At 40.0% G+C, this 144,179-nt stretch overlaps 1 protein-coding gene across 2 annotated transcripts; it reads right to left on the bottom strand.

Moving 5' to 3' along the window:
* Nucleotides 1-54,014: 54,014 nt before the first annotated feature.
* cntn3b (contactin 3b) lies at nucleotides 54,015-109,058 on the bottom strand. 2 transcript variants are annotated; one of them, XM_039798207.1, is made up of 23 exons: nucleotides 108,658-109,058; nucleotides 102,269-102,404; nucleotides 99,899-100,034; nucleotides 91,124-91,299; nucleotides 83,788-83,886; nucleotides 81,778-81,981; nucleotides 78,666-78,768; nucleotides 78,125-78,309; nucleotides 77,595-77,731; nucleotides 75,605-75,734; nucleotides 74,793-74,943; nucleotides 72,205-72,332; nucleotides 69,481-69,656; nucleotides 65,383-65,500; nucleotides 64,299-64,457; nucleotides 64,013-64,162; nucleotides 61,998-62,068; nucleotides 61,372-61,606; nucleotides 60,841-60,950; nucleotides 59,334-59,520; nucleotides 58,318-58,430; nucleotides 58,052-58,217; nucleotides 54,015-57,526 (listed from the first exon to the last, which is right to left on the bottom strand). In XM_039798207.1, exons 2-23 carry the CDS (start codon nucleotides 102,321-102,323, stop codon nucleotides 57,435-57,437), a joined length of 3,081 nt encoding a protein of 1,026 aa, XP_039654141.1. In that variant the 5' UTR covers nucleotides 102,324-102,404; nucleotides 108,658-109,058; the 3' UTR covers nucleotides 54,015-57,434. The 2 variants fall into 2 exon arrangements, with proteins under 2 accessions (XP_039654141.1, XP_039654140.1); XM_039798206.1 differs by lacking the exon at nucleotides 108,658-109,058 and having other exon boundaries at nucleotides 99,899-100,054; nucleotides 102,269-102,313.
* Between the last annotated feature and the right edge of the window lie 35,121 nt (nucleotides 109,059-144,179).

Below are 144,179 nucleotides of genomic sequence, written 5' to 3'. Positions count from 1 at the left end.
CAGCCTACTCAAGCATTTATAAACCTATTCATACTACAGCTTACAGCGCACTCTGCTAGCCTTGTATTTACTACACTGCTCTGACCCACAGCCCCCATAGGACATGTTCAACCCCATGCTGAAGCCATTGTTGTATCCATGGCTTACAGAAGATGCCTTTGGACAGTCAGCTGCCTCGACATCAATGGCTGAAAATGACAATGAGATGACAAGAGCTGCTGGTCTGGAAAGCATTCTTGGATTTCAATGTGATGGGATTTGACACTTCAGGTCAAACACTAAACAGAAATTAAGTGTCGATCTTTGGCTAATATTGTACAATCACAGTGCATTTTAACCTCAGTATAAGATGTAGAGTCTACAGCCATACTCTCTGAGGATGCACTTATTGGTGCTTTGAGCTTAATGCTAAAGCTGCTGCAAATATCATGTTTACCTTGTTCACCACTTTAGTTAAGTTTTTGTTAACATGATGACAAAAAAATTTAAACACTACTTAATTTGGTCCAAAGTATGGCACATATTTTGACCAGATTCTGAGATTCTTACACTACATGGAAAAAGTATTATTACAAATTATCCTGAACGTAGTCTCGCTTTGCCAGACCTTCCTCCGCTGCGCCGCTCTGGCAAGTCCACACAGCATTCTGGGATGGGAGAAAAACGTGCTTTGGTTTATTGGCATTTCTTTAAACCAATCACAATCATCATGGGCGGCGCTACATAGCAAAATAACCTCGGGAATGAACTTGTTTTGGTGGAACATGTATACGTTCAAAAGTTGTTTTAGTCTGTAACAGAAAATTCAGATTGGACAGATATATATATATATATATATATATATATATACACAGTATATATATAATAGTCAAGCTAGTTGTCTGGATTTACCTTGCAGAGATCTGAGAAAAGGTTAAAGGTCCAATATGTAATATATTTACTGTAATAAACCCCAAAATGACCCCAATGTGTCATCAGATATTAAGGAAACATGCTAAGTTGAAATACTATCTTTTCTGACAACAATGCTAATGCCAGTATTTTCTTCTTTTGAAATTTCAGTTCCATGACGGATTTCTGTTTGTGTTTTGGCCTGTGTGTTGTTGTCAACTGCCCAGTTTGACAGCCAGGCCGGGTTGCCAGATATAACGCAGCAAACAAACAAACCGGATCAACTGAGATAGATTCTACCCGACCTAAAAAAAACGGCATGTTTCTAACAGTTGCGTGACCAGTGTTGTAACAACCCCTGGTAAATATTGGAGATGTATCTGAAAGATGGAGACAGCTTAGAGCCCAAAAGGACACTGAGTTGGCTAATTTCCTCCTGAACAGGTAAGCATTAGCTTCAGGCTAATTTATCACGGCTACTAGGGACGGGCATTTTATGTGATTTTAACATTCGTGTACTCACATTGAATTATATAGCTAGAGTACCCAAGTTGGTTACTTGCAAAAACAATTGAGACACAGCCTGTAAAGTGACCCCGACTGGTCCTGGCTAACGCCGCCATGCTAACCCTGCTAACTGCTAACGTTACCGAAGGACCAGGCAAGCAAGCCACGGCTGTTTACAGCATGTAGCTTGTTTAGAGGAAGAGAAAAATAAATAAACTGTGTGCACGGTTTTACAATCCGTGGGTAGAGATTGTCAATCTTACATCCATGTGGATTGGTAAACTGTGCACAGTTTTGCAAAACTGTACACACGGTAGTTTATTTATTTTTCTCCCCCCTGAGCTTCAGGACAATGACCACAAGAGAGAGTTAAACTACCTTTTAACATTATTTAACATTAGAAAACTGATGGCATATCAAATATAGACTGATGTACCAAGTACATTATATACACAGTAACCTCTGATAATTAAAAGAATGGCAGGTTGAATCCATTCTTTTACTCCTTTCTCTTTCTCCCAGTCTTTGTTATATTTCTTCCCGTATTTCGCCCACTTTGCCCCGGGCATTTGTTCCTCCAAAAACTCTCCTACAGTCCAGTCACCATCAGTCACGACTTGCACGTATTTTCATTTAAACGTCACTCACTGACGTTTTCCTAAACAGAAAAAAACTGATTGACCTGCTCTGCCTCTGATTGGCTAGTACTCGTTGCCATCTGGGTCAGAGCCAGTTAGAAGCAGGATGTGGGTGGGAAAAAACTCTGCTGTCTCCTGTGTGTATGGGGAAAGGGGAGGGACAGAGGGAACAGGCAAGACTGCTTGACAACTTACTATGGAGCTGGGAACAAGCCCAAATAAGCAACTACACTTTAGAAACAAGCCCAAAAAAACGCGACCCGCAACTACCAATATTTGTAAGCGACTTTACAGAAAAACAAGCCCAAAGTCGCTTATAATAAGCGGACTTGGCAACACTGGCACGGGCTTTTATGACTGCCAATATAGCCAGCATCTAACGTTAGCTACTCCGCTGTGCTGTGAAGTAATGTATGGCTATGTGAGACAAGCGTCTAGCAACATTGTGGAAGGAAGGGGCGGGGGAGACAACTCTCTCCAGTATTTTGACTTTGTACTGCAGTAACTATTTTAAACACTATCTGTCAGTATTACATATTGTGCCTTTAACCATAGTCCTCATAAATCGACCGGAATTTAAAATGCCAACACAAAGGAAGCCCAAGGCAACGGATATCCAGCCTATGAGTGAAATCCGGCGGAATTTCCGTCGGCAACAGAGCAATCCCGGAAGTTAAACGTCTAGGACAGACTATCCTGAATGTCACTCCAACTCGTAGACTACTGTAGATATTGAGACATTTCACTGGATAAATGAAAACTTCCTCAGAGGATCATCAAAGTAAATTAGACACATGCTCTGGGCAACATACTGTATATATCTGTACCAAAATGAATAGCAAGCCATCCAGTGGTTGTCGAGATATCTCAGTCTCAAAGTGGGGGACCGACTGACAGACTGCTATCGACATATGCTGCTAGCATGGCTAAAACATGTAATATTCAAAGTAAATGTAAATCAAATTGAAGCACGAGTCAGAAAGTAGATCACTGTGATACACGTAACGCTGTCTGTGCAGGGATACACTACCACTGTAGCTTGGAAAGGAAATGCCAACAAGGACTGGTACATTTCCAAGAAAAAACACAATGAAGCAAAAAAAAAAGTCAAATGGACATCTGAATGGAAATGTCATCCAACGTGTGTCTAAAAAATAGGGGCATGCGCAACATAGAATATGTATATTTAACAAGTGAGAGAAAGTTCAAACAGTGCTAAAGGTCATTGCAACGAGACCAACTGGATGACATCTGACAGTATGCAAATTATAGTGCTGCTGCAGCTGAGGCTGCAACACCACCGCAGTACTCTTGTACTGCTTACAACAGAGCCACTAAAGTTTCACAGGGGGTTTCACAAATGTACTTTAAAGCTCCATGTGAAGACGTTTCTTACAGTAAAATATGATCATTATTGTAGTAGCCAGTTTTAAAGGCAGTTAAGGGGAACTCCATTAAGTTTACACATCGAGATCAATTTAAACATCAAGTGGACTACTGTGAATCTGAATTGTAAAATGTCTTCTGTGGCTCTGGCGGAGCTTTGTCAAGACTGAGAAAAGACCCTTCATGATCTCATTGGGGTTATCTTGGCTTAATTTTGAGACTACATTTTTTTAATGGAAAGTCTATGTTGCAAATGTTACAAATTGGTGTCATGGCTGTTTACCAGGCAGGAAGGGTCTAACAGAAGATGCTATTGAGTTATTTTTTGTTCATTTTTGGAGCTTGAGGGATGAAAAGTCAGGATATATCAACCTCCGCTGCATCAATTCTGACCATTCGTTTTTAGCCACACTGTGGCAAAGTAGCATGGTTATCCCTAGAGGATTGATCCTTAATCACTTTGTTGATCCCCTTACTTTTTTATGTAATACCATTATAAGCATAAACTTGTACATTATTCAGTGAAATACAGATTCTCAATATCTTACATAGATTGGCAAAACATTTGACATTTAGGGTTCCAGGACATTAATCCTTATGACTCTGGTTATCCCCTGACTTCTAGTGCCACCAGCAAGTTGACATTTTTTTTTGGCTCAGATATGTTGTCTCCACAGGATGAATTTCACTAATTCTGACTACCCTGACTAATCATCTATGGCCATCATGAAGTATGAATCTATTTAAAATATCCTGTGTGAATAGCTAAAAGTGGTGAACGACAATTTTGAATTCATTCGCAATTTCCTCTGCCGCAGGCATCAATAAATCACAGGCAGCATGCTATTTGTATAAATCAAATATTTTGACACCTTTCTGACAATACAACAATACAATTTGACTGTTTAGCAAACCTTGATAAATATCCCATTCCCATCCTTAGTCTTAGTTAAATCAGTCTATTGTGAGTCTAATAACTTAATGGAAGTGCAGAATTTCCTACTCTGATCCATGCTATAGACTTGATTGTATTGCCTAAAGTAGAAGTTTTTGAACCTCTTTGTTTATTATGAGAAAAAAACATGTTTCTTGATCCAAAATGATCTGCAATCACCAGGGAGCTCACACTTGTTTACTGTCCAACAAATGCAGAAGGCTGCACAAATTTGGACTTCTTGTCCAAGGTGCTATGATTGGGCCAAGTTGTCACGTACAGCTTTAATTGAGAAACAAGTTATTTATACTTCAACATAACTTTGGGTAGAGGGTAAACTGTTGTTTTGGATAATGGAGTGTTCAGCTGAAGAGATCAAGACAGGATCAGTGTGGCAGTCAGCCATCTCTCCCACAGGAACACACTGAAAAACACAAAGTGTCTGTTAATTTTCTCGCTGGCTGATGCCTCGGGGGTAGAACAACATTTGCAAAGCCTTCCCTGGAAGTGTGACCTTGGGCCCTGGCCTAGTACTTAGACAGGGAAAGCTAAACAGGTTTTGCATACCAAGAGAGGTGCCTTCATGTTTTCAGTCCAGCGGGGAGCCACATAATAGCAGACCGGAGCAGGTCGAACGATCCCTTCCTCTACCTTCCCCTCTGTTTACTCTGTCCTGAACACCTGCTGTCTCTCAGCCTGTAAATTAGAGGGTGCAACACAGGAGCAGTGTAATATATATGTGGGAGTGCAGCACACAAGGATTAATTGCCAGCACAGTGATAAGAGCCCTCCTCCTCTCTGTTTCTCTCTCCCGTCTCTCACCAGAGACTTCAGAACTCCCACTTCCAAAGCCCTACAAGCACAATACAACCTCTGCCAAAACAGATCCCTGTGAATTGAATGATGATACATCTGTGGTGACAGAACCAAAGCTAGGCTTTCACACCTCCAGTTATATATCTATTAGTCTTATCAGTTGGACATCTGCTGGTGAATTTCAGTTGAATACGACAAAGGTGGTCGTTTGGCTGTAGGGAGGAAACAAGAAAATGAGGAGAAAGGGTTGAAAATTGGACAAAGCGCTTTACAGTTTACCTCTCAGAGGTGACGTTGACATTTTTGGTTTGGTGTGAGATATCTTGACTAACATTGCATGAATTGGCACAACATTTTCCACAGATATTCATTGTTCCCATAGAATCACTTTTGGGGAACCCATGACTTTGCATCTAGTGACGCCATCAGGTCAAAATTTCAATTTGTCGAAAGATTTTGGTTGATGACAAATTACTTGGAAAACTAATGGCATTGTGATCAGCCTCAGCTGTACGTTGTGTTTAGTGCTAAATGGCAAATTAATTAAATATTGTCATTGTGAACATGTTAGCATATTGAAGCAGTTTGCTCAAAGCACAGCTGTGATTAAGTATAGGCTCACAGAGAAGTGAGCGTGGCAGTAGACTCTGGTTTGAATTCTTCATAATGCTAAATGAGTGTTAATTTGACTGTACTGTAGTGTTTTACACATGAATAAAACAGGAACAGGACAAGCATTGTCAAAGGGAAATAAACCTACGAGAACTTGGTTTTATGTATTATGTGACCATCCAATTGAATCAACAACCATTCAAAGTTGCTACCATTTGAACATGAAACATTTTCATAACTCTGATTCTCAAGTAGTGGTGTATTATTTCATTTTTCCAAAGCCAACTTGCCACTAGCTTTAGAACCACTTATAATTTGGATTTAGAAGCATTTACATATATAATTTGCTAGAACACCCACATGCTAAATATTGTATTTGGTTTTTGAATCTGAAATGAAGCATAAACAGACATCACTCGCATTTTGTAAGTAGGTTACACTATGTCGAGTTTTTTAAAATTTTATTTATTTATTTAAATTCTGGTCCACAGAAATCGGAACACAGGTTTTATATTCCACCATCTACTTGCCCTAACAGCATAGAGGAGCCAACACGTAAATATTGACAGTGCAACCGGTGCAGCTGCTACAGCAATGCAATTGTTACCTCTCATATGTTGGAAAAGGCACACCTATTGTAATCTATGTCTGTGACAGCATTTGGCAGAGCTGCCATAGATGACTAATGATGAATTAGTGAAGGTGCCATCATCCATTCATTCATACTGCTCAGGTCTATAATGAGTTGCTTTGCTTGTCTTGATGGCTATTTGTTCCATCCTTATCGACATACAGTGTAAGCTACCTTTGTATTGATTTGTAAAGGTGGGCTTGCTAAAACTATTTCGGATGTTTGATTGCCTGAGAAATCAGGCTGCTATGGTTTGAGTCGAGGGCAGGCTGTTAGATTAGTGTTTAAAATAGCGTCTTTTAAATATGGCACTTGGCTGCTGTCCGTGGTGCTGATCAAAGGCTGGTTTGCAGGATGGGAGTTGCATGGTGAGCCTCTCCATGGTGACATAGCAATTGTCCGCTTTGCAATTGTCGGGATTGGTTGTGTGTCTCCATGTGTGCGCATGAGTCTGCACTTGTGGTTGGGGTGAGGGCCCAGGAAAAAATATTTGCACTGGAGCCAATCACAATTATGTTAGGCTTCTGTGATCCACTCATAGGCCCTGACCACTTTTCTACACAAATGAAGTTCATTTGTGTCATGTTTAAACTATATTTAGGAATATTTCAACATCAGCGTTTGCCCTCCAGCAGTACTAATGAAATGATTCATGAATTTATGTTATTGTGGCTGAACCTTGAAACTCCTTGCTTATCTGCTTTAACACTGTAGCTGTAGCTCAGCTTCCAATTTGGGCAGAATTCTGCACTCAGGATACTGATTATATATTTTCCTACACCATCTCAACTTCTTTGCCAAACTTGCCAGTTCCTTTCTGAATCCAATTTAAAATTACGGACCAGACTTTGCATGTTCATTCAATGGATTATTTTGGTTAGGGATGCATCAAGACCGATGCCAGTATTGGTCCAATGCCGTGCGCATGTACTCGTACTTGTAGTGACACAAAATTACTCTGATACTACCACACCAAACACCGCCTCATAGCAATGTGACAATAACTTCTCCGTCAAGCAGGTATAGGCGATGGAAGAGGAGCAGTGCCAGCCGTTTGGAGATTTTTGGCTGTAAAAAAAAAAATCACTAGGCTCTTGCCCAATGCATGATTGCACTACACGGCCATTGTCAGTGATTAGTAATACTGTGTTTCGACGTCTTCTCAGTGTACTGGAGCCGAGAGATTCCCAGCCGTCACCACATCACAGAAACCGTGTTTCCAAAGCTGCTTTGTGGAAAAGCACATCAGCATCCTGTCGCCCGTAAACTGTACCACTGATATTTGGAGTAGTGGTGTTAGCCCAATGTCTCTCATCAGCTTAACCGGCATAAACATGAAAAAAGCTATATTTCAGTCTGCTCTGTCCGCATGCGGTTTCTACACAGCGCTGTTTTAACAACCACAGTGCTACTCTGTAAATAGCGATTTTCTTTCCACAACCAGGCTGAAACGAAAGCTCTCGGTGTGTAGTCTAACTGTTTTGACTGTCAGTTTGCCACAAGTCTTTAAATTTGGACAAAATCTTGTGAACTTAGCTGCTGGCGTAAACAAACCATCCTCTCTGGATCAGTAAATCCACATGGGTACTTAATATGCACGTGAACGACGTCATCAGACTTTTCTTTCTTCATTCTTTCTAAACTTTCTAAACAGAATTATATGATTTGTTTCATTGACCCTAGCCCGGGGAAATGTCCAGGCCCAGGCACTGAGCTTTGAATAGAAAAAAAAGGCATGGTACTTTGAAAATAGGCTACTGCTTTGTTTTAATTGACAACAATATCAGAGAAGGCCAAAATCATCTGTGTGTCTGAAAACACCCTCGGACCCCAGAGGGAGTATTAAGTACTCGTATCGGTACTCGGTATCAGCTAATTACCCAAATGTAAGTACTTGTACTTGTACTTGATCTTAAAAAAAGTGGTATTGGTGCATCCCTAATTTTGGTGAAGTTTTACTCCTTTACTAATCCCAAAGGCCTTTTAGATCCAATGGTTTACGTCTTTTTGGTGTTGCAGATTCCAGGTTAAAGTCACGGGGTGATGGAGGTTTTGCAGTAGTTGCGTTTGAGCAGTTCATTTAGTATTCAGTCTACTGGCGTGGCACTGTCTCTCTTTTGCTGTTTAACATTTTTATAGATTCACCTTTCTGACTAAGGGCTGTTCTGTTGCACAATAGTGTTTTGTCATGTTAGCACATCCATCTGTTGGTTTTGCTTTTATATTTTTGGGGGCTACAGATGTTCGTAATTTCACTTGATTTCCCTTTCTCAACAAAAAAAAACATACTGCAATTTGCCTTGTCAAAGTTATAAAATTCTAGGATGCAACAATCTGAAGCAATGTCTATCCCTGTACACTTGCTACAGCAATTTTGAATTGTTGGTTGAGTGAAATTCCATTTAAATGATCCAACCCAGCTTGCTTATTGGTGATAATAAGGAACTAAAAAGTTCCTTATTATCACCAATAAATTAATAGTGTGGATTATTTCCCTCAGATACTCAAAGCAGAAAAGATGGAACTGCATTGCTCTTTGTATATAATTAAGGGATCCCTTAGCATAGGCAGCATTACAACTTCTCCCAGAATTGATTTGACAGCCCTAAGCCTGCCTCTTTTTGTAGCGCGCACATTCCATCTGTTTGTCACCTCTTAGTAAGAACGGAGTCGCTCAAGCTGAAAATGTGTTGCAAGACTAATATTTACGGAATACCAGTTATCCTAATGCACTATAGAGCAAGCAGCATAATGCCTGAACATCGGGCTTATGGTGCACACTGCATGACAAATATATGCTGTTGTCAGTGATACATGTGATTAGAAAAGGCAATCCCTGGAGCATTACACAGTCCTAATGGAGACACAGTGTGAAAAAAGAGGGCTTGACCGTGTTTGACAGTAATCAGTTCAAGCGGCAATGATGATGTAATGAAAAGGATTGCTTTAACATGGACAGTCATTTCCGTTGACTTACATCATTAATAGGCCATGGCCACCTAATAGCTCTGAATCGTTCATCCTTTTAACTCCTTCATCCCTGAACGTTGTTAGGAGCCAACAGCTTCTTCCCTCCATTCCTTTATTACTTAGGGAACATAATTTGCTGCAGTATTTCAAATTAAAAATTAGGCATAGAGAGGCTAAGTCCCTCCCCTTCCGGTGGACCTCATGGGACCTTAATTGGGGAAAAAAATTATGCATGGTAGTGAACGGGTAGAGGCAAATAATCTTTTGATCCCGGTTAAATTGAGTCATGGATTACCAATATGATGTTCGTCAATTTAAAAGATACACTGTAAACCCAGATTTAGTAACTTTTTAGTGGTCACTAGTTATTCTTAGATGTTTTGTTAAAAAACATATTAATTTCTAAATCACATTAGTTGCTTGTAATAATCATCTTAAGGATGCAGTGCACAGATCATATAAAGCAGAGATAACTAAGGATGTTAAGTTTCTGTATGGGAGGGCCAGGGTCATTGAAGCGGTGCAAAGGCTCATGGGAAAGAAATATATGTTCTGAACGGTTTCTGTCCTAGTTAAAGTGTGTTTTAATAATGTTACTGTTTTGGGTGTGCATTTATGTTGTCTTGGTTTTAGTTTTGTATGGTTGATTTAGCGTTCATGTTTGTCTAAATTTATTGCTGCACCATGACCAAGACCCGGGTGGGGACTGATCGGGTCTGGGCAGTGAGGTGGGGTTTGGCCACAGAGTTTGGAAGTTTGTAATATCTCCTGAGTGAGATTATCCATGCAGAATATTTAGGAAATTACATTCTGTATTTTGTTATCCTGTTCTGTATTATTGGACGTATTGAATACATTTTAGTTAGTATCTTTAGTTTTGATTTGTACATTCTAGTACTGACTACTAATGTAAACTTGATTTGTCTACTGCATCAACTTACCGCTCTGTGGTAATACAACTTGCCCTGTTCACCTTCATGGTTTAAGGCAATGGGTTTCCACGCAAATTTCTAGTAAAGTCAACTGATTTGGAATAGCAGTGTAATTTTTCAACTGAAGAAAATCTCAGTTTGTCATAGGTTCATCGTATGACCACTTAGTTTTGTGTGAAACCACTCAGTGAACATCTCTCTCGTCTCTTACAATTTAAGGAGCTGACACACCAACCTGATTATTGGCCGTCGGACAGTCTGGCGAGGTCCGTGACTCAAGTCTGTTTGGTGTGTTCCGTGCTGTCGTCAGTCGGAGGAGCCATCGGCTTTAATTTGGGTCGATTTGACTCGTTGAATCGGCCAGTGGGCAGTCGGTCTCACTGACCAATCTGATTGGTGAAGTGCTAGCCCTTGACTAGCGAATCGGTGCACTTATGTTAAAACACTTACCGGAAATGACGAGCGGGATGAGCGTGACAAACGCCTCTCAAAATCTGACGAAAATCTTTCAAACTGACCTTTGCCGATCAAAAAAACAGACAGATTCAGCAACTGCATGGCCTATTTCTCACTTAAAATGTTTTCAAAAACACATTTCGGTGAACTATTTTCCTAAAATATGAGATCGTATTCTGAACGAACCGCCATTATGGTCGCCTTTGAAATTCAGGAGAATCCAGATCATGTGACACGTTCATCATTTACGGTTTTCATTTTTTTGGGCGACAATACAGATTAGCGCCGCCTGCTGTTAAGGAGACGTATTACACCTTGCGCACGCGCAGAATGTACGCTCAAGTCGGCGTCGCTTCGGTGTGTTCCGAGGCACTTTTTGGACCGACGGGGGCCGAACGATCAATCCGACTGGCTTTTCTGCCGACGGTTGGCCGTCGGGTTGGTGTGTCAGAGCCTTTACGTCACCTTGCTTGATGCTCAGCTTGCTCGCTAGCTAGCTTAGCGCTGTTCCACAACACATGTAACGTTCTCTTCCCTGATACCGATAGAACGAGCAAGATCCTCCGCTTGTGTGAGTACCGTTACATCTCAGTACCAAACACACAGATTAGCTTTAGCGAGACGTCATCCACACAACTTTGAAGTGTGTAGTCTTTCTAATTACGTATTTTCACAGTCTTATACTTCAACAGTTTAACAATAAACTGAGACGTTCTTGACTTACAAAATTATCTTTCAAACTGACGAACATCATATGTGTAATTCATAACTCAATTCAAACGGGATCAAAACATTATTTGACTTTCCCCATTCACTACCGTCCATATTTTTTCCAGATTAAAGTCCCATGGCGGTCCATCGGAAGGGGAGGGACTCTGCCTATATATCTGTCTATACAGCTGCCTATATTCACTTAGCTATCTTGATCATTTTATATAATAGTTTCCTTTAGATGGCGAATGAGGATTCTACGTTACTTTCCCTGGTGCACATTACTCAGTTCACTGCAGCTGAAAATGAAAGTTAATCATCTAAAGATTGATTTTGGATTTTTTTTTCCTCCAGACTTGCCGACTTTAAAACCTCACAGAGCATTTTAATGTGGCCATCACTGGTGCCTGAAAAAGTGTTGTTACTGCACTGGGGCAAACTGAGCCTTTCAACAGGCAAAGGGGATATTGAGACCTGACAGAGGCAAACTTCAAACCCAGAAGCTTATCTCATATTAAATTATTTACAGGCAAAAATAAATCAATTTTTGAAGGTAATGGCAAATCTCTTCTCCTGGCCTCTGAAGTACAGTTTCATCTTGTGTTTTCAGTACACTGTCAGAAGCTTTTCATAATCACATAAATATAAATCAGCACAAAGTTTAACTGAGCACACACCGAGATCAGGGACAAGGATGATTTTGTTCTGATTCCCTCCTTCGAAGGACAATCCTATGTCGGAACATTTTTAAAAACACATAAATATAAATCAGCAGAGATTGCTCTAACAGATGCTGATGGCCGGATCATTTTTTCTCAGTTAAGCCTGCATGTTTTTCTCATGATTGTGTTCACTGAGGCAGATTGCAAATAGACCCAATTTTTTACCTGGTATTAACAAGCAATCTGTATGGACACACTATCTGGATAATAACATCTAATTATGTGGCCTTTGCATGTACACCGATCATCAGTAATTATTCTCATTATCATGATTGTGCCTGCATTGTGATCAGATGTCAATATGCAAATTAGGTAGGCTGAGCTGGCAGACCTGTAAACAGACAATGAACGTGTTAAGAATGGGATACTGTGTTCCAGGATGGTGTCACATTTATGTAGATGCTCATTGGGTTGCTTCCTCATGCTTCCACATTTTTGGGCTCATACAGCCAGTATCCACCGTGTTTTTTCAAGTCCTGGTTCCCTTTTTTGGGTATTGGCAACCCTTTCAGGGCACGCTAAGAGGATGTATGGGTATAGAATGGAAGTAAAGCAATTAATGTTTCATTATCCTTCCCAAATAAGCTGTAGGCTACACATAACTGACAACATATCAAATCAAGAAAGGTTTACATTACTAACTGTGATAATTGTGTTGATGCTACGTATGTATATTTTTGTTACAGTAAATAATCCAAAATCTGCCAAGTCACATGTCATATCATGAGAGTACCAGACATGTCTTAATATTATCAGCAGAAAATATAAAATATGAAAAGAATATTTGATTGTTCATTTTATCTTGTACTACAAACAATATATTGTTTATCTTTATTTAAACACTAATAATCTAATTTGAGGATTACACAATAATTCGCCATCCCCTCATTGACATTTATTATGCGTGACAAAGTAACTGCAGCACTCAGATAGTTAGTGACCCTTCTCTGCCCGCAAAAAAACATATTTATACGGCATTTCAATTCTTTTAAAATTCTATGTTACTGAATATTGGTACTGATAATATTCTGATGATACAAAGAGTAATTTAGAGGTGTTTGTTTCACTCATAAAAATGTATTTGTCATTTAAGTGCCGTTCGTTTTGCAATGATTGTGTATTGAAGAAAGTTGTTTTAGGCCAGTGTGACATGCTGTTATACCGACAGTGGCCATGACACCTAAATCCCATTATAGTCAAGCGGCCAGTGCTATTTCTGGGAGTTTACCTACAACATGCAAGATGAGGGAGTGTGGCTTTGCTAACTGTGTTAACATTACTTATACTGTAGTCTCGCATTGCCAGTCCTTCCTCCACAGCGCTGTGTAGGAGGGTCTGGCTAGTCCACACAGCATTCCGGGATGGGAGAAAAACGTGCTCTGGTTTATTGGTATTTCTTTAAACCAATCACAATTGTCTTTGCAAGTGCCTCTGCAAAATAGCCTCAGGAAGAAACTTACTTTGGTGGAACCTGTGTACGTTCAAAAGTTGTTTTAGTCGTGCAACAGATTGGAAAGATAGTGTAGTTAGTTGTCTGGATTTACCCTGCAGAGATCTGAGGAGCAGTTAACCATAGTCCTCATAAATCAGCCGAGTTTAGAATGCCAACACAAAGAAAGCGAAAGGTGACAGACATCGGGCCCAAAATCAGGAACAGTCCTGGAAATTAAACATTGTTGATATATACTGTAAAAAGGTAATCTGTGGCAGTGGAGAAGCGTGAATTTGAGCCGTCTGGCTGTGATTCTGATTTAATCACGTGTTAGTAACTGATGTAAATAGCTCGTTCAAACAATGAAGGTACATGTCTAGTTAGTTATATTATGCAAACGTGTTTAACTTTAATTCAAATGTGTAGACTGCTTCTTCATGTGACTGATATCCAATCATCTCACTTCTCATGTTCTCACATGCTCTTCAGCCCGGTGCTGCAGTCTAAGACACTGTGTCTTGCCTGGGTAAATGTTATCACTTCAGGGACAAGCAGCAGATTCTTCACTTTTGTCTCTGAATTATAAATGAAGGAATGTGCTACAGATTGTATCTATTATATGAGGGATCAGAGTGTTAATTAACTAAACAGCCCCGTCTCTTTACTCTGCTCTTTAATTATAGGCTAAGTGAATTAAACAATGCCCAAAGTGAATTATGTCTAATCAAATAAATATATTTCACCAATTAATGTGCCCTCCAGTCTGGAGGTGAGGGTAAAAATATGTTGCCGACTTGCTCATAAATCCAAGTATTGATTTGAACATGGAGGCGGTGTGATTCAATAAATATGCTATGGCTCTCTCGGCACATTGCAATGTCAATTCCTATAAACAGAAAGAGATCATCATTGGAGACCATTTAGCTGACTGCTGACGGCATGAGGAGCTCAGAGTATTGTTCGTCACGTCAAAGGAGCTGTTGTGACTTTCAGTGTAAAAATGTTGATGAGAGACCTTGGACAGCGTCTTTACATTTTGTAAGTCGGTTATGGAGCTGAGTTAAATAACAAGCAAGCAGCAAACAAATACACAAAATGATAAAAAAATAAAATAAAATGCACTCATGAAGGTAATCAAAATAAAATATGGACCAAAAATAAAGTAAAGCCTAAAAACGCAGTTTCATAAAGGTGTTTAAGTCGATGGACATACCACACAACGCATGCGCACAAAAACCATGCATGCACAATTTTCTACACACACACACACACACACCGGTATTTATAAAAGAAGAATGTCGTGAGAATGCGTGCACCCCATGCATATTTCAGACCATGTGTACAGAGTGAGCTCAGTTTGATATAGTTAAGTGGAAATTAAATACAGATATGTGATTGAATCTACTTTGTAATTACAAAACAGTTTGATGACTTTTTTAGGTTGTTATTGCAGTCCACACAGGGATCTATAATATGGCAATTTAAGAGTTTATATATATAATTTCTTTGTGTGCTTAATTTTCTGATCGTTTCTATTGACATTGCGGGTGTTTTTTTTCATTGTTGTAGTCAAGGTGTGACAATACACATAGATGGATTACATTATTACCCACGCAAAGTTTGTAGAAAGCATCTGTCTCATATGTTCAAGCTTTAACACCAAGATTCAAATGACTTGAAAGAGTTTTACAGGAGAGCAAGGCATGTGAAAACACACTGCTCTTTGATCTAATGTAAGGATAGTATATATTTGGAAAAGAACTGAAACCATGTGGAGCCATGGAGGATACCATAGCGATGACCTGAAGTCTCCAATGGCATCAGATAAAGTTCTGTGCAGCAGATAGAGAGAGAAAGCAGCCTAAAGCAGTGGCAGAGACGCCAACCCAGAGAGTAGGAGGAATCAAAACCTGCTCTAAGATCTAGGAGAACTAAAACAAGATTTTCCACCTTAGTTACTAAGAGCAAGTCATTTATCACCTCGAGAAGAGCTGTCTTGCTGCTATGAGGTGCGCGGAAGGCAGATTGAAATTTCTTCAGAGACTTAGAGCTCAAAAGAGTGACTAATTAGTTTGGGACTTTTTTAAGAACCTTGGGCAGGAATGGCAATAGTCAAGCAGGAAATGAGGTTCAGGATTTCTAAAGCAGAGCTACAGAATAGGGATAGCACTGTTTAGGTATATGTATGCATACAGAGGCTGTGCCACTGGTTAGGGATGGATAGGAAGGATCAATAGTAGTTTTGGCACTATACATTTCATTTTCCAATATTTTAAAACAAGACTGCCTTTGTAACACAGACAGATGACAAACACATTCACATCAGTGATAAAACATAGACAACAAAACCTAAAAGTTACACAAGACAAGACAAGAAGAAGATAAGAGAGGTGATTATATAATCAGTGCTTTCATACGGTACATGTGTATTTTTAGCTCCGCTAGCAGCAGTGCTCTGGGGATGGCAGCGTTGGTCGCTAGGTCGGTCGATCTGTTGGTCGACACTTGAGTCCAGACTGAAATAATCTTGACAACAGCACATGGTCCTCAGAGGATGAATCTGAACTACTGCTCTTCAGCTAGCACCAGCAAGATGTTCCAATTCCCTCTTATCCAAGACTCACTTACAAGACAGAATAACTCACCAATTGATGAAGCCTCCGCTGTACTGTGTGTGTAATGCTAATATTACATGCTAACTAGCCCTATTTGTGACGCATTTGTTACTTTGTGGTTCTGGCTTTATGCCAATGTTGCCTGCAGGGGCATCTGCTTTGCATCTTTATTTTTGTGATCTTTTGTGATTGTTTTCTTTCTACCTGGAATGTATACATATATACATATGTATACATATGCATACATATACAATTTTAGCTTGAGGCCAGACCAACATCGAAATCCAGAATTTTTGCATATTATGTTGCTCTGTTGTGCGCTATTTATCTGCTGTGCTAACTATTGGCGGGTGTAATGGCGCATTCCAGGCAACCCGTAACCTGTGTTTTCACAACCTTCTACCCGTGAAAGTGCCCTGGAACAAAGCCGTAACTTACTCCCCGTGAACTGGTACCAGATGGTTGTACTCCCAGTTACAGTTTTTGACGTCACACACACATAAACAACAGTGTCGACCCCTGTTGATGCTGTACAGACGCGATGATTAACGGTGAGAAATAGAAATAAATAGGCAACGAAAAGTTATTTTGCACATTGTAATCAAAACAATACACATATGATTGTGTACTACTACAGGCAGGGCTCTCAAGTTTTGAAGACAGGCAAGAGTGACCCCCCCCCCAAAAAAAAAGATCAAAGGGGGGGGATTGGATGAGTCGCAGGGATAGGGGTGTTTCATCAATATTATTATTATTATTATTAGTGTTTTTGTTGTTATTATTAATAATTGCTGAGATTTGCACAAGAAAAGATTTGACACATGGCACTTACGATGCGGGGGGGTCTGAAAAATTTGAGCATTAAACACTTCATTTTCTGCATTCTGGAGACTTTGTATGCACCTATTTATACCTTTTTCTGAATCAATTTATGCTGGAAATCTTTATGTAAAGGTAAACATAGATTATAATCCAAATATAAAAACATAATGGAATATATGGCAGTAAGGCTCTCAGGCATTCTGTATTGCTTTCAACTATTTATTCTCTTGTAGATCGACTTTTCTAATTATATCTGAGTCAGCACACATGTAGTTTAGGCATCATTTACTCCTCCCTCCTCTTTTGCATCTTTTGTTGAGGAAGTAACCTCCTTAATGTGCATATGACAATTATTCACCTCAATGATACATGAATTCATTTTAATGAATTAATAAACCCCTGGACTGTAATATTTCAGATGTGTTTGAGCAAGATTTCTGCTCATGTTCAAAATTTTGAGAAAAATAAAGTTATAATAGTCAATATATTTCAGAAAATAATCTACCTGCACCATAGTCTGCTGTGCATTACATGATTGCTCTGCTGAGACGGTAGATCTCAGACCTCCTGACAGACGCAGAGCTCCGTTTGGGTCTCTGCTCTCTGAATGAGCGAATGTTTTGGGAAGTGTTTGTACACTGCTCTATGCTTTTTTTCATTGGTTGTTGCGTTAAATCTTACCCAGATACAATAGTGCTATTTTCTGATTGGCTATTGTGTAGCCCCTTTCTTTTTTTTGATTGGCTGATAAGTGGCAGGCTCGACTAAGAACTCTAGGGGAGACGCGTTTGATTCCTGCCGGTTCCATAGTGAGAGCGGCACGGCCAGAGAAATTTTGGGTGCTGCGGCATATTCAGTTTATTATAAATAGTTTTTCCGCGCGAGAAATACAATGTGTGGCGGGAGTGCGTGACAAAAGACCGAAATGAGTGACTGTCACGCTCAATGCGTGACACTTGAGAGCCCTGCTACAGGTTATGCTTATTAAATGAAGCCCAAAGAGAAATCTCTAGTATCAGCTAGCGCTAGCTAATGTCAAAGATTTTTGATTGCCGTCTTGAAGTTGCATGGGATTATGAGAGTTGTAGTTTTTGTTGTTGTTGCTAAACACCATTCCAGATTAAAATGTATCTGTTCACGGACAAGTTTATCCATTCAACTTTTATTTACATTACGTTCTGTTAATTTTGCAAACCATTCAACAATTCAGTTTCTTCTGTAGGGTGTGCGCTTTAAAGGCTAATAGCCGGGACACACTTAGCCGATTATTGGCCGTTAGACAGTCTGGCGAGGTCAGTGACATATAATTATACATGACACAGTGTTTGTAAAAATAACAGGGATGCAGTTTCACCTTTGACCTTTCCCAAACTCTTATAATTCAACCTTTTGAGACATTCATTAGGATATTTCATCTCAGTTTCACAGTTTTCACAATGGTGTCAAGACAATTACCTTCAACTAAACATAGACAAAACAAAAGAGCTGGTCATTTACACACCAAATCACCACCTGGACTGAACCATACCCACATCCAACCAGTTGAACAGGTCAGCAGTTTTAAATATCTGGGACACATTATAGACAATAAACTCAACTTCAAGGAACATGTCACTAACATCCAGAAACGCGCACAACAAAGACGACATGTCATACGCAAACTGAAAGCCCTTTCTGTTGACCCCCACCTCCTGCTCCTACTTTACAAAAGCATCATCCAACCCACCCTGCTGTACTGCTGCTCACCATGTTTTTACACAATGGTAACTGCCACCTGCAAAAACAAACTCATTAAAATATATTATTACCTCTAAAATAACCCCCCCCCCCCCCTCCAAAAAAAAAAAAAAAAAAAAAAAAATCAGTCTCCCAAAAAACCCCCCCACCAACACAAAAACACCACCCCACCACCCCCCCCCCTACAACAACAACAACCCCACACCCCCCTCTTTTTTTTTTTTTTTTTTTTTTTTTTTTTTATTTAATTTTTTTTTTTTTTTTTTTTTTCCTTTTTATAATTTTTATTTTTATATTTTTTTTTCTCTTCATCACTTACATTTCGCCAACGTGGGTGGAAGATGGAGCTTGAGTAAAGTGGTTGTTGTGCCTAGATAGAATTGCTGTCATTTCAGAAGTAAATAAATCCATACACAGGACTGTGAGGAGCTCAGCTCTAAAATTTGAAGGATCAAGAAACTTAATTGATTTAGTAGCGTGTGGTATTTAGAGGTAAAAATGATTGCTTTTCCTTTCTCTCTGCTCTTTGACAGGGTTGTCAGGCTCCATTACAGCAGGAGACAACCTTCCAACCTCAGCTCCCGTAGCACTGGTGCTGCTACAGCACACCAGTCAACAGCCATGCCTTTACTACCTAATGCATAATTTGGTGCCTAATTTGACAGTCTTCACTTCAGCCTGTTTTGCCTGTAGGTTCTCAGTCAGCAGAACAAGCTCTGCGTACTGCATGCTATTTTTATCTGAGTGCACATCTCTTGTTGATAGGTAATTGTTAAAACCCATGAGAATGATCTCATCACCTTCAGAATCTGGGAGCCTCATATTGGCATTCTAACCTATTTCTTTCCACTGAGGAGGGCATTCTTTGGTCCAATAATGATGTGGTGAAATAAAATAGGTGGCAAAAATGTTTTTATTTACTGTTTAATTTTTTGTGTCAAGAGATAGAGAAAATTGAAACACATAGAAACAGGGCATAGCATTAAGCGTTCACCCCTCATACTGTATTTCTGCATCTCATCTGGGAAAGCCAGTCCAATTACTAAATGTGAGCCCTTCACAGAAAGATGTTGCAGAAGTCATGCGATTATCTCTTTATAGTCATGAACCAAAAATCCTCCCCAATCCTATTTGTTGTTAACCCCTGCCTTTTCCCGGCTTAAGAAAGATGTAATGAAAGCTGGGAAATAGGAGCCACTGAAACTGCCCTTCTCTCCAATAAACGCAATGCCATTATATCGGCCTGTAATGAAATCAACCAGCATATGCTACACCGTCTCATCTGCAGTCATTGCTGACACTCTGGAGATGGACTCCCTGTTCACATTCACTGTGTTGAGTGTTTTCTCAGCAAACAATGATTCAATGCTTTGTGGTCTACCACAAGCTGTGCTTCTCACACATCAAGTGGAGCGCTATTAGAGAATACTTGGGGTGAGTAAGGGTGGGGGGGTTGGCGCCTCGGGACGAAGTCTCTTTGCACTGCAGGAATTGTGCTGACTGAGCCATTCTAATAGACAGGCCACGTCTATATTTGGAGCCCAGTGAGGTTCAGGAGCCCTGTGTGACAGCAGCAGTGTTTGTCAAGAGGGGGAAGGGGGGCACAGCAAAACAAACACACTGCTTCAGTCCGGTAGATGAGTCTCAGAGAAGGTTCTTTATGCCAAAGTCCTCCGCTCTTTCTAAAAGAGGTGAAAGGTGAAATGATGGGCAAAGAAAACGCTTTAGAATTTTTTTGGAAAAAGCTTTATTATATACCTGTATAGTATACCTATTTCATCTCACTTAGTTTATAATCTCAAATGTCTGCCGAGCTCCAAGTTAGACTTTTGCCACACGCATTTGAGCATGATCTATTGAATAAATCTGAGTGCAGCCAAGTCTTTTGAAATCACACTCAGACAGTAATACAATACTGTACAGAGCAGTATTTTGTACCTGCAGCTGCCATTTTTATTTGACCTAAGAAACTATTTTGCGAAAGAGACAATTTACCAGTGGACATAAAAACCCAATCTGAGCCACAGTTCAGTTCCCCATACAGCATTAACCCACTGAACTGCTTTCAACCCAAACAATCCTACATAATATTTCAATTTTGAATAGTTAAAAAAAGAGAAAACATGCAAGGAGCAAGTTTCCTGCTGTATTATGTATGCTGTGAGTGGGGTTTATTCATCAGCAGGTAGTTTCTCATCCAGCAGGAATATTATATACTACAATATATTCAGATTACCTGTTGAGTTAAGAATAAAAAGGCAGTTTTAGCACCGCTGACTTTGCCAGCACTTAACATTGTTCATCATGATGTCTAGAGGCGAACCACCCGTGTAGACAATGAGAAAGTAGCCAGAATTTTGCAGTTTCAAGTTTTTGCAAAACCAACGTTTACATCTCAACCCCAGCGTGCAGCTAGAATCTGTTTGATTGCCACACTCGCAGGTAAAAATATTGCACAAGACACTGAGGTTTTTGAAATTTCTTGGATAGTTTTTAGGCGCATAGGTATTCACTGCAAGCTTTGCATCATCCCTGTTTATATAATTAATGCTGTTTGATCATATTTGCCTTCTAGGTGAAAGTGCACACAACTATAAATTACTCAGAAGGGCAGAAACTGATGTGAGTAAAAGGTCTGTTCTCATGGGGTCAACAACCATCATCTTCTTTCTGTCAAAAACCTGCCACATTCATATTCCCAAATAGTTTTTAAACCATAACTTGCTCCTGGCGATTTCTTTTTTTTTTACTTTTTATCATGCAGTTTTTCAACCTGTCTCCTAAAAAGTGAGCTGATGTTAGGAGACCAAACCCTTTTTCTTTCTTCTTTTGTATATACAATACTTAAATAAAAATTTCATATATTAAAAATATATTTAGCAAGTTAGCTGAGAGCTCATTTTTTGAACTGCCCTTCAATCATAATTAAACATTATAATAAAACACAACTTTAAAACAAGATTATGTCAGCCTGTGTGTTTATATATGCCAATAGAATCAGATGTTCTCGGATATTGGTATCAATCTTTATCTTTATCTTTATTTGGCACGGACATATTTCTGTAAATATGCCAGATTTAGCCAAAAGGCTAGTTTTTATCTGCAGTCCTGGGCCAGATGTTGCAATAGGCTTCCTAAAAAGCAAATAAACAAAACAAGAGGGGTTGAGGAAAACACACATTAAGATCAAAGTAAGACTTTGTGATAAAAAATGTATAAAATCTACTTCAAAAAAACAGTCACTAGTCCAAGGCATAAAGATACCAAATACCTGTCTACACCACAATGTACACCTGCAAACATTTTATTTAGTACAGCGGAGAAGGTAAAATTTTACCCACTATTTGTTTGGAGCAAGTGGGCCAGGCATTACACATTGTACCTTTAAAACGTCCTTACTTGTGCTTACAACTGCATTACAGTGTGTTATGAATCATTTATTACGTGTTTATATACTACATGTAATTGCTAAATAGGGGAGGTTTTAGTGAAGTGTTACCCTATTCCACTGTCAAACCAGAGTATCTCACTAGGCAGATGTGTTGTGACTGCATGTCCTTTGTCTCTCCCCTCCCACCTTTTCTGCAGTGTTAATAATTCATCAGAGCTACATGCTTAAGGCCGGTGGCATCTATGTGACCACTACTGCACGTATCAGGTACAACCCTGGGCAAGAGAAAGTCTGTGTCAATGCATCAGGAGCTGCAGCTGAAGAGGGCTTCACATACAATTTAGCACAACTCTCATCTCCTTCACAGAAATCAACCTGAGATTCTGTGATGGCGAGTAAATTTGATGAGGCAGCCGACAGATTGACAGCAATCGAATAATCCTCAGAATTCATGAGCGCAGCGGAGGACCTCCAAAGTAGTAGCGCATAATGAAAGATGATGCCAATGTCGTGTGAAAACAATGAGTGGAAGAAATGTGTCTGCTATCAAAGTAATCTAATTTTGTGGAATCAAATGCATATAGTGCTGTATAAAGAGGGGAGGTTTGGCTCGCACTAGCATGGAGCTGTCAATTCAATAATGTGTCCTTTCTGGTGCAGAATCCTATCCAATTCAGCCGAGGTTAAAACCTGATTATATGACTGGAAAATTCTCTCGCAAAAATCATATTGCTTCTGACAGTCAGGAAAGACGGCCTCTAACTGACACACAATAAAACAATGAAATTACTAAATGCCTACTGCTTTGTCAAGATATGTACAGTTCATTCAAATGTGTGTGTATAGCAGATTTGAATTGTAGGAAGAAAAACAAAGCTATTAGCTTCTTCTTGAACCCATGTGAAGCCAGAACAAAAAGATAACATGTTAATGGTATTTGCTTTATGATGTGATACACTTCATCTGAATTCCAGTCAGCATAGAATTGTTAACACAAATGCATGCATTAGTGCAACAAAATACATGTTGCTGCTGGAACATCCCGAGCCGACGTCTAGGAAAATACAGCATGCCCGGAATGTAAAATCAATCGCAACCTTCATTAGAGGCAAGCAAAGATCTCTATCGACACATCCAAATGTACTGAAAAGTGAAATGGATATATTCAACAACAACACATTCTGTGTGTGTGTGTGTGTGTGTGTGTGCGTGTGTGTGTGCGTGTGCGTGTGCAGAAGTGGGTGTGTTGACCTTAGACAACATGCCAACTGTGGAGACTGCTCTACCTAAGTAATGAGATTACCTGACAGCCTATGTTCAACGGGGTAGTCTCTATCGTCTTCATCAACTCCCCGCCCTGGTTAGAATTACTGTTGCAAGATGCCATGGGCTTCCCAGTATTATAATGTAGTATCCATAAGCTTTATATTTGAATTTCAATAGATACAATGGATTCATTTTACATGAGATCTTATTGGATCTTACAGTATTTTACAATCACTTTGCTACTAAATTCAGAACCGTGATGTCATTTTTCAAATATCTAGACACAAAACTCAAAACGGTCATCACTTGTAACACAGACTGTCCAATGTTCAAAACATTGCATTTTGCATTCATATCTTTAAAGAAATCTTGCACTTGCACAATCATTGGTTCAAAAAACGAATTGATTGTGAAATACCATTGAAACGTTACTTTAGATCAGCCACACACAAGCTACCCATAGTTTCACTGTGGCATTGTTCGTACAATCATTAAATATTGTAGTACAAAATAGGTGATACATGTTTCATTATGGTACTAGATGTAAATACATATCTGTAAAAGTACTGCAGTAGTAGAGAGAATACTACAGACACAGTGGAATCATTGAACAAAATCTGAAATGTATTGATGAAAAACAATACAGTACAATCACAACATAGGTTTATTTGAATCAAAGCAAAATAATATAGCTACAAAATAGAAAAGAAAAGACAGTAGTACTGTAAAACATCAAATGCAGTGTTCCTCAACTTGCTTGTACTGTAAAAAGCTAAACAAAGAAGTGATTACTGTACTTCTACATCTTCATCAACTCTGTCTTGTGGATTTGGCCACAGGTTCTCATCTACATTGCAATTAGCCAAAGATCTTGGAAAAAAACAAACAATGTGGTACGAGTATATACAGTTTTTTACAATCACTTTGCTACTAATTTCAAAACCTTGATGTAATTTTTCAAAACTTTAGACACAAAACTCAAAACGGTCATCACTTGTAACACAGGCTATCCAATTTTCAAAACATTGCATTGTGCATTAATATCTTTAAAGAAATCTTGCATTTACACAATCAATGGTTCAAAAAACAAAGTTATTGTGAAATACCATTGAAACGTTACTTTAGATCACCCACACACAAGCTACCCATTCACTGTGTCATCGTTCTTACAATCATTAAATATTGTAGTACAAAATAGGTGATACATGTTTCATTATGGTATTACATATAAATATATCCCTGTAAAAGTACTGCAGTAGTAGAGAAAATACTCCAGACCAATGTGGTACGAGTATGTGCATATATACACTCACCTTAAAGATTATTAGGAACACCTGTTCAATTTTTCGCTAATGCTATTATCTAATCAACCAATCACATGGCAGCTGCTTCAATGCATTTAGGGGTATGGTCCAGGTCTAGACAATCTCCTGAACTCCAAACTGAATGTCAGAATGGGAAAGAAAGGTGATCTAAGCAACTTTGAGCGCGGCATGGTTTTTGGTGCCAGACGGGCTGGTCTGAGTATTTCACAATCGGCTCAGTTACTGGGATTCTCACGCACAACCATTTCTAGGGTTTACAAAGAATGGTCTGAAAAAGGAAAAACATCCAGTATGCTGCAATCCTGTGGGCGAAAATGCCTTGTTGATGCTAGAGGTCAGAGGAGAATGGGCCGACTAATTCCACCTGATAGAAGCTCAACTTTGACTCAAATAACCAGTCGTTACAACCAAAGTATGCAGCCAAGCATTTGTGAAGCCACAACACACACAACCTTGAGGCGGATGGGCTACACCAGCAGAAGACCCCACCGGGTACCACTCATCTCCACTAAAAATTGGAAAATGAGGCTACAATTTTCACAAGCTCACCAAAATTGGACCTTTCAAGACTGGAAAAATGTTGCCTGGTCTGATGAGTCTCGATTTCTGTTGAGACTCATCATGTTGAGATTACAGTTTTTCTCAATTGTTTACACACAATTACTGGTACTTGAGACACAATGAGCACAACATGTAACTCATGCACCAACCCCCTTAACCAATTCTGCTAAACTACAAGCACAATTCCTGCTTTACACTCAAATTGCAGTTCTAAAACACACTTTTTTCAAAACACTACACACAATTTCTCTGCATTTGGCACAATTTTCATGCATAAAATCTCTTGTTTTCACAAGAAACACACTGACATTCAAATATGAACACTGACTCATCACATGGGCAAACACCCATCACACAGTTTTACAATTAGCAATCAGAGCTTTAGCATAAAAGGGCAACAGGTGAGCTCTTCTGTTTTGGAGCAATGGATGCCAACATTGGAAACAGAGGCAGAGCCAGAGGAGTGAGAGTAAGAGGAGGAGGACAGGGAGGACGGGGAGGACGAGGAAGGGGAAGGCCAAGGACCGTAATCTCTGATGAGATCCGAGCCACTTTGGTTGATCATGTGGTCAACCATGGTCTAACAATGAGGGAAGCTGGGCAAAGAGTACAGCCAAATTTGAGCAGGTACACTGTAGCATCCATCATCCGGACTTTCCGAAATGAGAATAGGTAAGAAATACTCTCACTAGAAAATTGCAGTACTACATATCAATACAGTACTCAGTGAGTACAGTAGTACAGTATTGCCTGTGGACTGTTCTGTAGGAATGTACAAATAAAGTATGTTTCAAGTTTTTGGGAAATGTATTACTACTTTGTATTTACAGTATTTTACAATTTGTTTGGCAGAACTGAAAGATTACCAACACAAGGTGGTCGGGAACGTCTTCTGTCTCCTGAACAGGAAACTGAAATAATAAACATGGTCCTAGAAAATAACGCCATATCATTACGGCAAATACAAAGACAAATACTAGAAAACAATGAGATGTTTCAAAATATTGATAGGGTAAGCTCATCAACACTGGACCGTGTCTTGCGCAGAAATAATCTGAGGATGAAGCAGGTCTACAGGGTGCCATTTGAACGCAATTCAGAAAGAGTCAAAGAATTGCAACATAACTATGTGCAAGTGAGTCCTATACAATCCCACAATTGATGCATACTCTCAACACTGTATAAATTATACATATTTCAGTATTGTAATCATAATGATTGTGCTCCACAATAGTGACCACTCATGTCTATTTCTGATCTTGTCGTGTGTTTCAGAGAGTCCTCGAGCTAGAGGTGGCTGCAGTGGAGCACCAGTTCATCTTCATTGATGAGGTTGGATTCAACCTCACAAAAAGATGAAAGAAGAATATCATCGGCCAGTGTGCCATTGTTGAAGTCCCTGGCCAGCGCGGAGGGAACATCACAATGTGTGCAGCGATTATCCACCAAGGCGTCATCCATCACCATGCTACCCTTGGCCCCTACAATACTGCCCATCTGATCACATTCCTGGACACCCTACACAACACACTCATTCCACCAGATCAGGTAGATGGCCCAGAGCAGCTCAGGTATGTTGTCATTTGGGACAACGTAAGTTTCCACAGGGCTGCTCTGGGCTAACTGGTTCACTGTCCACCCACGCGCGTTTTGTTGTTTATCTCCCTCCATATTCTCCATTCCTCAATCCTATTGAGCAATGTTTTTTTGCCCGGAGATGGAAAGTGTATGACAGAAATCCACAACGCGTATACCTCTTCTCCAAGCTATGGAACGACATGTGGAGATATAGCAGTTAATGCTTTTCATGGCTGGATTTGCCATGCTGTAGGCGATATTTACTGGTTTGGCCGGGAAAACATTGCTTGTGACGTGGATGAGGTGCCTGGCCAAAGACACAGAAGAGAGGGATGCAGCATAGGTTTTAAAAAAAAAAAAAACTTTATACAGTTAAATTCTTTGTTTGTTTTGTTTAAACCACTGAATTGTGCAACTGTTTTGTGTTTGGAATGGGATGTTTTATTTTTTGTGGGAAAAATAAAAATATTTATTACCGTGTATTTGTGTTTTCTGAGTATAAGAACAATATTCTCATTATTTACAAAACACTTATACACATATATGTATTACGTCTGTAACATAAAAAAAAAGGCCTAAGTAATTATGATGAATGGAGAAGTGTTTTCAGTGTTTTACATTGAGCACATAAGTGTTCAACTGGTTCTTATAAATGTCTATTCATATGATGGTTTGCGTGTGTCATTTGAAAACAAAATACCCTTTTGAGAAGAAATAACATTATTTTGAATGTAAAGTTTAATTTTGCAGGAGCATTGAGGAGTTTTGCCCATTGTGTGTGTGTTCTTTGGAATTGTGTGTAGCGTTCTGAGAATATGAGGCATGCTTTCAGAAAATGTGTGTAAACAATCGAGAAAAACTGTAAGATGGTAGAGTCAGAATTTGGTGTAAACAGAATGAGAACATGGATCCATCATGCCTTGTTACCACTGGGCAGGCTGGTGGTGGTGGTGGTGAAATGGTGTGGGGGATGTTTTCTTGGCACACTTTAGGCCCCTTGGTACCAATTGGGCATTGTTTAAATGCCACAGCCTACCTGAGCATTGTTTCTGACCATGTCCATCCCTTTATGACCACCATGTACCCATCCTCTGATGGCTACTTCCAGCAGGATAATGCACCATGTCACAAAGCTCGAATCATTTCAAATTGGTTTCTTGAATGTAAATGTAAATGTAAATGGACTGTTTTTATATAGCGCTTTTCTAGTCTTAACGACTACTCAAAGCGCTTTAACATAGTACAGGAACCATTCACCATTCACACACATTCATACACTGTGGCCGAGGCTGCCGTACAAGGTGCCACCTGCTTATCAGATACAAACTCACACACATTTACACTTCGATGGCGCAGCATCGGAACATGACAATGAGTTCACTGTACTAAAGTGGCCTCCACAGTCACCAGATCTCAACCCAAGAGAACATCTTTGGGATGTGGTGGAACGGGAGCTTTGTGCCCAGTATGTGCATCCCCCAAATCTCCATCAACTGTAGGATGCTCTCCTCTCAATATGGGCCAACATTTCTAGAGAATACTTCCAGCACCTTGTTGAATCAATGCCACGAAGAATTAAGGCAGTTCTGAAGGCGAAAGGGGGTCAAACACAGTATTAGTAGAGTGTTCCTAATAATCTTTAAGGTGAGTGTATATATATATATATATATTTACTGTATTTACCTTTATTTACAGTATCCAGGTAAGTTGAGTCTCATTTTTTGATTCTCAAATTCTCATTTGCAACAACAACCTGTCACATTCACACAGTTCCACATTCATACCTGGAAGCTGCCCAGTACAACCCCAGTCTGATCTGCTGGCCACTGAACAGTGTATATATATATATATATATATATATATATATATATATATATATATATATATATATATATATATATATATATATATGTGTATATGTATATATAAATTATATATCTCAATCATCAGTAACAAGTTGGCAGAATTGGACCTGCAGTTCCAAGGGCCTGCATCCATACAGTGCAGTACTGTCAATACAGTAAATATTCTTAAAGGTGGTACATGGGAGCATAGAAACAGTGTCTGATAAACAGTAGTACATTACAGTAAAGAATGATGATGAAATATTACAACCATAGATAATGTAGTCTAATTGGTTCATGCTCCATTCTAGTTGGTGACAATGAATCTTGTTAAATTGAAACTTTCATGATCTAAACATGGAATATTGTTTATCTGTTTCTATACAACTATGCATTAAGAGTAATGCAACAATTACTTATCATTTTGAGTAGTTGTATCAATTGATAGTTAGATGATTGTAATGAAATTAATAGACAATCATCTGAAATGTAATGTGTGAATTGCTTTTTGAAATGGTAGTACTTTGATGTTAAGTTGTGTCATATTGAACAGGTGATCTTTGTTAAACGAACAAATGATCTTAGGTGTATGTGTATTGTATCCAAGCTATTGAAACAAGTGTTAGAGTTTTGAAAAAAATTATATTTTCATCACTGGTTGTGAGTTTTGTGTCTAGAGTTTTGAAAAGTTACGTCAAGGTTCTGAAATATAGTGCCAAAGTGATTGTAAAAAAATGTAGAATTGACGACTAATTATCACCACATTTTGTGGTAAAAAATGGTCTCTAAGTGCAAGATACTTCATATAAAGTTAGCTTGGATTCTATATATTCTTACCAATGCCTTCCGGCATAAATCTGTCATATTATGGTGGTTTGCAGTGGAGGAGGAGTTGTGAGGCAGGAGGGAGAGGGGGGGGGGGAGCATGTGTGTGTGTGTGTGTGTGTGTGTGTGTGTGGACTTGGCAGAGACATGAGATGAGAAAATACACTCACCAATTCTATTGTCTCCTGGAGATTGTACACCACGGTTCAGCCTGGGTGGTGTGTTTCTAAGCTATGCAATGCATTTACCATCCAAAGGGAGGATTAGCGAGGAACATGCAACAGGATTTGTCTTTTCTCAAGAATGGCTCAGTTTTCACATCTCCGTCAACAGAGGCTCAAGTTAGGCTTCAACAAATGTTCGGAATCACAGATTGGTATATATTCAGATTCTTTTAGAAATGTCATGAAAATTAAATGACGGATATGATTGAATAACTCAACTGCGATGTATATCATTGATTTCTGATGTTTGCTGACAAAACATACACTCAATAGTTGACCTTGTGAATTATTAATTTGGAATTATGAGCTTGCATGTATGGAGATACTGAGTATCAGTGATTAGGTGGTAAAATGGTGCTTTCAACTGATTCAATTTAAAAGGCGTGGAACCCCTAAGTGTTCATTATAAAAGAAATAAAATAATCACAGTAATAAATATGTATAATAAATAAAAGTGTGTATAATATGATAAAGATGTTTATTTCAAAATGGCATACTTCCTAATGCCACCTTTTATTTCATATCATATATTTTATAATAGAATAAGTCTTTGGCAGTCACGACCCCACAGATATTTCACGCCCCCCAGCCTCTCTTAAGCTAGCAAGCTCAACCAATTCTAACAAATTAAGCAAGTTAGCTCCTGTTAGTTCGAACAACAACAATGTCAAAGTACTTCTGAATCATACTGTGAGGCTGCTGCTGTAAATTAGCATGTGTACACAGACACAGAAATATCTCCTTGTAATGTGCTTAACAAAGCTGCATGTGCTATTGTATTCCAGTCTTATAATTTATTATTTTCGCTCCTATAACCACATATATTTCAATCCCAAACAAAAAACAATCTGTTGATGAATTATGTTTAAATGCAAGATAAATGTAAGCTGCTGTAACAGAGGTCAATGGAGCACATAGGTCCATTGACTCCATCATGTTTCAGCTAGTTTGAAGTGCGTGCAAGCTGCACCGAGGTACGTCTGGGGTCTCTGCAAGAAACTTTTAAGGGAAGGATTAATAGGAGTGGGGGTCTGCTGATGCGTGCCCTTGCTCCTTCAGGTCTCCATAATTCACATTGTCAGCTGAAGAGCCGGTGCCGAGCGCCAACCCGGAGCTGTCTCTCATCATCACACACAGTCAAGAGCCTGTCAGGACAGATGAAGCCACCGGCTCAGCACTGTCGAGGAACATTGAGCCGTAATTCACATTCTTCTGCCCCGACAGGCCTCACTAAATCCAGGTCCTGCCATGAAACCCTGGAGTCTGATCAAGGAAGCCCTGTGTCGAAAACACATGAGAGCCACTGGGCTATGAACTAGATTAGTAATGATCGACTCGCCCTGCCTCCACATGACATGATATTGGCACCAAAAATGTGTGTGTCACTTTCACAGCAGTTCAGAATGTGCCTGTCCATGGACTCTCACAATGTAAAAAAGAAAATTAAGACTGTAGCAGATGTGTGTGACACATATAACTTCTTCTCTGCATTTCGCTTGTGCAAATTGTATTTCAGCTATATCGAAATGAAACTCTGGGGTGTTGTTGGGGATTAAATTAGTGTAATGATACACAAAATCACACTGCAGTATCCTTTTGCCACAGCCTAGAGTGGCGTGCGAGTCCATCCGAACCAGTGTAGCTGGATATCACAACAATAATCAGCAGCAGCAGCATGCAGCGGGATGTTTGTGCTAAAATACGCATCTTAGCAGATGCATACAAAAGCTGCTGCAAAGCCCCCATGTCCCTCTTCCAGCAAAACAATCCTATGAGTATATTTAACTGAGAATTTCAACACCATCAGCATACAGAATCCACATCTGTGTTTGAGTGGCTTAATTAGGCTGTAATTAAGACATGGGTGTGCTACAGCCAGCCCAGGGATTTCTGGTGCCCAGTGTCAGACCTCATTTATACCACTAGGCTTCATGATTGGCACCTCAGTATTCAGGAAACCTCGGGGCAATATGAACACCAGGAACAGACTGAAGAAATTATGTTTAAGCAAGACTGAAGACCACAAATGTACAAACTGGGAAATTACGGAAAGTTGTATTAAATTACAGTAGCTAAAAACAAGAATTATTTGCTGAGACATGTTCATTTCCCTGGAAGATATTCATCATTTGATACATATGATTGTTAAAGAATATATAAATAAAATTGAACTTGCGTGGACGGGTTGATTTAACATAACACCAGTTTAGGAATGTTAATTACCAAACCATCCATTGCTTTAGCTTGCTTCTGATACAAATGTATAATTCAAATACATATTTAATTTGCTCCAGGCTTGTGTGCAAGAGAACAAATTACAGTGTAGAAAAAGAACTGACGTATTAACATATGTCATCTGCCAGGCTCTGGTTTTATGCTAGCTGCTCAGTTAAATGCCTGTTTAAATTCTCTGTGCACGTCTCTTAAAACTGTCACACTTCTACCAGACTGTGTAAATGGCTTGCTATGATGCATGCAACTCACAGGGCTGTACTGTATGTGCTGTATATAACTACATGAATATATATATATATATATATATATATATATATATATATATATATATATATATATATATATATATATATATATATATATATATAATTACTCCAGAGTTGGTGGAGACCAAAGCAAAGCTGAACAGAAAGTGAATATTGGAAAGATATATATACAGAAAAAATAGGAGCTGGAAATGAATGTTATCATACCGGATGGAAAGTGGATGAAGTCATTTAGGGATGGTCATAAACTGATAAATAGTCCATCTTGGAGAGAATTTGAGTGGAAGGTTGAAGATGAGATACTTCAAAACTCCTTTTTTAATATCCAAATTCAGCACAACATCTGCTCACTGTTGGAGGGTGACCATACCCACATTTTGCCCCAAAATTCACAAGTTATTGCAAGGAATTAGAGAAGAGATTAAACACATAATAGGAATATGCTTACCTTTGGAATCGCATTATTTCATACTGGGTATTATACCTGACGAAAAGCCAAAAAGCCAAAAAGATGGTCACAGTTCCCTCCAACGGTAGAGCAATGGAAAGAAAGGATTAAAAATGTCTATTTAATGGAGACAATCACAGCAAGACTTACTTAGAAGTTACAAGTTGACTCTTTCTAGTCAAATGGTCTCCAATCATACAGAATTTACCAAGTCTGCGCCAAAAATGAGCTGTGTACCTGCCTCTTAAGAATCGCTGTACAAGGGGAACAAGTATCATGGAACTGGGCTTGGAGTTAAATGATAACCTAATTCTGAGAAAAAATATTTTGTTATAACCTGTATATTCTTTATGTCATTTTGTTGTAATCTGTATATGCTTTCTGGAATAAATAAAAAAAAAAAGTAAAAAAAAAAAAAAAAGAACAGACAAAAGCTCAGATTACAACACACACAGAGGGAGCGGGACTTCATTCTGCTCAGGATGCCATTACTGCACACTCCATATCTTTAGAAATATTTGTTAACTGCTATATTAATGTTTTGAATATTGAGTACAGCCCCTTTAAAATCAGTCAACTATTCGTACATATAGCCACGACATGTAATGCACTGTAATTCAAATGTATTCCACGTATTTATTTCCGCAAGCCCCACATTGAGTATATAGTATAAGATATAAGACTAGTATAATACAGCAAACATTTGCATAGGGATGAGGTCTGTGTGGCGGATGGGTCCCAAAACTCAAGGCTTATAAGCAGTGGAGCGGAGTTTGTTTCCCAGAAGAAGTCAAGGGAGAAAACCTAAGACTTTCACCCAGGAAACAGGTGTCTGTGTTCTGGAAGCACTACTTCTTGGGACAGGTGTTTTAACTCAAACCACACACTTGTTTTTTCTAATCATAAAAGAAAACAGAATGAACTAACATGGTTACTTGTTTTAAGGCTTTCAGGTTGCAAACTTAAAACTCCACTCGTATCACTAAGTGTGCTGAAAAAAGTATGAAGTGTAGTGTGGATCAAGTCTATCTATAATTTAGTTTCAGCACCTTATTGCTTGGATCCCGGGGAAGATTTATCATTAAGGTTTATTATTTGAGTTTTAGAATAATCATTTGAAGTTGCTTTAGCAGAAAATTCATAATGGTATAGGGAAAATGATGAAGCATGAAGAAAATCATCTATCACTGTCTTGATCACCAAGGCACATGTACTGATCTGCAATAAAACTGGCAATGTTTAATAAAAAATAGATTCGCCAAAATGCAATTAAACAAGTTCAGAAATAAAAAAAGACCATGGGTACATATGTTATAAATATCATCTGCTTTTTCTACCTTTCCACCTACCTTTGCTCAAAACGGCATATCTAATGTAACACTTTGACATGACTTTTAGATGGTGAAAAGGTCTCCAATGGAAAAACAACATCCAGTCTTAAATTTACTGGGTGGTGATAGCGCAGTGGATATGACACATCCCTTTGATGTGGGAGACCTGGGTTCGATTCCCATTGGTGGTACCTTAACCAATGTGTCCCTGAGCAAGACACTTAACTCCTAGTTGCTCCAGAGGTGTGCGTCCTCTGACATATATAGCAATTGTAAGTCGCCAGACATACAGCTCTAAAATGCTCTACCCAATTGATTAAACTCAACCATATTTGTCACAGAAAACACATGCCTACATATTGATGTGAAATTGACATACAGTAGACTTAAAGGTTACACCTGGTTTATAACAACCTGATCTTAGTTTTGTAGTTAATTTATATTGGTAATAATAACATTGAGACTGTTCTAACCAAAACGTACCGGCAAGTGTAACTAATTAATTTAATTTATACATCCCAAAATTAGAAATTTGTCTTGAAAGGCTTTAGAGTCTGTACAACTTATGATACCCTCTATAGACTCTTGATTCAGATAAGGAAAAACTCCACAAAAATGCCCTCTAACAGTATAAACTGGAGAGACCTTAAGAAGACAGACATAGAATAGATGTGTGTAAATACGGACATTAGTAGTACAAGTAGACAGAAGTAACAATACAGAAAACAAAATGACAATATCAGGTAAATTCTAAACATGAAGAATATGGATTGCAGAAGTCGTCTCTACCACGAAGACCTGGAAAGACGACAGATGACACTTAAACACAGGAGGCAACACTCAAGAGCAACATCAGTCTCACAAAGGCAGAGAAGACAAGGATGCCATTCAAACAGAGGGGAAAGTGACAATAGATGTAAAGACAGAGGGAAGCACGTCATTTTGGAAAACACATGATGTGAGAGCAGTTTTGAACAAAGAGAGCGAGGTATGTTTAAGTGTTCCTGACAAGGATCTCTCGTGGCCATGCGGGTAGTGTGACCTTTTATAGTGGAGGGAGTTTGGGGATTGACATTCAGGCCCACTGTTTGCATCCCGTCTCCCATTAAACAATAAGTCCACCCTCAAATTCAGCTAGAATACTCCCTTCTACTTCATTATAAATAAAAAAACAACAACAGAGGAGTGAGGGGGGACGGAGCAACGGTGCCTCTGCAAAAAAGCCTCGGGAAGGAACTTGTTTTGGTGGAACGTGTACGTTCAAAGTTTGTTTTAGTCCTACAACAGAAAACTCCGAATGGACAGATAGTCTTAGCCTCCTGAGACCGTCCTGATCTCGCGAGCTCCTGTTTTCCACTCGCAGATCAGTCTGGCATCTTGAGATAGAGAAAATTTGGAGCCGTTAGCCAAACGACCGGGCCAATCAGCGTTGGTTTTGAGGCGGGTTAGGTGGTGATAGACAGATGGTTTATCCAATCAGCTAACCAGTATTTTCAGACAGCGGTAGCCCTAATTCTGTTAGCCGCTCGCTAATGCTTTTTTTCTCTTGGATCCTTCTTTTGGAATATGGACCAGGAACCTGAAATGGTGCCTTTTATTCCTAAATTCTCGTTACACAATCGGCAAATATCCTTTACCGACATGTTGCTTGCATGCTGAGCTAACGAGCTATGCTTTGCCTGCAGCAGCAGGGGCGGGCTTGTGGTTGTATTTTCATACGCTTCGTGGATCTGATTGGTTGATTTGGCCCGTCTATCACCAACATAGGTGATAGACAGATGGTTCATCCAATCAGCTAACCAGTATTTCCGCCCCTTCCCAAAAGTTCTCCAACGGAAAGTTCCCACATGGATATGCCGAGCAAATGCGAAGCAATCCATCTGGCGGAGTCAGGTTTAGCTAGGTGTCTGGATTTACCCTGCAGAGATCTGAGGAGCAGTTCCAACACGGTCTCACGGCAGTTCGTGTAATGGTCACATTATTTTTAATCTATTGATACGTGTTCACGGGCACGTTTTTGTCGTTTCTTTCGTGGTGGCCAGCACGAAATGGTCTACACGGAGATTAACGGGGAACGCAATCATCACACCCCGGGGGAGGATGCCCGCGGGGGACGCGCGACAATAACATGATGGCGGAGGTTGGGTTTAGGAAAAAAACAACGGGGAAAGGACGCCTCACATGCCGGGAGACGGCCGCAGGGAACACGCGACAATAACGGGACGGTTAACGGAGAAACAAAACGCCACACGCGGGACGCGATCCCTGGCCTCCGGGGTGAAAGTCCCGAATTGTTTGACCCATCCACCAACCCAACCAACTTCTTTATGTGGATTTTCGGCATTTAATACTACTCGCTACCGTAGACGTGCTGTGACCACGACATATGCTTCCCATTTAAATACATTAGCTTACATTTTCGTCCTGGCCACCACGAAACAAACGACAAAAATGTCCCCGTGAACACGTATCAATAGATTAAAATAACGTGACCATTTCACGTACTGCCATGAGACTGGGTTGGCAGTTCACCACCGTAGTTTAAAATGCCAACACAGGTGACGGACATCTGGCCGAAATGAGGGACATCCGGTGGGTATTCTGGCGGCACCTGAACAATCACGGAAATGAAACGTGAGGGGTAACCATCACACTTTGTGGCTATGAAGTGGGTGGGGATGCGGGGACACTGACTGACTATCGCTCAGTGTATGAATAGCTGCCAGCATGGCTGTGGTGGTGGTAGTCATGAGCTAATCAGCCATGATGAGCAGCTACTGTAGAGCTCTTCATGTCTTCGCTGGAAATGCACAGAATCCAGCGGGGCACGTTTATATCCCTTTGAGAGTGTCGCTGTCTGGGCAAGAGGTTTTCCTGTTTGTGTGTGGGGGAGTGCCAGTATATAGTCATAGCCCTGCTGTGTAACACAGCACTATTTGTCAGCTCTGAATATCCATTGAAACTTAGTGGCACAGTTTTCTGCAGGCTCCCTGTGTTGTGTTTACTGCCACAGAAGAGAAATACAATTCTAGTTAAGTGCGATCACTCCGCTGGCATCCGTGAAAGCCTGTTAATATTAGCAGCTACTGCTGAGCCGGGCTAAATTAGCCGGGCTAAATTAGCTTCGAACCGGAGCTTCCACAGTTTAGAGCCACAATTCTGAAATAGTAACAGTACAAAAAACACAAATTTACAAGGTAAATGATGAAGGGCAAACATCACTAGCTATAACTCATAGATTTACTCTCCTGTTTACAATCTGATCCCTCTCATCGTGACATTTGAAATTGAGAGCTATTCGTGATCTTGCAAAGGGATTGTCCACGACTTCCCCAATCTAGTTTTATACTGAGCATATATGTGGGTTAGGACAATCGTTCTGGTACACAAAGGATTTCAAAATGAATGGCTTCTGCTCATTTTATCCTTTAGGTGGTACATAGAAGGTGGTACATGATACATTTTTACATTAATACTTCACATATGTGCTTAAATGTTGAAAAAAAATGAAATGTGAGTATGTAATAAATAGAAGTTTATTATTCAAAAAACTTATTTTTTTTTATGTTTCTTGTGTGTAGTTATTCTAACATCCAACGTTGCTTTTTCTCAACCTTAATGCAAATGTCACAGCTGGTTTTGGCTAGACTTTGTCACAAACTTGTGGTGAGGTTGTTTTGTGAAATGCTGTTTCCTGGTGAAGAATACACTTTGAATTCGTAGATCCAACTTGTAATGAAGTGGAAATATCCTCAAAAGGTCAAATTATGGTCAAATGTTAGCATCTGCTTCTGATAATGAGTTTTCTTGAAATGTCTGTACCTTTAGAAATGCATTGAAAAAGGTTACAGAGAGTTCTTTTTTAATCCATTTAGAATCCAAGTCCTTGTGTGGGTCACATTCTGAGATTGAAAAACTCAAATTATCTGATCTAGGTCACCCTGCGTAAATAAAAATGCTGTTATAGCATTCAGAAGCACACGCTGACCTTGTTTTTCTAATTTGTTATCTCTTATCTGTGTAACTATGGTAAATGCCATGCTTCCTGCTCATTCAGTTACATTTATAGCAAGGAGCTGCCCAGCACAGTCCTCTGCTGTTGGCCACTGAGCAGCGCCACAAGGGCAAATGGGGGTTAAGTGCCTATAACAAGGGCAGTTTCGATGGTAGTCGTTGAGGGAGGAAAAAAACAAACATTCCTCATTTACTTCTGCTTAGATTTTCCCGACTGGTGCTGGGATTTGAAGTAGAAACCTGCCTGTTAGAAACCTGCCTGTCTAGCCCTCACTGATAGAAAAAGCAGTGAAAGAATATTAGGTATCAGTCTTTTGTTTGGTTCACTTTAATCTATCTTGATCTCTAAAGCAAAGGAAATGTTAAAAGGTGTGTTACACTTTTTCTAGTCTCGCATTGCCAGACATTCGCTAGTCTACACAACATTCCTGGATAGGATAAAATGTGCTCTGGTTTATTGGCATTTCTTTAAACCAATCACAATCATCTTGGGTAATGCTAAACGCCAGATGCAGCAACAGTGCCTCTGCTTGTTTTGGTGGAACATGTGCACGTAGGGAGGTGAGCTCTGGAAATAAAATGGCTGACGAGTGTGTGTGGTGAGAATTTTTTACACACAAAAAAAGATATAAATATAATTTGATTGTCGTTAGTAGCTCGGAAGATGGTTCCCGAATCGATCAGGTTTAAAATGCCAACACAAAGAAAGCGTAAGGGGAGGGACATTCGGCCGAGAACGAGGGACATCTGGTGGAACCTCTGGCTGCACCAGAACTATCCCGTAAATGAAACATCGTCGATATAGACAACCTGATCTCACAGAATTCCATGAAATGAACACGGCCCTTTAACTCTAAATCTGCTGTAGTTTCACATAATGGCAAAAAATTCCGTGATGGGCCCACGGAAGAATTCCATGAAATGAACACGACCCCTTAAGTTAAGGAAAAGGTTGTGGGTGGGCTTACGTTTCCATGATACGTGGGACAACAACGGGACGGTTGGGTTTAGGAAAAGAAGAACGGGATGACTGGGTTTAGGAAAACAATAATGGGATGCGGGACAACAATGGGATGGTTACGTTTAGGAAAGGAAGAACGGGACGGTTGGGTTTAGACACGATCCCCGGTCTCCTGGGTGAAAGTCCTGTGTTGTTTGACCCATCCACCCAACCAACCTCCCTACGTGGATTTTCGGGCGTTCATACTACTCGCTACCGTAGTCGCTTTTAATGCTACGTCATCTTCCCATTGACTTTACATTGTTTTCCGTGGTGGCCACACGGAGTTTTCATACATTCCGTGCCACCACCACGTAATGCGGTGTTAACAGTTCAAGATAATTTCACGGGATTCTGTGAGACCAGGCTGATATAGACTACACTTTTACCGTCAACAAAGCAATGTTTTTTAAGACAATAAGCAATGTCCTGAGGTGACCCTGTGTGCCTCTGCAGGACTTTCCAGTGGTTACGAAATCACCCCCAGAAACCGCCAGTGCACAGCCACTGTCTCCTGGCCCTCCACGCCTGACCAGCTGCCTCCTGGAAGGAGCCTTGAATTTATCCTCCAAAGCTCAGTGAAATCTGGGAACTGGTGGGTGAGGTGGTTTGGCTGAAGCCCTCGTGAGTCAAAGCACCCATGTGAGCTTCCCTTGACCTCACTGGAGTCGGAATGGAAGACGTTGTCCCCGTCTGTCCCTCTCATGTCATCATCTGGACTTTTTCCACTCATGGTTACGTTCAAATTTAAGATATGAGCCACTTCTCAAATGTAAATAAAATCCAAAATGTGACAGCTCTTATCATGTTTATTGAAGCTATCCCTAGACTATTCTCCTGTGTGGTGCAGTAAAGTAATATTTCTTTTACAATTTTCACACGGCAAAACTCTATTCCCTCAAGCAAACAGGTGATAACCACACTTGACATATCTCCTTGCTTGCCTTGCGCAATTTTTTCACCACAACTAAATTTATCAAGATTGATCTCATTTTCTATTTTCTTCATATAGCATAAAGCAGCATAGCATAGCAGCATACATACAAATAGCTCTGCAATGAAGCATGGCTGTACGCTATTGACGTAGTTGCAATAGTTGAGACACTTGTTTTTATTCAAACTTGAGCTGTACAATATCACAGAAATAGTTATATTTCTGTTACATTTCTACCATCGTCAGATGTGCTAAGTATTAGCTCACACACTGAGCGTGGATCCCTCATAGTTGCTCATGAAAGTTCAGACCCTGCTGAAGAAGTCTGCACACTACATGATATGTAATTGAACTTAATGATTGATGAAACAGACAGGAGAAGCTGGAGTCAACCAGAATTAATCTAAAATGTAATTATCTGGGAAATAATCTGGCCGACTCAAGACTGAATGCTCAGCGGGGGCGGAAATACTTCCAGGAGGCTCACGGGATGACAGTGAGGAGCTCTTTAAAGATGAATGAATCCAGGTCCATTCAAACTGAACGTATGCAGAAGATTTGCCTTTAGACAATAGCAAATATTAGTATTTGACTGATATTGATATTTGAGGTCCATACAACAGTTTAAATAATCATATGCTATTTGAGATTATGATTTTATTTTCCTTACATGTGTGCCTACATTAAACATTTCCTTTAAACGCTTTGCTCAGCTTGTGTCTCCCCGCAGTTTCCAGAGTGATGAATGGAGCTTGCGTTGAACCGCTTCTTCTCACATTGTTCTCCGGCCACACAGAGCAGATACCCCCTCATTAATTAACCTCAGTGATTAATTTCCAAACCTCCCTCTTGTGTCCCCTCCCTTGTCGTCTGTAAAAAAAGAAAAAAGAAATGAAAGATGCCCTCCTAATTAGGGAACACTGATGGAGCATCTAGAATGCCCAGGGACAGAGCTAAGGAGCTGTGCTGCTGTTGAAAAGAAATCTATGAATAGCCAGCTCACTGTGGCAGAACCCTTGATCTGTACCTCAAGCCTAGTGGATGTCGCCTGAAGGTAAACATATAATTTATTCTTCATCATTTACATTTTAATAGCCTTTTTACTTTTGTACACCTTAAGTATCTTACAGCATCTGATGACATGATGCATAAAACTAGTCTTTCTCTCTCTTTCTCTCTCTCACTCAACATATATATATAAATATATATATATATATATATATATATATATATATATATATATATATATATATTAAACACTGTGTGATACTTGTGTCAAGTTTCTTTGTTTAGTTGGTTTCATGTTTTCTGTTGGTTTTCCCATTTCCTGTTTTATGTTGGAGTCTCTCTGTTCCCTTATGTGTTGTCTTGTTTCACTTCCTGTCTTTTAGTTTTCCCGCCCTTGTGATTGTCTTATGTGTTTCACCTGTTCCTTTCCCTTGTGTCACCTATCCCTGGTTAACTCGTTACCTCTTGTATTTAGTCTCTGTGTTTCCCTGGTCTGTTGTCAGGCCATTGTATTCTGTTTCGTGGTCGTTTGTGGAGTCTCCCTGGAGGGATTTTTTTCCTGCTTCCTTGTGGACTCCTTTTGTTTGTATGGACTTTTGTATATCTTTGATTTTCTTGATTAAATCCTCAAGCAACACTACTCTTGCCTGCTCTCTGCATCTGGGTCCTACACATTCTCTCAAGTCATGACAAGATCCCAAAACTGAGGTTCAAAAACATGTAGGGAAATATCACCAACACACAGCTAGATTTGAATCATTGTTCACATGTAATGGTATTCTCATTCACTTAGTATACAATAGCTATAAAAGCTGCAAATGTAATTTGAATTGCGGAGTTCGTACTGACTGTCAGCCTAACACTACAGTGACCATTATGCTGAGCTCCCTGAACATATATTTTCCCCTTACTTTCCCTTTATTTAAAATAGTATTATTATGAAGATTTAAGCTAATTATGGCTTGAACTCCGTTACATTCAAAGATAAAATAGACCTGCTATATCTTAGGCTACTCTACTGTACGTTTTAGTTTAAATAACCCACAGAAAAGGTATTAGTGTTAAAGGAATAGTTCAAGATTTTGAGATATTAATATGGAAAAACCCTTTCTTGCTAAGAATTAGAGAAGAAGATTGAAACCATCCATGAACTCATTGTTCATTAAATATAAAGCTGGGGCCAGCAGATTGTTAGCTTATCCTAGCATAAATCCTGCAGCAGCTAGCTCGGCTGTGTCAAAATGTCACAAAATCTCTTATATCATCTTATATCTCTTTTTTTAATCCATACAAAAAACCAAGGTGTTTTTGGTGTCTTTTGCTAAGCTGAGCTAAGATAACCACCTCCTGGCTGTACCCTTTCATTTCACAAACGATGATCTATTTCTTGGCAAGAAGGTGAATAAATGTATTTTGCAAATTATTAATAACATTTTTTAATTGAATGTGACTTGATTTTTCTAGCAACTTAGAGGAAGGGTGATGGACTTTACAGCTTTGTCAAAGCATGATTGCACTGGTATTTTTCATTTCCATCAATCTTTCTAATCCTTTTTAAAGCACTTGCAGTGATTGAATGTCTCAAAGGACAAACTCTTTCGATTTTTATGAAAAATTCCTCGGAAAAATAAACTGTTGAGATAGCATGTGACAATACCTTTTTTTCTCACTTAAATGCACATTGATGTGGAATCTGTAATCACTTTGCACAGCACATCAGAGGGTCCGTGTGAAAAGACCAAAATATTTGGTTACACTTTACTTGAAGTTATGACACTGTCATGAACGTGTCATAAAACATTATAAACAAGTCATAAACGTTTATGACATAAGGCTTCTTTTAGTAAGTGTCATTCGGTTTTGTCAAGACAAGTTAGTTAGAGTTAGGGGTTAGGGTTAGGATTAGAGTTAGGATTAGGGTTAGGATTAGGGTTAAGGGTTAGGTTTGGGTTCAAACGCAGCGCCCAAAATGGGCATGGGCACAAGGGGACCACTGGTGTGAATAAAACATTTTAAAAAACTCCTTAAAAAAACGGTTTCAGTTAAAAAATAAAAAAGAGGGGGCTGTTTAAAAGACGGCCAGATATTAAAAGGTTAAAGGAACCACTGGACAGGAAGGACAGCGGGAATTTAAAACCTTAAATAAAAGGTCACCTCCACAACTAACCCGGTGTCTCTCCTAGAGAAATAATAAAGTAAAAAAATAAATAAAATATACACCCATACATATACCCACACACACAAACACACACACACATATATATATATATATATATATATATATATATATATATATATATATATATATATATATATATATATACATACACACACATATGCATACACACATATGTACAGTTGTGTAATAAATAAATAAAATTAAATAAAAATAAAAATATAAAAAGCCTGGTGTCCCAATATAAAATAAATTCTATCCCAATATTAAAACCATGTTATTAAAATTCCAAAATTTAAGACATTTAAAAGAGGTTATAAATACTGTCTGAATTACTTGCCCTTGAGGTTAAAAATATAAATACACATACCATTAAGAGTTAGTAGTAAGTGCTATGTTTAAAAGTGCTTTAAAAGGTAATAAACTGCCAAACAATAAATAACCATAAATAATTTAAAATACATTATAGAATAAAAACACACTGTTAGTAAAAAATGCATCAAACCAATGGCATGTGTGTCATTATGTTAAAATCTTGAGGCAAGTAATTCAATTCATAATGATGATAATAATAATAATAATAATAATAATAATAATAATAATAATAATAATAATAATAATGATAATAATAATAACAATAATAAAAATACAATCAATTCTTAAAATCTAAATAAGGCAGAATAAAAGTTATAAAGGACAACCAAGGCATCTTCAAAATATTTATTAAAAATAATTAAATTAAAATATTAGGTAGGACCTCCTCTACAGGAAGAGATTAACCCCCGAAAGGAAAGAATAGTGAGATCGGAGAAAAACATGCTATGAAAGAAGTAAATATAAAACAATATTGTAACAATTATTAATCATAAATATAGATTAAAACAATAAAAAGTCATTTAAAATAGAAAAGGATGGAAAAAACAAGGAAAAGAAGAGAGGTTGGTCATAAAACGCTACAGAGGAGGTCCAGATAAAACCTAAGGAGAGAGGAGACCAGAGCAGTGGGAGGGAGTATTTCTAAAAATATCCTGTAAAACTTGGATTAAAAAGAGAAGTGGATCCATTTTAGTATTTTTCATTTAGACCCGTAGGGTCTATGGTTTTTAAAAGATGGATCCACTTCCTCTCTGCTGCCCGACGCTGAGCCGTGGTCCAGGCTCCGTTGCTCTCCAGGCCCATGCTCTGAACATTTTGAGAACCATGGAGTTTAAAATGTGCATATAAAACAGTTGTGCCATCGCCCTTATTTAAAACATACTGGTGTTGTTTGATTCTTAAGTATAGTGCATTTCTTGTCTCCCCCACATACAATTTGTGGCAGGCCCTGCACCTAATTGCATAAACCACATTGATGGTTGTGTGCTGTAGGGCCTGCCCCGGGTTAAAACCAACTCTGCTGTAAGGGTTAAAAATGTGGGGGAGACTCATAAAACCAACATCCGAGCCTCGAAGCGCTTCCCTAGGGTCAGTAATCTTGTTTAGGTTTGTGTGAATTAAAATATCTTTTAGATTTTTATTCCTCCTGTAGGCGGAGATCATGCGGCAGTCCCTCAGGACATCACAACCAACCCCCGCCCCTGGAAATTAGCTCGGATGGTAGGTAAAAAATTCCTAAGATTTTCCGAGTATGTAATCACCAGGGGTACGAGGGCGGAATTGGACGCCTGGATGATGGTTTCTGTTTTGTTTGTAAACTTGCCGATGACCTCCGCCTTTATACCTCTAAGGAAGCGCCTCGAGTAACCCCTCAACCTCATCGCACTAAAAAGTGTACTAGTGGCCTCCTCCACATGCTCCGGGAAGGTGCAAACTCTGTGGAAGCGTATCAGCTGGGAATTAATGAGGCCTCTGTACGTAACCCTAACTCTAATCCTAACCCTAACCCTAATCCTAACTCTAATCATTAGGATTAGAGTTAGGCTTAGGGTTCATATGTCATGACTGTGTCATGTGTTCATGTCACTCTGATGTAGAAAACTTCAAGTGAAGTGTTATCAAATATTTTGACTAGAAGAAGAAGAAGAAGAAGAAGAAGAATGCCTTTATTTATCCTGCGAGGCGAAATTCACAATTTAAAAACCCTGACATTGCATTAGGACTAAATAAGAAAGTGGGGCCTTAAATTAATCCCAAACATCTCAACTGAAATAAATGTACTCTGCCAACAACCTACAATACCCAGATCATGCTTAACCCTGATGCAGCAGAGAAATTACTGCTGCTTCATTTTGTAAGAAGAACATTAAGTGAACTTTTATTTTGAAATCCTTTTAAGTGAGTATTTTGTGAGACTTATGAAACAGCCCATCTGTGTTTAAAAAAAAATTCCCCACACTGAAGGAAATGCCACTTTGGCAGATGTGGTGCTCCAAAGAAATTATTTAGTATTTTTATCATTACCACAGGACATTCAGTGGTAATCATTTGCATGCATACTAGATTGCATCTCTTCAAAGATACTGTACAAACCAAACAGGGAGGCCATCAAGGGGTGAAAGCAAATAAGCAACCTTTAAGTTTGAGTCACACAGCGTATATATTACTTAGAGACGACCTCTGTTCAGAAATAAAGAAACATCTATTCTTCACAGATACTGTGCCTGTGTGGGGCTAATGATGGGTAAAATGCACAGCGGAGAAGGCCGGGCAAAGCTGTCCTTTGATGAGTCGGGTGATTATATTCAGAAACCCTCCCTTGCTCTACAAACTGCTGTGGCATAAAGTAATCCTTTTTAGATCTCACTGACTAAAAGCTCTGCTTGCCATTGATGTGTGAATCCCAGAAGCAAAAGCTTTCTGCCATTCCTGCCCTGCCAACCTGGGATTTTGAAAGGTGGCACCTTAACTTCAATCGAGCATTGAACTATGATGTACTTGATACATCTCACTTACACATTGGATTTCACTTGATATCTCTAAAGCCGTGGCAATTAATTAAATTAAAATAAAATGTATTTGTAAAGCAACATATCATTCAAAAGCAGTTAATAAAAAAACAAAAAACAGCACAGAATGTGGAAATAATGTTCAAATAAATAGATAGAAATCTGTGCATATACACATACAAATACATAATCTACATACAAAGAAGCAGGGTGCGTTTTGCAGGGGGGGATACATGGGATTTTCTCCTTTCTGATCTATATATCCCTGCCTCTGCTGAATAATTTTTTATCCCTGGTGTGGGGTCAAAATGTAACCCCCCCTCAAAGTGATCAATGCTACTTCACCAATGGACCATATTATTAATAGAAGTATTTTAAACTAAGTAAAGCGCTGTAACGCGAACAGTCTCTAGTGCGATAGAACGATAAAATCCGAGCAGCAGTTGCTGGTTGTATTTAGCCGCTACAGAGCTCCAGGACGACGGCTATAGTGCTCAGTCGTATCAGCGGCAGTTGGTAGATGTGTTTAGCTGCCAACTGTGAGCCGGCTACAGGCACCACCAGATGATGGCCTTTTCAGGGGCCGTGGTAGTGTAATTTTGCCGAGAAAAAGTGAGCGCACCGAAACGACTCCTTAACTTTAGGAAAAAGATTGTGGTTTGGATTAAAACACTCCCGTGCAGAGCTTAATTTGTAGGGAGGTCCCGGAGCACAGAGATCCGGTGGATCCGGCGACTCAAAATGGGGGTTGGAGGTAACGGAACAAAAAAAAAAAAAATGACACTGCCTACGTAGCTTCTCTGACTAAAAAAACCTAAACAACGCTGTGTGTACATCAGGGCAATGTTTGTTTTTATTTCACAACACGCACTGCATCAGTGCGAAATGTAAAAATACACTGCAACAATCGTTTTCACAAGCAGCAATTATCCATCGGACTATTAAATTAACCAAGAAACCCACCGTGGTCTGCACATTCTTGATCGGCAGAAACGGTTTTTGCTTGTTTGGGATCCGACTGGCCAGCGTAGGCCTATTTGAAAAAGTTAAGCAAACTTTGTTGTCTTTTTGACATTTTTCCCCTGAGTTAAACGAGGCTATGACAGCAATCTCAAGCAGCACAAGCGCTTGTGTCACTAGAATATAAATAAAATTCACCTCAAAACGCATCGAAAATGCAAACACAAGATTTTTGTGGAACTTCAATGGGGAATAACGACTAACAAAACAGATAACAACATTGAACACTACCCAAAAAGTAGTTTATTTTTTTCATTTAGGCGATTCATTTTTCCTGGTGACACAGGAGGTGCCGGATCCAATAAAAAAGGTTCCGGATCCAACGTCGGACACATTCCGGTGTGTTCCGGCTCAAATTAACCGTGCGTTCATGGACATCGGAAAAAACATTTTTCCGAGTGAAAACGTCACCATTCACGTAACTTCCTGTGGGAATCAGAGGTGGGAAACTCGGGCTGGATTTTGATAACCAAGTTCCCCAGCTGGTGACGCGTTGTTGACACCTGACGTTTGATGGAGGCGACTTTGGTTCACTGAACATATTTCAATGATAATAAACTGTTTATTGTGGACAAATGCCTCTGCCAAGAAACATGCACAGACATAACATGTTTAAAATTATTCATAAATAGGCCCATGTATAAAAAAACAACACATTATCCGTGTCTTTTCCCGTTCGTTGTCCTGCAGATAACACAAACAAACACCTGGCGATGTGCTGTTTGGATGCTCGCATAAGAAAACAGCAGAGACTCTTCTGTTATTGTGGCCTCCATGTTTTCACACACCTGATGCTCTAGGCTACGGCCAACCGTTGGTGGCAGTCATGCAAAAAGTTGTTATGCCAAACGCCAATATAACAGAAGAAGAAGAATCCCGACCATGTGAACGTTGCCAGTCGGAAAAACAACGTAACCAGGGTGGCGGTGCCTGTTATTCCGAGGTGGCATGAACGCAGCATAAGCCCTGCTCCCGTGGAAGGAGCACGCGTTTCCTGGGTGAAAGTTTTTCGTTTTTGCCGGGGAGTGAACACCATTCCCCGGTTTGAAAGCGCTGTGTTTTATGTTGACACCATGTTTTGCTATTTCATTTTGATATTTTCCGCTGAATATTGAAGTTCATAAATAATTGTTTTGGCATGCCTGGCTGATAATATCCATGGTATTAGAAGGGGGATTTAATTCTTGCAGGTTATGTTTTGTTGTACATTATCAACATTTTTTGTAAATTCTTTTCACAAATTGCACCCTGTAAACAAGAATACACTACAAATACAGTGTGTTCATTAAGAAAATGTTTGCGCTGGGGTGGCCTCTAGCTCACCCAGTAAGAGCGTTTCCTCCCATGTTGGCTGAGTCCTCCAGCGGCCCGTGTTCGAAGAAACAAATGTTTGCGTTAAAAGGAAGATCTTTAGTTTGGTTATAAAAGAACATGGTGTTGGAGCTAGTCTGAGAGCAGGATGCAAACTGTTCCATTCTTTGAGTGCATTAATACTGAATGCCACCTCACCGAACTTTAAAATGCTCTGTGCTCATGGAGGAGATTTCCACTTTGTGACCAAAGAGATCTACTGGGCTTATAAACCAACAGCATGTCTGAGATGTACTGGAGCCCGGCAGGCAAGTGCTTTGTAAACCAATAGTAGTATTTTAAAATGAATTATGAAAACAACAGGTAACCATCGAAGGTTTCAGAGCACAGGAGTTATATGGTGCGATCTTTTTGTCCTGGTTGGAATTTGTGCGGCTGAGTTCTGGATACATTGTAATCTGTGGAGTGTTTTGTTTGATAGACCTAGCCTGCTGATAACAAATTGGTTTCTAAGTCAGTTTGACAAAAAAAAGCCTCTGATACTGAGAGTTGGAAAAACGCAACCTTGGTGATGCTGCTAATGTGATCGTTAAAGCTGAGATCCCCATCCAAGATAACTCTTAAGTATTTGATCTAGTCACATGTTTTTAATCTCCAGGTCCTCGCAGACCAGCTGTCTCTGGCTTTAGCACCCACAACTAAAATCTCAGTTTTCTCCCTGTTCATCTGAAGGAATGTTGCTCCCATCCAGATGTGGATTTATTCCAAGCAGCTGACCAGTGAGTTTATGGGTTGGAAGTCGTCAGTGGATAGTGAGAAGAGAAGCCGCGTGTCATCTGCATAATTATGGTAGCTCATGTCATGTTTGCTAATAATGTAGCCAAGGCAAACCTTAAATAAGTTACGAAAGAAGAGGATGGAGCCCTGCGGGACCCCTCACACTCATTTGTGACTGTTGGAGTGGAAGTCCCCAAATGTGGCAAAGAAATTTAGATTTACAGGTAGGATTCAAACCACTGGAGAACCAAGCCAGACAGACCCACCCAGTCTCTTAGCCTTTCCAACAGGATCACCATGATCCGCTGTGTCGAATGCAGCGCTTAGTTCGAGGATTAATGGGACTGAAGGTTTTTTAAGTGTCGATGTTGATCCTCTTGTCATTAACAACTTTTAGAAGAGCTGTTTATGTGCTATGAGAGGTGCTGAAATGAGACTGGAATTTATAATGAATATTCTAATCTGTAAAATAGTTCATTTGTAGATGTACAACCTTCTCCATGATCTTACTCAGGAAGGTAAGGTTGGAGATGTGCCTAGTTGCTAAGTGCATTTGGGTCCAGGTTGTTCTTTATGCAGTGGGGAAAATCCCAGTCTGGTAAGTACAGTTAACCATTGACAACATAGATTTAAAAAAGAGTGCAGGATATGGATCAAGAGGGCTGGTAGAGGACTCTAGTCGATTTCTACCATCAGTGAGATCTCTGGATTCAACAGTGGTGAAATGCTTGATACCGGCGGCATGCATTAACAGCGGTATGTCAAAGTCATTAGTAAATAAACTGTTCTGAATTATTCAATAGCAGGATCTATAGATCTATAGGTCCTCTAATCCACTACATACTACTTTAAAATGTTGTGCTTAAAAATGGGTCATATTATTGAGGTTATGTGTAATTTCTTACCAAAACCACAAACACTGTACATTTTAAACTTGTACTAAAACTATGTTGTTGTGTTCAAGCTTGTGTGAATTAATTGGGCAATTTCTATGCATAATGAGATGCTTAATGGCGCAGTATCCTGCAAATTGATCTATGTCGCGGTTTCCTTAAGAAACCCTTTAATCATTGTTACATTTAATACAATATGTAAGTGAATTTAGTCTTGAGTTGGTCTCAGCCTTGATACCCTCAGGACCTGGTCTGGTCTTCAGCTTCACTGGCTCAATCTTGGGGCTGACTTGGACTTGACTTCAGATTATGGCTGGATGTTGTAGCAATGGAATGGTATGTTTACTTTGCCGAAGGTTTATGATTTCATAATTTTGCCTCATTATGTCTCTTTTCAAACAGTAGGCCTTATTTAGCTGTTGCCTAGAAATTTCAATACAGTGCACACAGCAAACTGTGCAGCTTTATCATTTGCCCAGAGATCCTAACCATCCCATCTAGATGGAAAAATACGTCCTGGCCCCAGGTTTTCTATTAAGGCTTCTATTAAGACTCAAGGTCTGTAATTTGTGGTAATTTTGATTAAACATAACTTCATCTATCTATAAATTGCAGGAACGTCTTTCTGTCTGTGTGTGTGTGTGTGTTAAGTGCATATCTCTTGAACGGTTAGTCCGATGGATTTCAAACTTGCCAGGTGTCTTGCTAAGGCCACAAGTACGTACAGTGCCAATTTTGACGTTGTATGGATTAGAAATGCAAAAGATATACAGTACAGGCCAAAAGTTTGGACACACCTTCACATTCAATGCGTTTCCTTTTTTATTTTCATGACTATTTACATTGTAGATTCTCACTGAAGGCATCAAAACTATGAATGAACACATATGGAATTATGTACTTAACAAAAAAGTGTGAAATAACTGAAAACATGTCTTATATTTTAGATTCTTCAAAGTAGCTACCCTTTGCTTTTTTATTAATAAGGGAAAAAATTCCACTAATTAACCCTGACAAAGCACACCTGTGAAGTGAAAACCATTTCAGGTGACTACCTCATGAAGCTCATTGAGAGAACACCAAGGGTTTGCAGAGTTATCAAAAAAGCAAAGGGTGGCTACTTTGAAGAATCTAAAATATAAGACATGTTTTCAGTTATTTCACCCTTTTTTGTTAAATACATAATTCCATATGTGTTCATTCATAGTTTTGATGCCTTCAGTGAGAATCTACAATGTAAATAGTCATGAAAATAAAGAAAACTCATTGAACTCATTGAGAAGGTGTGTCCAAACTTTTGGCCTGTACTGTAGTTAAATACGTCCTTAGAGTACCCTTTGAACGTTTGACCTTTTGCCACATCGGCCTCAAACATAAAAATAAAACTAATTTTGAACACAACAAGTGGGCCCATTAGAAGTGAACAAAAATTGGCTATCAAACTTTTAACAAATAAAAACTGAAAAAGGTCAAAAACCTATGCACACTCTCAAAAGTCTGATCAATAATCTTGATATAATGTGTGACAAGCTCCTAAAAATCTGTGATCCGTTAAAGCGAGAGACACAGAAACAAACACACCACAGGCGTCTGTGTGAAGAAAGCGGATACAAAAGATCCCAGCTTAAACATCCCAAGGAACTGTGCAAGCTATTAAATAAAGTACAGACCACACAAACTAGACGGCCGTCCCTCTAAACTAGTCATACAATAAACGTCAGGACAGCCAAGAATACTGGATAACTCAGATCTACAGCTGGGGAACCTGTCCATACACAACAGTCTATCTGCACAAATCTGGCTTTATGAAGAGTGGCAAAAGAAAATTTCTAAAGATATCCATAAAAGTATCGTTAAATTCCAAAAGCACCTGGGAACACACCAAACATGTGGAAGAAGGTTGTGTCAGATGAAACCAAATCGAACTTTTGGCAACAACAAATATTTGGCGTAAAAGCAACACACTCATCACCTGAACACACCATCCCCACTGCAAACATGGTGGTGGCACATCATGGTTTGGCTGCTCTTACAGGACAGGGAAGGTTAAAATGTGGGAAGATGGATGGAGCCAAATACGGCCATCTGAAAAACCTGATGGAGTCTGCAAAAGACCTGAACTGGCGAGTCTTCAACAACATGACAAACAACAAACTACAATGGAATTTACAAATAAACATACCGGAGCAAGTCAAACAACCAACAATCGACTGTGGAAGAAAACCTGTTCACAAACGCTCCATCAACCTCACTGACTCGAGCTGTTTTGCAAGGATGGGCAAAATGCAGTCTCGATGCAAAACGTAGAACTACCCCAACACTAAGCTGTAATCGCAAAGGTGGGCTACAAATAAACTTAAGGGCTGAATATTTTGCCAATATTCAGTTTATTTTTTAAAATTGAAATATCAATAAATTTCGTCCACTATTTGTGTCCACTTGTTGTTGATTCTTCACAAAAAATTACAGTTTTATATCTTTATGTTTGAGGCCTGAAATGTGGCAAAAGGTCGAAAAGTTCAAGAGGGCCGAATACTTTCGCAAGGCACTGTATATAGGTAAAAGAAGCACACATTGGCTTTTGCCGCTCTAGCCGCTGGCCACTCCCCCTCTCACCCTGAGGACCAGAGACAGAGAGCAGCGGAGCTTTGGCAGCTAAAATGTGGCATACACCTCAGACCCACAAAAATGTGCAAAGTTGCACTACTTTGGACTGTCTTTGACTTTGAATAAACAAACGACAATTCACGAATTTAAGGACGTATCAGAATCCCACACATGCAAGGCACAACCACACAAGTGCAGACAGAGCGTGATCCCACTTATAGGCAGGCTATTTATCTTATAAAGCGAGACGTAGCTATATGTGTCCGTGTTTGGGGGGAAGGTAACCTGCACATCAGCAGACACAACATGCAGAACACTTTAGAACAGCGGGAGGACTCTTTTCCTGCTATTGTATTAAATTGCTGTGAGCTGACAGAACATAACGTAGCCTAATCTTGGAGATTATTCCTTCACATAGCGGTGCAATGCGAGAAAATCTCAGAGTTGAACCAGGAAGATACATCAGTTTTCATCAGACTCACCCTGGGTCGGGTTCATTAAGTCGCCAAAATAACTCCGCGAATCAAATCCCTTACTTTCCCGTTAACCGTCAAGCCACTAAACCTGTATGAAAATGAACACCTCTGCTGAAATGTTAATTTCATTAACGATCCGACAAGACAGCAGCGTCTCTCTCTCTCTCTCTCTCTCTCTCTCTGCACACACACACACACGGTCCGGTTCTGGTGGTTGATGAACGCAGATATGTGTCGGCCGGGGTAGCACACTGCCATGAGTCCATGACGCTAATGTCTGATTACTGTCTGATATTTTGTGATTACATTCTGAATCTGCAGCGTTCTCTGTCAGGTAAACACAGTAGTATAACGTCTTCCTCTGATGTAGAAGTAGGCTACACTGTAAGTCTGTAGTAGGCTATACAGTGGAGTTGCATATTAAGTGGTTTGGGGTCCTTCTGTAAGTCATTTTGGGGTACAATTTGGTTTTGATGAATTCTACAAGCAGCAATACCACAGGCCAAGCAACCGCCCGTTCCAAACGGGCACTGCACTAGTTTAGGAAAATGCACGTGAGAATAATAAAAATAAACAACAAAAAAAACTAGATTTTGACACCAGGCCCAAGAAAAAGGCAAGAGTTAAGAATTTTCTAATAATGCAGACCTGCATTTGTTGATATTGTACTGTAAGGTGCAAATCAGCAGTTAATCAAGTAACAAAAATCAACGGAACTTAATTGGGGCTTGGGAGATCCTTGGGGATTTGGATTTGGAAGAAAGTGGTTGGTGTGTCTAGTTAGGCAGACACAGGCAAACAGCCCACTAGCTGGAATAAACCTTTTTATTAAGTTATAGTTTTAGAAAAGAAAAACAACACAAATTCACAAACAATGGTTAACATGCACAAGTTTAGTATACAAGACAAAACAGTTACTTTTCAATATGAAAATGGCACTCTACATGTCAGTATCTCACAGAGATCATTGATTAATACACCAGTATTAAGGTCGGAGAACACACTATATAAAAGCAGTGAGGTTGTCTTTGATGGCCATATTTTAAAAAATATATGCAAGCTATTTACATGCGATACACTCCTTCTAGCAACAACAACCACAGAAACCAATCTAACCAAACAGACCTTGTGGATATAAATAGATATGTTGTGGTTCTGTGATCAATACAATTCACCAATTCCAGCGGATGGGTCTGATCACTTCCTTCACTTCCTTTAGATTGTACTTTGTAGTATTTATTAAAGCACAAGGCCATAAACAATAGTTTTGTGTTCTTAAGTGAGCATGAGCAGAGGTAAGGAACATTAGGCAGAGTTACAACTATGTCAAAATTAAGAAAACTCTGCCACACATTGAAAAACTGTAAAATAATAACCTATAAGTCTGCCATCTTGCGATGATGGGGTTACCTTATTTGGATATTAACAGAAATATTACAACCACTTGGATCAAGTATTTGCACACACAAGCTGCTTTGAGGCCCGGTCACACCAGAAAGTGGCACAGCGATATTCATCTGCATGTGTCTGTGAAACAGACATTGCAGGACGATTGGGGACATACTGTAGTTTTTTTTGCAGGGCTAGTTTGTGAACTACAGTAGCTGTCGAGCCAACAGCTAAATGCGCTAGACAGTCGGGAACATGTTAGTGCTAGTCAGTGTTTTTGTTCTTTATCACTTAAAAAGAAAGCTCTCCAAGCTAGCTAGCTTGCTCACTGTCAGTATGAAAAAACATTAGCTTGGTAAATAACTATGCCATTAAGTTCACAGAGTTTACTCCATTTATTATTATTATTATTATTTATTTAGTGCAATGCAGCAAATAAGCTATGTTAGCTTCCTCCATTTTGGATTATTCGGTTTATCAAGACGGTTTGCTAATGGTTAATGGCACAAGAAAGTCCACCAAAGTATACATTTACACGGATTTACTTCTCCTCACAAGTGCATCTGCTGATCGCAGCAATTCCACTGAAATGATTTTTCTATGAAATTTAACTGTTTTAAATGCTGGTGTGACTAGGCTTTTATGCTGCTGGAAAGAAAGATACAGTAGTACTTTGACTCAAAATAATCAACCAGCCAATCAATTTCAGGTCACTGCTCCAATTCAAAATCACAATTTACCACTACACTACAAAATACTTCTATGACAAGTTGAGCAAATACAGTGAGATTTCTAGTAAAAGCAAACCAAAACACAACAGAAAAAATAATGCCTATGAAGTGGTCTGATAGGGAATAAAGTCAGACATCATTGACTGTATCACAACAGAACGAGTGCAGTAAGAACACGGCCATCAGTCAATCAAGCAGCTGAATTGTGACAGCTGTAATAATGGGGCAGCAAAATCAATATCGCATTGACTGGTCTGCAGCAGTCCATTCAAAGAGCACAGAGCTTTATCAAACCATTCAAGGAGCAGATAGGACAGCCTGATTATGTCGGCCGTTTGGACTTTTTACGAGGCCTCTGGGGTCTGCACACCTGTTCAGACGCCTAAGTGAGGACATCCAGTCACCTTGCATCAATTCCTTGTGCTTTCATTCGACTTTGGGGAAGATAGGGGGAATAGAGTGCAAAATACAGACGACAACAACCTCTGAGCTAATGACCGTACACAGCCCCCATGTTCGGCAAAGGCACAGTAATGTGTAGCAGTTCAGTTGACTGTATCCTTCCACATCCACATGATCATTGTCAGGACCCCAGTAATCACACCTCGGCTCCTTCTTGGGTGGCTTTTCACAGACTCATTCACATGATAAAAGGGCGTGAAAAGTAGCTCCCTCAGCAGAGTAGCAATGTTCTTTTGTTACTGTTCAGTCCGGTATGTGTCCAATAGACAGTAATGGGGTGAGGGTAAAATGACAGCCATGCCTTTCGCTCCATTTCCAGTCAGAACACTTTCACCGCAGTATTGGCATCAATTATTCTGATGCCTTAATAGCCCATAAATTATGCTTTGAATGGAGTCATACATTTATTATACCGGAGACCATAAATACTAACTTCCAACGCTTTTTGTTTTAGGTAACCCTGGTGTACTTTTCTCAATGAAAATGTAATTAACATACCCTTTCCAATAATGGGCTCCCTCTACATTCTTCAGACAGTGACCTGTCTTCCTAACTAATTTGTTCAGAAAGAAAAGCACACAATGCCTCTTCTACAACATGAATCTTTCCCCTAAGCTATTTTAAAAGAAAGAAATTGGAGTGAGCTCTAGTGAAGGCACTGGTATCCTGTAGTCCATTGTGCACTGGGCCAGCTGGTCATATGGGGTGTAGATGGCACACGTTCCACGATATGATATACAAATCTTGAACACAGGTCGTCTAAATGTAGAGGAGGAACAGTGCACATGGGATCTGCTTGACATAGTGAGACCACGCGTCTCTCTCTTCTGCAATCCAGGCTTTTTACCTAGACTGAGAATGCAGAGTGTGATACACATTTATTATTTAGAGGAGCAAGAGATGGCGATCTCTTAGAGTATTGTAGAGAGGGCCTTAAGCTCAGGAGACTGTGGCTCTCGAACAGACCTAATATTATTTCCGTATGCAGAGATAAGTGGGTTTGAGGCACAGTTGATCAATTTGCTATGCATCTTTCATATATCTGACAAAGCCTGGTAAAGTTTTGGCAAAGCTGCAAAGAAATGAGATGAGGATATTAGTCAATGTTCTGTCAATGGAACTGATTTAGTTTAAGATTTATTTTTGAGACAGTAAAATATGGATGAAACCACTGACTCTAGGTCAATCAAGTGTTGGGAAGTCGATCTTGAGAAGAAGAATTCTTGTGAGTACTTGTTTACTTGCAAAACGAGGGGGTTAATTATAGGGTTAAAGAAACCTGTAAGCAGCCTGTCTCCTACTTTGGTATGGACTGTATGAGTGAAATGGGTTTTAAGGCATTAGTATCTCCAGAGATACTAAGAAGATAAGTCATGTAGACATCATAACTTCTAAAATAAAACCTAGAGCACGGTGGCATTTATGACGCGGGAAGAATTTCTTAAAGATATCATGCACGCAAATCATCACGTCTCTATTTGATGGCCCTTAAAAAAAAATGTGCCGTGGTCCCTTTAAGAGTTTGGCGGAGCCCAGTCCTTTCCCAGTCTTGCCACTGAAGCCGGGCCTTGTGCCAGTCCAGTGGACAGGCTGAGTGAAGGGATGGAGGGGGGAGGGAGGGCGCTTTGCAGGCTCCAATTAGATATCACCAAGCGGAGCAGAGCATAGCGTTGATGAGGACTGCAGAGAGGTACAATGGGCTGAGGCGGATTGCTCCTGAGCCCCGTGCTCCCATACCTGCAACCAAAACCAGCAGAGCAGCATGTGAAAAGCAGAAATACCCCTAAGATCACAAGAACAAAACCTGCACTCTGCTGTGCTATTCGCTAAATTTCTGACAAGTCATCATAAATCAAAAGCCAACTGTGATTTTTTTTCTCCCATATCTACATTATTACTGGCTTTCAACAGGAGAGGGTATTTAAGTATCCTGGGAAGATAAAGTTTGCATCACATCAAAGAAGAGAGCGGCAAACTGAGCCGCCTCACAATTTTGCACAGCAGCAGGATGGGAGCAGAGAACTGCTTTATATGCTGCAGCGCTGTGCAGCCAGTCAACAAGGAATAATAACCCAATGGCAGAGATGGATGACTCTGTGCTCGCATTTCTAAAAAGGTCGCTTTTCTCGCACTCAAAATAAGTCTATTGCACATGGTTGGAACGAGCCAAATTAAATGTTCTCTCTGAATTATTGAATCCTCAGTTTTATCCGTGGTCAAAAAGGAAATGATGTGAAGAAGACAAGACAACAGTAAACTCACTTAATTTATGGATGTGGATGGGTTCACTGCCCACACCTTCACCGCCTTCACTCATGGCCTTGATCTGAATGAGATAGTTGTCGTTGGCGGAGAGGCTGAGCTCCACAGTGGTTTCGTTGGTCAAGATAGTGTTGATGTCATTGTAGCGCTGTCTCCTCAGCAGCACCTGAGGCAGGAGAGGGTGACGCAGAAAAATGAGCCGATATAAAAACCGTCATCCCAGATTCTGAAGACAAATCAGAGTTTTGCAGTGAATTGGGACCTACCAAATATCCGGAGACCTTTGACTCTGTATCCAAAGCTACTACAGGATCCCAGTGCATCGTGAGTGTGGAGCCAATCATGGTCCATTGTATGTTGAGTGGAGCCCGATCTGGAGCTAGCAAGAAACAGAGAAAAAGATATACTACAGAATATGCTGCATAACGTTTTCCTGTGGTCCATGCATATACTGTAAAACAATTTACAGATTCCTGCTTTATACATTAGAACCACTTCAGTTTTTTTTTATTTAAAAAACTCTCAACTTATAGGTCTGAAAAATACTGTAAACTGAGGCTGCAGCAAAGCACCCTTACTAATTAAGACAGTGGATTATACGGTGGCAATAAAAGCTCAACACACTGCAACTTAGAAAACACATGCAAATAGACAAAAGTAAATTGACAACATGTGCAGCATCCAGGAACAAGGGTGGCAAAGTGAGAAAACAACCAAATACATAAAAATGCAGCAAGTTTTGGTTGTGTTGTGTTAAATTGGTGAAGACGGTGTCTTCATTTGCTTGTGTTCTGTCTATTTGCTTGTGTTTACTTGTGTTGCAGTGCATTGAACTTTCACCATAGAATTTGGTGAATTATGGGTATGGACCACCATATAATTCTCACTTTTTTTCTATCCTATTTTCTTTACTATACTGGTGTCAAAAGAAACAAAAGCATTTAATGGTTACTTTTTCACGCATTTTGCAGAATGTCTAAATGGCTTAAATCCCCAAATTTCAAAAACCTAGTCCATTTCTCCATTTAGAATACCTAAATTGTCACTGCAGCTGTGTTCCACTCACCCAATTGATTGCATTTTTTTTTCTTTCTTTTTGTCCCCCAAGGTAAATGGAAAGTTCCCTTGTCACATTGAATTTTATGAGCACAACCAACAAAGCAGAAGAAACGCTACGCTTGTCATGTTGAGGACAGTACGACGTCATCCGAGAGGGGCTGACATGGTTCATGAACGAAGACCATTTGTAAATAATTTCAATGCCTCTCTGGGACGGACTCACGTGGTTTCTTTGTGGTGGTGTTGATGGGCGCCGACTGTGGCCCGGGGCCAGCCGTATTGAATGCGGCCACACAGAGGTAGTACACTGTGTTCGCTTTCAGCCCTGTGATGTTAACCAGCGTGTAGTTTCCAGATATGCGCACTTTGCCAACAGTGTCAGGCTTGGTGTCGTCTTCCCAGTACATGACCTGTTAGGGAAAAAAAATAAATAAATAGTCACAATCATGGGCACAAACGGCAAGATTGTTGTGGTGCATTGCACTGCATTATTGAAAGTCATAAGCCATCATGAAATCTGAAATGATGGGTGTATTACAGAAGGGAAGAGAGGGAGCGCTGACAGGTAATACATTTTTCACTAGTGGAGTCTCAATAACTGATGCACACATACTCTCAGCCACCCAGGCCATACAAACAGGGAGTTAGTGGGTCATGTGATAACTGACACAGGAAACAAATTTCATGATTAGTGCCCGTTTTGTCCATAAAAACAGCCTCAGTTCTTACTTTAGTCTGAGGAAACTGGATATTAGAAGTGAAGAGGTTATGGATAAATCTGGATAAATATTTCAAAATGTTTTATATGTAAATCACCACTTTATACAGCAAAGCAGGATCCTGTGCTCGATTTTCTTCAGGCTATTAGCCTCTAATTAAGTGTGCAGTTGAAGTGATATTTGACAAAGCAAACAGACTCATTTGCTTTGGATCATCTGCAATATTCATGTGTCTGGTATTAAGTGACATAAGAGTTAAGTCAATAAATAATTAAATTGAAATGTCTGCCCACAGGAATACTCGTTGCTATTCCATCGCGTTATATTATTGCATTTCATTTTTTTTTTTATCAATTAAAGTTGTGTATGATTAGCACCAGGATTCAGTTTACAGTAAGTACATTAATATTTTAAGCAGTAATATTAATATTGATTACATGAAACTGAAACTGGATTGGATTTGCAATCATAACAACGTCTTATTAAAGGCTGAAGCCCATATATGTGCACTCCACAGCTCCGGATCCATACTGTCGGTGGCCTATTGAGATTCAGCAGCTTAAATTCACTTCAGGACCGCGGTTGGAGAATTGAGCTCTGTTCCAAAAGGACAATGTGGCCACCGCCATGGCAACTGAAGAGCTTTGTGCTGAGGGCCAGAGGTGACAGATATTGAAAGAGCATTGGGGAGGAAAAGAAAACAGCAAAGCCCTCTTTGCATTCTTGAAAGGATGAGGGATTTTATTTTAATCTTGTTGGTTTGCTGTTGGTGCACCAAAGTGTTGGGGGTCATTTCATGATATTATTACACTTAAAACAAAATCCTTGCAGAAATGCATATGAATATATAGTGGAATATTACAAGTAAAAAGAAATGAAATTTTTTTTTTTAAGAACAATGAAAGGAATGTTATGATCAGATAAACAAGCCACAGGGAAAAGCTCATATATCATGTTATTTTAGAAAAAAAAAGAAAGAAAAGAATGATTTTGCACTGATTCCTCACATACCTCATATCCAAGCACTCTTTCAGGGATGGCAGGGAGAACTTCCCAGATCACTTCAATTTGCACTGCAGACACACTTCTAGTCCTAACCCTCTTAGGAGCCACACCAGGGACTGCAGAAAATAGAGCGCTGGTGAGAATCCCAGAGACTCATCCAACACCATCACACGCACTAATAGCTATAAGATTAAAGACACAGAATATACCTGTAGTTCCACTAAAAAGCTATTTCCCCACTCTCTTTTAACACGATCTGTGACTGACATAAGCGAAGACTATCTGCCCAGCAAATTCAATTAACAGAATACCTCCCTGACAGCGTGGTGTAGTAAGTGCCTGCTAGGATTTTCTGTAATCTACCAGCACGATAACTAATATCAAGTTGACATTCCTAGCTTGAGAGGGGAGAGAAATAATAGCACTGGAAAAAAAAAATCATCAATCATTACTATTCAAGGTCATAGTCGTAAGGAGAGAGATTATAGCTTATTTAAGCATCACTCTTTGCTGCAGGGCCGTGCAATCTGAACGTACCTTCCTCTGCTGAATACACGGTGGCAATAGAGCTGAAGGGCCCCTCCCCTCGGTTGTTGTATGCCCCCACTTTTACGTCGAAAGGCGAGAAGGGTGGGATGGTGTCATTGCGGAAGACGTAACGTGCCACGCCCGGCGTGGAGATAACTGCTCGCGTCCACGTGACCGTGGCCACAGGCCTGAAGGCGATGATGTAGCCAAAGCCCTCTCCGTTCTGCAGTTCCTCGGGAACAGGCTGGGAGCAAAACACAAAACTATAGTGATATTAAAACGCATACAGACAAAGAAACAGACAGGCCCGTCTCGCGCTGTACCTCGACAAGGAAGTCTGTGATTAGACACAGACCCTTTCTTTGCCGTTACCACCCAGAACACTCCGCAATGACCTTTAGCCTTATCTTTTCCTCCTGCATGGCTATGTAATTGTGGCTAAAGTGCAGAGCTCTTCAGAGGAAGTGCTCTCTGTCCCTGCGTTTGGAGGGAGAAATGGCACTCGGAGGCTGAGCCCGGAGGAGAGGTGTCTCGCTCTAATGCGGGCCATAAAATTGCTCCGTTCAATTCTGCACAATTAAGAAAAACCATTACTCGGCAATGGAGAGAACAGTAAAATGTGACAGATGACTTACCTCCCATGTTATCACCAATTCAGACTTTGTGCCGCCTCCACCTCCGACATCAGTGGGAGCTGTATCAGGAACTGAGAGGTAAACCCCAGAGGGGAGCAATTAGAACGCAGTTTACAAAGCTCAACGACAAGCCTCAACTATACTTGTAGCCTTATGACAAGGCTGCCTGCTCCAGATACTGTCTTCTATTTTACAGTCCACAAACCCCTCACTCTGTGAAAACACAAACATTTCAGAGAGCAGTGAATTACTAACATTGCCCAAATGTCACCGTGCATTAACACCAAAGCCAAGATCTGTAGTATTTTGCAAATGACACTCAACTTAACCCACTTCCTTCCTATTCCCACTCTGTTTGTGCACTGCAGTGTGATGGCAAAGCTGGTAGTGTAGGTGGAGGAGCACTTGTGCACATCCTCATAGTATCATATAGTAAGTGGAGCATCACATTTAATGTGTCATATCAGCAAATGGTTGATGCAGCATTTATATTTGATGCCCATGTATGGTTGTCTATTAGGGTTGAATGTTGGGAACGGAGATCCAGGTATATACTTCCTCTGACGTCTAGCCAAACTCTGCTCCCGTTTCCTGGGAAAAACACCTGGATATTATTTAGTCCTTCCAGGGCTGAAAATGCTCATGTTTTCAAACTTTGTCTTAAACGTGAATTATATTAGCCGCGTCCAAGGTGGCGCGCGCCATCGTGACGCGCGCCATCGTGACGTCAAAATCACGTAATATCCTGCCGGCGCGCCTGATATATGGCATGCGAGCAGAGGTTGCGCACGGCTCTTTTTTTTTCAGCGGCGCGTGACAAAGCGGAAACAGGAGGCCTGATCGAGTTCTCCGACAACCGGATGCCAGGACTCTCAGAGTGACTTACTGGGTTAAGATGAGGTCTTTTATGGTGAATGAAAGGCTTGATCCAAAGAAGTAGGTCATCCAATCAAATTGAAGCTGCGACCACCAGCGCAGGTATAAATAGTCACAGCCCAGCTGGTGCGTGCATATGTGATGTCATGAAATCGCCGTGACTATTTATACCTGCGCTGGTGGTCGCGACACTAGTTGCAGTCTTCTCCTGAACAGCGGTGGCGCTAATGAGCGAAGGCTACCGACATTGCTCTTTCTACGGACCAGAAGAAGAAGAAAAAGGTAAACAACGGCAGGAACTGGCAGCAGCAGACAAACTCATTCACGCCTCCTGTTTCTGCTTTGTCGCGCGCCGCTGAAAAAAAAAAGAGCCGTGCGCGACCTCGGCTCGCGTGCCATATATCGGGCGCGCCGGCAGGATATTACGTAATTTTGACGTCACGATGGAGCGCGCCGCCTTGGATGCGGCTAGTATAATTCACCTTTAAGGCGAGCTGTGGCTGTCGCGTAGTTCGTCCACTAATCACAGAGTTTGTGGTTTGATTGCTGGTTCCTCCTGTCCACATGTCAAAGTGTCCTTGGGCAAGACCACTAAACCCCAAGCTTTAAATGTTAATTAATATGCAGTCTTACCGATTATGTTGTTCACACTGAATATAATGCAGGGTTTTGAAAACCTCTCCAACTTCATTGATCATTTATATCTCCTGTCAATGCGATACAAGCATCGGTCAGTATCTAACGTTAATTTACCTACAGTGTTTGTCTAAACACCATAGCAGCTAACCATTACAATTAGATTCCAAATTCATCTAGTAAAACCATTTGTAACATCCGTCGCAGCTGTCAGGACACTTTTATTTCCAGCAGACAAGCGGACGATTCTGAAGTGTTTATTCCACCTCAAAGATAGTGTAAAGGAAATGTTGCTCTAACTTACGATTATAAATCATAAAACCTCAGATTATTAGAAAAGTAATTTACCTCAGTACTGGTAATATAATTGTATTTATGGCAAGAAATCACGGGAAAAGTGTGATGTTCCCGGTAATTAACTTAAATTCCAATCGCTTGCAAATCATTCAACACTATCGTCGATATGTATGTGTGTGAGCAGTAAAGTGTTTAGTTTCACATACTGGCATCCTCTGTCCTGGTCTTGGCCGAGGCCGGACTGGGCTCTCCCAGGCCTACGGTATTGCGGGCCACCACCCTAAACTCATACTCCACCCATGCGTTCAGAGCAACGACTGTAGCTGTCAGCATGTTACCGTTGACAACCTCTGGCACTGCAAAGTGGATATGAGTTCTTGTGAAAATCAGACTGTCACACAACCGGACTCCAATTGAATGATAAATAAATAAAACCCAACATTAGAACTCAGATAGATACTACACGGTGATAGGAGGAGTCCTTCATGGTACCTGTGTCAACAGCCTGCCAGCCGACAGTAAAGGGGGTGCGGGCCTGGATGATGTAGCCGGTGATGGGGCTGCCATTGTCCCTTCCGGGAGTCCAGGAAAGCTGGGCCGTGCTGTCTGTGATTTCTTCCACTGCTACCTTATCCGGAGGACCTGGCGGACCTAAATCAAGGGTGATTTCGGAGGGTGAACCTCAGGTTATCACCCATTCCAAGACGGCTCCCCTCATCAAACTCATTAAGACTTCAGCACCTTGTTACTTATTAAACCACCGTGCTCCCTCCAATTAAGGGCAACATCCTTGGTGTGTGCATGACGGGACTTTTCATTCACTGTGTGTGTGATGTGCATGGCTACAAAGTGATTACATGAACATGGGATTGCCAGCAGTGGAAAGAGACACTGGATGTGATCATTTATGAGAAAGGAAAGAGGGGATGGATGGGAGCAGACACTAGAGAGAAGAATAAAAAAAAAAGAGTTATTACACAGAGAGGAAGAGAGAAGCGAGTGTCTGTGACTATTACACACTCTGGCTTTACCATATAGCTGTTTGCTCGACTGCTCAATTATTTAAATGCTTTCCATGATATTTTGCCGATGTGTAAATGAGCCAATTATAGTCATTTTCTGTGATAAACATTGCCTTCTCAAAGCACCTGGGACCGCTATTACAGTTTGTTAAGGGCTTGAATACCAATGTAAATCACCAGAGATAAGCCCGCACAGTGAGCCAGATACACCCGAGCACACATCAACAAAGCTAGTCACACATGTCAGTGTGCGTGCCATTTCTAAAATTTCAGCAACACACACACACACGCTAACACACACACAAACACACACACACACACACACACACACACACACACCCATATGTAAACGGAAGCTGACATAACTATGACTGAGTTAGCATTCATCCATCTGCTGCACTGTATATTTACAGGAAGCCTCAAACTTCTTGCTCTTTGAATACTTTAATAATAATACAGAGGCTTTAATGCCACATTATTGTCCAGTAAATATACTAGACTATTCATACACTAGCATATGAAAACAAGCTCTTAAAATCAATTGGTTCTCTTACCTTTGACAACCAAGATGGCAGAGGTGGATAGGCTCTCCACATCAGTGTCAATAACGCAGACATATTTCCCTCCATGTTTCAGCTGGATGTTACGAATCATCAGATCCCCTGATATACTCTAGAAGGGAATATGATTGTTGAAAAAAATTACATTAAGTAAGAGATGCAGTGTTGTTTCATCACTCAGCTTATGGCTCTAGGATGTTTAAAACATTTATAATGCTTTGCACAATCACATCGTCTCCAGGCCACAGATTTTTTTAAACACTAACAACAGACATGGCAGATGTACTCTGTGCAAATAATGTTTTTGGCTGTCCTTCAGGCGCTACCCAACCAACCAGCCCCCCAAACCCCTACTAAACAGCTACCAGCTATACACAGGACACACAGAACAAACATAGTTTACTTAATTGGCAAGACAATCCTAATTATTTTGTAATTACATAAGCTCAAGCAAGATATGAGTATAACTCCCAGTGTAAAGAGCAAATATTATTTTACATAAGCTGGATGCATCTGGGGGAGGGAACACAAAAAAAACATCACAACAAACATTGTTATCCTTCTCATCTGTATATGTAGCCTATAACAGTTGTATGATTTGTGCCTCCATGAAGGAAATTGAAGGACAAGGCTGGAGTTTTTCTTGTCTGCCCAGTGCGTCCCATTACAGACGCTAAAGGGGGATTTTTGATTTTCGGTATTTTTCGAGTTGGGAGTTAGAACAGGTTAATCTCGTTCCAACTGAAGACAGAAATGTAAATGTTTTAAAACAAATAGAAAACATTGTAGCCTATATAGTTTATTTTAAAAAAAATAAAAAGGCTGAATAATATCCTATAACAGCTGTTTAGCAAATGTTACTTGATAGGTTGGATATTTCAGCCTACATGTTTCAAATGTATTTTATATCTTGTATGTAGGTTACTACACAAGAAGGTTAGTATGGGGACAACCTTCACCCACAAGAATGTGTAGAATCTATTATGAGTTTGGGTACAACTTTCACACAGAGGAATTGGAGCCAGGAATGTGAGAATCTATTAGGAGCACGTGCCATAAAAGGTGTAGTTTGAGAGTAAAACTTGTGCACTGAAATAGATATCTCATGCTGTGTGAGCACAAAAAGAGTTTAAAAGGAATCCATCTCGATGTATATGTTGGTCATCCTTGAGCAGACATGTCTGTATGCTCATCGTTGTCCCAGTGTCATGAAAGTTTGTTCACCGTTTAAATAAAGCTGCATTTGATTTGTACTCTTCGGACTGGTCGTCATCTTTGAGGTCTCCCAACATCATTTCTGAGTCATCACCCGATATCAGTTACTCAGGAATAAATGGTTAATTTGTTATATTTGTAAATTAGTTGGGGACTAATTTCAGACGTGGATTAATTCACATTTAGTGATCTTGTGTTTACTCTAGTATCTACAGCAGCAGAATGGTGTTGGATGGACTCACTACAGGGCCTATGTTTACGGTAATGAAGGAACATGTCATCCAGTGTGTTTTTGGACAACAAAGGAGCTCAACAGCACAGACGAATAAGCAATTTCCGGCTTTGGATTTTAAAAAAAGTACTTGTCATGACCCCTCTACACTGTGCAAATTTGGGTTGTCCCAGACAAAAGTTGACAGTTGTAAGAGAAACGTGGCAAAATCTTTGCTTTGCAATCCAAAGTGGTGGTCCTACAGTAAATCCCACTGTGAGACATGTCCACTTACGGCTAGTTTTGAGCTTTGGCTACCAAAGACAGCTTGCGGAAAATCTAAAACCGAAAACTCTGCATGCAATTGTTACAACGACCCAATTCTACAAACCAACAAATCAGAATGCAGCAATAATGAAACAGAATATGTTGGCCAACATGACATTGCCCATGGACACATATGCACACCACATTGACATATATACGGTAAGCATAATTTTTAAACAAAGTTTATAGTTTAATAAAGTATGCACTTGGCATTTTCAAAACATGAGACATGATAACGTTACAATTAATCTAGTCTCGCTTTGCCAGACCATCCACACGCTGTGAAGCGGAGGAGAGTCTGGCTAGTCCACACAGCATTCCGGGATGGGAGAAAAACATTCTCTGGTTTAATGGCATTTCTTTAAACCAATCACAATCGCACCGAGCCGCTGCAAAATAATCGTGCGAGAGAAAACTCAGATTGGACAGATAGTCTAGCTATCCGTCCAATTACCATGCAGAAATCTGAGGAGCAGATAACAATAGTCGTCACATAAACAACAAATTTAAAATTCCAACACAAAGAAAGCGGAATGAAACGGAAAATATACATGCATCTGGCAGAATTTCCTGTGGCACTTGAGCAATCCCGGAAGTGGAACGTCAAGGATATAGACTACAATTCATCAGACATTTCTCACACAATTCGCATGTCTAAACATTCGATATTACTAGACCCAGCTTGCATACTGTGACATGCACTGAACCTGTAAGATCACTGTCATCGCACAGTGTAAAGGGTCGTTTGGTAGGATCCATTCATTTTGGGTTTTGGTCTTCTGGTGGTATTCATTGACAAAAACAAAATACAGAATATCACCAAACTTAAAATGAACTTATGTATGCCAAGGTAAAAAGTCATTTATAATTAACAAATAATAACACATTTTATCCAGACACTATTGTTCTGTTCTCATTTTGACTGTGCCTGGGAATCAACCTTTTGAAAGTCACCTCTTGAAGTGGTCTGTCACAAAGCATGTCAGCATGTGAAAAGTAGTGTGTTGCTTTGGAAACGAGTCACCTGGGGGCGTGCCAAGTAAGACTTGCTGCAGTCATAGCAGATTTCATCACCCCTAGCGGCTAGTGATCACAGCTCCCCTATGCAGCAACTGGGCAGGAACGCCCGTGGATCTCCACCTCTCTGAAGTACCTGACAGAGCAGAGCTGAGTCGAATGGCACGTCTTTGCGGCCACGGGCTAAAGAGACCCCTCCTGCTCTCTTTCGCTTTTACCCCTTCCTTTCATCTACTCCCCTTTCGCCTGACAGTTTTTACGTGCTGCTCTGCCATGTCTGATTCTCTCTCTAATGTCAGCCGCCACCTGGCCAACCTGGGAGCTTGTGCTCGCAAGCAAGGTGTCCTGCCTTGGCAGGAAGGAAGTGATGAGGCAAATTTGCTTTAATTATGTTGATGAATTCATCAGAAGCTGTTGAGCAGGGGGGCTGGTAATCTCTCTCGAGAGGGAAAACAGATTCTGTGAAAACTATATCTCATTATATTCCTCTGCCCAGTTCAATGTCATTATTAATTGCCATTTGCATCATTTACATTCATGAAGATATGAGATTGGCATGTCTACAACACTGTGAGGGCATTCAGATATGAACCTTTAACACGTAAATGGCAGTGATCAGACCGCTGACCTTGGATGACAAACTGCACTATAAAAAGCAAAAAGTGTGTAAAGTAATGTCATACTGACACGCTCCGAACAATTGACTTTGCCCTGCATCAAAAGGAACAAATATTCAACAAAGAATTGTCACTTATTATTATTATATCAGGGCATAAAGATTTCAAATGGACATTTACTGGTGCCATTGCCGGCCCTTGGTGAATGCCAGCCAGCTCATTACTTAATTATTTCGGGGCTCAAGATTCATAAATAGGTATGCAAATTCAATTATGGCACTGGGAGATTATAGGAAATTGTTCTCCCTTCAGGTAAGAGAACTAGAAGTTGAAGGGATGAAAAGTATAAAGACTTTATTAATGAAGACCCTCTGTATGAGTGAAATGGCATTTCACCAATATATCTTTAGAAGTGTAACACATGGCAGCTCATACAGCCAATCCAAAAGGCAAGGATCCCAATTACTGACCTAACAGTGCCATTCATTGAGGCTTTAACAGCATATGAAAGACAGAATGTAACTGATTCTTAATAGATGTTTCTATCTTTTTTAAATTCCATCCACCACTGAAACTTTTAAATGGACGAGTCTTGGCATACATTTCTCTGCTTGGGTATTATTGGTGAAGACCTCAGCACAGTATGTCCCAATTAACCCGAAAATAGCCGGAATGTTGCTCAGTTTAATGCTTGTGATGACTCACCCCGCCCACTCTTTCAAAATGATCGCTGTCTCGCTGGAAGTCGATGAGCTGGCCGTTGAATGCCCACGAGAAAGAAACATCCAGAGCTGGATCGCAGGCAATCTGGCAGGGTAACACGATGCTCTCGCCAACAATAATCTCCATGTTAGTAGGCCTCATGGTGATCCTGGTGGGCTCTGGCCAGACAACAGCGTACGCATGTTAATATTGCTGCCACGGGAACCTTTAACACCACCCTGACACCTGCAACTGCCATCTCACTGCAATTCTTGGCAAAATCAAGTCACCATATTTAAATTACCCATGAATGTGTGCTTCTCCCTGATATTAATAAGCACTTAAATTCCATTCGCAACATTTAATGATATCCCAGGTTCGCACTTTATGTTCTGGGATCAATTTGGAAGAAAATGTTTAAAGCAGGATTACAGATGGGAGCACATTCCCACTGCTGGCTGTGGTGGATTGGAGGCCTCCGAGTATGTTGAGGAAAGGTCACAGTAATTAAATTCTATGACATTAAATGGTTCAGCTGTCAGTGTGTGAGAAGAATAGAAGCTAATGAGAAAAATAGGTCAGGTGGCTACGCACACAACAGATTAAACTGGAGGACTACATGTACGTGTTATGTCACCGCATTCATAAATAATGACCTTTAACTAAATCAAGGATGATGTTTTGTTGCTTATTTAACTGCTGTTTTGCATTATGTATACCAGCCATATTAATTTGATAATAAACTTGGTTGTTACCGTTACACAAGCAATATAACTTCAATTAATGAATGAATATAAATGAGGGTATTCTCTCTAAGTCATATATTGACGAGAAATGTTTGACCTTTATTTTGGAGGAACTGAAAGGAAGACGACCATTTGCTGATTCAATGTTAGTTATCAGGCTATCTAAAGCTAATAAATTCTACTAATGAGAGTTCTCATTTCAGCGGTCAAAATCAATGGTTGCCAGTTAGAAATGAGTACCTGCTTTTGTTTGTTTGAAATCAAGAACCCATTGTTTCAAAAGTTCCAACCAATCTTGAGAGGCAAATCTGCCGCTGTTATAAGTGTAAACTTACTTGAATGGAAAGCATAACACAAGCATAGCATAATAACATTAAAGTGCCCATATTATGAAAAAAAAGAAAATACAAACGCATACAAACTTGGAAAAAAACACATCCATGCTGTTTTGAGTGAGCTTCGGTTTCTGAATGTGTCCTGCTTTCAGTTTCTGGGTGAGCTGTTCAAAATCTGCACGGCTTTCTACATCACTAGCCGAAACGAGGGGGCTAAACCATGCTAGCGCTAGCATGCTAGCGGTTAGCCCCCTCATTCTCAATGGCAAAACACTGCTGCAACCAGAGGTGTCAAAAGTATTCACATTCATTACTGAAGTAGAAGTATATAGATACTAGGGTTGGAAAAGACTTCTGTAGAAGTTGAAGTATCAACTCAAGCTTTTTACTCACGTAAAAGTGTAAAAATACTGGTTTCAAAACTACTTAAAGTATAAAAGTAAAAGTAATGTAAGGGGGGAAAAAATGCCATTAAGGACAAAAGCTTAGCCCACCCCACAGGGGCCTATAGTGCACTACCCCACCTCCACAAAAAACATTTTTATAAAGGTCATAATGACTATAATTAAAATCATAGGTGCAAACTCAGAAGGGCTGAAAAAGGTGACACATCTCTTCTGTGTTTTTCAGACAGCTACAGTCTGGTGTTACAATCCTCTCCAGTCAAATACAGACACACTTTTACACCGTTTAGCTGTCAGCATTTTACCGTGTTTACTCCAGCTGCTAGCTAACAGTAGGCTAACGTTACCTGCTGTCGAGTGTAGTGTTAACTAGAGTCCCGTGCGGCGATGTTTCACTTCCCTCTAATGTCCGTTTTCGGAGCATCAGAGAGAAGCACAGGCATTTAAGTGGTACCTAAATAAGGCACCGAAATTCACTCTCTCCGGATGGCGCAATTTATCTGGATAGGTTGTTTTTTGTGTGTGTGTGTTTTTTTGAACAATGACAAGCCGGAATGAAAACAAGCCGAACTGAAATAGGAGTAACAAGGCTATTTTTAAAATGTAAGGAGTAGAAAGTACAGATAATTGCGTGAAAATGTAAGGAGTAGAAGTAAAAAGTCTGCTGTAAAATAATTACTCCAGTAAAGTATAGATACCCAAAATTTCTACTTAAGTAAGGTAACAAAGTATTTGTACTTCGTTACTTGACACCTCTGGCTGCAACACACACAAGTTCACCCTAATCTACAAAATAAATTGTATAGAACTACTTACATGTCCCTGTTCTGCAGGTATTGCAAAGTTGGAAGTGCGCCCTCGTTTAGAAGAAGTCTCCCGGCTAATCCTGCCTTGTACTGACTGAAGTTAGAGAAACAGCTAGCTAGCTGACGTGAGCCTAACCTAGCTACTGCTCATGTGCGAATCCCAACAAAGATGGTACAGAAGTAGGATGTCTCACTCTGTAGCTAAAATAGAGACCTGAACACACAGGGTGAAAAGAGGAGCTGCCGCAATGCGCAGTACAACAAAAATATGATGTTTTTTGAAAATTAAACCTATAGTATATGTAAACCTATTCGGGTACAACCTCAAAATACAATTATGAACCTGAAAATGAGCATAATATGGGCGCTTTAACAAAGGAAGGCAGGGTGTAGCAAAGACTTAATTGAGTTGCGGATGGAGAAGAGCAGGACTCACCAGTAACGAGCAGCCTCCCAGTTGTGCTCGCTGTCCCAAACTGATTCTTAGCAACGCACGTGTAGCTGGCTGCATCCCTTCTGGTTACATTGGCGATCTTTAATGTCCCATTGGGAAGCAAAGTAATCCTGAGGGGGGAGCATAATTGATCTTCATTATTTTGCGCTGATATTCAACATCTTCCCATGTGACAGTTCTTTCATTTTAGTCTAGTAAGTACTGTAGTTTCTGTTTCTACTAAACTTTATTCTTGTCAAACTGAAACAGCTTCAGAAGCACTTCAACCCTCATGACTTTACAGCTCTCCACTAAAGCCCAGAAAAATGAAATTCATAAGGCAGGTTAGCAGCAAGCAGGATGACCCACCACCCTGACTCAGGGCTAAACTCTGGGACACATAACTAAATAAAGAACATCATTTACAAACACCAACACGGAATAACTCAATGAATAAATAAAATATGCTTTACAGGCTGTATGTTGCTAAGGTCAGTGAGGAAACGCTGGGAAGCCAATATATCTATGTGTGATATGATAAAATAGAATACAGTGCTATACACGCATAAGTGTTATCCCACAAAATAGTGCACTGCAATGTTTATAATAACCAGCAAAAAGTGCTCAGGACCATTCAATAAAATGTTAAAAGAAAAAACATTTGAATTAAGTTTAACTAAATTATATCAAATACCATGCATTGTATTGCCACTATAATGATATATAATACCAATAAATAGTATAGGAATGTAATGTTTTCACATCACACTGCTGCACATTGAAGGGTTGTTTCACCTAAAGCGAGACTATGTAACTTTTGCTAAGTAGCGGCTACTTCAGCCACGTTTGTGAATTATGTGATAATGCTAAATGCTAAAACCTACTGTAGCCTGTTACTAGCTCAAATGGACAAGAGTCCTAAAGTCGATCTGACTAAGTAATGTGATTGTGTTATATACTATAGCAACATACCTAAACTTTGCTTACATTAGCCACCATGAGCTACTGGTCATACAAGACCAGGTAAGCCACAAGCAGCAAAATGCTGTATTGTTATACCATATTCATCATATTATAATGTAATGAGTCTAGCAAGGGTGTGTTTTATTGTTAATGAAGCAAACTTTCTATTTTTTAAGCGGAAGAATGTTATTTTTTCTTTTAAAAGTTTAAGAATTTTGCTTTAAATTACCAAAAAAAAACTTTTCTTCACACATACCTCCATGTGGTATCTAGAATTGATTTTATTTTATTTCCCTAGGTTTTGGACATATATATATATTCTTCTGAGAGTTCTGCCTCCCAATGCAATGAAGGTGAATAGAATTGTGTATGGGGTGTTCAAAGAATAGAAAAAATACATAGAAAAAAATTCAACATCAATGTGTCTTTCCAGAAACAATGTCTGGATAAATCACAGACCTCACTGTAAACAGTTGTTATTTGAGCTACCATCAACCAAAGAAATATTCCCGATGAAAACTGTGGACAGTGTGTTCAGTATATTGTTCAGAGAAACGGAGACTATTTCAGAGATGGATAAAAATTGTTAAATTACGCTAAAACTAATTGCGTGGCTAGACACCAGAAAGAAAATATGTTTTGTGAAATGTTTTTTTATAATGCGGGTGAAATCAACTTTAACTGGTGTTTAGTGAGAAATGTGTACACGGTTTCCTAAACACTGCTCCAATTTACAGCCTGACTTCATATATGAGAAAACACTTCCCATCCAGTAACTGCACACACCCAGTGGTGTGCACCTTAAAAGACTGTGTAGGCTTCACATATAGTATGCTACATGTCAGTCAGTGTGGGAATTTTACAATTCTTTTTTGCAGCTACTATATACAGTAGATGCAGCCCCCCATCTGGGAGCCAACTAAGGAGCCTCAATGCTGTTTTGACAAGTATTGTTTTCTTTCAGACCTCCTTTTGAATAAGAAGCATGGAAGTGATTCAAACAGCACAAAGTTTAGCATTTAATTTATTTTTGTGTTCATTTGTGTGTGTGTGTGTGTGTGTGTGTGTGTGTGTGTGTGTGTGTGTGTGCGTGCGTGCCCGCTACCCGTTTAGTCACCGTTTTTCTTCTATCTCTGATGATGAAAAGTCTGCAGATGGATTGCTCAAAGTGTAATTTCTTGAATCTGAAATGCTTTTGGTTTTCTGCACCTTTTAATTGTTCTTTTGGTATTGTGTGAAATCTTTTCAGTAGCTCAGATTCAGCTTTTGGTGTATTTGGTGTATGTATAATTACAGGTGCAACCGCTTCACTTTTACTTTCTCTATTGAGAAGTAGATATACTTTATCTTCATTTGCTAATCTTTTATCTTCTTAAACATTTCATGCATGCAGTGTTGATATGACCAGCTGGCATATTTATCCCTCACACCAAGCTATTTGCAGATGAGGGTGCACGCAGTATATTTGCCATGTGCAATTTTCCTGGTGGGTGCCCTGTTCTTATTCTCCTCATTAGCCTTTCTTTCTATGCATCTGCACAAATCTGAAATACATAATTCCAACAAGTTGGCTTTCAGTGAATGTGAATAAAAACTGCTAGAAATATGCACTTGGACTTTTATCCTACCTTTCGCTTCTCTGCAGGATCTCATTCCCTTTCTTCCACAGGCTAATTGCTGGGGGCGAGGCCTGAGGCTTGCATTCAAGAGTGACTTCGCTGCCTGAGCGAGCTTTTAGCAAGGCCCTTAATGGACGTTTGGAGAAACTGGGAGGTGAAGCTGCATGTTGGGGAGCAGAGAAAGGCATGAGATTAAAACATAAAGGCCTACTGTACCTTTGCAGATCAGCCGTGCCATATCAAGATCGACTCTCCTTCAGCTTTCAGCAAGAACAGCTCAAAATCTCAGCATGAACTCAGCAGAAATGCCTATTTGGCTCAAAGCTATAGACCCACCTGCCACCCCACCCTTCAAAACTACACACATAATCCACCCTCACCAGGCTTCCAACCTGCACAGTTTTCAGCAGCTGTCCGCACTTGTCATCACATTTTGTCAGCCATCATTTGGACCCTCAAGTGTCATCACATGTAGACCGAATTGAATATTTTTCTTGATCCAGTCAGATGGAAGTCATCAAAGCTTTGCAAATAAATCAATACCCCATCTACATGAGAAAGCATGCACAATGCCACAAAGCAATGCATTTGTAGTAACTAATTCAATATGATGAAACGACCAAAAGTAAAATGAGACACTCCATCAGAATCATATTCTGAAGAATCATATTTTTGCAGACAGAGCCCATAGTGACATCAGATGAGTTTGCTGACTGATTGCTGAGGAGAGCTATAGCAGGCTGTTGGGTTTTATCTTAGGAGATGATCAAACGCACAGACAGATAAGCAGGATAAAAGTAGAGGGAGGGATGCAATCTTACCTAACACCATTAGTTGGGCACCGGAGTAAATAATTCCATGTTTGTTTTCAGCCACACACTGATACATCCCGGAATCTGACAGGTTTAACGCAGCTATAGAGAGGGCCCCGTTTTCGATTTGTACCTGGCCCTGAGGAGGAAAGAGAAACAGTTCTGCATATCCATTGCAAGGCCAGCCTATTATGTCCAAAGGCGCAGCAGCAATTACTGGTGCACCATGAAGGGAGGAGGACAGCAGGAGAGGAGAAAGAGAAAAAAAAGCTTAAAGAGCCTTGTGGCATTCTACGTATGTTCAGCTTGGAATGGGGGAAGAGATGAGGAGGCGGTGGTGAAACTGCAAAACCTAAATCTTAGACACACAGAAAATTACCAATGTTGAGCACCAGCAGCATATTAAAAAAGTAATTTATTTTCTGTGGTTGTTCAGTTGGAAAAACTATGATGACAGCTTGGATAATGACTTAGAGTGATTTTTAACCCAATGAGGTAGTCAGACATCCTCAAAGATGCAGGGGGAGTGGCTTCTTACAGTGCTATCTTAAATATGGAAACATATCCAAAGCTGGAGCTTAGTAAAAAACAACATATTCCTGAGGTACAAAGTCACCTTACCACATAAACACTGCTAACCTTCAGAATGAACCAAATTAACTTTGTAGCATGTTTCTCCCGATAATTACATCTTTGCACTTGTTTTGTTTCATTTGCTGATTTTAAAGGGGCACTTCACCAATTTTACACATAGTGGTAAGTTTGGCCGTCATCAGGGGTGAAAACAGTCACACACTGTTTTCTGTGGGTCCGAAGGGACTTTGAGAAAACCATGAGGATATCATATTGGCCTTGGAGACTACAATTTCTTTTAGAAAAAATCCAGGTAAAAAAACTGGAAGTGTGGTGTTTGACGGGTACATCCAGACAGAATGCAAATTTTCCCATTGCATAATTTGTACAAATTTGACCGCTGGGTAATTTGCGTTTATTCACCCCAAACGACTGTACTATAGTTAGCTGTAAGCTAGCCAGCAACGTACACACCGACGGTGTGTGTTGTATTGTGTCTGCGTGTTTGTGTCCAGGTCAGCCTCTGACTAAACTCAGAAATCCGGTTCTTTATGTTATTTTCCTGCAATCTCTCTTCCTTTTCCTCTCGTCTCTAAGTTTATGACGGAGATTCATAAAGTCCCGGAATATAGGCAAACGTTTGGCTTAAGTTGAGAAATATTCAACTCAGCCAGGCACTTCATTGCATCAATTTGCGTCAGTCTGTGCTGCTCCAGGCGAATTTGCATCTATTTGAGTCTCTTCATTGACTGTATGCAATCTCGCATAATTTTACCTTGCCTTCTGTCTGAACACACCCCAGTTACACAGGGCCTTAACTTGCAATCTGTATCTGTATATGTTATAAGTAAAGAAGACATGCTAGCACGCTGTAAATGTACTCAAAATGTATTGTGATCAAAATGTGATTAGATCAGCAAGACAACATTTGGAGGTACAGCTTGAAATAATACAAAATAAAGTTGAAAAGTCTGTAGCTAGCAAGTATTCAAGTGCAAAGTTGATTTAAAAATGAATGCATATATAGAGATCAGATCCCAAGAATCAAGATAACGTGAATGCTAACTAATCAAGTATAAATGCAAAGGCCCTGTGAATCAGATGTCATTATACACATAGTATATACAGATAGCATGTTGATACCAGGTATAAATGGGCACTAAACGTCAGAATGCCTCTGGCTCTTTTCTAAATCTGTCTGCACCATAATGAAAGCACAGTACTAAATATCTGGAGTACCCCTTGCATTTCATGAGCAGTAGTTCTACCTAAGTGAAAAATTGATCAAAGGTTGAATCTAGCCATCAAAGGCCAGTTCTGATCCAGAAGATGCATTCATCCAAGACAGAGTACATTCGCAAATTAATCTTTTAAACTGTTTCCTTTAATTTTTCATTACAGTGAGGAGTCTAACATATGTCCATACCTCAGCCATCAGTTGCTCCCCATTCTTCAGCCAGCTGTAGGATGGTTTAGGCTTTCCATTGGCCTTACACTCCCACAAGAGGTTTTCCTCGATGGACAGAGCTGTGTCCGTCATTGTCTGGAGCCAGTGAGGTTTGGCTTGGAATAAATGAGAGGATTATCTTTTCAAACGTATGTTTTAATTATGGAGGCAGTGGATTAGTAAAGAATGGCATCATAAATCATGAAGCCTTGCAACAAATCATCAAAGTTTAAAGTGGATTATCAGCATAAAGAGGAATGGTAAACATTTGAATATCGACTGGAAATGTTGGGCCTCTAAAATTATATTCACTTTTCGAGCCTGGATGCATTGCTTGTACTGTAATTTCATGGCAACATTATGCCCCACACATTGTAGACAAATCGTTTTTCTGTCAAACAAATGAGATTAAAGCTGCTGGTCACATGCATGTTTCCTGTCCAAATACAGATTCACATCCATTCCCATGTCTCCCTGCGTTCTCTGTCAATTTGAAATGGTTCACTAACCATGGAATGAAATACGACCCCGTGCAGCATTTTTGCCTCGCCGATTCTCTGCCATACATTCGTATGTCCCTGAGTCTTCCTGCTGGAAGTTAGGGATTTCAAGGACAGCGTTTGAATTCTTCATTTTCACTTTGCTGGGGAAAGGGATGCCACTGGTTCTCCTCCAGCTTATTTCTGGAACGGGGCTGCAAAAGACAAACAAAAAAGTTCCCATGATGGCAACTGTCAGTCACAGTGATCAAAGTGCAATTAAGCACAGAAGGAAAGTAGTTGAAGCAAAAGCCTTGTGAGTTATTGTTCTCTACAAATCACAATGTGATTGCTCTGATATCAGAAGCTCTTTAAAGAACTTTGATTTCTGCTCCCTTGTCTTGTCATGCTGCGGCCTTTGCTCGCCTATAGATTGATGAATCTGAGAATGAGTAATGTTACGCTTGTGCATCCCTAAATCATCTTGGGTAACATTAATTCATGCACGAATGAGCCTACAGCTTATGTCACACACACAAACACAAACACACACACAAGGAGGCTGACTTACTTTCCCAGAGCAAAGCATTCCAGTTTCACCACCGATTCCTTCGCAGCTGGGACTGAATCGGTGAAATGAACTTCTATTTTGGGTTCATATTCACCCATTACTCCTACAAAAGGAAGACAATAAATGACAAGCTTTTTACATTAATGATTAACAGCATACATTATACACGTGTTGGATCAAAGAGACAGCACTAACAGTGGCACAGCTAACACAAAAGTCTTAATGCATAAAGAGGAAAAGTGACCACTGAAGGCTGTTAAAGAGGAGCAAAAAAATCAGACGTGGCTTATAAAATATTCAAAGAACACATCAGGGAAAAGACTTGCTAAGGAGAGATTTATCACCTGTGGCAATGTGACTACGTATATCACTGTATGTATATTCACATCTCTGGAACAAGTCAAAGACTCCTTTGCAGAGATAGGAGTATGCCCTCTACTATTACCAAGTGCAACCCCCCAGTCTGGCAGCAAGAGCTGATTTAGGGTCCTGTGCATGTTTTCAGATTAAAGGTCACTAAAGACTTTGAAAAGCTGCAATAAGTGTTAGCATCTTACACCCAGTTAGAAAACATACAGAATATGAAATTGCATTACTTTTAACACACGATCCATACCCTGATCATCTCAATGTTTAATTAGTAATGATCTATGGAAACCGTCAATAATTCAAACTATGACTTAGCTTTGTCAGATTTGCATTTGTGCTCTAAACCAATGGTCTGATTGGGCTGAATATAAAAGTGCACATCTAAAGGCCTAGGAAGAAAACAGTACCACATTCTAATAAGGCACCCACTGTTAAACAATGGCTTTATTAATAGTTAAATTATTAATCAATTAATGCCGTGTTGATTAGTTATAATCCATAAATAACAACAACGTCTGGGTTGCCCGACTGAAAAATCCAATCGGTTAGTGTATTCTGTAATAATGCAGTTAAAGATGTTGCCAATCCATGGAAACTGTGAGTGATTATGGGGTTTTCGTTTTCCAATAAACCATCAAATCAGCAGTTATAGGCCTACATGTTTTTGTTTGTTTATTTAGATATTTTTTGGGGGGCATTTTAGGCCTTTATTTTGACAGGACAGCTGAAGACATGAAAGGGAGAGAGGGAGAATGATATGCAGCAAAGGACTGCAGGTCGGAGTCGAACCCGGGCCCGCTGCGTCGAGGAGTAAACCTCTATATATGGGCGCCTGCTCTACCAACTGAGCTATCCGGACGCCCATAGGTCTACATGTTAATCAGTAAACAGATTGTGGTCCAGAAAGTGGCGTGCTGGAGGAGATGTTCCTATGAATGGTTCATAACTGATCTATAACGTTTCTTTTTAAGTGTTAATAGTGTTAATAACAAGTATTAAGCCATTAGTGACAACTAAAAAAGCTAAATAATACCAACAACACATCACAGTGCTGACGACAGTGTGGCACAGAAAAACACAACAGCAATGATTTGATGATTGAAAAAAAACAACTTTATCAACATAATTGAAATGAGTGTACAGTATATGTGAAGCAGCTGCTACCATCTTGTTGAAATGTGTTCAATGAAATGAAATGCTGTGGCTAAACTTTAGACGTAGGCTACAATATTCAAAGCTGTGAAGCAGTCTGTCCAGGTTTAACAGTAACATTGGCAGGTGTGACTTGGCAAATGTTTTTTGCACTATAACTGGCTAACTACTCTATATAGCTGTTATCAACGAATGTAACTTCAATTTTAAAATGTAATAATCATATTAAATATGAAAATATCATGATAATGGCAAGTAACACACTAATATAATATTACTAAAAAAGACGACTAAATTGGTAAATAATTACGTAGAACAAGTTTCCTTAAGGCCCTGACACACCAACCCGACGGCCGACCGTCGGCAGAAAAGGCTGATTAGTCCGCTCCCCGAGGTCCAAAAAGTGCCTTGGAACACACCAACTTGAGCGTACGTTCTGCGCGTGCGGAAGACGTAATACGACTCCATAACAGCAGGTGGCGCTAATTTGTACTGTCGCCCAAAAAATGAAGACCGGAAATGACGAACGCATCACGTGGGTCTAGCTTCTCCAACCGAACATAATGGTGGCTTGTTTGAAATAGGATCTCATATTTTACGAAAATAGTTTGCTGAAACATTTTTCTGAAAACATTTTAAGTGAGAAATAGGCCATACAGTTGCTGAATCTGTATTCATTTCAGATCGACAAAAGTCAGTTCAAAAGATTTTCGTCAGATTTTGAGAGGCGTCCGTCACTCATCCCGCTCGTCATTTCCAGGTTAGCGCTCCACCAATCAGATTGGTCACTGAGTCCGACTGCCCACCCTCCGACCCAGAAAGTCAGGTCGGCCAAAATGAAGGCCGATGGCCCATCCAACAGACAACGGCACGGAACACACCCAACAGACTCGAGTCACTGTCCTCGCCAGACTGTCCGACGGCCGATTATCGGGTTGGTGTGTTAGGGCCTTTAGGCGATGACTTTGCATTATGCAATCACATTATTTAATCTGTTTGTTTTTTCATGTAGAAACAAGATAAGTGTGTGTGATTATGCTTGGTACAATCATTATCTTGTTTAGGCCTGTAACAATTATTACATAATTGTCTAATTGTCAAATTTTGAACATAATCGCAGTTTCTTTCTTTAACCGTAATTAATTGCGGACATTAGCTAAGGTCTTAAGGCGTATGACTGGCAATTGTTGATTCTGTTTAGATGCCAAATTGTAATTATATAAGTGATTATTGGTTGGACTATATAGTTTTGTTATTATTTCAATTGTTGACCCTATACATGTTCATAGCAACAAAAATGACAAGGGGGGGGATACATACATTTAGAAAACATGTTTTTATGATAATAAACTACACAGGCTGTGTACCTGTGTTATTACATTATCTGGGTCACATAACAGTGATATTTGAAGTGATGTTGGAAAAAGTGATAAATACATAAATGTTTTTAAATTTGACTCAAAGAGACATATTGTTAATTGCAATTTTTTCTGAGACAATTAATCGTACAGCAAAATTTGGAATTGTTACAGCTCTAATCTGGTTCAATCATTGATTTTACATGAAGTTCCCCATAGTTGAAGGCATTTACCGTCACTTCTGAGGACCAGTGGTGTGGGAGAGCTGAGCACCTTCTCCCTCGTGACAGTGTTGTTAACCACACAGGTGTAATTGCCAACATCTGAGGGCTCCACTTTAGCGATATACAGACTCCCGGTCTCCTGAGAGATGAAACGACGACTGTCTTGTTGGACAAAGTGCGGGTATTCATTGAAGATCCATGCAAATGTCAGCTCTGGAATGGAAAAAAAAAAGATTTAAATTTAGAGCAGCGATAGTCCGCTGTCATCGCTCACTCAAAGCACAAATGATTCCACACATACAGTATTAGATATATCAACCTCTATAGCTGGGACAGCTGAACCGAAAGAAGATACCCTACTGTGGCCTAAAAAAGTTTAGCATATCATGTCATTTTCCATCCCTTATCTCAGTTTCCTTGGAAAGAGATACCCAGACATGGCAAATGTAATATAGCTATCAGTGCAGAAGCAATGGGAGACCCAAGGAAAGGGAGCGAAACAAAATAGATTACAGCGCGTCAGTGGCCCTCCCCTGACACATGGCCTCTATTCCCCGGGTCCCTGAGTGACTTGGTTGGTTCGTGGGAGGCACGTACGAATGGACGGATTGATTCAGTGATGGATGGATTGGCGTACGGAAGTAGGAACATGTTGTATGGCATGGATTGGATCGAAATCCAGCTGGGAGCAGCGATGCAGATACAAAGCTCCTTTTGATTAGACAAGCAGGAGCCACAAAGTTCAGACTCAGCACAACCTCCATCTGAACTGTGTGGTTGTAATAAGCAGTGATAGAATTGTAAGCCATTGAAAGTCAAATGTCTAGTGGAAATACAACACAAGGGCTTTTATGCAACAGAAAAAGTGACTAATGCACTAAAAAAGCCCTTCGGGTAAACAAAAGGAGGACAAAAGTGACATAATAACAATTGCTTGTGACAAGATTGTTTTTAATGTATCATATTTGGGTGACGTGATAATGAATGAGGTAGTGGAGGAAAAAGCTTTTGTAGAATTCGGAGTCAACAAAGTGTAATGAGAACCAGAGGGGATACCTTATACAGTAGGCGTTAGATAAAGTTCAGTTCGTTCAAGGTTATGAAGCAAATTTATGCTTCTCAAATTCAAGAGAGAAAAAAAAGAAACAAAGGGGGAGGAATGGAGAGAAATACGAGAGAGAAAGAGGGACAGCCAGAGACGGAGCAAAGGGCGGGAAAGGAAGAAAGGGACAGCCGGCTCACACTGCTATACTTTCATTCACTTCTGAAAATGTGAAAAAACACAATAGCAGTACACTTACAGCAGCCAACCGCGTATAAGCCTATGTCAGAGGAAAGCTGTCAAACTGTATTTCACACAGAGTACTCTGACCTATTATCCCATAGACCAGCTGTACAATGCATTGCGCTACAAACTGTTCTCTTGTGAAAGAAATTGGTTCTTCCAATGTGCAAGCTACTGTATCAAGAGGGAGACAAGCTAGGCAACAGCTATTGTCCATATACTCAGAGAGGTGGGGCTGAACAATCTGCGTTTTTATCTCCTGTGTGGATTTTTTATTTAAAGAATACATTTTTAGCTTCTCAGTTGAGCAATTAAAGTATCTTTTTTTGAATGTGTGGAGGTGCATAATTATAAGGCTATACAGCCAGCAGCTGTTATAGCTTTGCATAAAGACTGGAAACGGGGGGAAACAGCTAGCCTGGCTTTGTCTGAAGGTTACAAAGTCCTCCTATTAGCACCTCTAAAACTCCATAATGACCATTTAACCAGACGAAGAAAAAAAAGTGTAATTATGAAGTTACTTTTACCACCCAAAGAGTCAGGAGTAGTCGTCCAGCACATAATGATACTGTACGTTAACATAGGGGTTAAACAAAAGAGATATAACACGTGAGATTTAGAGGTGGTGGTATGCAGATATTGTCAGGCTAGCGGACTCCCCTTGTTTACAGTCTTTGTGCTAAGCTAGGCAAACCAGCTGCTGGCTATAGCATACCCAGACTGAGCAAACTTACCTCCAGAATGTGCAGGTGGTCCACATAACAGAACCACGCCTTGGCCCTCACGGACGTTGACAGCGCTCCTCACCGTTTGAGTTTTGAAGTTATCAAGATCTGACGAATCACATGAGATCAAAATTGAGTTAGAGTGCAGCCGAAATTTTTTTAAATCATCAACAACACAGAATACACGTTTGGCGGTGTATGTCTTCTACATTCTCAAGTGTCTTTGAAAAGGATAGTTCTAAAAATAGAAGTTACATTTTGAGCACAGGGACTTTAATAGGGAATCATTGATTACACTGGGACACCTCCTGACAGCCTCCGACACTTTCAAAGGCATCTGGGGTGCTGATGAAATAGATGGACCTGACTATGTGATGTTTACCTTGCATTACTACACTTAGGCAGAGGGAAGAGATTAGGCTGAAATGGGATGAAATGAGCAGGGGGGGAAGGAAATGTGCGCGGACTGAGCATACATGGGGGAGTGTGCATGACAAATGACAGTTTGCAGTGCCAGCAGCAATAAGTAACATCATTATTAAATGTGGTGTAATCTTGCACTTAAAAGCATTAGCTTCCCCATCAATACTCTCAGCACAATCTATCCCGTGCAAATGATTGAGCAGTTGCTGGCAGACAAAACCTAAACCTGGGATGATAAACCACCCCTGGCTTCATGACTGATGGAGGGAAGCTGCCGCAGTCCGCTCTGTACTCTGTCTGCACCCTCTGGCTAACAGCCTAGAGTAAGCCTTCCAAACACAAACAAAAGAAAGTCAGTGTGACCGATAAGGGAAATTAGGAGAAGGAAGATTATGGAGAGAAGTGGGACAGAGTGTTGGTAAGATTAATGAGCAGCTCTCTGATGACCGCAGTGGAATCAAACCGAGTCAAGTCACGGCAGGACACCAAAGAGGCCACAGGAGGAGATGGCCGACTTGAAATACAGACAGAGGCAACGTCCTTCTGATCTCACCAGGCTGCCTTAGTAAATACAGAGTCTACCTCCTAAAGACATTAACGTTTCTGAGGAGCGGCGCTGGAGCCCGATTCGTATACCCGGGTGATTGAAAAAAGCAGCGGCATAACAGCAGTTGATAATTATAACAGCAATGCTTTTGGAAACAGCAGGAGGTGAATCAGAGAGCTACTAATAATTACTTAGTAGTCAAGGAAAGGATGACTACTTCACTAAGATTGTGCTAACTGGCACAGAAGAGGGCAGAGATGTAGCTAGGCTCAGTGCTGGAGGGGATACACTTTTGTCTTCTATGGCCTCGGAGCATTAGAACAAAGGGCTTCACTGGAGTGAACTGACCACACACTGTAACTCTAAGAGCTAGTCGAGGCCGAACTCACTGTAGCTGCAGTAATTCCTTTGTAAACTAAATCCATCTCTGCCATAAAAGAATGGCTGGCCTAGAGATTACAGAGAGCAACCATTACAGCTCAAAGATGATTGGTCTGGGCAACGGCGCCGCCGTATAGACATTCCCTGGCCGAAATATATTGTGCTCACCAGTGTTCATAAGCAATGCTACTTTTACCTGCTTCAGAGACCAAATAATAGAGCAGCCTCAACGTATGCTACAACTCTGGCCTTTTTTTTTATAGCTTTGGCTATTATAATAAATGGTATACTTATGATAACACTGCAATCAAAAAAGCAATTACTGAGAATTGGGAACTGGACGACATCATTACAACAAAATGTCAGATGACCAGACAGGTTGAAAACAAACCAACAGACTATTTAAAGGAGTATTCATTTATTTTTTTATTTATTTTTTTTTACTATTGAGCAGCAGTACAAGATACAACGCCAATATATTATCACCTTGAAAAAGCTGATATGGCGTCTATTATGGTGTTATGGTGAGATAGGGTTTGCAAACAGTTGCTTATTTACACATCCAGCAGTAACACTATTATTTATAGGGAGTCGTGTTTCTGGCCACCCAACAAATGTGAGAACAAATATTCCCTCTCTTTTAGCTTTCTTTTGGTCTCCATCAACTCTCTAAGGAAATCTCTGGCTCTTTGGCTCCTCAAATGTTCCACTGTGTTTACCAACAGCAGACAGACAAACTGTGTCTGTTTGTTGTTTGGTGCTGATGCAGCTAGTGTACAGTGGGTTTATCATCACCAAACACAGCTGCATGCTGTGGCTGGAGATGACAATGATGAGAGAGCTGGGACTGAAGAAAACGGGACAGTTGAGGGCCATATATAAAACCAAACAGTGAGCTGAAAGACGCTAAAAGGGCTCCACAGAGCTGAGGTGGACTGCACGGTCAGATAACGTGTCATTTTCTGTCTGTTTGTCACCACTCAGAGTCAGGAACACATTTCCACTAAACACAGTCTTTTGACCTATTGTTAAAGGTACTCTAAGCGATGTCACGCGTTTTTTAGACTACAACATTTTGTTGTCACATACAGCAAACATCTCCTCGCTATCCGCAAGCTGCTGGTCCCCTGAACACACTGTCAAAAAACACAATCTCTGTAGATAGCCCAGGGTCCACACACGCAAAGTGGTCGAACCTGGACCATGCAAACATACACAAACCATGTTCCAGTGTTCAGACCAGTAATGGACAAAAAGGATTTCTTTTTTTGGAGGGGGGGGTGTTAGTGCGCTGAAGCACAGAAGGGAGGGAACGGGATGATGAGGAAGAGGGAGGAGCGAGCTAGTCTTCGTTTTGTTTGAAAATACTTTGAACGTCAACAAGAAGTAACGTCACCCAACATCGCTTAGAGCACCTTTAATATAAAAAAAGAAGAAAAGTGCAGCTTTCAACCCATTTATTTGGCTGTGAAAACGCGATTGCATCCAAAATGTTGCTTACTCACTAGTAGATCAATGTTAAACCAGGAAGTCAGTCTGTAAACTGCATGGATGAGAGCTGTGTACTGCGTGGCAATTTATTATTGCTGCTAATTTCCCCCAGTGCTAATGGGGCTTAACTACGGTGGCCGGGAAGTGCAATGCAACATTACAAAGAATGAAACACTTTTACATTTTGGAAAACAAATTTACATTTTGGAAAACAAATTTACATTTTAGAAAACAAATTTACATTTTAGAAAACAAAATAACATTTTAGAAAACAAATTTACATTTTGGAAAACAAAATAACATTTTAGAAAACAAATTTACATTTTGGAAAACAAAATAACATTTTCGAAAACAAATTTACATTTTAGAAAACAAATTTACATTTTGGAAAACAAAATAACATTTTAGAAAACAAATTTACATTTTCGAAAACAAATTTACATTTTAGAAAACAAATTAACAAGATGCAAAACACTTTTACCAGTCCCGAAACAAATTTACAAATGACAGATTCTTCACGAAAGGGAATGTACCACATACCGGAAGTGATGAGGGTGTTGTTGGTGGCGCGAGTCAATTTGTGTTGTTGTGAGTGAGTATATGGCGTGAATGAAGTTTATGGTGACTTTACGTGTGGTCGGTGTTTGGAGTTTTATATATGGCGGACCTGACGGAAACACAGGGAACGTGTCGACAGCCGCGGCCGGATCGAGCTACAGCAGGGGGCAGCTGAGTCCGTCTGCAGCTGCAGGACCTGGAGCTCACTGCCCATTCCTGGGAGCCAAAACCGACACCACGCAGCTGGAGACCCAGGCCGCATTGCTGGGCCCGCTGGAGGGAAGGGAAGCCCGGAGAATCAGATCCAGGACTGGAACGGAGCGGACTGTCACAGCCTGCTGAAGTTTAAATCACAGGTTTCCTAAAAGGGAGTCTGGCGGGACTCGGACTGTGGACCAACGACACACGACTTAAAGTCTGCGTATAAATAAATAAATACATGCAGAAATAAATGAATCATTAGTGGGGGAGTGAGCCTGGACATTTCAGTCTGTTTAAACTTCACTTTGAAGCAGAACCTCTTAGTTCAGAAGGGTGAAGTTTCCGTTTGTACTCATATCTGTGAACTGATTATAATAAATATTCTTTGTATTAACACATTAATTAGTCTCTTTGTCTTTTTGTTTAAAAAAACTAGAACATCGCATGAGATTTTGACGATTTATAGTGATTTTATTTCCGTTAGACCTTTGCCTACATTGACGCTGATGCATTAAGGACGGCCCATAGACAGTATATAAGGCAGTGCCTCCCCTGTTCCAAGATGGCGGCTCTATTGACGCATTCGATCCATAACTGCCGTAGTCAAGGCGACATGTATACAAAACCTCATCACTTCCGGTATGTGGTACATTCCCTTTCCGTGAAGAATCTGTCATTTGTAAATTTGTTTCGGGACTGGTAAAAGTGTTTTGCATCTTGTTAATTTGTTTTCGAAAATGTAAATTTGTTTTCTAAAATGTTATTTTGTTTTCCAAAATGTAAATTTGTTTTCTAAAATGTAAATTTGTTTTCGAAAATGTTATTTTGTTTTCGAAAATGTAAATTTGTTTTCTAAAATGTTATTTTGTTTTCCAAAATGTAAATTTGTTTTCTAAAATGTTATTTTGTTTTCCAAAATGTAAATTTGTTTTCCAAAATGTAAATTTGTTTTCTAAAATGTAAATTTGTTTTCTAAAATGTTATTTTGTTTTCCAAAATGTAAATTTGTTTTCTAAAATGTTATTTTGTTTTCCAAAATGTAAATTTGTTTTCCAAAATGTTATTTTGTTTTCCAAAATGTAAAAGTGTTTCATTCTTTGTAATGTTGCATTGCACTTCCCGGCCACCGTACTTAACGATATGGGAAAATATTTTTAAACCAATATTGCGCAATTTAGTATGCGATTTCTTTAAAGTTCCTTATATATCTATCTTCACTATCTTCTTCCTTATCTGTATTACATTTTTCCAGGTCACGTTTTCCTCTATGTGTTACAATTTTCTTGATGATAATAGTTTTATATTTGCAAAACTTTCCCGGAGCCTAGAATAGATATTTTTATGTGGGTGGCATTATCCAAATGCCAAGTCTGGGCTGAGCGGGACAGGGCCAGTAGAGAAAAATGTATGTGCATTTGCAGTAGGCCAATGTTGTCATGTTCCCAGATCTCAGCAAATAACTTGATGAGAACAATGTTTTCATGATCAATGGAGATTGCCCAAACCATGAAAGACCCAGATTGTATATGAAACTAGATCTCTCTTTAAAGCGTAACTCTCGCCAAAATGCAACCTAGGGTCTTTTTGTGAATGTACCTGAGTCAAACTTTTGTTTAAAAGCATATGTAGGATGGAAGTGTCACTTTTAAGAGTTACCGTATTCTCGTTTTTCGGGCAAATGGCCTTTTGAATGGGAGTCCTAGGGGACACTTTTATGCTAGCCTCAAAATAGCTATTTTTAAAACACTAAGAAGGCTCGACACAACATGAAACTTTGCAAGTATCACCAGGGGCTCTACACATGAACTTGAATATTGAGAACATTGTTTGTGTACACAGAGTTTACTAAAAAGAAAGGTTTTGAGCAGGTTTTGAGCAACTCACTGTAGCTGTTGTTCTTCCGGTTGCCGTCTATCGAGCCAGTCAAAAATAGTCGAGGGAGGAGAGTAAAGATGGAAAGCTCCTAAAGCTTAGTTCCATATGAATGAACGGATAATTTGTTATTTTGTCGTTAGTGAAAAACAATATTGACCTTGTAGTTGAAAAAGGAGCCTCATATAAGAATGACATTTCCTCCTATGGAGTCCGTTGATTCACATTCGGAGAGAGATTTTTGACTGGGAAAATGGCGGATAGCGTAAACAACAACTGCTAACGTGAGTTGCTCAAAACCTTTTTTTTAGTAAACTCTGTGTACACAACCAATTTTCTCAATGCTTGAGTTCATGTGTAGAGCCCCTGGTGATACTTGCAAAGTTTCATGTTGTGTCGAGCCTTCTTAGTGTTTTAAAAATAGCGATTTTGAGGCTAGCATAAAAGTGCCCCTAGGACTCCCATTCAAAAGGCCATTTGACCGAAAAAAACGAAAATATGGTAAATCTTAAAAGTGACACTTCCGTCCTAAATATGCTTTTAAACGAAAGTTTGACTCGAAAAAAGACCCTAGGTTGCATTTTGGTGCGAGTTACGCTTTAAGGCAGTATGAAGAAGAGGCACTCATCAGCAAAACGGGTTATTTGTTAATGCTGTTGATTGCAATTTTGTGTTTCATATGTATTACCTTTTTGTTCAGTTTGTCTGTATGTCTGTTTGTCAGGAAAATTACGAAAGAACTACTGGCCCAATTTTCATGAAACTTGTTGGAAGGCTGTACCATCGGTCAAGGAAGAACCCATTACATTTTTGGAGCGGATCCAATTCACTGCAGGCGGTTACACAAATTATGTTTCCCTTTCGTTAACATTGCAAAATTGGGCATTTGGCCTTGGCGGAGGTCTGCGCTCTCTGAGTGCCCTTCTGGTTTCAGTTTAGTTTTTATTGCAAATATGAGCTGTGGGAGGGCAAGTACACTTACAGTGGCTTCAGCTGAATTTTGAAAGCAAGCAAACAGCAAAGAATGCATGGCATTTCTATCTTAGGGCAGTACTGGCCTCATTACACGGAAAAGCAATGTATCAGCCATGCTGATCTCCTAGACCTCCCTCACTGTGCATTAGGCAAGACAATAAATGTCAAGCAGCTCTGCAATTCACCCGGTCCCCACAAGTGAGATTCATTACTGGCTATAGGGATAATGGCAGTCCATCTCCTGAGAGGAAGTGAAATGTTCTCTATCCTTGGGACATAATCAATAGTCAGCAGGCTTGATCAAGAGATGTGAGGTGCCTCTACAGTGCCTATCTGAAAGGTAGGACCCCACTCCACAGTATCACATTCCAACCCGGCCTTTTGTCTTTTGAGCTGTAGGCTGACCGTGCAGCAGACTGTCACTGTCTGATCCACTCACAATCTTTATATATTATGCATAAAGACATGGCTGGTGATTCAAAAAGATGTAAACACTTCTTAAGCAATATTTGTGTATGTCTCCTTTTAGAGTCTGGATTACAGGGGGCGTATCACTTGGCAAAATATGAGTCAATTCGGACTGAGCATACAGTAGATGCTGTCAGAGTTGGAACCACTAATGAGAATCAATGGAGTTCAGAGGCAGTCAGAAGCTACCGCACCCACTGTGTTTGTTGCATCTGACATTTCATTCGATTACCATTTCCCCTCTTGAAAATCTATTATCAGGCAATCTAAATGAGAAATCGGAATATTAAATTTAAAAACAAAGGCCTGGGCCACAACTATATTATGCACATGTCAGACTAATATACAGCAGATACTAAGAGATTCCAAAATGTCATGACTTTGTCAGAGTCGTGCAAGAAACGTTTTAGCAATTGCAGGATCACTTACAAGCAAATTGTAGGCTGGCTCTGCGGCTGAGGATGGACCCCCACATGTTGAAGGCTGTGCACTGGTACACCCCGGTGTCTTGGTCCTTGTCCAGGTTGCTAATGATCAGGCTGCCCCCAGACATGTGACGCCGGTAGTCATTCCCCAGATCAATGAGTGTTCCATTTAGTGACCATCTGGAAAAACGCAAACACAATCAGTAGCTGAGCCCCCTGGAGATGCACGCTCACAGTGTTTATCACAGAGATCGATTTGATCGGCCACATCGTGCTGAGAAGATTAAAGGTGAGTAATAAGAGTAGGAATCTTTACTGTAAACAGATAAATTTAAATGTTGTAAATATCCCTTACAGCAACACATTGTAAACATGTCTTGACATTAAGAACAGCTATAGCTACCAGTTTTCAACAGTTTGACTTCATTCAAGTATTTTGTTTTCTACTAATGTAGGCAAAATTCCAAAACTGAGCATATTTGCTGTGGTGAGTATTGATTTTTCTCCCACTTGCATGCTGAAGTGGGTTTTATTTCATCTCAGTTTTAATTACTTACACTAAGGAGGTTATGTGTTTGGTCCAGTTTATAAGTCTGCCAGCAGAATATGTGAACAATGTTACAGATTCAGCAAAACTCAGGAAAACGCCAAGGCACTCTCTTTAGAAAAATCAAAAAGCCTTTATTTTTATGGCTTGGCCATCTTAAACCTTTAAAAAAAAACTCTGACGCGCTTCGGCATCCAAGGGAGTCAATGTTACAGATTCCATTGACATTTGGTAAAAATGTAAGTGTTCTTGTGTGAGTAGGAATACACAAAATGATGTTTCATAGCATAGTGAGAGCTAGCATTTTTTTTTAAGTTTTTGCTGTTTTTAGCCACGCTAAAGGGAATCACAATACCAATTTGACTGAAATATCCCAACAACTATTTCATAGATTAACATACAATCCTGTACAGACATTCATGTTTGACTGAGAGTCAATGAGAGTATGAATCCCACTGACTTTGGCGATCCGATGACTTTTCCTCTAGTGCCCCAATGAGGTTGACTTTTGTGATTTAGAGTGACATATCACAACAACTGATAGATGGATTGCCATGAATGGGGTGACAAATACTAATGGTTTATTGTCTGTTAGTTTTCACTATCCAGTCAATTCTAAACATCTACAGGATGGATTAGCACAACAGTTTGTACAGAAACTAATGGTTCCTCAGATGTAACGACTTTGGTGATCCCTGACTTTTCCTCTGGCGCCTTGATTGAATTGAAAGTTGGTTCACACGCATTCATGTCCACCTCAGGAAGAATTGTTATAACTTTGGTGATCCCCTGACTTTTCAGGTCAAAATTTTACTTTGTCCAATACTTAGGTTTATGAAATCCCAAACTAATGACACTCCCATCAGCCTCAGCCATATTTTCCGTTACATGAAAGTAAAAGTACTCGCTATGGAGTCAAAATGGGCTCTGTCGGTGTTACGTTATTATATATTACACTATTGGAATATTATTATTGATGCAGTATCATTTAATGTGCATTTTAATGTTTAGCTGGCTTTGCTAGCTAATGTTACTCATCTTATGTACTGTAGTGTTTGGTGGTTTAATTTACTGTATGCATTGTGTTTTATATGCTCATTATAGGCTAAGTTTATAAAATCTTCATATGCAAAGTGACAAGTAACAACAGCTGCCAAATGAATGAAGTAAAAAGGTAAATATTTCAATACTTCCCCCTAACACACTAAACTAACGTGGTTAACATGGCAAACATTATACCTGCTAAACATCTGCATGTTAGCATTGTCATTGTGAGAATATCTGCATTTTGACGTTAGCATTTAGCTCAAAGCACCACTGTGCCAAAATACTGTACAGCCTCACAGAGCTGCCTAGTCTTACTGCTGTTTATTCACGAATTAACACACTTGAATAAGAAAAATAAACATTTTTGACAAAAGCATCCCATGATTGTATATCTCTATGCGCATTTCGATGCAAATTCGGCTCCAGATTAAAAATGCTTTAACATTTTGTGTTATTAAAATTACAAATCTAAAGGACGGTGCAGCCTTGGCAGATTTATGTGCTCTCTGAGTGCTTTCTAATTAGTTCATGTTTGTGCTTCTGTGTTTCTGACTTATTGTGATCTGACACCTTCATTTTGTATTGCCTACACACCATTTCCTTCAAAGAAAGGTCACGAGATACTTTGTCATGCGTGCTCAGTTCAGATAGTGACAGCTATTAATCACAGCTACCAACAGAGGCAAAAAGCTAAATAATGTTCTTGTTGAACAACGATAACACTTTATACGTTATTACATTTCAGTCTGTCTGCGTGACAGCAAAGCATTTGAAAGAGATGCAAACTGAGTGATACCTATACAAGCATGGAGAGTAACAGGACTTTATCTCAGAACATCAACACGGATGAAAAAATTACGTTTCCCGTTCCTAATGTAATTTGAAAAAACAAAGAATTATTATAAGTCTGCCTTTGTGTCAGGACTGTGAAATGACAATTCCTATGTTAAAGAGAGAAAAAATCAATATCATTCTTTCCCCCTCCCAGGCAAACTAACAAGCTGTTAGAATGATGCTTCATGCAGTCTTAAAGGCAGTCATGGCTCTCCCCAGTCTCCTGCCTGACAGACTACAAAAGACGAAGCTGTCTTTCATCTTGTAGCATGCATTATTCATCTAACAGTCTGTTCCAGTCATTTAATCTGAATGTTCCAACAATGATATTACTTATGTGCAATACTTGTCATGACAAAGCTTCTAAGAATATATATGAAAACACAAACTCAGATATGTAATATCAACATTTCGTGTTTTGTGTTAAATTCCTTGTATATCTTCATTTGAATTCTCCATTGTCTTTTTACTCGCGTGTTTGTGCCGAAGGGATATTGTATGTGCAGGAGAAGAGGAGGTTAAATGGAAAAGGATGGGAAGCTAGTTAGACTTGCAGCCACCCAGCATGATTGAACTTAATGGGAAAGGAAGGTGGGCAGCCTGGACAGATCACACACCTCGAGAGCAGACAGCTGGTTGAGTGTGATGGTGTCTCTGCAGAATGGACACAATCAGTGAGCCACCTACCTACGCTTGCTGCAGAAACACCTGAGACAGGCTCTGTTATTAGAAGACACGGGGAATCTCGTTTGTCTTTTTGATGTAAATCCCAAAAAGATTAATGTGATTTAAAGGTGTAAGGGAAGATCAACAGGAGCAAATGGTTGACATAAATGCAAATTGACCTATTGAAAGGATCATTTTGACATTTTAATGGCAGCTATGCCACTCTTCGTCAATACTAGCCAGTTGTGAAAAAAAAAAAAATTGTCCCACATAGCAACAGTGAGAGGTAAGTGAAAAAATGTGAGACTTCACACCCAGCTGGGCTGTTATCTCTTTATACTAAAAGGTACAAAACAGAAAACAAATGCAACCTCCTCTTAATGGAGTGCTCTTTCAGTTCTGCTGTTCCAACAGACTGTTTGAATTTGAATCATAAATCTAAGAGTACATCAGGTGGAGAGGAGCTTACAGTAAGTCCAGCAGAGTCCAGGAGAACAGTCCTATTCGCTGCGGAGTGCTGCAGGCGCGGGCTGATCTGAGCATGCTCTGAATGAACTCCCCGTAACCTTGAGGTTCACATCAATTTTGCATGAGGTCTCCTCGTCAAATAGACTGGGGGATTGTACTGCAGCACACAGCGCGGTGACCACACAGACCACACACACACACACACACACACACACACACACACACACACACACACACACACACACACACGCAGAGCTTAGAGCTGATAATGCAAATTCAATTGCTGACCAGGGTACTCTCCACAATTATGTTTGTTATCATTGCTGCTGCTTTATAATATAATGATTTTCATTTGGCTTTTTATCAAATGAAAAAAAAAAAAAAAAAAATTTTATCAATATGTTTCTAATCACTCAAAACACCTATGGAATTACTGATATATTAACAGTAATATAGCACATCTGCACACTACACAGTCATAAACCCTTTACCAACACTTAGTATACCATTTACTATTGCAAATTATAGGATTTATAATCCAATGAATGAATGAATGAATGAATCAATCAATTGTATTTGTCACATGAAATCGTACAAGGTACAATTCCACTGAACTCCTTTTTCAAAACAGTCAAATAAATAGATAAATAAAACTAAACATCCTCTTACCTAATCTACATTATCGGTCGATTTTCAATGAATCCCATAACGACACATAGAACGTTCTATTTACTAACGCATGGTGGCGGTTTAATCATGCAAACGTAATAATGTGAATGTTCTATTTAACGTAACATACGCAGTTTTAAACACGCAGTAAATGTTGTGAAACGGAACTAGTTCAGTTTAGGCAACAAAAATACTTAGGGTTAGTAAAACATCGGGGATTGGCTTAAAATCAGTCATGTAAAACTACTAAAATGAGGATTTAATGTGACTTCATATTCATCAAGCTCCAGCAGAGTAACAAATTCTATATAAGTCTATATACAGTATCTGCCTATATTTAAGACCACAGGCTGGCATTCTTTCAGTTTATCCCATTGGTTTTGAAATGATCTCATAAGCCCAGGGGTCACGGTAACGGTAACCCTCCAAAAGATAAAAATCAATTCGATTTGAAACAATTTCTAGATTCAGTCCTGTTATCTAACTCTGTGCTGCAACTGAATTCAAAACATCTTCTAATCACACCCTCCCAGTTCTATTTATGTCACTGTTACCCTGAACCGACCCGTAAACAAAGGTAGAGTCATACATCTGCCTGAAGTCACATTACATGATAGCAGACACCAGCCAGAGTACTTTTTTATTCTCCCTTTCCAATCACTGCTGTGCCCTTGATCCTGTATTACAGCGGATTCATGGTAAACACAGTGACAGGTGTATTCATAAAGCACAGCGCTGAGCCCTGGAGTGTGCTCTGGCACCACACTGGACTATTTGTCAACTGAAGAACTGTCAGGGTTCCTGTTCATATATTCACGATGTCACCGAGTGGGCAAAGTGGAGGGGAGCAGTGAAGTGTTGGAAACGACGAAATTAGACGAAAATGAAGCTAACTAGCAAGGGTTATGAGCGTAGACACAAAAGACAACCTGGTATTTTCATTTTTTATCATATCTGCTCTCTCTCTCTCTAACATGTAAACCAGATTTTCAAACTTGCCCCTATTTAACCCTATTATTCTACCTCCATATCACTGTTAAATATCAGTATATATTTTCAGTACTACAGGAGCAATTACGTGAGTATGTTTCGAGGTTACATTTTAGGTGTTTTCACTCTACCTCGTCCTGCCTTTTTCAGTTAGTGGTTCCCTGCATTTTCCATAATGCATCACATTCTGCCCTGCTTCTCGGGTCTGCATATTTCCCTTGTGTGATTGCTGAGCATCAGCACTTGACGGTCTCTGCCACAGTTACTGGTAATGATCTAAAGGATAAGGCTTTTTAATGTCAATCAATCAAATTAAAAGACCAAAACCAACAATGAATTGGTGTCACTAACGTGCAGCCAAATCCTGATATATCTATGCTTGAGCTATATTGTTAAAACCATAAAAAACATTGTAATTTCCCCTTGTGGGATTAATAAAGTATAAATTATTATTATTATTATTATTATTATTATTAAAACACATCAATCAGTCACACTATTACACTGGGTGACATCTTCCTTCATTACTTTGAACATGAGCACTACAGTTTATTTTGACTCAATACCACATACACCGTTCTGCTGCTGTAAATACTGACTAGACTCTAGTCAGTATTTACGGCAGCAGAATTTTAAGAATAAATTAAAATATATATGTGTGAGCCATTTTTATATATTTACAGAGAGACAGTGACAGTGACAGTGAGAAAAATATAGAATAACACCAGCCTTATCTTTTAAGCGTTCTTTTTCCCTTTTCAATATTAATACAATATACTACTATAAAGATACACTATACCTTGTACCATACTTTACTACTGTAAAGATCTTAATTTGGGATTTTTGACATGTATATACCCCATGCTACTGAAGATAAATCTTTATTCTGTTTAAAATGAAAAAATATATATAATAATATATATATCTTGCTTTTGACAATTGTTTTTTTTTCATATATATATTTTTATATATACGATATATTGTGCCTGGTATTACTTCATACTGTACTATTCTATAGTTCATTACAGTTTTGCTGGAAATCCAATACATTGGGTATATTTGGCCACTGTCCACTGGATTCAGGTAATAGCTGACTAATAATTTCAATATTTGATACACTGTAGGATATGCAGGAAAGCTGAAACACCCTACTGCAAGAACTGATATTCTCAATGCTACAGTGGGTCCCTGGCAAGGGTTAACATCATCTTCTCTGGCAAATTCAATATTGTGTGACCTAATTTTTTTCTGTGGGTATTAAACCAAATGGATGTATTTTTCTTAATAGCTGCAGTAACTGAGGAAATTAAGTGTGGAGCTATGAATGTAATACCCTCTCGCCTGGCATATCTAATTATACAAATACTGTTCATTTACAGGGTCTAGGCCCATAGTTTGCAGACTCGAGTGAAAGTCATAGCGTGACCACCTCCAAAAGGAGTCTGCTCAGGACATTTTGATGTTCTAATTTCAGTGTTGGAGAAATAAATTGGCAAGAATTTGTGCTTTCTATTTTATTATCTAGACAAAAAAGTCCTCTCCTTGCCCGAAGGGAAACAAGTCAAGTACAATCAGTGTCAGAAAAACTGATGCAACCCAAATAAAGCTGAAAAGAATGACAACGTAAGATTAAGGGTAGAAATCTAGTGTCTTTAAAAGCATTACCAGAAATGTCAATCAACATTGGTGAGAGCTTGCTCACTCAAACATCAATTCTTGCTTTTAAACCTGGTTTCGGATTTATTTTATTTTATTTAACCGAGGGCACTGACTCTAAACAATGGATCTAATGACCTTGAAGAATATCACCAGATTGAGCATGTCTGTCTCGTACTCATCAGCTGAGTTCCGCAATGTTCGGAAGTTAGTGAACTTCAGCTACTACAGCTCTGAGGATAAACTAAAAATGGACAAAAACAAGAGAGGAGCCCCGAAAGGTTGACCAGAGACACAATAGCTTTATATAAAATCAGAGCAATTAAAAAGGGTAATAAAAATGATTTCATCAACAGATCATCTTAAGAGTGGATGATGTATATGTTGTAGTGTGTTTTAAATAATATCATACAAAACAAATATTAAGGTTGTAATAAACAGCCACAAGAATCTAAAGCTGCATCAGAGTTTTTGCATCAGTTTGCTTTTGGCCTCCACCACAAGCTAAAAATCACACATTTAACACATTATTAGCTTGTAATGTAATGTATTAGCGAACTATTGCTTATATCATTTGGAGATTTGTTAATGTTACCTGACCAACGTAAGTCAGATTTTCAACCTCCTTTTAGCTTTGTTTTGGTCTCCACCTACTCCTGGCAAATACATCTGGCACTTTAGCTGCCAAATGCTCTACTAGTAAATTCAAGTCAAGTCAGTTTTATTCAATATCACAAATTTTGTCTCAAGGGACTTCAGAATCTGTTCAGGATATGACAATCTATATCCTTAGACCCTCGATTTAGATGAGGAAAAAAAAACTTTTAACGGGGAATAAAATGGGGAAAAAATAGTAAAAGTAACAGAGTAGGCATGAAAGAGGGATCCCTATGTTCACTCACTAGTCGCTAATAAGTTGTTTATTTGCTGTTTGGTTCTGGGCAAGTAGCCTAAAGTCCGTTTATCTGAGCTTATTTGCTAAAAACAGCTGCCTTCTGCTGCACAAAGAACCAGAAAGAGAAAAAACTCTTCCACAACACAAGTGAACGTCAGAATGCTTTAAGTTGCGGGTGAAATAATGCAAGTGATGGTTTCGACTGACTATCCTGAGATAGCTCAGATTGCACAATAGGTACAATGATATCCCCTGCTGCTGTGCCTGGACCATGTTTTCAGCGCAGACACATTATAGGAAATGTAAGCATTTAACAGAATGTCACTCACAAGGTTATTGCCTCTCTGCCGTGCTTGCTGTGCATCTACATGGTGCTGACCAAGCTCCGAAACACAATCTACCAAAAAAAAAAAGAATACACCGCCAGCTGCCATTTTCAGGCAGGCTCCCTGCACCGCCAGGGAATAGCAAGGGAGATATCGAAGGATCTGTGGTGCAAATGAGTCGCTGGAATCTCCTTGTCTCTCCTGATGATTTCTTAAGCCATGCACCATATTATAAATCATCAGCTTTAGCCGTACTGTGGCTTAAATCTTATCATTAATAAAGTTAACCCCACTAATATCTGAGGTGTTGGCATATTCATCAACCATAGTGGCGGCTCCCTGACTCTAACTCTACATCATAGCCTAGGCTGAGACAGATACGCTTTTTCAATTAGAAATGGATGCTCAATTAAGCAGTTGCTCTTTGAAGCCTCTCTCCTTCTTCTTTTTTTTGGATGGTGCGTAATCTCTCTCCAGCATTTATGTGCCTGAAAACGTTCTTTAATAGATCAATAGCAATCAGCGCTATCTGTACCCTCTTTGATTTCCGTGGATGCAATAAGGATTCACAAGCAATTAAGCAGCAATGGATTTTCACCAAGTGATGTGGATATGGAGCCAAAGCAGGTAGACGGTTGAGCCGAGGCTTGTGGTGTATGTAGCTTTGATGTGGTAATTTACCTGTACTGCGGAGGAGGGCTCCCTTCTGCCTCGCACGTGATGGTAGCCTGCTGGTCTGGGGAGTTGATCGGTAAAATGAGGTCACTTGGCTCCGTCCTCCATCTTGGCCCTTGAAATATGACATCCTCTGTACAGGCTGGGGAAAGGGGAGAAAGTCTATAGTAGTACAAGACAGAAAAAGTGTCTCTTTGACCTCAAGAAAAAAACACTGGAAAAATACAGCAAAAGAGAGACTGTGTGGACAAATAGTTAATCTTGCTGAAATACAGCAACTTCCTGACCCTCAATGTATATTACTTTTTTCAATATACTGTCTTTCCATGGAAAAAAGCAAAGAAATGCATTAGGACATTCACCAAGATGTGTACACCATTTGCTTGTATTGCATCAAGAAGAGCAAGTCCCACTTATCCTTGTTAGGCATTAACTGCTAACGCTGACTTATTAGGTATCTGTTTTTGTTTCAGTTAAGCCTGACACTGGAATAGTGAAGAGAAAACACTGACCACGGCACTCATGTGTATTTACTCAAATTTGCAGGCGAGGCCTGTAGTGCCAGGCCTTACTGTGTTGATGTATCATCATGATAAATCATCATATTGTTGCTACAGTACTCTCCAATATAATTAATTTCTCTGCTTAAAAACTCCCATGTTAAAATGCAAATACATAAAAAATAATGCAAATTTGTCATGTATAATGTGTTAATTACTGCGTAAATATTTAGCTGGCTAAGTGGTTTGAGAGAGTTAAATGCAGGTGCAGAGCTCACATATACTGAATAACACAACTAAACTGAGATTTTCAGTGTCAATTACTTGCCATAAACAATATGATAATGATGGATAATACTGTAATAGTTGAGGACTAAAGTTGAGCACTATAGTCTACAATAGATGACTACTGATGTAGAAAGACAGTTTTCATATATTAATGATTCCCTGTAAGTGACAGGGTTGATGAATAAAGCAAAATGAGTTATTTTCAGAACATCTATGTCATATACTTCACATGCACCGGTTAATTGAGGCCATAAGGATGCACTCATCTGCCAGCAGCTTAAAAGGAAAGGCTGTGGAACACAATCTGGTACTAAATGAAAGCAGAGTCAACAGACGGCCAGAGTAGGCCTAATTAATATCCTACTGCTAACATATTGCAGCGTGTGGCTAGCATTTCTACATGTGGTTTAAACCTGTAATAATGTGTCAAGGAATGAACACATACTGCACTTGAGAAACAAGACATGACAACGACTCAGTGATGGTTGTTCAGAAATATGGAGAAGTTGGAATTAGCTTTGAACCAAAGTAGAGCAAAAAAAAGTTACATTTGGGATACATCTGAAACTGTCAAATTTCAAAAACCTTTGTTGTAGAACAATCAATTCATAAATGATCAAACAACTAGCATAACATCAAATTCATTCACCTCACAGTTTGGTTTAACAAGCTCTCCCTTAAGTGAATTTGAATAACAGGCTATCATCTAAGGTGTCAGTGTATTTTGTGAGGATCCCGAATGTAAAGCCAGGCAAGATATCCCTTCAGATGTCACAATGATTATTATCATCTGTAGTGATTTTGAAGGGTTTCCATCACAACACTGAATAAGAACTAGCACCTATAGGCAGCAACCAAGGCCTTGTTAAAAACACTCGGCCGCTAGGAAGGTGAGACTGCTTGGATCTGGGTCCCTAGAGTACTGGGCATGAATTACCAATGAGCCAATTTGAATAACATTCATTGGGATTTACAATGTCATTTGAACAAGGGTTGACATTCTGGTAGAGAGTCTGAAGTGTGCTTCTCCTGCTCAAATCCCAGGTGGCCACACAAGGGCAGAATAAGGTATGGTGACAAGTAGATTGTGCTAAAATGCGGGGCTGGATTCATTGCATGGACCCTGATAATGATCTGGACAGACCATAAACAGGAATGGGATTGGACTCCCAGTCGTGCCTGACAGTGTAATGTAAATGTGCAGCAGGACACCGCTCTAGGGAGCGGTGAAGGACATCATGCTAGAACGCTGTATGTAATGACTGCAACTTAATCGGTGTAACCTTTTTGGTGGAAAAGAAGAGATTTTGTTTCTGAGGTTATTTATTTACTGTTCCGATTCTGTCTCTATCTCACTAATGGATGAAACTCCACTTTTCATACAAACGCTGCTTTCTAAGAGTGAAATGCTATTAATAACCTCTAACCTTACAGACGTGCAATTAGTGTGTGAGATTGTAGAGTAACACAAAAAAAGCACAGCAGTAACATTATCCTGTAATGAATATGCATTAATAAACACAAATGTATGAGAGAATTTGTCGTGGCATAAACAAGTGCGGTGAGACTTAAATTTAAAATATCTTACCTGCAAGGCATCCAGTGATTGATAGCAGAACAATTTGTTTCCATGGTAACATCATCTTTAGTTGCTGAGGGCTATTAAGACTCTCATCCAATTGCGTATGAATGGAATGCTCTCCCTTGAATGCAATAATTTTAATCTGAAGGGAGAAGTAATTATGGATGTGATTAAAATATGACATTTTGATCCAAATACGACAAGCATTCATCAGCAAAAAACATGATTATAGCCCTGCTAAGCTACATAATTGGTTCTTATTATTTGGGAGATTATGTAAGTGAAGAGAAAGTGAATCCTGAGGAAGTAAAATAAGGGATTGTGGAGGAGGGGAAGAGAAACCTGAGAATACAAACAGGCGGTGCAATTTTCAGGTGGCACAGAAGAAACAGCTGCTAAATGGGTATGTTTTCATCATAAGTGAGGAAGGAAATGATTGACCTCAAAAGATACTTCTCTCTTCCAATTTGACTATCAATAGGAGCTGGCAGAATGTGTACCAGCAATGCCACTTCATACTTACAAATACAAACGGTTTGTTTGGTAGCCGACTGAATGTAAGCAAGCTGACTGTTTTCATTTTTTATACACACACATCATTCCCTTAGATCAACAGAAAATACAGGAAGGCTACATACTAAAACATCACAAATGGTATAGTTCATTGTCAGCTATTAGCTTTGACTGTCGTAAAAAGATATAACTGTAATTGTCAACCTATGCCTTTTTCTACCAAGGTATTTATCCCTTTAAAGGGGCGCAACGATTTAACATATCAAGCTTAGTTAACTTCTAAGCCTGTGAAAACAGTTGCATGTCTCCTGTCTGAGACAATGACTCTGACTCATAAGCAGTGTTTGCATCAGGAGAATCCAGTGTCGGGCAGTACTGCTTACCTGATTAATGCATTACAACAGTGTGATTACTTTTATAATTTAAAAAGTAGTGTAAGGGGCTAAATTTTAAAATTCACTAATTCATTGCTTACTAATCTCAGTAAAGCTGTTACTTTAACAGTGTGGGGGTGGGCTTGTTTGCTGTTTAACTAGGAGAATTTTGAGTTCAACACCACAGATGGAAAAATCGTGGATAAAGCTTTTGATTCTGTAAAGTGCAATCTCGACTTAGTCACCCAGGTAAAGCAGAAGAGGTACGGCAAATAAATGGAACATCAATTCTAAAACAGGTGCTATTAACCTACTTTGATTGTTGTCAAATAAGTTAAAACAAATAATGTGTCAGCTCTAATTAATTTGTCATTGCTTTTGTCCCAATAGGACTAAACAGCTTCATTTATCTGTGCATGTGGTGGCTTTGGAGTTGTTAAAAGTGCTCATATTACTCTCATTTAGAGGTTCATAATTGTATTTAGAGGTTGTACCAGAAGAGGTTTATGTGGTTTTAATAAAAAAATTAAAAAAAACACTATATTTTTGGCTGCAGCTCCTCTTTTCAGCTCTCTGTTTTAGCTACCGAGTGAGGCATCACACTTCTGTTCCATCTCTGTTGGGAGTCGCACATGCGCAGTACCTAGGTAAGGACTACTAGCCAGTCAGAAGCAGAGTATGAGGGTGTGCCCTGACAGTACCTAGGTAAGGACTACTAGTCAGTCAGAATCAGAGTATGAGGACATGCCCTGACAGTACCTAGGTAAGGACTACTAGCCAGGCATACCACGTTAGCAGCTAGGCGAGCATTATAAGATGTGTTACAAAGTGACGCCCATTCATCACGGAAGTAAAGGCTGGACTACAATAGAGCTGTTTGGAGCAGTTTGTGAACAGTGTTTTCTGTTGGAGATGGTAAGTCCCTTTGGGGGGGACTTTGGGCTTTTTCACTTTGTAAACCTACAACGTGCACAAAAAAGATATGTAACACAATAAAGGAAAGGGGAAAAGCCAAAGGCGTAATATGAGCACTTTAAAGGAGCTGTGCTGAGTGAATAAAAGTAATGTAACAAGTAAAGTAACTAAATACTTTTGCTGTTGAGTGATTGGTAAAGTGATGTAATTACTTTTCCAATGAGTAGTAAGTAATTCATTAGGACAGTAACTTCCCCAACACTGCTTAAAACAAAAAAGCCTGCGTTACATGCTGCTCATGTGAAGTAGAAAATATGCTTATGGTTTCATTATGGGAAATGTAGGATCCAGTGGTTTTAGAGCTTGACCCAATGAGTATGATAAAAGTGAGGATATCTCGGCCTCTGACACACAGATTTTGACCATTCCTTTTTAATCTGAATCTTCTGGGTTCCGAAACATTGTGGAAACATAATACGTAATAGCTGGAGCACCCCTTTAATATCCCTGGTTGTATTAGGCCATTGCTGGCAATGCTGCAAATAAATTAGTAAATAAATTATATATATATATATATATACACACACAGTTATAGTGTGATAGAAGATTCACTCAAAGGCTGATCATCCATAAACTGCTGCATCAGATATCCCATCTAACCAGTGATCAATGACCTCAAACTTTTCTTATGAGGAGGTGGAGCGAAGAGCTCTAAGACTGTAATTGCAGTATCAGTGGGACAGGAGGGGCTTTGCTCAAACCCTGACCTACATCACAGTAAGTGGAAACTGATACGGCTCTCAGGATTAGGAATTCAAGCCAACCCCTCATCCTTACAACACGACCCTGTTATGTGGATTAACCCAGGGCTATCTTTGGAATTCTTCAAACATACTAACCACTCACTTGTTTCACCAACTTGTAACTGTAGGATTGTGGCTGGAGTTTGACATGAAAACCATGGCTACGTAATCCTGTGGAGGAGTATGAAACATGCAAATACCGTGGTGCTGAGCAGACACAATAGAAGGGGGATCATCCCATTTGCCTGAACACAATTTACTGGCTAATGTTGGCTTAACTTGACTGTCCTGGTGCCAGTAATTCCAGTGCCAGTCCTCATCTGGAGTAATTTCAGACACAGTGAGAGATTCAGAGTGGATTTCCTGATGTCTTTCAAAATGTAGGAGGCGTTTTGCCACTCTACAAACCCATCGCATTGGATTACACGGTTTGAGATTCTACTGTAGAGAAAAAAAAAATTGTGTGCTGCATTTTTCAGTTTGAGTCCAGTATTAACCGCCATCCGCTTTCTGGAGGATTCAAACTCGTCATCCCAACCCATCAGTCCTAAGAGCCTCAAGATCCTGAGAGGAAAATCTCTTCGAAAAGTCGTTCTTTGCAAGTTGTGTGTTACGCAGTCCATGGCACAGTGTCTCTGCTGATATGATGGATGTTTGCCCCTGAGCACAGCTTCATTCTGCAGTCTGTAAAACCTGCAGTGACATTTTCATTTTTGAACGTTTTTCTTCTTAGTTGATTTGTGTCTGAAATATGGGTTTATTAAAAGGCCCAATACATGCCAGTTTTTCGAGCCATTGTGTATGAAGGGTGTGTCACCCTGCCTTGAAGAATTTCATTTCCAGCAGGCGGCTTTTCAGTGGCTCTCTATGGAGAGCTTAAGTTTCTCATGATGCTCCAAAAGCCATTTCAGAGCAGCTAAAAATTGAAGAAAGAATTGTATCAATTCTGACCTTCAAAGAGCTGCACCAGTGTTAAACATTAAGCAGCTGCTTATGCTGAAGCTTTAGAAAATCCAAAGGAAAAAGAAAAAATTAACTGAACGGAAAACAAGTCTTTCTGTCCTTTTGCGGAGATGAAGGTGACATTTTCTTTCTTTGTCTTTCTCAACTGAAATGATGAGCAAAAGATTGCTCTTCCAAATGTAATGAGACATCACACTTTCACCTCCACAGAAGTTAAACCTAATAGAAATCATTGGCTAAATGCATTCCAGAATAAATTAGATGACTTCTTGGTTAGCAGGGCTGTTGTTTGGCACATAATTGATATGAAAGGTGGTTAAAGGCATCCACCCCCATCCCCGAAGACTGCATAATTGCACAAGAATCCAATAAGGGAGGGAGGAAAGGAGAGTTTCTATCATAGGGGTGTGCACGCTCAAGGCCTGTAGTCACATCACAAGGGGTACACAGAGCTGGGAGATGGAGATATACAGTACAAGCAAAAAAAAAACTCACTGTGTCCAAATTGAACACCAGTGGCACAATGGGTATGCATTCACTACAGTATATGATGCACTCATTGCACTAAGTTATTGTCTTTATGACTATCTGCTGCCATCTGCATTAAATCACTCAGCAAGAGAACCTGGGAGACAAGGATCCGCCACCAGGGACGGACTCAATCTGAATGCACAGCTGCTCTGTGTTTTTTCGCCAATGAATTCACAATCAACGGCCTCCTAATTTACTCTGACTAACTGACGACCTGCACAACTCTATTTCACATGAGCCAAGGAGGATAGAAAATAAAATAAGTGAAGTGATTAACAAATAAAGGCAGAGCTTAATGTCTGTATTTCATGGCTTGTAAAATGAGAAGAAGAAGCAAAGTAGGAGTAATTGTTCGGTATTGATTGCGTCATAACTCTGCATTATCGTAGAGGAGTGAGTAATGCTTCCCATGGCAAATTATGTATTAAGGTTTCAAATAGAAAGGCATCTCATGTAATCGCCCCCCCACAACCCGATCTCAACAGCTGTTACATTAACATTCATGAAAGTATTGCTTGAATGAATATTATCTCCTGAGATGATTCCTTACATTTCATTTCAAGCAGCCTTGCAGGCTAAAAAAGAAAAAAAAAAAGAGTAGCCACTTCACACATTTAACTGACGCATGCATGGATAAGACTGGTCTGTGTAAGAACTGTGACTATGTCACTTATGAATGCTGGGGAAAAGCATGTACATGTAGCAATAAACAGATGAGGGAGCTCCATGTCATGTGAATAAATATGTCTGCTTGTGAAATGTTACTCAAAAGTAGAGCAGGGACATTATAGCACGTCATGATCAACATGAGAGTTTTCACACAAAATACATAACACTGTAATTTGACACTCACGTATAACATATTAAATATCTGTTTACCCGTTAGAAACATCTGGGCAGGACACTCTGCAGATGTTATACAGCTGTGTATTTTCATGCGAAAAATCACTGAATCCCTGGAAGAAGGCAGGACGCCCCCAGTGACTCTCTCCTACGTTAAACACGGCTGCATCCCTCAGCTGCTGCCTAACGCAGGGCAGGAGAGTAAGTGCACTTAAAAGAGAGGGGAGCAGCGATCCATTTCTCAACCCCATCATCAGCCAGGCACATCCCGAGATCCTCATCCTAGATACAGCCACACATGACTGGAGGTCAAGGATGAGGAGCAGGAGACACTCAAGGCAGCCTCTTTACACTTTCACAAATTTTTTTTTGCCATTCAATCAATTCCTCAGCCTTTCCCGGAAAAGAAACTGGCTGTACAATATCATTGCCACTGGTTCAATCAAAAGAGGGTTTCTGCAAAGCAAATGCTGCTACAAACTCATGCATAGAATAATTCACTTGCATGGCTTCAAAGACATATTTCACCTCTCGTTTGGCCACTGCTCAAAATATGTGCAAAGGATCTATAAATAAACATGAGTAGAGGGGAGAACGATTACAATCCCTGCTGAATAGTAGCAGACTTTGAAGATGGAGAAGGCTGAGTATTTTTCTCTCACTGTTAAGATAAGATAAGATCAACTTTATTGTCCTTTTTGCAGTTTGGGTGAAAAATAAAAAAAAGAACACTTGAGTGCAGACCACTGGTGGCCAAATATTTGCTTTCCCACAAAAATGATATTGAAGCTGAGCTGGTGCAATAAAGAATTTAATAGGCCTTATATTCCTAAACTGCAACTATCATAATCCTGTGAGATTTTTTTTTTAGAAAGATTCTATACAAATATTAGAATGTTATGGTGTTAAATGACATAAAATCACAATTAAAAAAAAGAATCCACGAGTTTAAACTCTTTTTCTCTGCAGATACTAAAATGATTGCCTTAAACAAGTTGGGGAGAGAGCTTTCCACCAGGGGGGCAGTCCTGATGCTGTTTCTCTGTGTGACTGAGCAGAGCAGCACCATATGGACTCGGTCCTAGATGAGGGAAATGAGCCTTTACAGTAGAAATCCCAGTTGGACCATCCAAACCGTTTGAGACTCGTCTAGAAACGCAATCATCGGCATCATGCATGCGTGACCACGATCATGCACACTCCGTCTCTCTGCCCTTATCTCCGATATTAGATGAAGACATCTCGCCACAGGGATATGGCTTTTTTGAGGTTATTTTATTTTGCTCTGATTCAAATTAACTTGGATTCGCTACTGTTTTTTTTTTTCTTCTGCAAAGCAAAAGGTAGCAAACTTAGCAGCACACCGTTCTTTACACATTTAAATGCAAAGGCAGGAAAAAAAAAACGTGCAAACATGCCACTGATTATTTCTGGTCGGATATAGGCTACTTACTTGATATAGGATGCATTGTTTTCCTCTTCATTAAACTGCTTTGATTGTAATTCCAGCGTCCCTTAGATGTGTTATCTGTGGCTCTGATGAGCGGCTTACATTTCTCACAGAAACTCTTGTCTCTCTCAGAAGCCAAAGAAGAGATTGCTGCTCTCTGCTCCAGCAGTGTTTGCGCTCTGCTCTTAATTTCTGCTCCGTCTATTAAGTGCGTCTCTCGGTGCTCGAGGACGGGACTGAACAGTCGCCCCTACCTCGGTAAATTCCACAATAAGTGAGTTTTTGTCTTGTTGAGGATGATACTGCGCCGGGATGCTCCTCGACCTCGTCGTTTTACACTCCACAAGCGGTGCCTCTGAGCGGAGACTCACATTGTGCGCATCCCCGGGCTCTGCTCTCTTTGTACGCAGGAAGAAGCGCCCACTGGTGACGCGTGAAAACACCCATCGCAGCACAGTAATGCGCCACCAGCCTATGGGCACCTGCCGTTCCTTTGCTTAAGTGAGTGCACGTTTGATCTCGGGATATATGTTGTTTTAAAGAGCAGAGATCAAGAGGGAATTCGCAGGAATATTTTTTTGGAATCATATGGTTAAAAAAAAAAAAAGAGTAGACACATTTATACTATCCTAACTACTGTAAACTGCCTAATGCATCCTCTCACTGTAATAAACGTCCTATAGTATTTTGATGGTGAATTGATGCAGGGATTTTGCATTATGGCATGTAATGAATTTTCTTCTGCGGATCAATGGAAGAAGGGGGAAGGATACAAAAAAAGTGATGTGCATTAGTGAAACTGACCCACAAGAGGTTTTTATAAATCAAATAAAAACATCAAGAGTCATCTTTATTATATTTGAAAAAAGCCCACATGCTGTATTCTTCAGCCTGAGCCTTTATAGTGTGAGACACCGTGAAGCACTGCTGCACTTAAAAGTACAGCATAGAAAGATATGAGACCACACAGGGCACTTTTCAAATAGGGGTGTCACCTAAATGAAACAGAATTGATTTCATGAAGTAATTATACCCCCTCCCCCCCCCACACACACACCCACATATCCTTTTAACCCTTGTGTGGTGTTCATATTTTTGTTACACAGCCAATGTTCCCGGGTCTGGTGGACCCACCACATTATTAGGCTTTTAAATCAATACAGCCATAACAATTTATGTAAAAATACTTAATAGATGTTTACTTTAGCTCAATTACCAATTATATATACATCATTTATGGTTTATATTTGCAATTTAAACCTGCAAGATCACATTTATGATCATATGATACATTTCGTTCTTTGTGAGAAAACAAGGAAATTCAATTATAAAAAAGGTAAACAAAAATAGAAACCAGATTTTTGTGCTTATTTCTTAGAACTTAATCAGAACAGGTGAAAGTGCTTGCAATGTAACAATTCTGTAACTATGTGTGGGAATAGCAGGTGCAGAAAGACAACATAGTTTCATAGCACCTACATTTCAATACACTCGGGTCCAGTAGACCCGAACACCTCATATGTAATGTAAGTTATGCGTAGAGGGGGGTGTACCGTGTGCAGTCATTGAAAATAAGTTATTTTTATGTTCTTCACAGAAAATGAAGCACGGCCAATGAGTTTGAGTTAGAATAAATAATAAATAGTATAATTATTTTGCAAACATTGAAAACGGGTTCCACAGACCTGAACACCATACAAGGGTGAAAGTCTCCTGCAATGGCATTCAGTCCCATGCTTTGTACAGTACAAAGACATGGGCTAATACTATGGGATTCTTACTATTTACATCTGCACTACAATTTTCTTGTTTTTACAAAATCCTGTGACCGTAAAACTATTATTAAGTGTTCTTTGTTTGGAAAATGCTCTGTCCCCAAAACTGAGGAGGTTGGACTTTTGGATACAGAGGAGACCAGCTGAGGTGGATCTGAGGGACCGTGAGGGTTGGTACGGGAGAGGAGGTCAGTGAGGTATGAGGGGGCCAGATGGTGGAGGGCTTTGTAGGTGAGGACCAGGATTTTGTAGGTGATCCGGTGGGAGATGGGAAGCCAGTGGAGTTGTTTTAGGACTGGAGTGATGTGGTGCCAGGATTTGGAGCGGGTGATGAGTCGGGCGGCTGAGTTCTGGACCAGTTGGAGTCGGTTGATGTTGGTAGAGCTGATGCCGAGGAGAAGTGAGTTGCAGTAGTCCAGTCGGGAGGAGATGAAGGCGTGAATGAGTCTTTCAGCAGCGGGGGATGTGAGAGAGGGTCTGATTGTGGCGATGTTGCGGAGATTAAAGAAAGAAGTTTTAATGACTTGACGGATGTGAGGCTCAAGGGAGAGGGTAGAATCAAAGATAACGCCAAGGTTGCAGGTCTGGGGAGATGGGGAGACAATGGTGCCGTCGATGGTGAGAGTGGGGTTATTGATTTTGCTGAGTGTGGATTTGGAGCCTATGAGGAGGAATTCTGTTTTGTTGCTGTTGAGTTTGAGGAAGTTGTGTTGCATCCAGGTTTTAATAGCTGACAGACAGGAGTTGATGTGGGAGAGGGGAGGATTGTGGGGGGATATGATGCTGAGGTAGAGCTGGGTGTCTTCGGCATAGCAGTGGAAGTCCAGGTTGAAGTGGCGGAGTATCTGACCAAGAGGGAGGATGTAGATGATGAAGAGGAGGGGGCCGAGTACGGAGCCTTGGGGAACACCTTGAGTGACCGTGGCTGTGACAGAGGTGTGGTTATGGAGAGAGATGAAGTGGGATCTGTTGGATAGGTAGGAGTGGAGCCAGCTGAGTGCAGTACCTTCGATACCGAGGTCTTTGAGTCTGGTGAGCAGGATGTTATGGTTCACGGTATCGAAGGCTGCACTCAGGTCGAGGAGGATGAGGATGTTGAGGGAACCGGTGTCAGCAGAGGTGAGGAGGTCGTTGAGGACTTTGAGGAGAGCGGATTCTGTGTTGTGGAGGGGGCGAAAACCAGATTGGAGAGGTTCAAATTGGTTATTGGCATGAAGATGGGTTTGTAGTTGTGAGGCGACTATGCGTTCCAGAGTTTTAGACAGAAAGGGGAGGTTGGATATTGGGCGGTAGTTGTTGAGGGAGGAGGGATCCAGACCAGGTTTTTTAAGGATTGGGGTGACAGCGGCAGTTTTGAAAGCAGAGGGGACAGTTCCAAGGGACAGTGAGGAGTTGAAGAGGTTAGTGAGGTAGGGGCATAGGACTGGGAGGCAGGACTTCAGGAGTGGAGTAGGGAGGGGGTCAAGGGAGCAGGTAGTGGGTTTGGAAGAGCTGATGAGTTTGGAGATTTCAGGAGGAGTGACCGGGTCAAACTGGGAGAGGAGGCAGTGTGGAGGAGGGGTCGGGAGGTCAGGAGGGATGGGGAGAGGAGGGGCCATGGTAGGTGCTGGAGTAGATACTGGGTTACAGATTTTTGATCATTATTGGTGCTTATTTCTTAGAACTTAATCAGAACAGGTGAAAGTGCTTGCAATGTAACAATTCTGTAACTATGTATGGGAATAGCAGGTGCAGAAAGACAACATAGTTTCATAGCACCTACATTTAAATACACTCGGGTCTAGTAGACCCGAACACCTCATATGTAATAGTTATGCGTAGAGGGGGGTGTACCGTGTGCAGTCATTGAAAATAAGTTATTTTTATGTTCTTCACAGAAAATGAAGCACGGCCAATGAGTTTGAGTTAGAATAAATAATAAATAGCATAATTATTTTGCAAACATTGAAAACGGGTTCCACAGACCTGAACACCATACAAGGGTGAAAGTCTCCTGCAATGGCATTCAGTCCCATGCTTTGTACAGTACAAAGACATGGGCTAATACTATGGGATTCTTACTATTTACATCTGCGCTACAATTTTCTTGTTTTTACAAAATCCTGTGACCGTAGAGACCGTAGAGATTTGTAAATGAGATTGGTTTTGTCAGTGAAAAAGTGGAGGAATGAGTTGCAGCGATCCGGAGTAGAGGTAGGGAGGCTGTTGGTCCGAGGCTTGATGAAGTTGTTCATTGTGGAGAAGAGGGTTCTGGGGTTTTGGCAGGGGACGGTGAGGATGGTGGAGAGGTAGGCAGATTTGGCAGCAATGAGGGAATCTTTGTAGGCAGTGAGGTGGAGTTTATAGGCTTCATGATGGACTGTGAGGGATGATTTCTTTGTCAGATGTCAGGCCTGGGGTTGGAGAAGGGATGGTGAAACGTATCAGTTTGTGATCAGAGAGGGGAAAGAGGCATGGATAAAGGTCGAGCACCGGTTGGTTAGTGGAGCAGACCAGGTCGAGGATGTGTCCTTTGTCATGGGTGGGGAATGTGACATGTTGGGTGAGAGAGAAGTTATCCAGTAAAATGGTGAATTCTGATGAGAGCTTGCAGGTGGGGGAGTCCATGTGGATGTTTAAGTCACCGAGTAGCAGCAGATGTGGAGAGAGAGATGAGGCTAGTGTGAGGAGTTCAGTAAAATCAGAGAGGTAGGAGGGATTTGGTTTAGGTGGCAGGTAAATGAGGATGACTGTCATGGAGGAAAGAGCTTTGAAGGCGAGATATTCAAACGATGATACTGAGGGGAGGCTGAGTTCTGTGATCCGGAAGTTCTGATTGAAAATGGAGGTGAGGCCACCTCCACGGCGGGAGGGGCGGGGTTTGCAGATGTAGTTGTAGCCAGGGGGGGATGCTTGGTTGAGGGAGAAGTCGTTGGGTTGTTGCCAGGTTTCAGTGAGCAGAAGGGAGTCCAGAGTGTTGTCGAGGATTAGTTCATGGAGGGCGGGCTTTATTGTTGAGCGATCGGGTGTTGAGGAGGGCAAAGTTGGCATGGTGAGAGGGTGGTGGGATGGGGGCAGGCTGGAGAGATCTGAGATTGTCCCAGTTAGCAGTGCGGGTGGTCGGTGGGGTGTGGGGGTATTACAGTTGAGGGGGGACAGTGAGCCGATTTGCAAATGATTGGAGAGTATGATTAAGTGTATGTGAAGTGGGGAAAGCACTGTAGTCCAGTCCGTGTTTTCTGTTCAGCCTGACGGTGCATTCAGCCCTATGTGATCCAGTGGGTGAAGCGTTCTGATGACGTGAGACAGGTGCGACAGAGCGTGCAGGTGACCAGATGGATGGAATGGATTGTCCGTGGTGGAAGAAAACAAACTTGCGGCGAGAGCTTCTGTGGATGTAATGGGGTCGACGTAGAAGTCCGAGCTGTTTGATGACTGGGATGCAGGATGGAATGGAGTAGTTGAGTTCGACCAGTTGCAGAGTTGAATATTTTAACATGATGCCGAGCGGAGGGACTGAGAGCTCTGTGATAGCGATTAGCCGGGGGGTAGGAGTACAGAGGTTGATGAATGATGTGAGTGCCAAAATAATCCACAGCATGACAGGAGGAGATGAATGTCTAGTCTCGGTCGCGGCTCGCATCTGGTGGAGGTTGCCTGTGAGAAGGAGGTCAGCAATCGGGTTAGCCGCTGTAGCAGCTAGGATTAGCCGCCACGCGTTTGGTGAACGGGGGCAGCCAGCTAGCGGCTAACCGACGAGGCGATAGTCCGGTCGAGGAGCCCAGGCGGCTTGGGGAACCAGCTGAGAGACTGTCCAGAGGTAGGGGGTACAGCGAATATGAACAAACACAAGAGAATAGCATACGGAGAAGCGACGAATAACCAGCGCCAGCGTCCTCTTAAGTCAATTCCTCACTTGGAGAAAGGCTGTCAGAGCATGCACTGATTTATTGGATCTAAAACAAAATGTGTGCCTGTCCCCATTTGAAAGACGCACATGGTTTAGTCCACTCCTGCTGTAGGGTGGACAAAAACACTTTTGCCTCCAAACTTTTTACGTCCAAATGTCATTGGGCCGGTTCTAAAGCTTTTTGAACTTTATTCTGCAAATAAAATGTGATTCGAGTGCGGTCTTATTTCTTTGTCTTTTATTGTGAAATGCAGTAATACAGTAACCATTTCCCAGTGTAGGTGGCAGAGTAGGATGGCTTTCCACCATCATCTTCTCCCCAGGGTATAAGACCTGAAAACCTGTAACGTATCGATTTTGTGATTACAGCTTGTTGTGCTGCCCCAAGTGGCCAAAAGTATTGCTACATATGTAGAAAGTGTATCTAGAAATGCACGTAATAATGAAAGTAATCGCCAATAATCTCTATGAACAGTAAGACCAGAAGAATTATCACGTACAGTAGGTTACTTATTTAACCCACCATGTTGTGTATATCCTTGATTTATAACCATGAGGAAGTGAATCAGACTTTTCACCCTCAATGCAGATACTGAAATACATCTGATACCGATAACCCATATCATCATTCATCATTATACTGAATAATTGATTGAGCCCATTCTTTTTGGGGTCAATTGGCAAAATTGACCAAGATTTCCTCCCAATGGAGATATCTCACAGGAGAAGAAGCACACACAGTTGAAATGCCTGGCTTTGATTTCTGATATGTGAAGAAATTCAGTGGCAATGCAACATGATCACAACCTTTTTCCAGGGTGATATAGTGCGGTCTGTATCCAAGTAGCCCAAACAATAGTGGAACCAAACGTGTAAAGCTACTTTTCATTACATATCAATAAAAATAGATCTGCCACTTCAGCTTTTTCAGCCATTTCATCCACAACAATCTACTGGATGGCAGTTTGTAATTCTTATGTTGGCAGCCACGGTGAAAGGGTCGGTGTCACTTCTTCTTAAAAGTGGATATCTTTTTCAAAACCCTTTATAAGCTTTGCCAGCAGTTTTCTTTCAAGTTAAGGGAGAAGCCTAAAGGACACACGGTCGTGAAAAAGAAAAAGAAAAGAAAGTAAAATAGGCAAAGAAGAGGAAGAGCGGCCGACATTCGGCCTCATGTTTCACCAACTGTCAGTCATCACTCTAAATAAATCTCCCTTTAATTGCTGTTAGTTTTATCTGGCGCAATCCATTTGATTGACTTAAATATTGAAATGATGGAGATATGAATATTTTATATTTCTGGGCACAGGAGAAAGCTGGTGGTTTTCAGACAGACTGATGGAAAATACAGACTAGGTGGAATGTCATTATTTAAGGTAATTTGGTACCTTATTGCTTGTGGAGAGGTGTGTAATGTGGGGGGTTTGTGTTTGAAAAAATGACAGTTCAAGGTGAGCGGAGATATGAGCCTGCCATATACACTGCCACTGCAGATAATCCACCTTCACCCACGGGTAACTAAGGTGGGGAAATGAGTAATTAGATCATTCTGCACATACAAGCATCTGTTTCAGAGAGCAGCAGTCTTGCTAAAGTGTCCTGGGGAAAGACACTGTAGGGTAGGTCAACCAGATCTTCTTTATAGCTGAATCTGACCTAATGCTTTCTTACAATTGAATATTGCTGTCGCACTGTACATTTCAAAGCAATATTCAGATACATCTAAAGTTTCTGAACCAGCTTTGAATCATAATAGGCCCCAACACTGAATTTTTAGTCATATATTATTGCTACATTTTACATAGTATGTCAATGTTTTGACTCTAAATCTATTTTAAGGGTCAGGTTTTACCTTTTGATTAAGGCAGAAAAGAGTGTTGGTTGTTATTAACCCTTTGAACCCTTTATTGTTTTTGCCTGGTGTTCACTCCCTTTGTTTACAGGCTTATGGCATTACTGTGTGTGTCATAGACATGTCAGACAATGCTATTTTCAGAATGAATTAGGCTATTTAGAAATGCCACAATCTGGCATGCCAGTGGTACAATTCATGTTCTGGGATAGTTAAAAAAAATGTATTGTGGCCAGGATAGCTCAGTCGGTAGAGCGGGCGCACATATACAGACATGCCTTGATGCAGAAGGTCCAGGATTCGAGTCCAACCTGGGATGATTTCCTGCATGTCTTCCCTCTGTCTCTCCCCCTTTCATTACCTTCCTATCATTAAAGGCGGACATGCCCAAAAAATAATCTTAAAAAAAGAATATATACTGTATTTACACAAAATGTATTAACACAATGTGAAATTAATCTTTCTTTTCTGCATTTGCACAGGGCTTCAAATTCAGCAGATAAGTGAATGAATAGAGGACAATACCAGTGTTTCAGGGAGAACTGTGTTGATAGGACATCGCATGACTAAGCACTGTTGAACATGTCTGGTAGTGTAAAACAAAACGAAAAGCCAATTCCCTTGGTATTTCTTTCATTCTTACTGCTTTACTGATCATTTCAATTTGGGATGAATATGTTTTTAATTTTTCCATCATGCTTTGGGAGATGTGAAGTGTGACATCGTTCATCAAGTTGAATATAAGACCTTGTTAATAGCACATAGAACGCAATTAAATACCTGTTTCACGTAGGGACAATAGGACCTACAGTTATTAATTATTGTCACTTTTTTAAGTGCTTCCCAGCAGTATATAACTATAATATAATAATTTCTAATGATATAATTCATGAAATTATGCAACATGGACCTGGATAAGCAACAGAAAACTGATAAATGGATTAACCAACTCAAAGTGACTCATTCATTAGTTAAATTTAAAGCTTTAGTGCGTAACTTTTTATATTAATGAACGTCCGTTAATTAAGACTATCAGCTCCACACAAATCTCTCTTTGTTTCTTAGTATGGCTATATTCAGAAGATTGTGTCGTCCGGTGACTTTAGCTAGCAGAAACTCGAATGAAGATAATTACATTTTCTGAAGAGTCCATCATGTTTTTTTAATCCTCCTTGTCCTCCTTGGTTACTAGAAAAATGTGCGGAGGAGGGGTGGGGGTAGGGGTGGGGTTGGTGCACAATCACGGAAGGTTTGTATCATGTGGATGCAGCGACAGTTTTGTTGTCATTACTTAGAATTTCTCAAGAGGGAGACAGAAACTACGCACTATAGCTTTAATTTGAGTGATACAATGACACGTGCCCAGTATTAACAGTGTTTGCTACAGGTCTGATAGTGCTGACTAAAACTCCACAAAAAAAGGATTAAACTGCGTCATGCATAAGCGCCGAGCACCCACGGAAAATACCGAGCACCCACGTGTGCCAGACTGCCAGTAGGCTACATTCATTTACAATTAAACATTGCAGTTGGTGCTAAGTGGAGAGTCTGTCATAGTTTGATTGGTTATGTCGGTGGCATTTATTCTTAATTTCCCACGAAGTTGATCGCGGTTACGTGTCAGTTAAACTCATCTCCAATCCTATCCGTATTTGTGAGAAGTGGCGCTGAGTTGAAAGCCTACTTTACGTCTTCATTATCCAGTTAATAGGTGCGTGTGTTCGTTTCGGCCGCTGTCCATTTCCTAAGGTTCTGAAATGCAAACAACTTTTGACTACTTTTTTTTTTTTTTTTAAAGGACGTGCGCCTGTGAGCACCCATGGAGGAAAATATAAATTGGCGCCTATGGTGTCATGCAGCACTTTCCACTGTCACATCGTTCCCACTTTTAGGTAATAGGTGTGAGGCCTGCAATGAGATACAAAAACATGTTCTAATATTTCTGCCTACAGCAGGTAGAGTGTAAAAGACGTAATACTTCTTCGTAATACACTCTAACACCTGTTTTGTGGAAACACAATTCAATGCTTTGCAATACTTCTCAGGACCTGCAGATATGTGTAATGTGAGATAGATGGTCTGTACCAATACCCACCCTTACATCTTAACAACATAAGTTCTGGGGTTACTTCCTAAGTGTGTCCCACCTCTCACCGATATAAGCTGGTTTAGTACTGACCAAAGCATTCTCATGAACAGGTTGGTATATCGTATGAAAACGTATGCACAACAATTCGTATGATATCATAGGAAATTATATGGACCGCTGAGTCAGACAGGTGACGGCCAGTCAGGTAACAGTTTAGTTTAGACAGTTTAGCGGTATTTACGGTTAAATTTAGCCAGGAAAAGGTTACTGTGAGCCGTGCACAGGGCACCGCGAGGTTACAGCTGTTTCAACGTCCGTTGCAGTTGAATTCAGCTGACAAAAGGTAACGGTCCTGCAGTGACGACAGTTAAAGGTCCAATATGTAATATTTGTACTGTAATAAATCCAAAAATGACACCAATGCCTCATCAGATATTAAGGAAACATGTTAAACTGAAATACTATCTTTTCTGACAACAATGCTAATGTCAGTATTTTTTCTTTTTGAAATTTACATTCCGTGACAGAATTTATGTTTATGTTTATGTCTGTGTGTTGTTATCAACGGCCAGTTTGACAGCCAGGCCGGGTTGCCAGATATACCTGTAAAAACGTAAACCCAGTGCACTACAGCTGTAACGGTAGTACAGCCATGAAAGCAGCACACAAACGAACAGGATCAACGGAGATAGATTTTACCCGACCTAAAAAAAAGAAAACAGCATGTTTCTAACAGTTGCGTGACCAGAGACGTAACAACCCCCTGGTAAATATTGGAGATGTGTTTGAAAGATGGAGACAGCTTAGATCCCAAAAGGACGCAGAATTGGCTTATTTCCTCCTGAACAGGTAAGCATAGCTTCAGGCTAATTTATCACAGCCACTAGGGACGGGCATTTTATGTCATTTCAACATTTGTGTACTCACATTGAATTATATAGCTAGAGTACCCGAGTTGGTTACTCGCAAAAACAATTGAGACACAGCCAGTAAAGTGATCTCGACTGGTCCTGGCTAACGCCGCCATGCTAACCCTGCTAACTGCTAACGTTACCGGGAGGACCAGGCAAGCGGGCCATGGCTGTTTACAACGTGTAGTTAAGCGGCTGGAGCCGACAACAGTGAGTTAATTTAAGCCACGAGAGGGGGGCTGTAAAACGGCTGTAAATCGGTAAATAACGGCCCGACTTCGGGCCGGGCCGTTATTTTCCGCCACGATCCTCGGGCCGGGCCGGACCCTTGATCAAACATTTGTGTTTTTTTTAATCATTACTTTAGCCTAATTGCCCCGCATGAAAGCCCTGTGTTTTAAGACCCATGCATCCACACCAACCTCATCCCTACGGTGATCTACACACTCTTACACAGCAGCAGTCAATGTGGTGCATACAGTAATAAATATGTGGAATACATCCTCATCGTCATATGTCCTCATTGATAGTACTGTAAAAGTCTACACTTGAAGATCATGACGCAAATATGGAATAAACATGGAGCATGTTTTTAAATGATTTTTCAAAGGATAACTGACATTTCTCAAAGGATAGCACTGCGTGTTCTGGTTTGACTGAGATTTTTGGATGCAAATTGCATCACTTGGGTGCCTCTGCTGTACATTGCCAAAACCTACTCTATGTGTATCTCACGCTTGTACAACATGTTGGGTTGATAGGCCCCATTGCACCAAATTGAGGGATTCTTTAAGAAGCCATATTTTGGCGTAAACATATGCAAATCAGATTAGAAAAATAACTCTTTAAAAGAGGCTATGAGGCTGGGAAGCTTTGAACTTGCTGCTCTTCAACACAACAATGAATCCCATGCAGCTCTGTAACTGACTGGCTCCTCTGACCCCGCTGAGCAAAGAGAGCACATGGAACAAAAATGTTACATGTCTTATCATCATTAGTTCTCTCGCTTTTCATGCTTAGGATGGAACAACAGTGGAAGAAGTATTGAGATCCTTTACTCAACTACAAATACTAATACCACACTGTAAAAACACTCTGTCCTGCATTGAAAATGTTGCTTAAGTAAAAGTATGTAAGTAGCAACAGGATGTAAATGTAAATGTACTTAAAGGATTAAAAGTAAAAGTACTCAATGCAAAAAAATAATAAAATAATAATAATAAAATAATAGAAACTGGAAACGATCCAAACTGTTCTGTCAATCAACTAAGTGTTTAATCGGCTAATCATTTCAGCTGGACTTGTAGGCCTGTATATTGTTGGGTAGTTTAATGTATAATGAAACATGGTATTTAAAGTGATGGTTCGGAGTAATTCACTCTAGGGTCCATGCACCATGACCTCGAGCCAAACACCCTCCCAGAAGCTTTTTTCACCTGGGTCTAACATTGGGAGAGTTAGCGTAGAGTAGCGTTATCAGCTGAATAGCTTAGCGCAGGGGCTAACGGACCCACGTTTGTATCTTGTAAGTTACCCCACTAATAATGCCCGAAATGATACCAAACGTCTACAAGTAGTACAAATAGGTTATGCTCTCAAAAAAAGATGGATTGGAAAGTTTGTAAGTACACCAGAAGTTTATGAACTTGCCTGCTCTCCTCAGCTCTCTGTTACTGCTGCTGCTACCTGCAGTTAGACGAGTGCTTAGGGCCGTCTACAAATTACTACACCGAAAAGAGTTACAACAAAAATATTTATTAATTCAGTGATTAAATAAGGTAATGTCTCCAAACTTACCTCAATTATTACTTATCTCCTGCTAGTTATACTACAGCACTTACTTAAAAAAATAATTAAATTAATAAATAATTTTGTTGCATCTCTTTTCGGTGTTGTAATTTGTAGACGGCCCTAAGCACTCGTCTTACAGCAGCAACAACAGCAGAGAGCAGAAGCCAGCAGGCAAGTGTTATTTACATAAACTTCTGGTGTACTTACAAACTTTCCAATCCACGTTTTATGCGTACATAACCTATTTGTACTAGTGTAGACGTTTGGTATCATTTCTGGCATTATTAGTGGGGTAATTTACGAGATACAAACGTGGGTCCGTTAGCCCCTGCGCTAAGCTATTCAGCTGATAACGCTACTCTACGCTAACTCTCCCAATGTTAGACCCAGGTGAAAAAAGCTTCTGGGGGGGTGTTAGGCTCGAGGTCATGGTGCAAAGGACCCTAGGGTGAATTACTCCGAACCATCAATTTAATAAACTAAATGTGTTTTGTGTGCAAAAATCTTAATGTGTAAAGTAACTAGTAACTAAAGCTGTCAGATTAATGTAGTGGAGTAAACAATAGGTGATTTCATTTCACAGTTTAGGCATTACCATAATTTCTAAAGTATGTGTCAGTCCCTCAAACCTAGAACAGATAAATAACAAATGTTACTTGTATCAGCAAACAGTATCCATTCAAACAGGTCTTTCACATTCTTCACCATTTTGCAAAGAATACTCTTTTTTTATCATAAAAAAAATAATTAAAAATGGCGTATGTCATCTACATTTCTTTTCTCTCTGAAATGTAGTGGAGTAGAAGTAAAAAGACTCAAAGTACCTCAAATTTACAGCATTTGAGTAAATATGCTTAGTTACATTCCCCCACTGGGATTGACCTTGTTTTTCTTAAAGGACACTGCATGAGGAGAGAAGTTAGAAGAAGAGGAAAGTGATCAGAAAGATGAAACTCACCTTAAGGTGTAGAGTGCTTCCCAGTGAGATACACAGAGATTTTTGTTGAGTTTTTGAAGCTCCGGGCTTGGCAGCATACAGTACTGCTTTCATTGTTGTTACTGCCAGTTTTCTAAAGTTGGAGGTATAACAACATCCACTGGCAAGAATAGCACTTTGTTTTATTGGTGCACTTTGGGTCTGTGCTGGAAAGAAAAGCCAAGAGATGTGGGTAACACCTCACCTTAAACTTGTCAAAGGTGGAACAAGTGGAAAATGTCAAAAAAAGAAAGAAAAACTCTTTAAAACAGAAAGAAACATTGCTACATACAGTATGCCCACTGTTTCCCATGCAATGCCAAGGGTGTAAAGGAAGAACATCGAAATTTATACCTTTAATTTTTTAATTTAGAGAGGTGCAATACTTGAGTTAAATGTAATAACACTATATATGTATACAATATATATGATAATTGTACATGGAATACAAATATAATGCAATGATGACCTACTTGGCTAATGGCCTTTTCTTTAACAGCATAAGAGACGCATTAGTGCCATTAGTTTTGTCATGCTTTTTTAATACATCTTTTATAGTCAGAATATGGCTATCCACAGTAGATTAGAACTGGTAAATAGGGTTAGAAAAAGGAACATGATTGATTTACACTGCCCATTCAGTGAAGGCGGCATGGAACAGCTTTGTCAGTTGTGACATTATGTAAATGAAAAAAACAAGCGTAGAATGAAAATGGGGTACTTTTAGGGTGTATCTCCAGTGACATGATGACATGTTCAAAGTTTGAGATTGACACAGCAAACACGCATCAACACTTCATTAAAAATCAACCAAACATCAACAGCTTATAGTTCAAAATGTATAAAACTCTAAGTAGGCCCCAATGTCATACTGTAAGGAAGCCTGGCCAGAGTGTCATGGAAGGTGATATAAGGCAGATTTAGACACACTTTAAAGATGATTAAAATAACACAGATTATGTCACGGTTCAGCAGGAGGACCCAAATGCAAGACTCTTCCAAGCAGAAGTGCAGACAAACACGCTTTATTTTGACTCTACAACATACAAACTTACAACTACAAACCCAGAAAACAAACAGGGGTCCGTTCCAGGTAGGAGGTTTAATAAACTCTGAGTCTAACCCTGATGTCTGAGTTGATTTACCCTGAGATGGGAAACTCTGAGTTTTTGGTTCCAGAACAGCTGATATGAGTTGGTTCAATCAACTCGGAGTATGTTCACTCAGGGTTACGCGCGTGCACAAAAGGCAGTATGAATGGAGCCATGATTCTACGATTCACCATGGTAACAACCACAAACAAACGGGTTGGCGGAAATACTCATGCGCACAAACAGCGAGTTTGAACATGTGTTTCGTTAAAAAGCAAGACAGCGGCTGCTGCTGCAAAAAAAAGAGATTGAGTGTGGGAGAAAATTGCTGCTCGAGTCAATGCGTAGCTACAAATTCACAGTGTATTAATTTCATATTTAATCACAGTTAACATATAATATTACTGGTGAAAACTGGAATTGTATTAGGCCTACACCTATAATTTCATTTAGGTGCAATCCTGCGGGCGAAAAAGTAAACTATACTAATCCCATTCTGAGGCTGCAGCACCATGATCATTAACAGAACTATAATGTATAATGATGTATTTCTTTTTAATGGCTCTACTGTCCAGGGAACACTACAAAATTTTAAAAAACGTTTCAGAGCGAGTCACACTTTTCTGATTGCTCTGCATACAGTGGCTTAGCCTACTATTAGCCTACAGTATGATCCGCTACACTGTTGTTAAGAAAACTGCTGTTTGCAAAAAACGTAATGCGATACAAAGAATCTGCTGGGATGTTAAAGCCTGTCCACGATGGTTGATGTTAGTGATATGAGGACGGATAAGGTATCTACATATCTAATGGACTGTGATAAAAAATACCTCTCAAATCGGTTATGTGGAAATGAAAACATATATATATATATATATATATATATATATAGTCGGGACTCAATACCGACGTAAACTCTCTGTGAATTAATACAGCTTTTTCATCAATGGGATCGTCGACAAAAGGACGTGACATGTTTGAGAAAAAAACGTTTTATAATCTGCCAAATATAAACCAATACGTTTTTTTATTCATGCAGATAAAACTGCATTAAAATGCGCCTGATACAGACTGAATGAATGAATGAGGAAATGAGTTTCTCCTCCCTCTCAGTGGGAGGAGACTGAGAGAAACTCAAGGTTTCTTGAAGAAAACCTGCTCCCACCAGGTTAGGTTCACAGACTCAGTTACCATAGTAACTGACTCCGAGGTTAAGTTACCTCTCTTTCTGGAACGGAAAACCCAGAGTTTCCCTCATCTCAGGGTTAACCAACTCAGAGTTTTCACTAAACCTGCTTTCTGGAACGGGCCTCTGGACTCTCACAGGACAAACACAGGACAGATGAACACCAGGACTAGAAATACACAGACCAATTAACAAGAAGACAGGGGACTGGACAAGACCATAATTGGGAACAGGTGAGAGCAGAAACGGAGGGAAACTAACAAGAAAGGAAGTGCAGACTATATAAGGGGATGAGCGAAGACAAAGACACATGACAGACTGGTAACCACAGAGCACATGGGAAACAGCAACAAGCAGAAAACAGAAAGGCCCTGTGTCAAACCTTTTGGCTTTACTACGGTGGATGTGTTTTCTGTCATGATTCAAGTTATTGACACTTATTAGAAACTTGTATTTCTGTTATTGTGTGAAGGCATTATTTCTCTAAAGCCAAGTTGTTAACTCATTTTGATTATTTAGTTATATTGTGATTATGTTGTGAGAAACTGTTGATTTGCTGTTGGTTTTAGATTATTGAGTGTGTGCATGCCTGACTGTTCTTAGGTCTAATACTGTTTGTTAAATGTACTGTCTGTTCCACGGACCTGGCTTAAGACTCGTGGTGATTAATCTTTTGACTCAGTAGCACCTCAGCTCTGGAATGCTCTGCCTCCATCCTTACGGTCTGCTGTATCAGTGGACTCTTATAAAAATCAAATAAAGACCTACCTTTTTAGCATTTGGTTGACCTGTCTGCACTATGTGATATTATGTTATTTAATTATGTATTATGTTTTGAATATGTATTATGTTCTCTTGTATGTTTTATGTTATTGTTAAGCACTTTGTGATTATATCTGTGAAAAGCACTTTATAAATGCATTTTAGTTACTTACTTATTTCTTTGTGTGGACAGGTATTGTCCACACAAAGAACCCAAGATTATACAGCATCTTGGCATCCTAACATGAACATTTGGCAATGTGCTGCCCAACTGCATGGAATCTATCTGTTATTATCGAGTACTTTTCCTCGGTTTTTTAGCTCTTTATCGTCATGTGTAAAGTGCTGCCTAACTTGATTCGATACAGACTTCAGGAAGCTCCATTTTAGGGAGGGATAACAAATGTATTCCCCAACTTATGTTTTTCTATGTGAAGAAAGAGAAAGAAGTGCACAGCCCTGTTGACTCAGGCTGAAGCCAGACTTAATATAGTTAGTTAGCCCACAGTAAGTCTGAAACCCACCGGGATGTGTCCAGATAACTAGCAATGTAGTTAATGCTTTGTGTTTTATAATTAATCTGCACTGTATGTGTCTTAAGTTGGGATGTCTACTCTACATGTACTTTCTTAGTTGCATGCAATTTACCATATAGAAGCAAAAAGTGTCAGGATGTGTACTTAATATAGCCAGATGAAGTAGTATATACTGCAGTGATGTGGAGTCTCTTGCAAAACAGTCTGACAACAGATAGTTGTTTCATCACATTCTGTAATTCCTCTTGGTTTTGCCTTTAGTAGAAAATCCAGTCCCTGTTTGGTGTTGCAATGCTCACGTTGTGTTTCCACATACTGTATGTGAATACATAACATATTCACAAACCAATTCAGTCAGTGAGTCAATGTATGAATATGTGTTTTGTGTTATTGTGTCACTTTCTGTTAAACCTCGTTGGACATTGTTAGTTCTCAGTGAACTATTGCATATTTGTTTGTACTAAAAAAAGTGTAAAAACAACTTGTATTACACAGTGTTCAACTACTTTTCTCTGATTCCGAGTGACTTCCCGGAGTCTCGTCATCACCATGAGGTTTTAAGGCAACCAGTGGAAACTTAAATACCCGCTGTAAAACCAACTTTCATTTTCGTTGTAACGTGACTTGAGAATGCCTTGATACAAGCATATGACCTACCAGCCTTTTAAAATAGAAACAACTGGGATATCTGGGACACCACATTCCCCAGAGCTGATCATGTGATTATTGCCAGTTATTTTGTACTACTCATTATGACCTCTGTTAAAAATATGGCCAAGTCAATGCAACATAAGGAACTGTGTGACAAGCAACCTCATCTTCATCAATTTGAAAAACAGGCTGTTAAAGTGAAAAATAACACTTTATTGGAAAAACAGCTTAATTGTGATTATTTATTCATACTAGGCAAGTCAGCTTTATTTGTATAGCACATTTCAGCAACAGGGCAATTCAAAGTACTTTACATAAAGAGCAGTTAAAAACGATAAAAAAATTAAAAACAGATACAATACGAGAATAAAAGTTACAGTGCAGTATAAGAAATTAAACATTAAAGAGGAATTAAAAACAATTAAAAAATATAAAAGCAGATAAAATCCAAGATTTTAGGCTGCTAGTATGGGACAATGTATAAACCGTTGCTTTATACACGTAATCCACCCGCAATCCTTGCCATTCCCGGAACGGGCCGGTCCCACCAGTCTTACTTTTAATTCTCTTTGTATGCTTATATAGATTGTCATACAGTTTCAACAATGCAACTTCTATATAAGAAATGAATAATTATTTAAAGAAAGGCAACATCAAAAAGAAAGGTCTTCAGCCTTGATTTGAAAGAACTGAGAGTTGCAGTGGACCTGCAGTTTTCTGGGAGTTTGTTCCAGATATGTGGAGCATAAAAATTGAACGCTGCTTCTCCCTGTTTAGTTCTGACTATGGGGACAGAAAGTAGACCTGTCCCAGACGACCTGCAAGGTCCGGGTGGGTTCATAGTGTAGTAACAGATCAGAAATGTATTTCGGCCCTAAACCGTTTAGTGATTTATAAACCAGCAAAGTATTTTGAAATCAATTCTTTGAGGCACTGGAAGCCAGTGTAGAGACTTCAGAACTGGAGTGATGTGATCCACTTTCTTGGTCTTAGTGAGGACTCAAGCAGCAGCGTTCTGAATCAGCTGCAGCTGTCTGATTGATTTTTTTATTGAAAATTGTATTTTTACTAAGCCTACAGTTGATACAATAGATGCTGGAACATGTCTTCGTCATGCAAATTTAATTTTGTTACATGTACAATACAGTAGTTAGCTTCAGCAATTTGGAATATCTACATATAATAGATTGAAGTGATTCAAAATCTATGTGATGTATGATGAGGGAACATCAATTTTTAGACTGAGATGGCTGCATTAAGCCATTGTCCATTTTGAATAATGTACATAATGCTTACCAAATGTAGCAACCACTTGTTTAATTATGGCAAAAAATATTACTATGTCGTAATATAATGTTGCAGCTTTACCAATGGTTTCATAAACAATGCTTTACTATACTGCCCCGAAAAGGCAGCAATAACTACAGGACCAGTGACGTGAAAGAAAAGTATAAAGTTTTAAAGTATATAGACAGGTACCTTCATTTCATGGCTTTTTTATTTTTTTTTTATTTTACCCTCACAAAAATTATGCATTTCTATACTATTCTTTGGCATCATCATTTCTTATTTGATTAAATACATTTTTGTGGGGTAGTGTGTGATATTTCACATTTCTTTAAAAAGTTGTTCCAACAATAGTATTGCACTGCAGAGACAATAAGCTGAGTGTTTTCTCTATCTCAACCTCTAGGCCAAAATATGCAGTAATAACAGCTGCTTTCACTGACCTGCAATGTACATGAACTTCAGTGACATTTTTGACCACTGAACCGATAAAGTGCTGCAGAGTCATGCTGATCAAACGCTGCGTCCGTAGTAGGTGCAAAAAGAGCAAAAAGTAGAAAGAAAGGGGCTGGGAGGTTAGAGAGCGAGGTTAGGGAGGCATAAAGACAGAGATAAAATGTGAACAAATTATCCTGTCTGGAAAACATTAGCCATTATACACTCCCAAGCAGCCTTGGACCGAACTAATTCACTGCAGGCAGACACTGGAATTAGGGGAGGGACATTGTAAAGATGGCATTCAGAGAGAAAATATCACACACATTTGGAAAAGAGCTTTAAACTTGGAGAGATGGAGATTAAAGGGCAGACTTTATGCAGAGCTGAGAAAATGAGGGGACAAATAAAAAGTGTTATATCAGTATATCAGAAATTAGATATCTGCCACGTTATTTCAAATAATAAGTCAGGTACATGTCACGTTAGATATGGTCATTATGGCTAGGATATTGGGGTTCTGTACTGAGAGATTTGACTGTTTCTGGGTCAGTGGTGTCCTTGCATAGTGGCTTGTTTCATCTACTGCCTCTCCCCTGGGTTATGCTATTTCCACATGCTTGCATATTTTAATATTCAGATAGACATTTTATGACATGTGTGGCCTATCTTCTTACACCCTTGCAGGAGAGGGTCAGTGATAAATAAGTTGCATCTGTATTGGCTACGCATTTGTGTCTTCTGTTTTGGCTGTTTTCTCTTAAAGGCGCTAATAAACAGATTGGGAATCTTGGTGAAAACAACAAGTTATGTTAACTGGTGTGAGTAAGTCTTGGAGGAGCACGGTAGTGGTGTGGAAAGCTAAACGCTATTCTCTCTTGCCCCGGCAGCCCCTGGGTGCCAATTTAGGTGTTAATACGGGACTAAAAGAACCTTGTAGAACGCTTCATGGATGTGGTTTCCTGTGCTTGCTTTTTTTTCCCCCAGTATGTGGCATTTCACATTAATGAGTAATGATGAGTATTTTTGTTTAATGCTGTTGACTCGCATTTGGTCCATGTTTTTTATTATTTATGTTGTGGTTTTTGCCCCCATGTGTGCTGTAAAAACTAGATTTCTTTACCAAGCAATTGACATTGAGATAAACTGAATAGAAGTCATGTCCACAGTCTTTTCATATGTTAATGAAATTGTCTTATACTGGCACTGACAGTGAAATCATGAATGCAGCACATAAAAACAGTATGAATTGGATGTTTATTTCCATGAATGGGAGAAATCTAAATGCATGAATCTGAGAGCCTCTCAGTGATCACACATGGCCTTTTTTTTTTGCAGATGTTGATACACTGATATTCGGAGATATACTGTAGGTGATTCTGAGAGAAACATTTATGGGCATTTATCCAAATTTCCCAGGAAGGAAGGATCATGAGGACATTAATTGGTGTGATTCACTCCAGCATCAAGCACACAATAAGCAGCTGTGTTTTCACATCGCAGTGAAACCGCAATCCTCAGCAGCTGCGACTGTGCACAGCTGTTTTTTTTTTTACCTGTACGATTTAGAAAGTTGAGCTGGGGCTATGAAGATGTTCCTCTAGTTCCGTCACATGGCACTGTCAAGCTGGGGCCTTTGTTCCTTGGCAGCATGCCACCCCACAAACCAATGCCAGAGGAACTGTGTCATGCCCTGCTCAGTTTGGTTCATAGACAGGGAACGCAGGGAATAAACCATTCCATTTGAAAGCTTTCTGGCATGAATTTGAGTGGCTGTCACGGCAACTTAAGAACAGATTTGCTGTCAAAACGGAAATATTATGTATATCACTACCCATCTATTAAGGCACATGCTCACCCCCGGGCCTCACTGCTCTCTGTAAGCTGTGAATACCTATTTATCCACAATCTCTACTCGGCTCGGTATGTGTAGCTTCAGCAAGAAAGTTTGAAAAACAAGAATTTAAAGAGTAACTTGCAAGAATCTAATACAGAAGAAAAGCAGAAGGCAGTCTCTGACATAGGGGCACTTAAACTATCTTGTTTCTAAGCAGTCACTAAAAAGCCGTGGTCCAACTGTAGGAGAGAAAAAGAAGACTGATCAGACAGTCATTACACCGACTCAAACATTTTCCTGTGGCAAAGGCCAAAGTCAGCCAACACAATATTGCACAGCTATACACAAAGGAGAAATCTAACTTATTATTCCATCTGCTGTGTTTTTCAGTGATGTAGAAATGTAGAAACCTGGCTTGCATGTGTGAAGACAAAGGGTGGGTGTCAGGGTCAGCAATCAGGGTTAACAAGTAAACAGTCTGGCAACACCTCCCGCAGACTTAGCATTACATTTTAGCATTGCTTTCCTGGATTGGCCCCTCCATCCTCGTCCACTCTTAGCCTGGGACAATGGCACAGGTAATAACAATCACAACACCATTAATCTCAATAAAAGTAGGCTATAGGAACATGCTGGAAACAGCACATTTGTCAATTAAACTACTTGGATCCAACAAGGAACAAAGGCAGAGCTGAAACTGCTAAATGGTTTGGCCTAAGCAGTAATTGCTGAAATAAGAATGTTCCACTATACATTTTATCAAAAGATAGCACACAAGTGTTTGACAGAGGACAGTGTAACAATGCTAGAAAAAACTCCACCAACAATATGAATACAGTACTGTGTAGTCTACCAAAACATCAATGCAGAGGTGTGTGCAGATCTCTGTAACTATATGGTTGAGTGAGCGCCTGTCTTCCATGACTTCTCACTCAGAGGCTTTTAGAGTTCCACTGGTATTAATTAAAACCACACACAACTCTGGCACATGCTCAGAGCTCCTCAATTAGCTGCCAAACAACTTGTCTTCACGTTGGTTTCTGAGGTTACACAATTTCGGAGAAATAAAGTCACTCAGAAGACATATGGGCCTCCATAGGTCCCATAACAATACCAACATGCTCTTATTGGTTTTCTCTTCTAGCGCATTTCTTTTTACTCTTTTGTCCTCGTTGCCTTACCTTGTGCCACTACTTCTGCCAGGTCAGTGTTGTACTAATTATTTCTCATTCTTTTACTAAACCAGTTGGTTACGATCGCAACAGTATCAGCAATCATTAACAAAAATACAGGTTGATGACAGCAGCTGTGCTGTGTGATCGGCTATATTGACATTAAAGATGACGACACACAAGGTTAGAAGCAACAAACCATCTGTTACCAAATCTGTTAATGACCTACAAATGTGTATATATGCTTGTAAAATACGAAAAATATTGGCGGAACCACACTAAGCTATATTATAAATGCTGAAGAACAGACGCTCCACTTATAAAAACATTTCCAGTGGACATTGAAACTGCGACAGAGCCGTTACTGAGCCAGAGCGCAGTCCGAACATTCAGCGTTAGCCCTGTTGCACACAATTAGTTCTAATAATAACAGTAATAAAATAATAGTGTCCCGTTTCAAGGCTCAAGTGTTTTATGCTGAAATGCTCCAACCAAACAAAAACGTTCACCATTACAAAATACCACATACACGAACAAGTAGAAGCTAACAGTAGTAGTTGTGAGCAGCTGTGATACTATATAATCAAATCACCAACAAAAGTATCGGGCACGGTTGCAACAGGGTTATAGATAGCGGCACCTCAAGCATGTTGCTTGTGTCAAAAATGTCGTTTTTTTGTTGCATTCATTGCAGAAAACCCTGCTATGATGCTGGAAATGGAAGCAACATTTTGAGTGTGTTCGTGGCTATTTCAGGATATTCAACCTTGACTTTGATCCAGAATGCCGGCAAATATGTAACTGCTGCAACACGCACATCTAGTAGGCCAGTGGGGGATGACCGATTGATGACCTCACGTGCGTATGTGTGTTGTGTCCCGTTAATGCAGCGCAGATGGTCACGACACAGGCGACCCATCATACAAGCTACAGTACCTTCGAGGGGGGACTATTGCTACATGTAGGAATACATGAACTGTACAACGCCGCAAAGAGCTACGAGAGTGAGGCAGTTGGCAGAAGGTACTTTTATTACACTTACTGGAGACCACTGGACATCAGTAAGTAACCATAACTACCTCGGTGTAACAGCAAACCTAATCAAGGACAACTGGCAGCTGCACTCATTCACTTTGGCCGTGTGAAAAACAGAAGAAAGGCATTTTGCCAAAGCATGTGCTAGTAGCCAGTTTCTTAAAGTTGCAAATGAGTGGAACATAACGGGCAAGGTCACTACTATAGGAACAGACAGCGCTCAAAATATGTTTCCCGCCGCATGGAGTCTACCATTCGAGTGTGTGGCGCACATGATACAAAGGGTGATCACCGTGGCTTTACGGGACAGCGGATTTGACAGCGTTTTAGCCAAATGCTGTAAAATAGTCGGACACTTCATACACAGTCCCACAAACACAGCAGAGCTTAAAGCTCAGCAAGCCTCTCATGGACTAATAGAGGAGTCCCTCGTCCAGGATTTACCATCGCGCTGGAATTACACTCTTGGAATTATCAGGCAGATTCAACACAACAAAGATCCACTGAAAGCAATGCTGGCACAGCAGAAGCACAAGTTAGCCATGCTAACCTTAGCTGAATATGACTGGCTGAAAAACATTAGTAATTTGTAAGTCATTTAGACATAATGTAAGGCCAATACCCTAAATATATGCCATCTGAATGAAAACTGTAGTCCTTAAATCAATTGTGTGGTGCTATATTTGCCCTGTAGGTACATCACTGAGCTCCTAGGTGGAGAAAAGTATGTATCCTGCTCTGTGGTCCTACCTGCACTATGTCATCTCCTGCTTACAATAGAGGTCTCTGATGTTGACCCTGCCTACATAGCGTGCTTAAGGCTGCATTCACAAAGGACCTGAATATGCAAAAGGAGAACTCAAACCTGTGGTTGTTGAAGGTAGCAACTTTTCTAGATTCTATTTTAAGGACCTTAAGTGCTTGCCCAGAGCAGAGAGGGGAGAGGTGTTGCTTAAGCTGAGTGAGATGCTGAAGGAAGGAAAACTGCACCACAGGCCTCTGGAGAAAAAGTGGAGCCAGAGCCACCAAAGAAGAATATGGCCCACCTACTGATGGGATCAGACTCAGAGTCTGATGATGATGTACTGTCCACAGATAAACTACACAGAGGTACAAAGCAGAGGCCTGTATCAGCAATATGTCCACTGCAGTGGTGGTTGTCACAAAAACGTGCATATGGTAAGCTGGCCCATATTGCAAAAAGGTACTTGGCTACACCTGCCTCAACAGTGCCATGTGAGAGTTGAGTTCTCTTTGGCAGGCAATATTCTGCAGAAGAAGAAGAGACAGCACTATCATCTGAAAATCTGACAAAGCTAGTCTGCCAGAGAAACTGGTTGAAAGAAGACTATGATTGGTTGACAGGAGGCATGTTGCACAGATGCACACTTTTTGAAGTAATTCTCTTTAACCAAGAATATATAGACTGTTCCCTCTGTCTCTTCACATTCATTATGGCATTCTATTTCTAAAATATGCCTACTTATTGTTGCATTCATTTGAGTTGATGTTACTATGCAAACAAATTACAGGTAAGCTTTATGTGACTTTGTTGTTGTTGGTTACTGCTAAATATGTCTGCAGTTCATATGGATGCCATGAGATTGTTATTGAACACTTGTTTATTAAATGTTAATGGTTGAGATAATAAAACTGGAGAATGTGTTTCTTTAATCCAGTTTGTCATGCCTTTATTTATTTCAACACTGCACGTTTCCAAGTAAATCCTAGTATTTAAAATTTGCCATTAATCGTGATTTGTCACAGCCCATATCTGTGATTAACTTGATTACATTTTTTATCAACTGACAGCACTAGGTTAACGTTTACAACATTTTAACTATTGGCAAAGAAAACTTTGTGCAGCTTGCAACAAATACACACAGAAAAAAACCTGGCTCCAGTGATGTGTAATCTGTAATGTTGCCCAAGAAATAAAAACCAGCAGCTGATTGCATGAACGCGTCACATGGGTTTGTTTTCTCTGGAAATTCAAAGCCAGACTGTCATGGCGGCCGTTCAGAATATGATCTCATACTGTACTAAAATAGTTCACTGAAACATGAAATAGGCCGTGCAGTTGCTGAATCTGTCTTCATTTCAGCTCAACAAAGTTCAGTTTAAAAGATTTTCGTCAGATTTTGAGAGACTCTACTCACCTCATTCCGATCCCCGTTTCCGGGTGAGTCCCGACAGCCCTGCCGCCGACCGAACATGTCAGGTCGGCCAAAATGAACGCCGACAGCCCCCCAGACGGACGACTGCACGGGACACACTGAACAAATTTAAGTCACTGACCTCGCCAGACTGTCTAACGGCCAATAATCGGCCTGGTGTGTCAGCGCCCTTAGAGTGTTTTAAAGCACAGTCCACATGATATCACACATACAGTATCACTACATGATAACACAAAGGTGGTTAGTTATTGCAAGTAGTAGGAGGGGGAAAACCAGTGTGAAAGTAACCTGGCACAGTGGTTGTGGTTTATGTTGTAATTGGAGGTCAGAGACGGGAGGCGACCCCTGTATCCTGGCATCAAAGAGGGACATGTTACCCCATGGGGTTAGGGTTAGGGTTATCCTTTAATCCACGGACTGGATGAGACAATCCCAAATGGTGGTAGGTGTTTTTATAACACCCTCAAGCACAGCTCAAAGCCAAATGACAAAAATCTTACTCCTCAGAGTCTAAACTCAGACTCAGAACACATACTGAAATATCAACAGACGTACAAATATGTCACTCTACTACTAATTGGTTAGGTAAAAAAAAAATAACAAACACATTCAAAGATACTCTTAAACGAAATGTCAATCATTGATACAAACATATAAAAGCTACCAAGAGACATTTCAAAATATTATTTATGTGTAATTCATGTAGTCAACCATGCGGGAATGAAATGAAAGATAATAATGCTTAGTGATTGGTCAGTAAGTAGGAGAAACTAGTTAAGTTTATTGCAGTTTGAGCATAGTTTTATTGGCTGTCACATTTTACAGAGCACACATTTCTATGGCTGGAGTTGATATTAGTGCACAGAAGTTTCAAACTCTCCCTTTATAAAAGATAAGTTGGATCACACTGGCCGGTGGCCAGGAGTGTTAACTGCAGTCACTTCCCTCCGGAGCTAATATATAAGCACTCTAATCTCCTATCTGTCACCACTTTCCATTTTAAAACGCTTTAAATAAATGGTGCAGTGGCCCCAACTACTTCCAGAAAACATATTGCTTCCATGAGTTATACATTACAAATCTATCTAAGTTATTAACATTTTTCTTTGTAATGATTGCCAATGCAGTTGTTGAAATATGAAAGGTTTCTCCTCCCAACAAATGTCTAATGCCCAGTGGGAAAGCTATTTTATAATCTTTATTATTTAAAAAAATTTACATTTTTAAGACATATGTCTCAGATCAAGAATGTCTAACTCTCAGGATTGAGACAGTATATGACAACCAGTGCTACTGCCTGGAGCAAGCTGAGACACAGGGTTATAAACACATCATAGTGTCTTAGATTTATCCTTGCAATACAAGAAGATTTACTGACATGTCTGGTGAGACGAGAGCACAGCTGTATTGAGTTGTATATCCTGTTTTCTGAGAACTTTTGGCATTTCCCTGAAAAGAACTTTCTGCATTGGCCACCAGCAAAACCCTTCACACTTTGTCCAAAGACTCAAACTCCAGCCTATCTAGGAAATGTCAACATGCGAGCAGAGCACCATTAGTCCAGAAGAGAGGAGGTGGATAAAACTTATCACCTATGCACCATTAACCTTTAATGAACTGGTGCTACATTTTCAAGACAAAGCTGTTCTGAAACTCCCCTTCCCAGGAGATCAATTTCCTCTCGCTAGGCTGTCCTTGTCAACAAGAATTTTCTCTGGCGCTGCATCAGTAATAAAATGAAAGTGCTGCTTTTGGATATGTAAAGAAAATGTACCTGAGAATACACTATTTGTTGGTGTTTGGTGTTTTAAGCCCCCACTGTCGTCTTCCAGGCAGCGCTGCCTGGAAGGCATTAGGATTAGGCAATGGTTAGGGTTAGGTTTGGGTTAAAACGCAATGCCTGGAATGGGCGCTGCGAGGGGCACGGGCACAAGGGGACCACTGGTGTGAATAAAACACTTCAAAACCTCCTTAAAAAGCAGGGTTAGGTTATATAAAAGCTGTTTAAAAGAAAGCCAGATATTAAAAGCAGTTTTAGGTTTAAGGTTAGGTGCCTTGAAGTCGACGGTTTGCAGCGCTGCCTTGAAGTCGACGTTGGGGGCTTAAAACACCATCGAGCCTATTTGTTATTCATAACTATTCATAACCATGCATTATATTCTCAGAAAAGAGAAGCCAATTTAAGCCTCAGAGGGATCATACAGTGATTTACGGTGTGCTCCGTGCTGGGTCGCGCTCATCAATAGAGGCAAAACCTCAGGTTGACATAACTGTTGTTGATGTTGATGAGGTATTATTTTGCACATAAAAGACCCCCACATGCTGACTATTTCAATGTTAATTATGTTTTGGCTCATTTTTGATGTCTCTGTCGCAGTGGGTCGGCTCCGCTCATGGTGCCATTGTTAAAGCAGAACCTGGCCCCTTTCTATCCAGTTGGTCTCCTCACAGCATGTGCTGACCCATGGCATACTTCAGGTTTACCCCAGGAACGGTGAAAAGCTGTATTCATGCTCGTTATGCTTTGAAGGTAACTTCAAGACATGACGTTAATGTGCATATGCTTGAAAACTAAATAACATATCTGCCACAGTAGAAAGGATGTGATCTGAACATGCTGTGATTAAAGTGTCCCTGCTGCATTGGGACATTTGAATGTGTTTTAAAGCATTAAACCTGATACCTAGTTGTGTCATTAGCGAGGAGGTAGCACACTGACATCTTGCCCTTAGAAATTAGCAGCAAGCTGGGGAGAACCAAACCGTATTTACCTAAAGTACTTTGGATTCTCATTGGTTCTTAACAGGATGTAGGAATCCAATGTTTATTTCACTCATTTGTATAGCTTATGCCCACTAACTGTGGCATTTATTTTTATTTTATTTATTTGATAAGAACAACGCACATTAATGAACATTTCTGTAAATGCGCCAGTGTTAGCCAGTCGGCTAATTTTCAACTGTAGTCCTAGTTGCCTAGCATGCATGTCTTTATGGTGGGAAGAAACCGGAGCACCTGGAGGAAACCCACGCAAACACGTAATATAATGTGTGTATGATGTGATTGGCCTGACCCCCCTGGCTGCAAATTAAATTTGCTGCCGCTAGGGTCCGTCTGGATTTCTAAGCTAGTGTTTTTGTGATTTTACCTTTGGATTATTAATAAATTAAACCCCAGGACAGAATTTCCATATACTTGTATAAACTTGTTGTGTTACTGCTGTATCTTACAGCCTTTTTACAAATTATACAGCATGCCGTTGTTTCATTTTCGGCCTGAAAATATAGCCCCACGACGCTCCTTTTCCTCTCTGCCATTCTTCTTGTTTGCCTGGCGCCGCTGAGTCATGTGACGGTACAACATCAAATCACAAGAGGGGGGAGGAGGAGGAAAGTGTGCCTGCTCTGCGCTGTGACAGGAGCGGCACACTGTCACAGACAAAGGCAGTCAGGTCGCCTCTTTGACTAAAACCGCAACAGTGCATACGGGAGAGAAACTGAAACTAAAGTATTGATCTCATTACACTGGCATTGATCAATATCAATACCAACGTTGGCAGTGACATTATTTATGATATTTGGATTGATCCGCCCACCACTAATGTCTGCTGGTAAGGTACAGTGTTCCTTATGTTTATCTGTGACATGCTAAAGCATGGTGTAACAGTTAGAGTAGAGAGGAGCCATAAAGTCATTGAACTGACTCAGTAATAGAACAGCAATATTTGTCAGAAATGTTGCTAACATGAGCTTTGCTTGGATAGGCTTGAGACAGAGTAGTTCTACGGCGCGTCAATAGGATCACGTCTCTAGGCAAAAGTACTCTAGCTGTTCCAAACGCTCAAAGTTTGGTGACAAAGATTGACGCACACTTTCAGTCTCTACTCTAAGACATTAAAGATGTTTGTGTGCACAAAAAGGGACAGAAATAGTTGTATGAGGCATAAAAAGAGAGGGTTTGAAAAGTTTGGCTTGGCTACAGTGTGAAGTGGGCGTGATTGCCATGAAGACAGGTTTCACGTTCACAAACAATGTCAGATGCGTGCACAGCGGCGGGGGGGCAATGTCATCATAGTTTATTGATATATGAAAGAGTGTCCTCTGTAGTTAACATTTGGTTTGCAGCATGCATCTCCTTTTACTCTTTGGAGCTAGTCTGTTTATCCCTGCTGTATCATTTCAGTCATGTTATCACATGGCTGGGATGCTGGGAATTTCCTATTTCTTTCCATCCAAAATGGAGGGCAGAGGAACAAGCGCATGTTATATAAAGAGGAGAGGTAAGTCAAATGTTTATCTATTGTTTCTTTTTACTATGATAATCATATATGTTCTTCTTTATTAACATGGTTAAAAAAACTATTTTGTGCACATGTAGTTGCTGGTGCAGGACAAAAAAGTAAATGTTCAAATAAGGTAAAGTCCGCACAACAGTTAAATGCTCCGAAACAAATATTTAATAGTACAGAGTCAGGCATACAGCATTTTGGGCCAAAATGTTGTGTGCCTCAGGTGTGTGGAAGGCCAAATTTTGGGCTGAAACGTGTGCATGATTTTGCACTATTAAATATTTTTTTGGAGCATTTAACTCTTGTGCGGACTTTACCTTATTTGAACTTCTTTATTAACATGTCAGGATTATATATTTAGTTCTATAAGCAGTTAAATTATTTGTTTTGAAATATTATCCTTTTTGTGAATGACAATTAAAGTGGACTCCAAGACCATCTTAATGCACTTAATGACTTCACACAGACGGAACTGACAAATTAATATTAGATGACTGCAGTAAACAGGCAAAGCGTCACTCATAAATTGTGTTAGCAGGATTTAAAAATAGTATTTATTTTTTTGCAGACCAAACAAACAAACTCTGGTCCGCTTGAAACTGAGGTCTTGTGGCCGGTTAGCTCAGTTGGTAGAGCAGGAGGAGGTTTATTCCTCAATGCAGAAGGTCCAGGGTTCAAATCCAACCTGTGATGATTTTTATGCTCCCCCCCCCCCTCTCCACTTTCATATCTCAGCTTTCCTATCGAATAAAGGCAGAAGTGCCCAAAAAAATGAAAACTAGGTCTTGGTCTTGCTTCCATGTGAACTACATTTTGGTTTACTGCAGTCCGAACCAAATATAGGAAGTGAACCAAAACAGTGCAGTTACTTGCCTGCAATTTCAACCCTGCACACATTACACATTACAATTAAGAGATGATAACTTTCAAATCCATAACCTACTATCAATTACTCTTTCTTTCAACAAACTTTCTTTTAAAACACAGCTTTTCCATTCAGTCAAATGCACAAACCCTCCTCCTCTCCACCTCCTCCCTCTATAAGACGTATGTACAATAAACCTCAAGTCTGTAATGCAATAACCTTGTACATGTTAATAGTGCCACCTTATCTTTTTATATTTCACTATTCAAATTTTGCTATTTTATATTTTTGTCTGTTTGTTATTCATACTGTCAAACTGAGAGCTACTAAATTGTGTTTCGTTGTTGTGAAACAATGACAATTAAGATTCTATTCTATTCATCAGGGCCCGTCCTCTCCTTAGTCTGGATCGACGACAATTCATTTACCGGAAAATCGCCGCCGCCGTATCTTCTGCCAGATGTCCCTCGCCTTGCAAAACTATGTAGGTTTTGGGAAACATTAACAAGCTTCGAGCTATTCGCTGAAAATGTCAAGTTGAGAAGAAAATTTGGATCTTGCAACAAGGCAGGCCGGCTTGGATCTTTCGGAGAATAATGTAAAGATCTACAAAGAATATGTTTACAGCATTTACTCTCTAACTGGAACGTTTTGAGACCATTTGGCGGGGAATTTGCTATTAACAAAATACACACTGCGATACCAAGGGGGTAAGCCAGCCTCTACAAAGCGTACCTCCTATGGTGCCATTTTGATGCTACCTAGCACATACCCCCGGTTAGCATTCCATTGACTGCCATTCATTTTGGCGTCACTTTGACAGCAAATAACTTTACATCTGAAGCTTTTAAGGACTCTATTTGTCCATTGTTTATTTCCAAAGAAACACGACAATGTATAAAAGGCTCCATTACCTTGTACCTCATGTTATGGCTATTTTTGTAAAAAATAGGCTAACGATTGTGTCATAACCACGCAACTTTCTGTCGCATACAAGACAAATTACCGTACAGTCCGGGAAAAGCTCACAGGCAGTTTCTACTTACATTAGCTGTTTAAGTTTAATTACTAATGTTAACTAGCATTTTGGTTAGCAATAATTAGCCTGTGCCTATGTTATCTCCTTACATATACCTACGCTCTCCGTCTCTGTAAGATTGGGAATGATTGAGATTTCTCTTGGCACAGCTACCAGAAGACTTCCAACTTTCAGACAGGTTGCTCACGTCACATCTACGGCTTCAAGTTCAGTTGGAGGCTGTGCAGTAATGCTTAACGCTCAACGCTCAATGCTTCTAATATACTTCACTGGTCTCCGTTGAAAACAACGGCGTCACTTTGTCATTTATTTAACTGTCTATGTGCGATACACTGATAAAAGCAAATTATGTTAAACCTTGTATCCAGCTAATTTAAATAGCTCACATTACTGTATTCTGCGAACAGTTGAAACTTCATTTAATATGTTATGTAGCGTTTTCTTTTGCGGGGTGCAAATATTCCACCAAAACAAGTTCCTTCCCGAGACCAATTTCCAGATACAACGTCGCTGCCTCCGGAGCTTAGCGCCACCCGAGACAATTGTGATTGGTTTAAAGAAATGCAAACAACCCAGCATGTTTTTTTTCTCCAATCTAGAAGTGTATGTGTGGAGGGGCCAGACCTTACTCTGCAGCGCTGTGGAGATAGATCTGGCAAGCGAGACTACCCTCTCTTTCACTCGCTGTCTTGTAAGATGCTCATATTGTTTGCCCTTCTTCTAAAATATTACAAACACTAAAGCAAAACCAGAAAACCCAAGACGTTATACATTTTTGTGTTGCTGCATTATTTCTGAGACCAGGAAGTGTTGGCGAGTTTCACTCACTATTCTGTCCAATAGACCAGCGACTGTTCCAACCTTGTCACATCTGTTTACAATGTTTCAGTCAGGAACGCTCTCATCATAGATTTAACCATTCATTGCAACAAATGGAAATACAGTTATGCTGTATTTCCATTTTTCTGCTCTTGATAATGCTCCCTGAACCCAGGGTATAAAAGAGTGAGCGAAAAGAAAGACTTTGAAAACCATTTCAAACTTTGAGATGTTCCTAGACTCTGAACTAGGAAGGTGGAGGCAGGGGTGGTGGAGGCAAAGCATTGCCAGCAGCGTCAGTAGTAAGCGAAGCAGCGTCAGTGTAGCAGGGATCAGTGAGGAGGGACTTGTATTAAAAAGCACCGACTTGATGTGAGAATGACTGTGATTGGTGTGCGTCTGATAGGAATGATAACCGTGTCCTGCACGAACTAATGCTGAGCTTAATTTGGTGCGCTTGACAAATTGCGGTTATGAACGCTAAACGAACCAAATGTAAAATGCGACAATGTTACAACTTCACCCGATAACACCAACTCTACCGACCTATAGGTGTGAAAGCACCCTAAGACACAAAAACGACTTCACGTGTTGATCTTCTCATAAGCTCTCAGCCATTCCCGTTTGTTTTCTACCAACACATTGTGCACGCACCAATGGCGTTGATTGGAAACAACTGTCTGTTTCGGAATGTTACAAAAGTAGTCGTATGTACATAAAAGTTAGGGTGCTACCTTTTTTTTTTTTATGGTAGTACATCAATAAAGATTACGCAGTAGAAGCCACAACTGATTTTTTTTTTAACCATCTAATACCAATTAGATAAAATGTATGATGGTGTTGTATCCAATCAGTTCTGAGAATCAGAAATGACAAAAATGTAAACAAAAATGTGATAATGTACATGTATTTTCCTGTTGGGAAGCCATTTGTTTCCATATATAACTGTGTGTAGTGGCATACTGCAGCATTAGGTCAGACACAGTGTTTTTTTTGTCTCAGTAGCCACAGCGCACTGGTTGCTGAGGCTGATTCCAGTCTCTGTGAATGAGTAGATAGGGAGGTGAGTCTCATATCTCCATCCTGACAGGCTCAACACACCCCCACCTCCCGGGACTTCACACCAACCATCCCTGATAGTACACGACTCGCTTCTCCCCTCACGCACTCAGACACACACACACACACACACACACAATACATACACACATTTACACACACACACACGCTACCACGAGACCCGGCACTCGCCTTTTATTTAAATTCGATAAATATTTAATTTGTGAACGTGTTGTGAAAGATCACATGAGCACACACAAAGGACCCTCAGCTGAATATGCAACACTCTGATAAATATTTCAGTACTCCATTTCCCCAACCCCCAGTTGACTCACCAGGAACCTGGAGCTGATCCTGGCAAGAATTAAACTTGTTTTCCTTGCAATATTTATTCTTTAAAAGTAGCCAGTACTTTGTTGATTCACTGGTTCCAAAAGGTTACTGTAACGGGGCTTGATACGGTGTCCATTTAAAGATACTGTTTGTAATGACTTACTATATCTTCCTAGCTCTCTCATATAGGTTAGTAGCACACGACTATTAACACCAGTAATCCCTCCCACTAACTAATAATATCCCCTCACTGCCTTTCAGCACCTATAAATAGTATCACACACACTGTAAACTGTACCTCTCTCTCGCTTTCTCACTCACGTACAACACCTACTGTACATCAGAGTAGCACTGCTCCCTGGAATAACTGTAAATTATGTTTCCTAAGAGCGATGTCAAAGTCTAAGGTTACTTTTATAACAATCTTGAGCCTCTAATGCAAATCCCAAAGGCTCTATTTGTTTAATGTTACAGTTTTACATTTATTTCTCCACAGGGAAGGTAATGAACAAACTTAGACCTTGTAAACAACATAAACCATTATTTCACCTCTCCATCTAATCTCCATTTCATTTTTAGAGACCAAGGGAAAAAAGCAGTAAATAAAAAAACACCAGTAAAACATTTTCAAGGGCAATCCTCACCAACAGAACCACCCTTCACTTATCAGATTTAAATTAAAATAAGAAAATAAAGAGCAGCAGTATTAATTTTGGTGTGTTGAAAAGTCCCATGCAAGCGTGGTGTGGTGCTCTTCCTTGTATGAGAGAAATTCATCAATAAAGCAATTGTTTAAGCTCCCAGTAGGTTCCAGCACGGGCTGTAAAATTTACGAGCAGCAGTACAAACAGACAGTGGATGGATCGAAAAGGGTCCCGGAGGCGGCCGGAAGACAGTCCTTAGCCATAACAACACAATCAATCACATCCAGCGCACGTCAAATCCAACCTCAGGCTCCCCAGCAGTGCATTCAAAACATATTCCCATGTTCGCATGATTGCAGCTCTGTCATCATATGTGGGAGCCACTGGTTTTATTGTATGTGTGAGGGTAAAAACAGCCCTGCATTCCTTTTATATGCTAATACATGGGAATTATTCAAGAACAAGCTGTCATATAATTAGATTTTGTGTGACAGCCCATCAATGCTGTTTATTTTACATTTTCTATTAATTTGAATGTTCAATAAAGATTTATTTTTTTTCATTTAATATGAACTATACTTAGGTGTGGTGTGTCATCATCAACTTATCTCTCTGAAACATGGATTCAAACCTTGACTATTTTTCTATGACTACCCAAACATGTAGTTTTGGATGCAAGTATATATATATATTTTTTTATAATTGCTTGAATCTGCCAGCAGTAATGTATAATACGTCACCTGCATGCCTCAAAATGTGTCCTTATGCACAACCATAGACTGTAAAAAGTGCAAAACAAATAAGGAGGGGGCACTCTCATCACAGCATTGCTCTAGTCTCAATTGTAGGCAAAATCTCTTCAGGTTACTGTACTTTAAAGAGAGTTGTTAAAAAAAGGCAATCAATATGGTTCTCTTGTGAGTTTTAATGGTCAATGATGGTCTACATTTTCAATTTGTGGATTATGAAGGTTTTGGAACAAAAAATGTAATACTTGTTGAACATTTTGGCATTTCATGTTCTTTT

This window comes from Perca fluviatilis, chromosome 4 (assembly GCF_010015445.1).
Source record: "Perca fluviatilis chromosome 4, GENO_Pfluv_1.0, whole genome shotgun sequence".
Taxonomy (NCBI): domain Eukaryota; kingdom Metazoa; phylum Chordata; class Actinopteri; order Perciformes; family Percidae; genus Perca; species Perca fluviatilis.
The sequence above is the reverse complement of the archived record's forward strand: the minus strand, read 5'-3'. Positions and strand labels throughout refer to the sequence as shown.

Coding starts and splice junctions, on each gene's coding strand:
- cntn3b (XM_039798206.1), bottom strand. CDS start 102,312: ATGGAAACAAATTGTTCTGCTATCAATCACTGGATGCCTTGCAG. Junction 78,769..81,777: donor ACTGGTCCTCAGAAGTGACG/GTAAATGCCTTC, acceptor TTCCTTTTGTAG/GAGTAATGGGTGAATATGAA. Junction 64,163..64,298: donor CTGGCAGGCTGTTGACACAG/GTACCATGAAGG, acceptor TCCACTTTGCAG/TGCCAGAGGTTGTCAACGGT.